The sequence below is a fragment of the Pezoporus occidentalis genome, unplaced genomic scaffold, assembly GCF_034315485.1.
Source record: "Pezoporus occidentalis ecotype Australia unplaced genomic scaffold, CSIRO_AGI_Poc_V1 ctg62, whole genome shotgun sequence".
NCBI classification, from domain to species: Eukaryota; Metazoa; Chordata; class Aves; order Psittaciformes; family Psittacidae; genus Pezoporus; species Pezoporus occidentalis.
Window position 1 is genome coordinate 1 of NW_026915966.1, and position 102500 is coordinate 102500.

The 102500-nt window shown below is 52.9% G+C and overlaps 10 protein-coding genes and 1 non-coding gene across 17 annotated transcripts in view; 4 read left to right on the forward strand and 7 right to left on the reverse strand.

Moving 5' to 3' along the window:
* Positions 1 to 31: 31 nt before the first annotated feature.
* EPN3 (epsin 3) lies at positions 32 to 9067 on the reverse strand. 3 transcript variants are annotated; one of them, XM_062639820.1, is made up of 10 exons: positions 8928 to 9067; positions 5786 to 6431; positions 5335 to 5453; positions 3967 to 4047; positions 3591 to 3698; positions 3395 to 3479; positions 2854 to 3162; positions 1949 to 2059; positions 1457 to 1678; positions 32 to 634 (listed from the first exon to the last, which is right to left on the reverse strand). In XM_062639820.1, exons 2-10 carry the CDS (start codon positions 6354 to 6356, stop codon positions 315 to 317), a joined length of 1926 nt encoding a protein of 641 aa, XP_062495804.1. In that variant the 5' UTR covers positions 6357 to 6431; positions 8928 to 9067; the 3' UTR covers positions 32 to 314. The 3 variants fall into 3 exon arrangements, with proteins under 3 accessions (XP_062495804.1, XP_062495805.1, XP_062495806.1); XM_062639821.1 differs by lacking the exon at positions 3967 to 4047; XM_062639822.1 differs by lacking the exon at positions 1949 to 2059.
* A 3639-nt stretch (positions 9068 to 12706) lies between these two features.
* Positions 12707 to 23777, reverse strand: MYCBPAP (MYCBP associated protein). Of its 4 annotated transcripts, none has more exons than XM_062639816.1 (19): positions 23634 to 23776; positions 22925 to 23049; positions 22226 to 22382; positions 22022 to 22125; positions 21365 to 21539; positions 20930 to 21045; positions 20107 to 20257; positions 19736 to 19851; positions 18908 to 19020; positions 18164 to 18269; positions 17660 to 17849; positions 16946 to 17133; positions 16436 to 16582; positions 15997 to 16263; positions 15040 to 15161; positions 14229 to 14341; positions 13660 to 13772; positions 13337 to 13507; positions 12707 to 12856 (listed from the first exon to the last, which is right to left on the reverse strand). In XM_062639816.1, exons 1-19 carry the CDS (start codon positions 23731 to 23733, stop codon positions 12752 to 12754), a joined length of 2679 nt encoding a protein of 892 aa, XP_062495800.1. In that variant the 5' UTR covers positions 23734 to 23776; the 3' UTR covers positions 12707 to 12751. The 4 variants fall into 4 exon arrangements, with proteins under 4 accessions (XP_062495800.1, XP_062495799.1, XP_062495802.1 ...); XM_062639815.1 differs by having other exon boundaries at positions 18164 to 18272; positions 23634 to 23775; XM_062639818.1 differs by lacking the exon at positions 15997 to 16263 and having other exon boundaries at positions 16322 to 16582; positions 18164 to 18272; positions 23634 to 23777.
* Positions 23778 to 23788: 11 nt separating this feature from the next.
* Positions 23789 to 26118, reverse strand: RSAD1 (radical S-adenosyl methionine domain containing 1; the record flags this gene model as incomplete). The annotated part of the gene is made up of 9 exons (XM_062639823.1): positions 25971 to 26118; positions 25452 to 25585; positions 25163 to 25367; positions 24723 to 25088; positions 24568 to 24631; positions 24343 to 24490; positions 24209 to 24263; positions 24035 to 24132; positions 23789 to 23957 (listed from the first exon to the last, which is right to left on the reverse strand). Coding segments are annotated over exons 1-9 (1377 nt in total), but the record flags the coding sequence as incomplete, so codon positions are not given.
* Positions 26119 to 27947: 1829 nt separating this feature from the next.
* On the forward strand, positions 27948 to 28029 carry TRNAS-GCU (transfer RNA serine (anticodon GCU)). Its single transcript has one exon. It is a non-coding gene; the product is annotated as a tRNA-Ser (tRNA).
* A 3897-nt stretch (positions 28030 to 31926) lies between these two features.
* ACSF2 (acyl-CoA synthetase family member 2) lies at positions 31927 to 67099 on the reverse strand. Its single transcript, XM_062639857.1, has 16 exons — positions 66955 to 67099; positions 62369 to 62564; positions 61011 to 61139; positions 59966 to 60019; positions 56859 to 56977; positions 56482 to 56644; positions 56001 to 56096; positions 54919 to 55067; positions 54521 to 54612; positions 53357 to 53433; positions 35622 to 35729; positions 35338 to 35489; positions 34800 to 34941; positions 32442 to 32552; positions 32227 to 32295; positions 31927 to 32135 (listed from the first exon to the last, which is right to left on the reverse strand). The coding sequence occupies exons 1-16, from the start codon at positions 67041 to 67043 to the stop codon at positions 32085 to 32087; spliced, it is 1797 nt and encodes a 598-aa protein (XP_062495841.1). The 5' UTR covers positions 67044 to 67099; the 3' UTR covers positions 31927 to 32084.
* CHAD (chondroadherin) lies at positions 44405 to 52153 on the forward strand. 2 transcript variants are annotated; one of them, XM_062639859.1, is made up of 4 exons: positions 44405 to 45253; positions 48704 to 48867; positions 49037 to 49182; positions 51174 to 52153. In XM_062639859.1, the coding sequence occupies exons 1-3, from the start codon at positions 44480 to 44482 to the stop codon at positions 49176 to 49178; spliced, it is 1080 nt and encodes a 359-aa protein (XP_062495843.1). In that variant the 5' UTR covers positions 44405 to 44479; the 3' UTR covers positions 49179 to 49182; positions 51174 to 52153. The 2 variants fall into 2 exon arrangements, with proteins under 2 accessions (XP_062495843.1, XP_062495842.1); XM_062639858.1 differs by having other exon boundaries at positions 51177 to 52153.
* Positions 67100 to 69719: 2620 nt separating the features above from the next.
* LRRC59 (leucine rich repeat containing 59) lies at positions 69720 to 73639 on the forward strand. Its single transcript, XM_062639738.1, has 7 exons — positions 69720 to 69916; positions 70200 to 70259; positions 70542 to 70700; positions 71020 to 71124; positions 71682 to 71754; positions 72192 to 72365; positions 72840 to 73639. Exons 1-7 carry the CDS (start codon positions 69812 to 69814, stop codon positions 73082 to 73084), a joined length of 921 nt encoding a protein of 306 aa, XP_062495722.1. The 5' UTR covers positions 69720 to 69811; the 3' UTR covers positions 73085 to 73639.
* A 1821-nt stretch (positions 73640 to 75460) lies between these two features.
* On the reverse strand, positions 75461 to 80012 carry EME1 (essential meiotic structure-specific endonuclease 1). Its single transcript, XM_062639786.1, has 8 exons — positions 79383 to 80012; positions 79172 to 79299; positions 78897 to 78989; positions 78412 to 78533; positions 78055 to 78181; positions 77442 to 77557; positions 76191 to 76380; positions 75461 to 75933 (listed from the first exon to the last, which is right to left on the reverse strand). The coding sequence occupies exons 1-8, from the start codon at positions 79951 to 79953 to the stop codon at positions 75757 to 75759; spliced, it is 1524 nt and encodes a 507-aa protein (XP_062495770.1). The 5' UTR covers positions 79954 to 80012; the 3' UTR covers positions 75461 to 75756.
* A 76-nt stretch (positions 80013 to 80088) lies between these two features.
* Positions 80089 to 84294, forward strand: MRPL27 (mitochondrial ribosomal protein L27). The gene is made up of 4 exons (XM_062639732.1): positions 80089 to 80160; positions 82582 to 82704; positions 83349 to 83416; positions 83864 to 84294. Exons 1-4 carry the CDS (start codon positions 80127 to 80129, stop codon positions 84068 to 84070), a joined length of 432 nt encoding a protein of 143 aa, XP_062495716.1. The 5' UTR covers positions 80089 to 80126; the 3' UTR covers positions 84071 to 84294.
* Positions 84295 to 85240: 946 nt separating this feature from the next.
* On the reverse strand, positions 85241 to 89888 carry LOC134174588 (uncharacterized). Its single transcript, XM_062639730.1, has 5 exons — positions 89721 to 89888; positions 89125 to 89246; positions 87716 to 87817; positions 87162 to 87326; positions 85241 to 85835 (listed from the first exon to the last, which is right to left on the reverse strand). Exons 1-5 carry the CDS (start codon positions 89806 to 89808, stop codon positions 85689 to 85691), a joined length of 624 nt encoding a protein of 207 aa, XP_062495714.1. The 5' UTR covers positions 89809 to 89888; the 3' UTR covers positions 85241 to 85688.
* A 649-nt stretch (positions 89889 to 90537) lies between these two features.
* The window catches only part of XYLT2 (xylosyltransferase 2), a 13254-nt gene continuing 1291 nt past the window's right edge, over positions 90538 to 102500 (reverse strand). Inside the window, exons 2-11 of the mRNA XM_062639878.1 lie at positions 98520 to 98991; positions 97499 to 97674; positions 97023 to 97225; positions 96564 to 96644; positions 96202 to 96418; positions 95642 to 95818; positions 94296 to 94558; positions 93987 to 94182; positions 93202 to 93535; positions 90538 to 92561 (exon numbers count right to left, since the gene is read on the reverse strand). Of these exons, the coding sequence (XP_062495862.1) occupies positions 92239 to 92561; positions 93202 to 93535; positions 93987 to 94182; positions 94296 to 94558; positions 95642 to 95818; positions 96202 to 96418; positions 96564 to 96644; positions 97023 to 97225; positions 97499 to 97674; positions 98520 to 98991 (2442 nt within the window). The 3' untranslated portion in view covers positions 90538 to 92238. The remainder of the gene's footprint in view (positions 92562 to 93201; positions 93536 to 93986; positions 94183 to 94295; positions 94559 to 95641; positions 95819 to 96201; positions 96419 to 96563; positions 96645 to 97022; positions 97226 to 97498; positions 97675 to 98519; positions 98992 to 102500) is intronic.

Consider the following 102500-nt stretch of genomic DNA (forward strand, 5'->3'; position numbering starts at 1 on the left):
TGGAGGGGGGTCCGCAGCTCCCTCCGGTCCCCCGCAGGTACCCGTCCAGCAGCGAGACCCCCATGCACCGAGCCCCCACCCTCAGCCCTTTCGGACGCCCCCCCCCGGGCAGGGGAAGGGGGTCCCCTGTGGTCGGTGAAGCGCGGGGCTCATGCTGCTGCTCCCCCGACGGCAGGCAGGGGGCTGGCATGGGTGGCACTGTCCCTTGCAGGGAGCGAACCGCCGGACCTCCGAGGTCTTGGAGGGAGGAAAGGCCGGGGTGGGGCGGTGTTGTAACAGCGGGGAAGGGGCGAGAGTCTGTTTGTCCATAGGGTTCAGAGGAAGGGGTTGAGCCCCCCCGGAGCGGGCGGCGGGGCCGGGGCTCCGCTCAGCGGCAGTAACGGCTGCGGCAGGTTGCCGGGGAGTTCGGGGAAGGTGCCAGCCTGCGGGAAGGCACTGGCGGATGCGGGGAGAGCAGCGGAGGTGGTGGGGATGCTGCTGAGCGGCAGCGGGAGGGATGCGCTGTAGGTCATGGAGTTGCTGGGGAGGCCGGCGGGCAGGCTGGGCACCGGGGAGCTGGTCCGCATCTGGTTCAGCGTCGGCTTGGGCTGCTCAGCGAGGCTGAAGGGGTTGGTGGGGGACGGCGTGCTCAGACCTAGCAAGGAGAGGATGGGACACATCAGGGCAGTCAGAAGAGATCCAGAGCAGCCCTGTGGAAAAGAACCTGGGGGTGCTGGTCAGTGAGAAACTGAACATGGGTGTTGTGTGCACTCACAGCCTGGAAACCCCATGTCTCTTGGGCTGCATTAAAAGAAGCATGACCAGCAGGTCAAAGGAGGTGATCCTGCCCCTCTGCTCTCGTAGGACCTCACTTGGAGTATTGTGTGCAGTTCCGGTGTCCTCAACATAAAAAGGACATGGAACTGTTGGAACAAGTCCAGAGGAGGCCACGAGGATGATCAGGGGCTGGAGCACCTCCTGTATGGAGACACGCTGAGAAAGTTGGGGCTGTTCAGCCTGGAGAAGAGAAGGCTGCGTGGAGACCTCATAGAAGCCTTCCAGTGTCCGAAGGGGGCCTATAAAGATGCTGGAGAGGGACTCTTCATTAGGGACTGTAGTGATAGGACAAGGGGGAATGGGCTTAAACTTAAACAGGGGAAGTTTAGATTGGATATGAGGAGGAAGTTCTTTACTGTGAGTGTGCTGAGGCACTGGAATGGGTTGCCCAAAGAAGTTGTGACTGCTCCATCCCTGGCAGTGCTCAAGGCCAGGTTGGACAGAGCCTTGGGTGCCCTGGTTTAGTGTGAGGTGTCCCTGCCCATGGCAGGGGGGTTGGGACTGGATGATCTTAAGGTCCTTTCCAACCCAAACCAGTCCAGGATTCTACGATTCTGTGCCACCCCCGAACCTCCTCTTCCTCCCCCACACACCCCTTTTCCCAGCCCAGGGAAGCTCCCACCACTGCACCAGCACCTACCCGCGAGAAAGGGGTTGCGCGTCTTGGAAGCAGGTGTAGGTGCGACCAGGGAGTCCAGGTTGACCAGGGAGGAGGCGGCGGGGCCGAGGAAGGCCTCGGGGGTTTTACAGTCCTTCCGCTCCTTGCCGGACTCGGGCAGGGAGTCGGCCAGGTTGGCGAGGTCGAAGCTCTTCGCCCCATCCTGCCTGGTGCTGGGGAACAGGTCACCGAAGGGGTCCAGCTCTAGGGCAGGGGGGGAGATGAGCCGCATGAGACAGCCGGGAGACACCGAGGGTGATGGTGTCCCCACACCGGGTGGGTAACAGACCTATCCCCTTGGCTACGGGGCAGCCCGAGCCCACGGCACGCAGATGGGAACAAGCTTTGCCCACACCAGCAAGCAGCCACGCACAGCCCGGCCGGCCCTGGAGCTGCCTCTATTGCAGTGGGCAGGGGCAGGTCACTGTGCCCAGCCTGCCCCAGGTCAGCCCCTGCTGCTCCCCTGGCTCTTACCAGCGGGGCTGTTGGACTTGGCCGAGGAGGGCGGCTGTGAGGGGTCCTGCTCCGGTGGCTCGGCGGGCTCGGGCGGCTTTGCAAAGAGGTCGAAAGCGTCCCCCCCTGGAGCTGGGGGGAAGAGGTGAGACTCAAGGAGGGGAGCAAGCGGGGAGGTGAGAGGCAGGAGATGGACGGGCAGGAGAGAGGCAGGGGCGGCTGCCTGCAAGGAGACAGAGAAGAGGGCGTGCGGTGGGGGGCATGGGGCTGGGGGTCAGGAATGTGCATTGGTCTGGGGAGGGGGCTAAGATGAGCCGGACCACTGGGGGTCATTGCAGACCAAGGCAGCCCCATAGTGCTCGCAGCCATCCCCCCAGCAGCAGGCAGGTCCCTTTCCCAGCCCCAATGAGGTCTGCAGCAATGTGTTAACAACCAGCACTGGCCCCAGACCGGGTTTCATCTCCTCCCCAGCACTGAGGCACACACAAGGAGCTATATGGGGCCAGAGGAAGCACCAAAAGGAAGCACCGAGGAGGAACTGAGAGGGGGTTTGAGCTCTGAAATACAGACTGGTCCTGCAACCGCTCCCCCATCTGCAATTCAGCAACCGCCCTGTCCCAGCGGTACTGGGGTGACCAGGTATCACCAGGACACACACACACACACCCCATCACCCCACTGCTGCTATCCGCTCCCATGGGAGGGCTCCGTTAACTGTGCCATGTTAATTAAAGCAGCTTATTCTGTGCGGAGAGAAAGCCTTGAGGCCTTCAAGATGGCAAGGGGTGAGCGGAGCTCCTGCTGCAGGGCAGGAGAGCAGGGAGGCTGTCTGCAAAGCTAGCTATGGGAGCAGTGGGAAAGCACCTTGGGGCTGCAGGAGGGCAAAGCTGCCCGCAGTCCCCAGCAAAGCCAGTCAAGCCTCTTACCAGGGTTAGGAGGTTGCTCGGCCACCGGGGCCCAAGGGTCGGGAGCTGGTGTAGGAGCAGGGCCCTGGGCAGGGGGGGATGCTGTCACCCAGGGGTCCGCAGCAGGGAAGCCAGAAGACAAGGGTGCCTTCCCCCAGGGGTCGGAGGCTGCCGTGGTGCCGGGGGGGAAGTCCCAGGGCCCGGCAGAGGTTTGCTGGGATGAGGCGCTCGCCTGGGACAGGGGCTCCCCACCAGCGGCTGGGACCGGTACCCATGGGTCAGGAGCACCGGCCCAGGCAGAGGCTGCCGGCTCCGCTTTGGGTTTCATATCTGAAAGAAGAAGGGAAGCTGTGGAACAACGCAGGGTACAGAGGGATGCTGAGAGTGGGGATGTGCCCGGGGGGACCATGGCTTCCAGCAGCACCACCTGGGCATGAAACAGACATGGCAGCAGAGAGAGAAGCAGCAAAAGGTCCTTTCTGCTGAGCTCCTGAGGATTGGGAAGGGACAGAGGCAAAGGAGAGGTTTCTGCTGCTGTCCCAAGCCTGCGACTTGACCCTACCTGGCATATCCCATGGGTCAGCAGATGTGTGGCTGGAAGGGGCTGGTGCTGGCCCGAATATATCCGCCAGCTCCAGGATAGAGGACTGCAAACAGAAAGGGAATAAAGAGGTGAGGGCAGAGCTGTGGCATCACCCCCCATCTCCCCACAGCCCCCAGGCTGGCTGCGTGGCCACCCAACCCCATCAGTGCTCTACCTGGCTTTTCTTCATCTTATCTTCCTCCTCCTCTTCCTCCCTGCCCTGGGCAGTCTCCTCCGCACCTCTCTGTAGCAGGGAGTTCTCCCCTTGCCAAGCCCTCACCTCCTGTGGGAAACAAGGGACAGGCCCATGAGCTCCAGCCCCGCATCCAGCACCTTCTCCAGGAGACAGACCAGCACAGGAGCTGCCACCGCATCCCGAAAGGTCCCGGCATCCGAGCAGAGGCTCCTCCGGGAGCGAGCTCAGCAGGCAGCCCACAGCAGCGAAAGCGAAGCAGGCAGCGGAGCGAGGCAGCGTTTTGGGCTCCAGAACCCCAGAGAGAAGCCCAAAGTGCAAGGCGAGAGGAGCGCCCGGGGCTGCGGGGCACAGGTACCTTCTCGTGCTCCTCTTTGCTCAGCGCGAGCGCGAGCTGCAATTGCCTTTCTTCATCTGTGCTGGAAATTGGAAGTGGCTTCTGCCAACAGAGGAAATGGGGTGACATTTCAGCTTGCCCTCAGCGCCGAGGTGCCTGTCCTCACCACTGCCTGCACACCATCTCTGTGCCTCTTTGCTTGCGAACCAGCTCCTAATCAGGCTCCCCTGCGGCCACTGCCCCATCTCCTTCCCCTACCCCTGCATCAAGGCTGGGATGACCCTAAAGCAGGCAGGGAGGTTTCCATGGCCTCAATGCAGGCAGCAGAGAAGGGATTGATGAGGCATCCCCTCACCCTGGCAGCCTGATAGGGAGAAGGGCTTGTGATGCCTTAACTTGGGAATCCTGCCCAGCCGCACTCTGCTGGGGAATAAGCACCCAGCCCTGAGGCAGATTTGGGGGAGAGGCTATCCCCTTCCTGCCATGGCAGCCCTGATCACTGCGTGTGATGCTTGTCCAGCGTAGGACCGGCTGGGAATGGTGTCCCTGGTGGGGCTGTGCACGCCTGTGCAAGTGTGTGTGAGTGTGCACACGTGTGCACAGCCCAGATGGACTCCAACAGGCAGTGCTTTCAAGAGCGTGTTCCTACAGCGCTCATCGCAGCAGCATGTGGAAGCTATAAATACTCCGATTCCAGGACAAAAATAGGGATATACGCTCTGCTCCATCTCCAAAAAAGCCTCCATCGGGCAGGGAAGACAGGCAGCAGCAAGAGCTGTCTCCAAAGCATGTCCCCTGCATGGCAGGACCAGGCTGATGGTGCTCAGTGCCAGCTTGGGCTGGGGAGGACACACGCAACAGCTCATTTGGTGCCTGCATCCCTTTGGTGCTGTTTTCTAGGGCTGATTTGAAAGGATTCAGCCCCATTGAGCTTCCAGCCCAGTGCACAGCCACGGGAATGCTGCTGTCCCACCACACAAACACGGGTAAGACATCACCTAAAACCTGTGGGAAGGTGAGAGAAATGGGGGAGCTCAAACCAGAAGTCCTCAGCAGAAGAGGGCAGCCAGGTCTGGGGAGTCTCAGGACGAATCCAGACCCTCAAGCTCACCCTGGGGTATGGGATGATGGATGGGTCTCAGCCTGGTGCTGTCCCAGCCAGTACGAGGACAGGGAGCGGGGACAGCCATTGCCTCCATCTGCCTGCTGGCTGTTCTGGATGCCAGGCACAGTGCGAGCAGCCTGGTGCGGTTGCAGGTGCATGCACCGGCCTCGGGCAGACCCCAAATCCTCCTTCCTCCCGGGGAATGACCCACGATGCCCACAGACAAGGCAAGGTGCTGGGAAATGCCCATCCTCTGTGTCCCAGGGCAGGCAGAGCCCTCCTACCTTCTCTGCCTCCTCCCGACTCATGGCCAGCGCAAGCTGTAGCTGCAGCTCCTCCTCACCCGTTGTCTGGGGCCTCGCTTGCTCCAGGTCTGAGGCGAACCGTGGGGATGAGGATGATGCTGGAAGATAAAGGGGGAAAAGGGGAAGGAGCGGCATCAGGACTGGGGTATACCAGGGAGCACATCAGCAGCCTCCTCTTGGGCCCCATCCCAGCACACCAGGGGATGTAGCCCCACATTAGAGCTCCCTACCATGAACAAGCCACGGGTTTAAGGCTCAAGGCACAACCAGCTGCCAACACTGCTGGGCTCACCACTGGCACAGCCAAACCGCTACCCGTGGTACAGGATGGAGAGGGGCTTCACCGCCACCACCCCAGGTGAAGGGGAGCGACGGGCACCAGGCTGGCGCGACCCGAATGCACTGCTACACCCACCCCAGCAACACTCACAGTTAAAGGAGGAGGGTGAGCCCCGTGCCCGGCCATAGTCTTCGCCATAGGGAGATGCACGGCGGCCGTAGGCGACCTGGTGGCTGCCGCTGCCCATGCCCTCGAGGGCCATGCGCTCCTTGGTCTGCAGCGCGTGCGCCCGCTCCTGCTTCAGCCGCTCCTCGTCCTTCAGCAGCGCCATCACCTGCTTCACCTTCTCCCGGATGTTGATGCCCTGGTCCTTGCCGTCACGATCCACGTACTGGAAGTCCTTCAGCGTCTGGATGGTGTAGAGGTTCTCCCGGCACTGGTGGGTCACCTTCTCGGAGCCGGTTTTGATGAGGTAGTCCAGGAGGGTGAGGGCTTTGTAGACGTGACGCCAGTTCTTGCCGCTGTCGTTCAGCCGCCGCCAGATCATGCCCATGACCTCGGCGAAGGCCACGGTGTTGAAGGTGAGGTCGGCGATCTCTGACATCAGAGAGCTGGGGGGTCCCCAGGGATCATTGGAGGTGGCCTCCCGCACCTTGATCTCTGCCTCCGAGTAGTTGTGCACGATGTTCTTCACCTGCCGGCGCAGTGCCGAGGTCGTCATGGCTGCACGGGGCCCGGCAGCGGGCAGGGATGATGGAGAAGGGATAAGCACTCACGGCCGCAGCCTCACCGGTGCCTGCAGCAGGGAACAAGGACACACAGACCTCAGCATCACCCTGACCCAACCTCAGAGCCCTTGGCTGGCATCTGGGACACTTCTCAAGGTGGAAGTGCCCACCATCGGGCTATTAGGTGCCAAGCAGGATGCAAGATGCTCAAGGGGAAATAAAACCCTTACAGCAAGCTGATCCCCAGCACCGCAGAGCCGCTAAGAGATTTGGCTCCAGATTCAGCAACATTTGGAGGAGATTTTACCCTGCACTTCTGCTTCTAAAAGTAACCACCTGAAAATGGCAGCTCCCTCCTCCAGATCCCAGCTGCCTCAGCACCACCGTCCCAGCAAAGCCAGTTGCAGGCCCTCAGCCCTCGCACCAGCCAGGGGCTCCCCTGATGCTCCATCCGCAGCTCTATGTGGCCCTGCTCACCCCGGCCATCACCCCAAGGCTCTCAGTGCCACCAAGGATGCATCGTGGTAAACCTAAACCCTGCTGTGAGTCAGAGCCTGCCACAACTGACCAGCCTGGCAGCTGCTTGAGTGGGTTTTCCCAGCAAACTCAGTGATCCTGCTTCCGTGAGAGGCTGTGGGTACAGAAGCATGTACTGCGGCGGGATGGTGAATTCAGGGTGCAAACCTCCTGCGCCAGGATGGATAACACAACCCTCTGCCCCCCAAAAACCCAAGCTGCCTCGGGGCCTTCTCTGTACCCAGATGCACATCCAGGGCAGCAAGGGCTGGTGTAGCCAGGAGCTTCCTTGCTTGCTCCCCAGGAAGCAATGCCTGTCCTTGGGATGCAATGCACCTGACCTGATTCAGAATGGCATGGGTCAGTCTGGACCCATCTTCCCATGAGCTCATCGCAACTGCGTCCCCTGTTCTGTGCTAGCCCTAATCCTCACCTTCTCCCTGCACAGTGGGAAGACAGGGCCAAGCAAAGCCAGGAGGCAGAGACTGCCCGGAGCTGCCTTGCCCTCAGCAGGGCCGCACTGCAGGGCCAGGGAGCCAGAGCTCCCGCTGCATCTGCTACAAAACTCACTGGCAATGTGCTCCCCATCCAAGATAACACTTGCAGGCAGAGCAATATCTCCCCTGTGCAGCAGTGCCTGCAGACAGCGATAGAGCATCCATCCCACCACCCACCTCGGTGCCGGTACCTCCCCGGACCGCAGCCGCTGTGCTGTGTCCAGCCCTCTCCTGGCTCAGGACACCGGAGCAGGGCCGGGACTGTGCTGACGTGCCCACGAGCCACGCACGGCACCCGCCACGCTCCCGCACAACCCGTGCGACCGGTCCAGCACCTCCTGCTGCCGTGGGCCGGCGGCCAGGAGCCCCATGGCTGCGCCGGCAATGTCTCCTGTGAGTCAGAGAGGAGCCTGGCACCGCCACGCCGAAGTTTGTCTCCAGACACTTCCCTGCATCAAATCCCTTTCGCAATGCAGCCTGTCACCGTGGCCTTTGGATCCTGCCGGGACAACCCGTGCTGCAGATGGACACGCTATTGCCAGCCTGGCGCAGGAACGCATTCAGGACAAGGGCAACAACACAGCAAAGTCCTCCGGGACTTGGCTCCGTGCTCTGCTTTCCACCGACACCCAGGTGGGAGATAAAGTCATGTTTTCCAAAGGTGCCACTGGCCCAGCAAACACCATCACTCCTCCTCTGGGGCAGGATGATCCCTCCTGCCTCCAACAGGTTTCCTGGCAGGATAAACCCCAGGGCCAGCATGATGGGCTCCAGCACTGCTTGTCCTGGACAGAGACCTGATCCCAGATGGACTTTGCTCGCCATGAATGAGATGGGCCAGGAAGTCTGAATGGGAAGCAGGGGCAGGGGGGGAGAGCAGCAGGGCCCTGACTGAGCGCTGCCAGTGGCGTTAAGAGCAGCAGGGATTATCAAACACAGTATCTCTTCCCCCCCCCCCCGGAATATAAAGGCAGTGAAACAGAAGCTGTGCAGGAGATAAGGCAGCAGCACCCGGCAGCTCATATGGAATTACTGCAGTGACCTTGAGCGAGAGGCTGCCAGGTGGGAGAAGGACACAGGGGTGCGGGGACAGGTCCCCATCGCCCCGCTGCCCGGCCAGGAGACTGCGGACCCGCACGGGGGGGGGGGGGGGGGGGGCGACAGGAGCAACACGGAGGGGAGCAGGAGGAGATGGGAGGGGAGGAGAGCGCAGAGAGGGAGACGGGGGGAGCCCGGCGGGGGATTACAGCCTCCTCCATCCCCGATCAGGTGCGGGGCTGGGAGGAGCAGCGCCCGCCATGGAGGGAGCGGCGGGGGAAGGCTCCCGGCAGAGCCCTCGGCCCGGCTCCCGGGGCCGCATCGCACCCGCACTCCCCCCGGGGCCCCGAGCCCGGCCCGGGGGGCACCGCAACCAGCGGGGCCCGGCATCCCCCGGCCCGACGCAGCCTGCGATGCTCCGGCGTCCAGAACCTTCCTCTTCCTCCTCCTCCTCTTCTTCCCCTCCTCCCCCCGACCCCGCAGCCCGGTGCCGAGGGGCACAGCCCCGCTTACCTGCGCGGCGCGGAGCGCGGCCCCGCCGAGCCGGTGGCGGAGCCGGAGCCGGTGTGAGCGGGCTGGAGGCGGCCGCAGCCCGCCCGCTGCCTGCTGCGAGCTGCCGGGCTGGCTGGGCAGGTCCCGGCGGCAGGTCCCGGCTTAACCCCTTCGGGGCCGCCCCAGCCCCGGCCCGGCTCCCTCCCGGGTACCGGCAGAGGCGCTCAGCCCGCCCCGGCGCAGCGCGGTGCGGAACCGGCCGCGGGGGATGCGGCTCCGAGCCCCTGCCCCGCCGCATGCGGGAGGCGGGGATGCTGTTAAGTGCTCAGTCACTGCCCCTCGCTGGCAGCCGCCCAGGCGCCGCTCGCTGCTGCTTGCTTTGCTTTATTTTAATGATTTTTGCCCTCCCCATCCCCCTTATTTTTAGACAGAAATCAACGGTCCCGGGCTCGGAAGCGGCTCCGGGGGATGCCGACCCTCCGCAGGGCGCAGCTCCCGCGCTGGTACCCAAGGCCACGGCTGCAATTTGGGTTTGTTGCGTTTTTAATTTATATGGGTTTGGGTGTTTTTTTTTTTTTTTTTTCCTGGGATCTAAATTTGGAGCGGATTCTTCCCCAGCTCTGAGCAGCTCCCGGAGCCTGGCTGGGGGAAGAGAGGGAGGCATCAGATGACATGACAAAATAAGTCATGTCTCTCAATCGTTTCAATGCCACCCCCTCTCTCCCGGCCTCTGCCTTCCATTTTAATCACTGACAGGCCTTCAAGTATTATGGATATATATCATCTTTTTAATATCACTGACATTTTCCATAATGGAAAGCATCTCCTGAGTGCTGAGACATTCTGGAGGGCGAGCGTGGCTTCCTGCGATGCTCCTGCCACGCAGAGCTGGGACTCATCTTGCCCCCGGCACTGAAGGTCCTGCCTTGGGCAGCGGGGGGGAAGGCGGGAGGGGGCACTGGGAGCTGGGGGCACTGCCTCCGGGAGCTGTGTGAATCACATCAGTGTACATGTAGTCCCATTCTCAGCTGCAGCATCCAAACCATCCTCCAGGTCACCCTGGAGCACATCCCAGCTCAGGCAGTAGGAGGCATTCTCAGATCCAGGCATTCCTCCATTCCCAATACTCCCAGTTCAGCTGTGTCAGGCAGCCGAAGCAGCCAGCTTGCCCCTCTTCAGGCACTGATCTTATATGAGCAAAGGAGGGTCAACACCCTACAAGCTGCAGTGGAGATGTACAGACATAGGGTTTGCTTTGATAGACATCCCATGATGCCTCCACAGCCATAGAGCCCATCCGGGCTCTAAAGCTGATTTCCCTCAGCCCTGGCCCAAGCCAACTGCTCACCCAGACCCCCTTTGCCATAGAGAAGCCTCTGGAAATGTGCCAGCACCTTCTGCTTGCAGCATTTTCCTGCAATTCCCCTTCCCGGCCTCTCTAACAGTTATGGTGTCTTCAGGCCCTGCCTCACGTGATGGGGTTGGTATGTTAACTCCCAGGGCCAGGAAGGTTGCTCACCTTGGTTATTTAGCAAACACAACACAAATTATTAACAATAATACAAATAATGCCTACGTTTGGCAGAGGAGAAGGAATACTCTGTGTGCCTGGCTGATAGGAATTGTCATTATTGGGGCTGGAGCATCCGTATGTCCTTCAGAGCGTGGGGTCTAAAGCTCTAAAGGCTGTAGAGCTAAAGGAAGGACTCAGATCTCATACCAGGCCTTTCTAAAGGTGCTGTGTGGCAGCCAGCTCTAATTCCACTGCAGTTCCAGTCATGTAACTTCACAAATCAATGCAAAAGGAGGGGAAAAAAAGGCATCTGGCTCAGAGAAAGCCACAGCAGCAGCCAAAGAGCAGCGCAATGCTGACCCTGCATGTCCCTTCCTGCATGCTGCTCGTACCTTGTCCCTTGAGGACACCCTTGCCCAAGGCTGTAAGAGACACAGGCAATATTTATGACCAAAAAATAAGGCTATTCACAGCATTTGGGTTTGTTCTCCTTGCAGAAGTTCTTACGCCACTCAGCTGCCCTGTGCCACCAGGCTCCTCCCTTGGAAGGGAAGGAGATACGAGCACATTCTTCCATGGTACATGACTGACATGAAACTCCCATCTATCTACCTGATTTTGTATGAACAAATACCCCTGAGAACAGAGGTACACATGGAGCCTGGTTTCTACAGGCTGCACTGGAGGCACAGCTCTTGTGAAGGCGCTTTGCCATCTTTTAAGGCAAAGCTACCACGTTAAAGTATTCCTGCCTTTGAGACAATCACGTTGCCTCTATAACGTGCAGACTCCCTCTTGCCTAGAAACAGATGGCTTGAGCTGCTTGAGTTGGGCATATTCACAAGCTGATAATCATCTCCAGGGAGGCAGGAGCTATTGTCAAAGCCTGTGAGACACGCCCCAACTCCAGGCCTTTTCCCTTCTCAAGCTCAAAATGTTGCTGAAATTCTCACTACAGGAATGCTGAGCAGAGACATTCCCGTTGTGGGTCTGTGCCCGCTAAAGCCAGAGGAGGCTCCTGGCTTCCACACAAGTCAAAGCGCTTCCCTGCTAACAGAAAGCATCCCAAAGCACAAGGAGCCCCACCTGGCCAGCAAAACCAAATGAGCTGTGCTTTGCCAGCAGGAGGAACATCTCCTCTCCCCAGAGACAGCACACGAGCTGAAATGAGAAAGCAAAAGAGAACAGTTCTGCAGAAGGAACAGTTATTTCATGCGTGTCAGGGTAGGGGAGCACGTGCCTGAGGCTCACACGCCGGGTGCAGTGACGTGCGGTTTGTAACAGCGATGCTCAGCACGGATACACATCTGCTGCCTCAGAACCACCAAGGTATCACAAACCTCAATTAATAATCTAACACTGATGTCATCTCTCTGCAGGGCCAAAGCCTTTCTGGGGAATGCTGTCCAGCTGCTTTAGCAGGAAGACGGCACTTTACTGGCATACGCCAGGTCTCTTGTGATGATGCCAGGTCAAGAGACCCTGCACCCAGTTCATCTGCCTTGGAAACCTGCTCTGAGCCAGGCCCAGCTGCAGTGTGTGTGACAGTCCAACCTGGAATGCCGCTACAAAAAGCTCCATTCCAGCTGTGATGCACAAGGAAACCCGGACAGGAAGCAGTGCTAAGCCCAGACACAGACTGATGGAAGCAGGAGGGGTGGCTCTAACTCAAGGCCTTACCATGCTCACACTAGTTACAGTGTGGCTTTCACCCATTTTAATTCAAGAGACATTAGTCTCAGAAAGAAGCAAGCAAGAGCTGGCTCAGAATGAGGCATGGGTACCTTGAGCTGGATGGAAAGAGATGGCGAGATCAGCACAAGAAGTAAACTCATGGGCGCTAAACCAGGCAAGGTGGCACACCCCTTGGGACAGTGTGTTTTCCCAGGGACCCGGGATGCCTCAGAGAAGCCTGGACAAGCAGCCAGGAATATGACCCAAAATGGAATGGATTTTTCTACGCCACTGTCCTGGCACTTGGGCTCATGAACACAAGGGACACCTTCTGCTCACCCACCCGCTAACCAAGCAAGACCAAGAAACAAAGCGTAAGACACATCTCGTGTTGACTAGCGCTTTTAAAGCCTTCCTCTTTAGCAGAAATGTCAGTATTTGCTAGTCCTAACGGCTTCTGAGCTGTGATATTTCTTGCCTTGTCTCTCCTTGGCAAGTGCTCATCTGCAGAAGTAACAGATGATCTAGCAATCGTCTCGCATCACAGCATGTCAGAAAGGAGGCAGCCCACTATCTGTAATCACTGCATCACCTCACAAAGAAGAATCTCAGCTTGATCTGTGTAAATGTGCTTGTTTATTGGTTTAAAAGTCTCTTTCTAGTTACGAAGGGCTTCACTCTCCCACTTGAGAGCACCTTGTTTCTTTAGTTCCTCAAACAAAGAAACCATTTTGCTCACCATTGAATCCAGCAGCCCATAAACCTGCAGCAGAAATTAACAGCAGGTTAATTGCAGTGAATACACAGGGAGAAAGCCTGGCGATGAGACTGACAGAGAGATGGTGTCTCACAGTGGAGCACATTAACGTATGGGCACGCACTCATAGAAGAGGCTGCCTGCTAACAGAGCTTAGCTCTAGTAATAACTTTTCTGGCTATGAAGTGTGTTTAACATTATCTGAGGTACAATTAATTCTGTTCATCCCTCAAGAGTCCACAAGCATGCTAAAGACATCCCAGATAGAAATCCCGCACGTGGCTATGGGATGGCTGGGTTTATGATAGCAGGTTCCAGGCTGGAATAAAGGACATCTTACTTTGTGTTTCATGCTCACCTTGCTACAGAATTATGGACATATGTTTGGTAGCTTTCCGAGTTGATGCTTACCCCTCCACCTAAGCTTCAATGTAAGCTGACAAGCAGAGAACAAAACCAAGATACAAGCTTTGGACACAGACTTACTTCAATATAAAGTTTTTCCTGGTATATCCCAAACAAAACAGGGTCCAACTGCTCCCGAGGAGGTTCAGCTCCCTCCATGGGCTGTGCTCCCCCTTTCACGTCCAGCAATGAAACAGAAGATTTAATCTTTTTATCATCTTTTCCTCTTAACTTTCTGCTGCTTGGATGTTCCTATTGAGGGACAGACACAAAAAACACCCCAAGTGACACAGGTCAGAACACTTCAGCTTGTTGCAAGATGCACCGCCCCGAAGCAGCACCTCATCCATTGGGTGGATGACAGCCCCCAGCACTTAGGTTTTAACAGGCATCCCCCCACACACCTCTTTCCCTGTCTTTGTTCTTCTTTTGCCTTCTCTGTCCTTCCCACCAAATAACCTCTTGTCCTCTCTCCTGCTGGTTATTCTGTCTCCTTTCACAGGTACCTTTATTTCCACTATAAAAGAAAGAATTTCAATTACTCAAAACCAACATTTGCACACCCAGAAGCCAAGCCCACTGCGTCCATGCAGTGGAATTATTACTTTTACAATCTGCTTTCCTCTTTTGATTAATCTGACCTGTGTATAGCACTGAAAAACAACACTTTGAAGAGTACTTTGTTTAAATAACGACTTGTATCAGAACAAGGCTGTAAAACAGCTCAGGGGTTTTCTGGTTAGTCTGTGTGAAAACCATCTACATCTAGCTAAATTAAAAGGCTTTATTTGTGTGGTGGGTTTTTAATGGCACCAAACCACAGATCACAACTGGCATTACACAAATGCCTTTTTTAATGATGCATTTTCTCATAGAAGCTTTGAGGGGAAACCATTTCAGTTGAACTTCAGCACGTGTTGTGCATTCACAACAGTTCACAGACACAGGGTGCTGTGCTACAACCACCATTTACCTGCTTCCTCTGGACCTTCTATATAGGTGTCCTTCTCAGGCAAGCCAAGCAGGGATCTCAGCTTCATAGAGGCACCCACCAGAGCATCAATTGTTTCACGCCACAGCTGGAGACTGAGGGAAGTATCAGAATCAGAAAGGAGACAGCACAGGGATTGCCAGGGGTGAAGGCAACTTCCAGAGCTGCTCTGTCCATGTAAGCCAGTAAAACAGCACCCACTGTCCGGAAATCCATCCAGAGGGATGCTCAATCACCTTCTTCATGTTAGAGCCCTCTGAGGTCTCTGAGGCTTGCAAATCAATGGGCTCCCATGGACCCACATGTATTACTGTGAAACTAGATCTGTGCATTCGCTAAGCACATGTAAATCAGCATCAGCCTGCTCTGTGTTCACCAAGAGAAACCTGCATCCTTCTCATTTAGAAGGAAACAGAAGCTTGTTGATATCTTTACAGTCTGAAAGCCTGAGCAAAGAGCAGAGACTCAATACAGTTATCTGAGTAAAAGGGTAGAGAAAATTACCCATAGGTTTTATAAATACAGACTGGAACAACCTTGCCAGAAATAATCCTGTATACTCCCCAAAATTACATGAATTTCATATTCTAAACTTATCTCCAGGGAATTAAAAAAAACCCACTTGGGTCCTAGACAGCTGCTAAAACTCAGCTATTAAAAAACAGAGTGTAAAGACAACTTCTAGACCTTGTATCATTATCTGCACTCTGAATCACAACGCTTGCAACACAGCTTGCTAAGGCTGTTGATCACACAGCGCATTGACAAGCTTTATCTTGCAAAGGTAACGCACCAGATTTGATGCAAAAGGTCTGACTGAGTTGGCCTCTGTTGAACACACAGGTCCAGTGCTGCCTTATTGAGCTGGGCCAGCGCTGCTTCCTGCTGCTCTTCCACGGGGATTGACTTTATAGCCTAATGTGAAAGAAAACACACGGTGTAAGCAACACTTCTCCTCAGCCTTCACTCCCAGCCTGTGGACCCTGCAATCAATACCATGGCTCTCTTCTCAGACACAAGTATGAAACCAGGCTGCACTGGGCACTTACACACCCAGATCTGGCTTCCTCTATGGCTGGGGTTTGGCCAAGGTGCACACATGACCCTAGACCTGGGGAGCATTCCCAGACCCCCAGTTAGGTTGCAATAAGCCCCTCTGCAACTTCATAGGTGTGCTGGAGAACAGGGATTGAGGCCAGCCAGAAGACCCTGAAGTAAAGATTAGTTATGAAAGCAGCAGAGAGATTTCCAAGAGAGCACTCTATATAAAACCAGTGATGACAGAACCCAAACCACTCTTGCTTTCATCTAGGGAGGTCTGTACTTTATCCACAGCCTGTTATGAGTGCTCCCTTAGTGCTCTGATGAATAGGAAGGACTCTCCAAGGAGACGAGCCCTTGGGGAAGCCACAGGAGGCTGTAGGATTAGCCTACCCCCCCCCGCATTCAGTCCTGGGATGACAGAAAGCTAATGGCAGAAGAGCTTAAAATATCTATTACATTGTCTGGTTCTCTTTTCTTCTCCACACAACAGCCCTCAAAGGCTCTCTTGGGAATGTCTTTACAAGAGCACTGAGGGTGTGGGGAGCAGAGCTGAAGTGCTTTTCTGCAACACACATCGTAAATCACCCCTAACTTGGGGCGCGTTGGAGGCAGCGCTTTGGGTGGGCTCACACTGCAGCATGCCTGCCTGTAGGGGAATGAAAACACCACCACTGCTCACTGCAATAGCGGGAATAGAGGCCACCACCTGCTTAAAGTCCTCTAAGGAAAGGTTCCATCCTGAAGGGGCTGGTTCTTTCTCCTCCACATTCAACATTTGACTCGGAGCTCCCTCGGGTGAATTCCTCCAACCCAGGCTCTCTGTGATGCTGCTCTGAGCAGAGGGACCCTCTGCAATACTCTCCTGGTACCGCACGTCCTCCACACTCGTCTGGCCCAAGGGCACTTTCTCCTCAGTCATGTGCTGTCTCCACAGTTCATGCAGCTGCTTTACCACTTCGTGCTGATAATGCAACTGTGATAAAGGGGAAAAAGGTAAACAGTGAAATGAGCTATGCCTTTCCTCTACAAACCTGACTGTTAAAGCCACCACAGCAGACTGTGCCAGCCTCCAAGGATGCAGCAGTCCCACTGGTCTTCCCTCCCTGCTGTTTCAGTTGTGTATCCCAGCAAACAGCAAACATCACCTCAGGGTTCTTCCGGTGGAACAACTCTTCCTCGGTGACATAGGCATCCACGGGAGATGGGGTGCGCTCTGGGGTCCGAATTCGGCCAAGAAGTTCCTTTATGCTCTCTTCTACTATAGCAGCACCTTCTCGAGCAGCCAGGTCACTCTGAGGCACCACAACCAGAACAACACGTGAGAGTCCCTGATATCACAGTGTACAACACACAATCCCATCCTCACCAAGTAACTAATAAACACATTACCAACAGAGCTTTAATTCTTTAAAGGACCAATGTGACCAGTTTGGGAGACACAATCATGTCTTTATTAACAATATCAGGCTGCAGAGTTCTTCCTTCTTTCTCTTTTCAGCAAACCTGTCCAAGTATGTGCAGGTGCTCTGTAAATCAGCTCATTCTCAGCCCTAATTGCATAGCAATAAAAATACCATGTCATCCACTCCCACCCTTATCCTCTATTTGCATATTAAGTTCAAAGCTCACAGTCACCCAGTTACATGCTTGGTTACCTCCAGTTTCTCTCTGAGGTCAGCCAGTTTATCCTCAGACACAGCAATTCCCCAAAGGGTCACCTGCAGCACTGCTCCTGCTAATAACAGGGGATGTGTCCTGAATTCCCAGGCCTCACTGAAAATGCCTACTCTCTCTGACTTGAAAATAAAGGAGAACTTCCTCGTTTCTCCAGGCAAAATTACACCTGAAATAAGAGAGAAAAATGCACTGGTCTGCAAGAAGCCACCTGGTTAATTTGACCCTTTTCCAACCCCACCCTGCGTGTCCTTATCTCAGTACGAGACTCTCTCCCCATAGCTTAGCTGGTTATCGCATGTCATCCAGCTATTTTTCTCCTTCCGCATTTACTTCCAGTCACCACGTTACTGAACTGGTGTTATTTCCACTACACGCTGCTTCCACAGCGAGCTCAGTGCTCTCTCCAGCAGATTATGCCCAGTTTTTCATCAGAAAATGATTTGCTTCTCAGTATTCCACCCATTTGCATTCAGAGCAGGGGCAGCCTCCTTTCCTTTAAGGGATCCCACGAAAGGGATCTGCTCACACACCTCTTTAGGTGTGAGTCAGCTCTGACACGCAGGGTGGCTTCCTAAGGAGAATCATCCAACAGGCTTGCTCTGCCATTAGTCAGACTCCACATCTCAGATAACTCCTGCATACGTGTTCTCTGGTCTCTGTACAAAGGTCTCTGAGATCAGCAGCTCCCATACCTGGTCTGGTATCAAAGTAAAAACACTGCATCCTCTTCCCCTTGTGTTCTCTGGAGGGAATCTTGTGGGGAAGCCTCATCCAGTTATACCAGATGGCAGCTGTGCCATTATTGCTCACTGTCAGGGGGCTTTCAGCTTTCTCACCAGCCAAAGTCTCAAAGGTGAGGCGGGCAGCAATGCCAGTTAGATCCTACAAGAAAGAGGGAGAGGGCAAAGATAAGTTCTCCTCTTGCCTGAAGTCACACCACAACTAAGAGGGTGAGCCTTGAACCTGTAAGGCAGGTCCAATGAAGTGGCCATTATACACAGAAAGCCTGAGAATCTGAGCTTCACACCACAGACAGAGCAACCCCTTCTGCTTCTCCAGAGCAAACACAGGGATACTCTATTCTGCTCAGAATAAATCCCCTATTCTCTGGCCCAGAGGTGACACTCATTGTACAGCTGTGAGCTGGGAACTCCAGCAGGCTTAGCTTGACTAAGCAATAAGAAGCGCACAATTACCCTGCAAGAGCTGCAGTTGATCCAACGAGCAGGCTGGCCACAGAAAACTAAAGAGGGACCCAGTATGTCTTCTGGAGCTGCAAAGGGGTGGTCACTTAAGGAGTCACTGCTGAAGAAAACAAGAGCCACTGTTTTCATGGAGTAAAATTCACTTTCAGAGAGGGGAGAACCATGGGTGATTCACAAGACCCCATAGGAAATCATTCCAACCACTGCTTTTCCACATCTCTTCAGGGACAGAGCCCTGCAGGTGGGGTAAACTCCAGCTGCTTGTCACCATCGAGGAGGATCAGCCAGCCAGTATATTAAAGGATGATACCTGCGCCCAAGGAAGGCTGAGGGTATCTGACTGAATAAGGAAAGGCCCTTGGGTTGTGATAACAGATGGAGAGGACAGGGGAAAAAGGGCAAATTAACGATGGAAGTGGAAGGCTGGAAAAAGACAAGCAGATGGAGGTAAATTTAGAACAGAATCCCCACCCTGCCTGATGTAAGCTCTGGAGCCACACAGAGGGAAGGCTGGAGGAAGGGACTAAAAACCCCTTCTGATTCTTGCTCCTTAGGCCCCAAAGCACAAAGAAACAGCTTGATTCCTAAATCTGGTGATTATAATATCAGACTATGTCTTTTATTGTGCCCCAGTGGAGACTCCTCTCCATTTCAGGTAAGAACAGCCAAGGATAACCACATAGGCTGCTGGTGCATACCTGGAATTCTCTATTTCTGCCATGAAGGAAAACTTACCTTAGGCTCTCAAGTGTCTCAGACTCTTCAGAAGTGATGAGGCATGGAATAGGCTCTGCTGAGACAGATGTGAAAGGCCGCCCTTTACCGATCACCTCCAGCCCATCCAGATCCTGGACATACAGACAAATGACCAACTCCTGATTTCTCTCTTTATACAGGAAGGAGGTAAAAATACCAAATGTACCATCTGAGCCAAGTAAAGTGAAGTGGAGATATCTTGCTCCCATGATGGTTTTTAGAGCTATCCAACATATGTTCCAAAGACACAGGAAGGAACCAGTTCTGGCTCCCCCAAGAATCCTAGATGACTGCATTGCCCACTACAAATGATGCATGGATGGGAAAAGTCTCCTTCACACACATTTCTCATCCCCAGAGGCAGGTCTCAGAAAGGAAAAGGTGAGGTTTGCCCAGCTTTTAAGAGGAGGGGCTACCTGCCTGCAGGAGATGATTTCAGATGTGTGTCTTTCACATGGGTACCTTTCCATGGGTAAAGGTATCTTCCCTCCACCCTAAGGCACTAAGTCAAACCCCTACATCACTATTTGGCAGGTTTATTCATTGCCCGGGTCTTGGCAGCTGCATGCTGCTGGTTCAGGGTCCTATTCTGAGGCTCCTAGACCATACCATGCAACACTTAGGGAGGGTCAACAACCCCTTCATGGCCCTTTGGAAAGTGGGAACTTCCAAGAAAACTTCTGTGGGGATTATGGTTTAGATTCCTGATGCTTTTTTCAGATCCAGCTCTTGGCAATTTTATGTTACTGTATAGCATCTGAGAAGAGAAGAGAGATGCAAAGAATGTGCTTGCTCCTCCAGTCTTACCGGCTTATAGAAATCTAGCTCCTCTAGGACAGATTTTAGCTCCTGCCGCCGATGTTTCAGGAAAAGGCTCTTATCCCAGGTTAGATGGAAGGGGATCCTCTTTGGAGGCTTCAGGCCTGTGGAAATACCCATATAGGAGCTCACTGTCTACATACCCACATGCCTGTTCATTTCCTCCTCTGCCAAACTTTGGTCTCATGGTGTTTTAAAGAGGAGAACCAACAGATGACTGGGAAGCAGCTTGTGCTGCACCTATCAGAAGGGACAATTCTAATGTGAGCCTTGGTACTCCTGTGAGTCACTGTTTCTGCTGATCCCTCCACACTGGTACCCCATTTCTATGAAACCACCTCTCTGTGATGTTCCCTTACCCGTCTCCATCCGGACAGTGTGGGGTTTCCCCACGTGAGTGACTGGCTCTGGGTACCCACGTTCGCTCTGAGTCAGGGTCATCGTCAGGCCTGTGAGTTCACTTCCAATACGCTCTGGCTGGCTCCAGAACTCGCTTCCTTTTCGGTAACCCTAGGGAGGAAATCAGGGCTCCCACTGACACTCTGAGCTATTCTCACAGAGACCAGAAGCTAAGAAGAAGAAGGGGTCCAATTCTGCTTATGGGAACACTTAAAAAGCCTGTAAGTTATCACTTTCTGCAGAGCAAGCCAAAATTCCTATCAGGCTGCTGTCAAAGACAAAAGCACTTTCTTCTACCCAGTGCTATATGAAGGTTGAATGATATTAAAATAAAGCCTCACACAAATGTGAATTCTTTGATAGTGCTATAAATGTCAAATAAAACATTTTAACATAGGATACTCCCATAATCCTCCTGACTTGCCCATACCCCTTTCTCCATGGCAACCCTTTAAAAATCGAGCTTTCTGTCCCTGGAACAGTATTTGTGGCACTTCCCCATTGCCATTCCCCATGCACGACAGCCTTTGGTGAGAATCGTGAAATGGCACTTGCCCACATACAGCAGCTCGTAAGCAAGGAGCCAAGCACATCACCACTTTCCTCTGACCAGTGTTCATGGCTTCAGTTTTAAAGTCTCTGCTTGCACACTGGGCTAAAGGACTTGGAGTGGCTTTCATAAAGACCTAATGACAGGTCTTCAGGGATGTTACTCATAACACCGTGTCTCAGCTCTGTCACAAGAACAGAGCAGTCAGGATGCAGATGAAGCGGGGCTCTCACCTTTCCAGGAAGCAGGGCAGGGAGAGTCCTGTCAATGAGGTCACGTTCTTCCTGGATTTGCCTGTAACCCTCTGAGATGCTCATCAACAATTCATTCTCTGGCCTCTGAAGGACTTCTATAAAGAGGAAACATCAAATCACTGGTGCTGCACTTCTGGTCACACCCTTTACTGCTGCTGTGATTCATGTGTAACCCCCTTACACTGTCCCCCACCAAATCCACTGTCTTTTCCCAATTAGAACCACCAGCTACCTCCCCACAGCACCCATGGCTGCCAGTACTAGCACTGTGGGGAGCCCTGAGAACATGGAATTAAGACTGCAGTGGCAACAGGATTAAACCTGGTTGGCTATGACCATTACACTTTGTTGTGGTGCCATCAAACTCCTCCATCTGCACACAGTGTCACAGAATGAGGCCTCAGCTTTTCTCACCTCCTATATATTTCTCCTGCTTCTTCCTGATTGCCATATTATGATACCAGTTTTGGAGAGCTTTGTGCCCTTCTAGTGAGGTCTGATGAACCTTTTTCTTCTTCTCTCCTCCATGTTTCTCTTTTAAAGCTGCTGCAGTAACATCTGGATGAGAAACCTCAATAAGATCTGCTAACTGAAGAGAAGGGAAATACTAAATTAACCTCTGCACGCACACAGGAACACCACAATGAGAATGGGAGAGGCGAGAAGAAAAGAAAAGAACTCTTCAGATTGACATTACTTTTACCTTATCACCCTGAGAGGAACAAAACCAGGGCATTGGGAACACACTCAGAAACAATGGAAGGATTTATCTGAGTCATTTGACTCGAGCAATGGTATTGCTGCAATTCGGCTCAAGCGATGGTATTGCCGCAACAGCAGAAGCACATACGGAAGTGGAAGCCACCGTAACTCTTCCCTCCGTGACCTCCTCCTGCACACAGGACTTCAAAACCTGCTGGTGCAGTTTGTCTGAAGGCAAAGGCCTCCCTGCAGAGCGTGACAAGGCTGGGAAAACCACACCTCAGGCCTGACCTGTTCCTGACATGCGCTGGAGAGCATCGGAGGGTACAAGTGCCACAGAGCAGCACTTCTGTAGCTTTACGAACTAACCCGAGTGTTTCCTCTGGCCAAGGCTTCCATCTTGAACTCCTGGAGACTCCCCAGAATGTGATGAGGGAGAATCTTTCCACAGCCATCACCAAACTGTCCTGCTCCTACAACACACACAAAACCACCGACCCCAGAGGTCAGGCCACCAGAGCTGGGCTCGGCAAAACCAACCCCCTAAAGGTAAGATGTGAAGCTTGACCCTACCAGCAAATGTCAGTGGTGCTGTGGGCACCTCTGGGGAAGCAGGACACGCCACGAGGAGCTGCGTCTCCTTTGTCTCTTTGGGTTGGTGCTTTCGAACAAAGTATTTCTTCCTGACCGAAGCCTTCCCAGCACCTTGGGGAGGGCGCGGAGCATGAAGCTTCAGGAAAGAAACAGTCACAATGCAATCAGGTACATGCTACTCACCGCCATTCCTTCTGATCCTTCTAGGATACACAGTCACGCAGTGCAGGATGGTCCTCCCCTAAGAGGCACGTTACACAACTGTGCAGATACCAGCTCAGTTATTGGCTCATTCTTACAACTGGGGCAGGGAAGAGAGACTTAAATCACTTTCCCAATAGTTTTCTGCTGTGTCACTTGGTGTCAAGGTGCCTCCACTCACACAGGTTGACCCCAGTTTTGGAAGTGATGCCATGACAGCTACTGAACAACTTCCGTATCTTTTTAGACCGGAAAGTTGGAACCGTAACTGTGAAGATGCAGATGACTTCCCCTCCTACCTGAAGAGGCTGTGCAAGGATCAATAATCCTCTACTTTTGGCAGCTGAACTGCCAAGTCATAAAAAGCAGGACAAATGGAAGGAGAACTGAACCCCAAGAGTGAGTTCTGCTTGAAGTAAATGGCCTCCAGAATCAGTGTCAGGTAAAGGAGCTCCTTCTATCAGTACCAATACATACTTTCTCCAGGTCCTCCACCTTAATGGCAAGCGCCTGGATGTCATCTCCTTGCAGGACACATGGAATGGGCTCCGGCTCTTCTGCAATGGTTGAGGGGGGCGATTCCTGTGTCTTTTCCTTCTTGTCTGAAAAACAGATGAAGAAACCTCCTCTTCAGCCTCCCGATTCCTCTCTCAGCCTGGCTGCTCATTGCTGAACTCTGTTTAGTTCAGTATACTTAGGGCTGGGGTTTTTCAGGTAGCACAATACAAACTCAGCATCAATTCTAACTGGAAAAACCAAACTGAGAAGCCACAAGGACCAAAGTGAGTCACCAGGATTCGACTGCCTCACGCTTTATTCTTACACATGACACACACACAGAGCCCGTGCTTCCCGCACGGAGAACAAATTCCTGCCGTTTCCCACCCCAGCTCCGGAGCACAATTCCAACAGCAAGGCACAGATTTCCACAAGCTCTTAAACAGCGAAACAGCCCTTAAATACCAACTGCCAGCACAGGGGACCACCAGGCAGGCCCTCAGCTCAGACAGACCCACCGCAGGGTTATGTGCCCGCTTATCCTCATCCCGCGTCCGCTCCAGCTGGGGCTGGGTTAAAACGCGAGGACGATGAGGACGGGGAGGGGAAGGCGCTGATTTGCGGTGGCTCGGGAGCACCGGGGATGCTGGGCCCGGGTCATGCCCAGGGGGGTCCCGTCCAGCCGTACCCTGCGCGGTGCTGGCCTGGCTCTCCCTCCGGGTCAGCGCAGGCCGGGTCCCGCCGTGCCCGGCCGCACCGCCTCGCCGCGCTCCTCGGCCGGGTGCCATGGCAACAACGCCGCTTCCCCCGGGCACTGCGCAGGCTCCGGAGCCCGCCCCGTCCCGTCCCGTCCCGGCTTCCGCAGGCAGCGACCGCCGGTTCCAGCACCGGGATCCTTCCGCCCGCTGCGGGTCCCGGTGCGGCCGGGCCCCAGGCCCGCTGCAGCTGGCAGAGCAGGTCGGGCAGCAGCGAGTCCAGCACCGCCAGGCCCCGCGCCGTGCACCGCAAGCCGCTGCGGGAAAGCGTTGGTTGAGCCCCGGTACCGGAACTCCTCCCTCCGTCCCGGTACCCCCACCCCCCGGTGCTCACCCGCCGTCCAGCACCATCCATCCCTGCTGCTGCAGCGCCTGCCCCGGCGCCCCGAACACGGCCTCCAGGCTGAGGTGGGGGGAGAAGCGGCCCCAGCGCTGCACGACCGGGAGCAGGCGTTAGCACCGGTGTTAGCGCTGCGGGGAGCCTCGGCCCGGGCAGCTCCTCACTCACCTCGGGGGGGATGCCCTCGTCCGTCCGCAGCCCCAGGGCGAGCACCTCCTCCAGCCTGCGGGCACATGGGGAGATGCAGAGAGTGCAGCATGAGGGGAGTATGGAAAGGTGGGGGACCATGGTCCTGTACTCACTGCTCCAACGGGCTCAGCATCACCCGCTTCCCGGTGCCGTGCCCCCGGCTCTGCACTGCCTGCATCCAGGCGATGGGTTCCAGCACCTGGACACGGGCCTCCCGGCTGCAGCCACCCTCGCCCCGCGGTACAAACCGCCCGTGTGCCCCTGCAGCGGCAGAGAGGGGGCAGTGGAGCTTGGGGAGGCACACACAGCCATGTACAGCCCCAGTCACCCCTGCTTACCAGGCCCCACACCGATGTACTGCTCAGCCCGCCAGTAGGAGAGGTTGTGGGTGCTGAGGGCGCCCTGTGGGAGAGCGTTGTATGGGGTGATGGGGCTGAGCCTGCTGCAGGGGTGGCACAGCGCGTGGGGGGGAGCAGCACGGAGGGCACCCCACCTTCCTTGCAAAGTTGGAGACTTCGTAGTGCCGGAAGCCAGCAGCCACCAGCGTGGTGCGTGCTGCCTGGTACATGTCAGCCAGGAGGTCCTGGGGGGGTGCAGGCAGGGCTCCCCCCCACACCTGTGCTGCCAGCGCTGTGCCCCGCTCCAGCGTCAGCTGGTACAGGGAGATGTGGTCATCGCAGAGCCCCAGCGCTGCCTCCAGCCTCTTGGTCCAAGCATCCAGGCTCTGCCGCGGCAGCCCAAAGATCAGGTCGATGGAGGTCCGGCCAGGGAAGAGGCCTCGTGCTGCTTCCACAGCCGCCTGTGCCTCCACTGCCGTGTGCTCCCGGCCCAGCAGCCGCAGCTCAGCATCGTCCAGTGACTGCAGAGAGAGCACAGTGGCAGTGGGGAGCACAGGGGGGCTGCAGGGGATGGGATGGGGAGAGCAGCTCTCACCTGTACGCCGATGGAGAGGCGGTTGATGCCGGCTGCCTTGAAGCCAGCGAGGCGCTGTGTGGTGGTGGAGCTGGGGTTGGCTTCCAGCGTGACCTCGGCACCAGCAGGGAGGTGGGCAGCCCCTGCCAGAGCCTCCAGCACCGCTGCGATGGTGCCAGGGCTGGCCAGGCTGGGGGTGCCACCACCGAAGAACACAGAGGTGATGCTGTAGGGCAGATAATGGGGTGGGGGGACCTGTGGGGGGAGCACTGAAGGGCTCTGTGTTCCCCCATTGTCCCCATGCACCCACCTCTTCACCTGGCTGAGCTGGAGCAGGGTGCGTGCCTCCTGCACCAGGCAGGCGCGCACGGCCGCCTCGTCCACCGCCGGCACCACGTACGTGTTGAAGTTGCAGTAGGAGCAGCGCTTGCGGCAGTAGGGCCACTGCGGGCATGGGTGCCATTGGGAATGGCAGCACACTCACCCCAGGACACCCCGCTTTGAGCACATAACCCACGGGGGCCACCCTCCACATGCACAGCTCAGGGACCCACATAGCATCCCCACCACTCCAAGGCAAGGGAGCCTCATGTGTGCACCATGACACCTACAAGGACAGGGTGCCCTCGCACGTGTGCACCCACATATGTATAACCCCCAAGGTCCCACTTTCACGCCCCCAACATGCTCAAGCATCAGAGTCCCATGTGTACCCCTACATGTGCAAGCTCCTGGGTCCCACATGCACCAACCCACGTGTGCAAACCCCGGGGTCCTTCCCCCCCCCCCCACCACCACCCCCGTGTGCAACCCCGGGTTCCCCGCTCACATGCACGTAGACCGAGGCTGCGGCGGGGGCAGCCGCTTCTGGGACCGGTTCCGAGGCAGGACCGGCTCCCGGTGCCCGTCCCGGGCCGGGCCGCACCGCAGCGATCGCCGCCGCCCGCCGCCAGCCCCGCGCCGCCATGGGCACCGCAACCCCGCCCCGGGGCGGGCACGGCGCTCGCCCGCCCCTCGGTGGGGACGGGAAGGGAACGGGGCAGAGCCGGGTCCGGTGGCGCTCCCAGCGCCGCACGCAGGGTCCCGGGGAGGCTTTGGTACCCCGGGAGCTGCCCCCGTCCGGCGCTAGCGGAGGAGGTTCCGCTTTTCTGTGCCTCCGCAAACGCGGCACTGAGGTCCCACACGTTACTTGCTCTGTTAATAGCCACGGGGGAGCGAGAGCTGCCTGCGGCACGAGTCACGGCGCCAGTTCCTGTTAACAGGCCACGAGTTTGGGGTATCCCACGCTTGATGTAACCCTCTCTGCCCGCAAGAGCCCCCGGCTCCGGCAGTTTCCGAGCGCTATAGGAGCAGGAGCAGGTACAGGGAAGGGCAGGAGCCATGGAGCCTGCTGCCAGCCACGGCGATCATCCCTTCCCCTCCTGTGCGTGTTTACAACCGGGGTTGCTTTGTCCTGGTGGGCTGGGGTGGATGTGGGACTCCTCAAGAGGTGGCCTGGCTGGTGGGAGCCGAGCTCCTGACGCTCTGCCTGCAGGAAGGGGCCTGCGCTGCCCTTCTCTCTCTCCCTAGGAAACCTCTGTCTTTCCTTTTCTTGCTCTGCTTTCCCCTCAGTTCCGACCTTTACTTGGCCTCCAAAATGCATTGCTTAAGTTCTCGTCTGTTCCATTTTCCCTTGATTATCTCAATAAAGACATCAGGCATCAGCTCTGGAAGACATCTTTCTTTCCTCCTTCCAATCCCAGCCAGCAGAGTATCCAGAAGCATTCTTCCCTTGGTAAAACTATGGCTTTCTCCATAGTTTCTGGACTTGACAGAGCCTCGTCTTTTGCCCTTGACATCCCATGGCAATGGAGATTGCCTTTCCACAAGTGCAATGAGCTGGACAGCTGGGCCCTCCATGGCTGTAGCAAGAACTGTGGTTGCCTGGCAAAGGTAGAGTGCAGCACTCAGAGATCTGGATGGTTGTGGTCTCCCTGGCTGTACCCAGAGAACTTCTGGGCTGAGCAGGCATTTCCTGACAACCTGGAATAGAACTGTTGTGGAACACACACACCACTGAGGTCAGGATGGAACTGATGGCTGAAGCCAATCATCTTATGAGCCTGTAAGTAATTGCCCCAGGAGAAAGACACTTTGGGCTCTCCTGGACTGCACTGAGCTGCAACCAGGTCTCTCCCTCTGAGTGGGGCACCCCTCAGAGTTCATAAACTCTCAAGGTTACGTTCCACTGCACGCACCATTGGCCAAGTCTGAAACCAGGATAGGAGCCAGGCACACCCAGGCTCCATCAGGAGTTTAGAAAGCAATAGGGGTCTGTTCTGAATGTTGTCACTTAAGGGGAGGGTCCCCCTTATCCTTGTCACCTTCAGTCTCAATACAAATCATTTTAGCTTGGTTCTACCTTGATTTTCCCTTATGCATTCCATTAGACACAAATTGTTGACCAACTCTGACACTAAGACAAGATCCAGCTGCATCCAGGCTCTGTCAGGAGTTTAGAAAGCAGGGGGCATCCGTTCTGAGCCTCACGACTCAGCAGCAGCATCTCCCTTACATCTTTGTGTCCTCAGGCCCTATATCAATCCCTTTTAGCTCGGTTTCACCTCAATTTTCCTCTCTACACTTCATCTATGTAATAGAGCGAGCCTTGCCATCAAATTCTGTTCAATCATGCCTTATTTATAAACTGCTCTTGCTAGTACCTCTGATGGTCATTTTTTGAAGCATCATCAGCATCATCAGTAGCAGCAGCATTAGGATAAGGAGCAGCAGCAGTGGCAGTGGCAGCAGCAGAAGGACTGACATGGACGAGGTGGCCGAGTGGTGAAGGCGATGGACTGCTAATCCATTGTGCTCTGCACGCGTGGGTTCGAATCCCATCCTCGTCGATGAGCTCAGTGTGTGCCCCAGATAACACTTTGTTTTGAGATGACAATGGCCTGAAGAGACCATGCAAGGTTTTCACGTGGCTCAGCACACACCTCAACCTCTTCTGTCTGCACCTAGGCAAGAGGAACAAGAAGGGAAACAAGGGAGATCCGTAAACTCACAGATCCCTGTTTCCTTGATCCCTGCAATGATGAGAGAGCAAAACACCTGGAAGTGTTTTACAAGAACAGGTAGCACAGGAAGGTGCTTGGGAGTTGGAGGCATGGATTTATGAAGGAGAGAAGTCTTCCTTACCAAGCTGGTAGCCTTCTATAGGGCAGTGACTAACCCAATGGAGAAGGCAAGAGCAGTGGATGTTGTTCACCTTGCCTTCAGAAAAGCTCAGCAGGCGATACCCAAAATAGGCGAGGTCTCCTAGGGGGACAAATGAAGCTCCTAAGCCCCACTGGCTTCAGGAACTCAATTAAAGGGAGTGAGTTCTGCCGGGATTCAATACAGCTGCAGCCTCTGGCAGGCCATCCTAGGCTGGCTCAGCATTCTTCTCATGCTGAGGATAAGCTCACAGGAGGGGGTTTCCACTGAATGTGACCAATCAGCCTGATAGCAAGGCAAAGAAACCAACACAGGCTGAGAAACAAAACTCAACAAAGCAAGAGCAATTGGAAGCAAGTGGAAAAACAGAAGGAAGAGCTTGGCCAGTCAGAAACAAAGTTTAAATCACCATCCCCTTTGGAGAATAAGCTGCCCAACACTAAAGTGTCCTGGTTTCAGCTGGGATAGAGTTCTTGAGCTCCCTAAGAGCTGAGAGGAAGCAGAGACAGGACACCTGATCCCAACTAGCCAAAGGGCTGTTCCATACCACAGCACGTCATGCCCAGTATAGAAACTGGGGGGAGTCACCCAGAAGGGACCAATCACTGCTCGGTTCAAGCTGGGTATCAGTTGGTGGGTCCTGAGCAATTGTGTTGTGCAGCAGTGCTGGGTTTTGTCTGTTCCCTTTTTAGTTTCAGATTGTTTCCCCTTGTTATATCCATTATTATTATTATTATTATTATTAATTATCATTGCCATCACTATTGCCACTCGCCTGGGTCATCTGTGGAAGAGCTGAGGCTGAGAAACACAGGTCCTGCAGGGCCACGGAAGGGCTCAGTAATCAGCCAAGCCCTGGCTGGATGCCTTTCTGGCCGAGGGACACAGAAAGAAGGGAACTCAGATCCCCGGAGGTGGTCGGAAGTTGAAGGCCAAAGAAGGACCCTTTGTGGGATGGAGAGAAGCACCATTGTGTGAATGAGGGGGGCACTCAATATCAGGATAAAAAGGTTGAAGGGGGAAAGGTCTTGCTGCAGGGCAATGTGTCATTTCTCAATCCCAAAAGTCTCATTCCCAAAGTGAGTCATCAGCCCCAAGGGTGCCAGCTCAAAGGGGCAGAGGAGCAAACCCATGGGCATTTGGCTGAGGGTGCTTTCCACTTTGGGTGTCCTTGCCCAGCCTGGGAAGGATGTGTCCTCTGGTGCCTGCAGTTCAAAGCAGAAGGCTTCCCAGGGAGCAAGTGTGGGACTGTGGTGTCCACTTCCTGCCCTCAGGTGTTCCCACATGGATGCTGAGGCAGGTGGATGCGAGTGCTCTGGAAACGTCTCTGAGCAGGAGCATCAGGGCGCATCTGTGCTGTCCTCCTTTGGCTGCTGTTTCACCCAGGAGCACGACAGGGTTGCAAGGAGTCCCCAAGTGTTTCGGCAAGATGCTGACAGTTATAGCATCATAGAATCATAGAATGGTTTGGGTTGGAAAGGAGCTTAAGAGCATCCAGTTCCAACCCCCTGCCATGGGCAGGGACACCTCACACTAAACCAGGGCACCCAAGGCTCTGTCCAACCTGGTCTTGAACACTGCCAAGGATGGAGCATTCACAACCTCCCTGGGCAACCCATTCCAGTGCCTCAGCACCCTCACAGGAAAGAATTTCTTCCTTATATCCAATCTAAACTTCCCCTGTTTAAGTTTTAACACGTTACCCCTTGTCCTATCACTACAGTCCCTAATGAAGAGTCCCTCCCCAGCATCCCTATAGCCCCCCTCAGATACTGGCACACTGTACAAAAAGCTGCATGTCTGCAGGAATGAACACGGATGTGAAGCTGCACCTCTGCACATCTGAAGCCACTTCCCCCAGAGCCCCTGGTGCCAGGGCACGGGTGATTCACCCTGAGGTGGAGCTGAGGTCTCTCACAGTGGCTCAGCACTTTCTGGTGGCTGCTGCTGCCCCCTTGCAATTAAAGGGCCCTGAAGGTGCCCATCTATCCCTGAGCTGGGCAGAACAAGCTGGACCCTCTGGGTCAAGTGACCTGAACAAGCCACCCTCCAATGATGCAAAGAGGAACGATGCTGCCAAAGCCAACAGGTCCACTTGGTGATGGCTCACACTCAGGCATGAGTCAACAGCTCCTTCATCACTCTCCGGGCCACGCTGAGCCACTGCTTTCACTCGGGAGAGGGGATGAAAGGGGAAGGGGAAGCTTCCCAACCTCTGCTGAGACTTAGGCCCATGAACCTATGATGCGAGTAAGGCTCAGGGAAGCAGGGATGGGGTGACAGGGGTCCGTACCCATGTGCTGGCTGTGCCCAGTGCTTGCTGTGTTTCTCAGCAGTGTGTCTGCCCCTGCATGCCAGAGCCGACTTCACTTCTTGCCAGTAACTCCCCAGCTATGGTGAGTACATGGGGTGCTTCTGGGCAGCACTGGGGTTGGGTAAGGGGTGGTGTTATCAGACAGGAACCAGAGGAGAAGCTCCTCTCACTGCAGGCCTGGCAGGGGGAAAGCAAAGGAAGGTAAAAATTCCTTCCCTAGACACCAGACCTAGAGGTCCACTGCATCCCCAAGGTCCCTGGCTGCAGTAACAGCTCCTCTTTGGGGAAGGATGGTTTACAAGGGTCTGAAAACCAGGGCAGGGAGGAGGCCTGGGTTTTGCTTGTGCACAGCCCACTTACTCCAGGGTGGGCAGAGGTGAAATGAAGAAACACCGACTCCAGCTCCACAAGCAGTTTGGGAATGGTGGAAGAACTTGCTGCAGAGAGACAGCATACAGGAAGGATGGAACGCAAAGCACTGCATCCCCTGTTTGTTTCCTCTTTCAGAAAGCAGATAGGAACAGCGTGTCTGTGTGCCACTGGGTCTGCTTCCATGGGTACAGCCCCCAGTCCAGCTGGATTTGAGCCCTTGCTGACTCTCCCTGTAGCATCGTTTCCCCTGGAGGAAATTCCAGCATGGAAGTGGAGGCCCAGCCGCCAGCCCTGCTCGGGCAGGAAGCAGGAGGGAGATGGCATGGATGTTGGTACCAATGTTATCCGGTTCCCAGCTGGGGTGGGACACTGCTGCGGGCAAGGAGGAGGAGCTCTGCTCTTCCCCTTCTCCAGTAGTGTTTCGTGGCTGGGAGGTACCAAATAACTACCATAAAATGCTGTCCTGGGCGTGCTCTGCTTCACAGTGACGCTGGGACAGGAGCTTTGGTATTCCTGCAACCTCCTCACTGCCTGCCTTGTCCAAAACACCACATGAACCATGCCAAGTGGACAGGCTGAGCATCTCCAGGCAGCTTTAGGGAGCCCCTTCCCATCCAAAGTCTCACTTCTAAAGCCCCTGTCCCTCATTTCAAGCTCATCTGCTGTGTTACATGACCCAGGAGACTCAGCAGAGAGGGCATCCCCCTCCCTTGGGAAGCCAGGCTTTAAACACCAGTCAAATACCTCCCAGCATCCATCCAAGTCCTCTGCAATGGCTGCAGCCAAATGTCTCAGAGAGACACAAAGCTTCAAAACCCTCATAAGGTCTTTCAGTAACCCCAGAAATAAGCATCCCTCCTCACACCACAGTGTCTGATGGCAGAGAAACAAACCCAAGTGGGGACAAAGGCACTCTGTTTTATTAACTAACCCTGCCACCGGCCTGATGGCAGCAGAGAAGGTCTCCACCGCACAGCACAAGGCACAGGGGAAAGAGACCCAGAGCTGGTTGAAGTGGGGCTGATTTGTGCCGTGCTTTGCTCTGCCTTCCGCAGCTCAGAGCTGAAGGTGCTTCTCCATCTGCTCCCTCAGCTTGTACTTCTGAATCTGGAATGAAGTGCGGAGAGGAGGAGGAAGAGAGGCTCAGGAGATGGAAGAGGAGGCCAGGGTACCCACCCTGCCCCAGCCCATCCCTTACCTTGCCCGAGACGGTGAGCGGGTACTGATCCACAAACACGATGTACCGCGGGATCTTGAAATGGGAGATCTGGGAAGAGAAAACAGCTCCGAAGGAACCTGCTGGGACTGCCCAAGCTGGGAATGCCAGGGCTGCATCCCCAGTTCCTCCAAATCCATGGCTCTGCACAGTGGGATGTACTGGTCTGGTGGGGCACTAAAGATTGCGAGACCCACCTTCCCTTTGCAGAAGGCTTTAATCTCTTCCTCGGTGCATTCCTGCCCAGTCTTCAGTCGGATGCAGGCGCAGATCTCTTCTCCCATCCGTGAATCCTTCACACCAACCACCTGGTTGGGACAGATGATCATCAGTGTGACCCATGGGGACATCCCTTTCCTCCCACAGGGTATGTGTGCTGGCCATGGCACAAGCCCTGACCTGTATAAAGGGATGAAGGATGCTGGAATCACTGCATGGGCTCTGTAAGGGCGGTTTGAACTGCCTGACCACCCCACCAGTGTTTTCTAGGTGACATCGAGCCTCCCTGGATACACTTCCCAGTCATTTGCCAGAGGAAAGCTGGCAGGGCAGGCTGGGTGCCAGGACACCAACACCTTCCTTTGGCTTTGCAAAGCCACTGGATCGAGGTAATGAGTCAGACCAGGGAGGCAGCAGCTCATTGTGAGTGCAACAGGGACCTGTCCTCCCTCTGTGTGCCTCTGCTTCCCTGGAAAAGGGGGCAAGAGGTTTCACAACCAATAGGGAGATGGGAATCTCCAGATGGAACAGCAGGAGAGAGATGGAGTGAAATGAAAGGATTAATGGCCTGTGATAGCAGGAGATGGACTTCCCACGCCTGATCTCTCTCCAAAGCTTGCTCATGCTATTCCACGAGATTCCTGCCGTCATTCCCCGCCTTGAACCAGCATCTCCAAATCCTAGAGACACGTCGATCCTTTTGAGTCCAGAGCAGTGACATAAAGCCCTAGAAACTACATAAACAGGGCTGGTTTGCAACCCATCTGCACTGGGCCTGTTCCAGGGAGAGATGCTAGCCTGGCACAGGCGCAACGCTGACTAAATAGCTGGTTTATTTATGGGGAAGGAAACTTGTCTGGCACAAAACCTGGAGCAGAACAATCCCAGCAGACTGGGAGCAGCTGCTCCGTGCTGCAAATCAGCGCTGCCTTGTGAAGGGCTGAAACCAGCTCTCGCTCCTCATCGCCAGGGACTTGTTGGAGGAGGCTTCTTGGGTTTAGGAGTTTAGTGAAGATCCGTAAATCAGTGAAAGCTTTCCAAGCAGGAATGTCAGAGGGAGCTCTGGAAGTGGACAGGCAGTTTAAAACCTGAAGAAGGATGACAGTCACTGCTGTGCAGACGTGAAGCTGGTGCACAAGAGGAACTGACATGCCCTATGCATGTCAACATAAAAAGGACATGTAACTGTTGGAACAAGTCCAGAGGAGGCCACAAGGATGATCAGGGTCTGGAGCACCTCCTGTATGAAGACAGGCTGAGAAAGTTGGGGCTGTTCAGCCTGGAAAAGAGAAGGCTGCATGGAGACCTCAGAGCGGCCTTCCAGTATCTGAAGGGGGCCATAGGAATGCTGGGGAGGGACTCTTCATTAGGGACTGTAGTGATAGGACAAGGGGTAACAGGTTAAAACTTAAACAGGGGAAGTTTAGATTGGATATAAGGAGGAAATTCTTTCCTGTGAGGGTGGTGAGGCACTGGAATGGGTTGCTCAGGGAGGCTGTGAATGCTCCATCCCTGGCGGAGTTCAAGGCCAGGCTGGACAGAGCCTTGGGTGTCCCTGCCCATGGCAGGGGGGTTGGAACTGGATGATCTTAAGGTCCTTTCCATTCTATGGATTCTATGATTCTATGCCAGGAGCTCTGCCTGCCTCATTGTCCCGGTTCCTGCTGGGATGGAGTTAATTTTCTTCCTAGTAGCTGGTGCAGTGCTGTGATTTTGGATGTACTGATAGGATAATGTTGATAACACACTGATGGTTTAGTTGGTGCTCAGTAGCGCTGACCCTAAGTTAAGGCTTTCTCAGTTTTCCATGCTGTGTCAGCGAGGAGAGGCACAAGAAGCCAGGAGGGAGCAGAGCCAAACTAGCCAAAGGGATATTCCATACCACAGCACAACCTGCTCAGTACAGAAACTGGGGGGAGTTGACTGGGAGCCACTGATCACTGCTTGGGATGGGCTGGGCATCAGTCATGGGGTGGTGAGCAGTTGTGTTGTGCATCACTTGTGTTTGTTGAGGTTTGTTCCCCTCTCTCTCCCCTTTCCATTACAATGATTGTATTTTACTTTATTTCAGTAATTAAACTGTTCTTAACTGATGGGTTTTACCTTTTCCTGATTCTCTTCCCATCCCATCAGTGGTGCTGGGGCAGCGAGCAAGCGGTGCCATCTGGGACTAAACCACAACAACCCCCCCCATGCCATGAGCCTCTGCCTCCTGCTTACCAACCAACGTTACACACAAATTGATGCTGAAAACAGAGGAAGACAACCCCAAGCAGCAGTCCCAGCAGCTTCGTATACAGGTTGCCCACCACAGGAACCATCTCCCTCCCACTCACCTGGGCCTCATCAACCTTGGGATGGGTGTGCAGAAACTGCTCAAGCTCTGCTGGGTAGATGTTCTCTCCTCCCCGAATAATCATGTCCTTGCATCGGCCTATGATCCTGCAGTAGCCGTGCTCATCCAGGCTCGCAAGGTCCCTGTAACAACACCACACCTAGTCCTGGCCTAACTAAGGGGAGGAATGGCTGATGCTCCCATCCAGCCTCGTCTGGAGGCTGAGATGCCCCCTGAATACATGGAAGGGATCAAAGAGCTCCTGCTATTGCCATCAGCACTGTCCACACAGATAGCAGGGCTTGGGGGAAGGCAGTTCCTGTCCCTGCTGTGTACCCTACAGCCCCTCCATCCTTCCAGTAGCCAAGTGATGATTCCCTTCTCCAGGTGCACTTGACACAGGGGGCTCTGTGCTAAGAGCTGCTCTGAAGTTTCAGGGGCACGGAAATCACAGCCAAGGCACTTCTGTTCACATCCATCCCCATCCAGCATCACTCTGCAGTACAGACCAGCAGGAGCGGGGCTGTTTCCAGACTCACCCTGTCTTGTACCACTTCTCATCAGTGACCACTTCACTTGTCTTGGCAGGGTCACCCCAGTAGCCCAGCATCACGCAGTAGCCACGGATCTGAAGCTCCCCAGGAGTGTTCAGAGGCATGAGCTGGCCTGTTTCGGGATCCTCAATTTTTGCCTGCAATGGAAGAGAAGGGCTCAGTAGATCCCCAAGCCAATTGTGATGGTGTGCCCCAGCTCCAGACAAGGGAGGACACTGAGGTCTGCTGCAGGCAGAGGACCTGTAGCAGGCAGGGAGGGTCACTATCACCTCTGTGTGGGGTAAGATGCATCCCACCGTCTCGGTTTTCCTGGTGATGCTGTCATTGGGGAATCCCATGAAGGTGACGGGGCTGTTTTCCGTGGTCCCATAGGCAACCTGCAAACACAAGAGGAGAAACATGCCAAAGGGGACCACACATCCAGGCACGGGGGAGACAAACCTAGCAATGACCACATGGGAGAGCGGGGTGGGAAGGGGTTGTTCTCACAGTCACTCAGGTCACAAGCAAGCACGGCTCTCCTGGCCCATGGATGAACACTTTGGCTATCAGGTACTTTTGACATCCCAGTTACTTTTCCTGGAGGATCCCAGGGTTCACCATCCTCCTTTTAATCTATGTCTCTCCAAGCTCTGCCCCACTGACTCCCTACCAGACACTGATTTGGCCTTGGTGCCCTTGCAGCCATCTACGCAAGGTGCTGAGTTCACCTCGCTCTTCTACAGCTCCAGGCACATCAGACATTGCTTTGGATCAGCAGTGGGCCCCTGTTGGACACGGCATGTCCCACAGCATGGCTGCTGGCTCCAGATGCTTCAGCACAGACCTCAGCTCCTGTAACCCTCACAAAGGCATCACGAGGCTGCACAACGCTCGGCGCAGCTGCATTTACAGACCAAAAGCCTCACAGCGGGACACAAGCTGCTTGCTGCTAACCCTCCCTCAGTGCTAATCCCAGCAGCAGGCTCCCAGTCACCTCAGCTCGAGGTCACTGCTCCTTGGAGGAAAATTCCAGCTCTTTATGGCAGCAGGAGCCGGGCAGGAGGAGCTCTGGGCAGCTCTGACCTGCACCTGCAGTGGATCTTTGCTGCAGGAGAATGGCTGGGACATGGGAAGCGTTTGCTCCTTTCTCCTCCTCATCTTCAGGCTGACACACGAGCAGCTCTGACCCACTGCATTGCAAACGTCTTCCTACAGCTTTGGCACCCAGAGCTGGGTCCTGCCTTTAGAGCCAGTGCCCAGCTCCACCACTGGACGGTGATCACCAAACTCCAGCCATTGAGCCCAAAAGTTAACAAGGGGCTTTGCAAAGGACTGTGATGAGGCCTCCTGGACAAGCACACCTATAGCACGTGGTGCTTCCTGCCGCTTGGGGCTGCTGAAGGATCTCACCTGGGACACAGCCTAAGGGCTGATGCTCTTTGCTCGACCGCACCAGAGTCAGCGTGAATCCAAGCTGGAGATCCGCAGGAGCCTGCTCTTAGGAATCTGGAGGAGATCATCTCCAGGATGCTTCAGGGACCATCTGGTGCAAACTGCTCTGCTAGGAGCCTGGCAACCCACCGGGAGCGACTGTAAATAGGCTTCTCCTACCAGACGCAATGATAGCTTCCCAGCCGGGGTGGAAACCTACAGCGCCTAATGCTCAGACAGGATTTCTCTCCCACCCACTAATACGAGTCCTGTGGCTGGATCAAATGACTGACGAGACACGGATCCAAGATCCTAAACACTCATTAAGAATCCCAGCGCCTTTGTTGTTCTGTTTCACTCTGCTGGATGAATCGCAGCGCCCAGGATCCCAGCCAAGCCCTGACTCAACCCCTTCTGCCTCCCCGGGTCGCTCCAGCACTTTAATTGGATGCAGGAGCAGGCAGCTCCCTGGCAGGGTGATGCTGTGGTTCACCAGGCTCCTCCAGATGCCTGGCACCGCTCCGGGTACCCCAAGCACTGCCTGTCCGTGCCTTGGCCTGCGGCTTGTCCCCATAAACACCCTCACACCATCAGCAATGGGCTTCCCAGACAGCAACGTGGGTCTGAACCTCCAGCCTGATGCCCGATCGCTGCCTTCCCCTGCCCGCCTGCACCAGCATTGCTCTCTGCAGCCAAACACCAGGATGTTGCTCCTGAATTTCTCAGTATTTCTCCCTTGGGATAGTGTTTTCCCCAGCTGCATTCCCAAGATCAAGCCGGGGGCTGCAGCAAGCCCTCGCATGAATGCCGTGTCCTTCCCTATCCTCATTTGACACGTGGAGCATCCTCCAACAGCTCCATCGTCAGCAGGAGATGAAACAATGCTTCCACAAAACCCCATCTAGCAATTTAAGCTTGGAGATATCCACAAAGATTCCTATCTCTCAAGGCCCAAAGGGATACTTAGCATTATCTATCCATGCAGATTCATAGCTTCCAAGACCCAAAGGGACATTTAGCATCCTCTATCCACGCAGATTCATAGCTTCCAAGACCCAAAGGGACACTTAGCATCCTCTAGCCTTGTCATCTGGTATAATTTAGTCCAGAAAACCTCACCCAATCATTTCTGCATCAGCTCCATAATTTCCACTGGAGCTGTATCTGGTGTCAAAGCAAAGCTTTGCAGAGGCAGAGTCCAGCTCAGACCCTTGGCTCTGGGAGAAGCTACAAGAGTACAGAGTATAATTGACTGTAAAGCTTAGTTTATTGTGAGGACCACAAGTGACCCTCAGTGCCCAGCACGCGGATCAATCCTGCCTTTAGCAACAACAGCTCCAAAACAAACTGCTGCCTAACTCCTACCGACAGGAGAATCACTCTTTGTGCCTCCCGAGCCTCTGTCTAAACCAGGAATAAAAAGAACATCTTAGAAGTGTGTTTTTCAAAGCACATTTCACAAACATTTCCTGCTCGCGCTGTTTAAACACCGGCCACTGCGGAACAGGGAAAACAGCCTGGAGAAGGAAGCATCTAAAAAGGCAAAATAAAGTGCAAACAATGAGACTCCAGTCTCCTCAGTAAGCAGTGGGGAGGCAGATTGAGCTGGTGGGGAGAGAGGGAACTGTGAGGATCCTGGCTTTTCCCCGGCCATGCCACTTATTGATTGCGTTACTCGGACCGCATCGCATCAGCGCTCTGCTCCTCGGTTCTCCCCAGTGTTCAATGGCAATAAAACACCCACCCGTGTTCAACTGCTGCTGAGAGGCTGTGATGAAAAGGCTGGTTTCAGTCCCACCAGTGGGGTTATACTGGGTGAGACTGGAGCAGAAGGGCAGAGCTGCAGGGGGTACTTAGAGGAACCCCCCCCCCAGGCCTGAATGATGCTCAGAGAGGCTCTTCATGGCCCTTGTCACCACCCTTTGGTTATGCCACGCTGGAGGATGATGGCAGGGCTGGAACCACCAAACTAAACCCTACAGAAACTGAACTTTGCTGAAGACAATGTTGGCCTTGGAAAAAAGCAGCAAATTGACCATGAAATAATAGGGATTTTAAGACTTCAGAGAGGGCATAATGAGCAACAGAAAGCAGACTGGCAACCCAAGAGGTGTGCTAAGAGACCTCTAAGAGGCCTTTTGGACCTCTCTCAGCGTAACATGCCCAATGGATCTCATTATCCCTAAACCCATGCTGAGCATGTTGTCTATCTTGGGTACCTCCATCAGTTAAACCCAGCCTATCCCTTCACAGCCAGCTCCAAATCATCCTCAACCGAGCATCTTCCCTCACTACCAAGATCACCCTGAACTTCACTGTCCTTTGGGGACGTGTGTCCCTTTGCTTTGGAGCTCTCCCACTATCCTAAATTGTATTGGAATATTCCAAGTCAACTTTAGCACTGCAAAAAACAACTCCTGACCATGTCCAGCCTATGTCACAGCGAGGTTTAATCTCCTTCCCCAGCAACAGTACCAGCTTTGTGTCAAAAAGGACACAAACAAGCAGGTCTTGTAGGACAAACCAAGCGTGGCCACCCTGCTGGCGTTTCTCCCCACCCAGGCTGATCCCAAACAGTCCCAGTTTGGATGGGGCTTAAAAAGCTCCCATAAATATAAGGTGCCCAAAGCACTGTCTTTGTGCTGTAGCATGCAATGGCTTTGCCTCAGGAGGAGACCACTGCAAAAATGGGCAACCCAGAAGGCGGCTGCTGCTGCAGATTAACCTCCTGCTATGGTGCAGTCAGGACAAGCTGCTCCTCGTGGTCTGGAGTTAAAGCTGCCTCTCTTCTATCCAGGCTGAGCTGAAGTCTTAAGGCTTGCAAGTATTTTCCCAGCCCTGCCAGCATTACAGAAGCAAGCAGCAAAGGCATGTGAAGTTACTTACTGGCTTATCCACAGCTTGGTTAAAGGTCCTTGCTGTGTAATTAACTCCATCCTCCCTGGCGCTGGGTGCCAAGGCAATTAGGAACAGTGGAATTGAAAGGAAAAAGGGAGAGGAGGTGTGTCCTGTAGAAAACCACTGGGCTGGGGGTACCTGAATGCTCAATGCTGCTGGGGAAGGAAAGTTGGAAAAAACCCAGGGGCAAAGGTAACATCCCTATGGCTTTGGAGAGCTCAGCTCCCACTGAAGACATGGTTAGAAGTCCAGGATCTATTTGCTTTCATGCTGCATTGTAAATGTTCTCACAGCACATCGCTATAGTTTCTGAAACCACCTCCTTGACAGGTCCTCTTCAGAAATGGGATAGGATGGGGAGGCCTCACTTTGGCCAAGGCAGTCACCACGTGGAGTCAATTTTCCATCTTGACAACAGAGGGGGCTCATTGCTGGGGAGCATTTGGGAAAGACCCTGGTCTTGCATGCATCTGATGTGTTCTGCAAGTGAAGAAAGCCCCGTCTTCGTCAGAGTCTGCAAGGACAACGGGCTGCTCGGGGATGCCCAGTGCCTTGCAAGGGTGGGGAGAGGCAGTAAGGGCAGGAGAGGCCATGAGCATCATGCCGCAGCTGCTGGGATCAGAAGGGAAGGGTGGACATCAACAAGGAGCCAAACTGGAAGCCTGTCAATGGGTGGAGGCCATGCTACAATGGAAGAAAACCATCAGAGGGAATGACTGCACCCACCATCACCTCTTCCAGCTCAACAAGCAGCTTGGCCCCCTTATCACAAAGAGCAGCATCCTTCAACATGCCAAATAGAAAGGGTAACTCATGTTGAGCTCAGAGCCCCACGTGCCATTGTCACTGAGGGGGATACAGCACATCACCCAAAGCCAGGGATTACTCAGGTACTGCCTGGAAGAGGAGGAAGGACCCAGGACACCCTCTGGGGCTCCCCATTGCCCACCCAGTGGGGCTCCTCAGACACTGCAACCCCCCAGGACACTGCAGAGATTGCACCCTCTCCCACCTAGTGCTGGGTCTTGTCAGGGGCTCAGCTCCGCAAGGGATGATGCTGTGCAGGCTGCAAGTGGGGACAGCTTGTGCACCCTAGGCACCCCCAAAGCTCCAGCCAGCAGAAGGAGACCACTTCAAGAAGGTGATTGCTGATGAGCACTGTCAGGCAAAACCAGATCTGGAGCCCCTTAAAAGCTACATGGTCAGGCTTAAGCGAGCAATGGAATATTTTAACATGGAGCTATCTTGATAGGCCAGAACCGTTAATACTAACAAAAATACAGATTAAACATGGAAAAGACCGTCCCTAGTGCCATATCAAAACAGCTCTGACCTGCAGCACCAAAGAAACACCCCATATCTATATTTATACCGTTTCCAAAGCTGTATTTATTTGCTTATCCCACAATGCCTCTGAGGAGGCGAGGAAGGAGCCCAGCATCTGCAGCTTACCCAGCACCAGCAATGTTTGCACAACTGTTAATCAATTAAGAAGGAGAGGATGGCAGGAGGATAATCCTGCCTCTTCTGCCGTGTCCCAGCAGCACCGGCCCCGGGGGACCAGTGGGGTAGGGGCTGGACCAGCCCCAGCTCACTGCGGCATCCCACTGCTGCGGAGGGAACACTGACACTGCTGCCATTGTCACCTCCAGACCGCCAGCCACCCACGAGCGGGACCCGGGAGAGCTTTTGAGGATCACTGGATGTTTGCTGGCCGGTCGAGGGCTGAGGAACCCGGTGTGGGAAGAACACAAGCAGCCGGGAGCCCAGGGCGAGGAGCCAGCCCAGGCAGATGCCAACCAGCTCCAGCCGCAGGAATGCGCTCACCAGGGCACAGCAGCCAAACAGCATGAGGGGAAAGAGGTTCCCTTTATCCAACGTTTGTGCCTGGAGAAATGGAGCTGAGAAGCAGACACCTTTGCCCTGGTAGCACTGCCCTGCTGCATCCCACCTGCTGCATCCCACCCTGCATCCACTGATCTCTGCTGCAGGCACTGGGGAGCCCTTAGGGACAGCTTCCACCTTGCACCAGCATCGTGGCATCTTCACAAGGAAGTTACAGGTCCTGCTTGTGTCCATAGGCACAGCACGGGCATCCCTGCAAGGACACAGTGTCCCTGTCCCCCAGAATCTTCAGTCTCAGACAGCAAAGAGATAAAGGTTGAGAGAAAGGGAAATGCATCCTCAGAAGAAGAAAGAAAAGAAGGTGGTTTGAGGTTTGGGCAGTTTAACCTCTGAAAAGGGTCTGGTTCCAGAAATACACATGGATGGGATATATTTATGGCCCTCACCTTTTCTGCTCCAATCTGACTCTTCCTGCAGAAGCAGCAAGCTGTTAGGCTGGTATTTTTTGTAAGAGGATGGGAAAACCAAGTATCAGCCATCAGCTGCACTCAGGGAAGGAGCATGGATGGATACACGACCTAGCTTCAGTGTCCAGCAGAAACAGGCTGGGGTTTAAATCTCACCCATCAGCTGCTCTCACACAGAGCAACAGCTGGTATGTAACTGCAGGAACTGGCCATCAGATTACAAGACTGAAGGTGGTTGAACCTGCTCAAAGACTATCAATCAGTGAATGCAAGATGATGTTTTAGAGGTGAATTTTCTCTTTCCCCATCATTCACTCAGCTGAGCTTTATGAGCAGCACACACTTAGGGGCATCTCAGTCCTGATTGACCTGGAGAGGCAAAGGAGGAAAACACAGGGGATTCTTCTGTCTGCTTCCTCTTTCACTGGCTCAAAGGTCCTGGTGAAGACACTCAAAGAGCTACTCCAGAGGTTAAAGCATGCACATGACCATTGTGGTGCCCACTGAATCAGGCCTAAGCAAAGATACCACTGTTTTGGTCAAAGAGTTTTAAATCCTACAGTAGAAGTCTATCAGGAGTTCCCACTGAGCAGGAGCCTGGAGCTCCTATGGTCAGAGCATCCCTCTGGAGATGAGGCAGGAGAACAGTTGAGCATCATAGAATCAACCAGGTTGGAAAAGACCTTCAAGATCAAGTCCAACCTTTACCTCAGCACTGCCAAGGCCACCACTAACCCATGGCACTGAGGGCCTTGTCTACACGGTGTGTGAACACTTGGGCAGCCTGTTCCAACACCTGAGCACCATCACCGTGGTGCCGAGGCCACGGCTGCTCCACAGCAGGGCTGGCGAACACTGGAAGCCTGACATGGAGCGGTTTGCACTGAGATCCCACATTACATCATCATTCCCTCCGCACCGCAGGCTCACCAGAACCTACAGTCACACCCCAGACACCCTTTTTCTCCCCCAGACTGGTCATGCAATGAAAACAAGGTTCACACTGACAGCTGCTGAGCAGCGGCCGGGCTGGCAGGCAGCTTGCATAGCACCACAGGAGCACGCTCAGCGGTGCTGGCTGATTCCTCACAGCAACAATGGAAAAACCCAGGAATCTCGGTGAATAACCAGTCTGTGTCCTAAGTCAGCCCTTGGATTTCCTCCCTTTCTTGAGCCTGTCTCGCCTCTGCAAAAGCTCCGCTGGGGCTCTGCAGCCGGGCTCGGGAGCACAGCTCTCAACAAGCTCATAGTTATGTGCTGGGCCCTCGAGTGTGTGCTGCAGCCAGGACCTGGCTGGAAATCAGTTCAAAATGTTCCAGTTCCAAACCCCACCCCGCAACCCCTGGATCTCTCCCTTCACACTCACAGAAGCAGGCGCTGGGGCTTTTAACCACTTTGCTTTAGCCTTCTCCATTGGCATCCCTTGGGTTAACTCACCTTTGCCATTGCTACCCTGAGAGAGGAGCCAGGGCAAACCCTACTCCCAGCTCCAGCTGTGATTTCCTTGCTCTGTCACCATCCCTTTACCAATGCTTACACTTATCCCTGTCCATAGCTTCATCCTGGGAGCCACAGGCATTGCCACCCACCGAACCTACACACAGAAGGGCATCATTGTCTAGCATTCCATATCCCATATCCCAACAGGCTCTTCCACTGCTCCATCCCTTGTTGGAAGGCAACAGCCACTGCCCCACAGTGCCACGTGCTGAGATAAACCCCCTCACACAGTCTCCTGACCATGACCATCCATGTGTCACACTCAACTGCTCATAGGAAAAGATGCAGCAGAAATGAAGACCTGTCTTTGTTCTCCCTTTCTTGGCCAACTCCTAGGTGCAGCCTGGATCGGCAGGTCTTCAACCTTGAACTTGCAAGAGCAACTACAGCAGTGTTGGCCTCTGGCATGACCCTGTATCGCTCCCATCATTTCCCATCCCTTCTCAGGCAAATTCCTTGGAGATCAGCAAGATGAGATCCCCAAAACACCTTCCTCTGTGGTAACAGGACACAATGCTTCTCCCCAAGCCAGCTGAGGCTAAATACATCCCAGGAGCTTCAGCACGAGGTGCCTGTGGAGCACAGCAGTGCTCCCTGCTACGCTGTTCAACCAAAATAGGTTGTTTCCCCCCCAGCTGATAAACCTGGGCCCCGCTCAGCTCAGCAGGGACCAAAGGGGTTCCCCACAGAGCAGGTCTCTGTTCTCCCTGTTGCAGAGAGGAAAACTACCTCAGCTCAGTCTCTTCAGCAGCGGGGCCTGGCAGGACCATGGATACTGCTCTCCCTGGTGCCAAGGGGTTAAGCTCACAGTAAGTTCCCAAACCCAGTTGCTTCCAACTGGCTGCTGCCTGCGGTTTGTGGGAAGGGATTTTGCTTTTTAATAACATTATAAATAGGGCTGTGTTCAGCATGCTGCAAACACAGTTCCTCTCTTCTCTCCCACCCATCTCCCTCCTTCTCCTCCTCCTGCTTCTCTCCCCACCACACCAGTTCCACATCGGACCATGTACCGGCCGGGCTTCTTCCTCAGTGTCCTCCTGGCGTGTCTCGCCTCCGTCGTGCAGGCATGTCCCCCCAGCTGCCACTGCCACGGTGGGGACCTACAGCACGTCATCTGCGACAACGCGGGGCTGAAGAAGATCCCCAAGGTGCCCGAGCAAACGCGGCTTCTCAACCTGCAGAAGAACAACTTCCCCGTCCTGCCCACCAACGGCTTCCGTGACATGAAGAAGCTGGTGTCCCTGCACCTCCAGGGCTCACGGATCAAGGAGATCTCAACCGGAGCCTTCCGGGGGCTCAAGAGCCTGGTCTACCTCTACCTCACTGACAACCAGATCAGTGTCATTAAGCCAGGAGCCTTCGATGACCTCTCCGAGCTCACCTACCTGTACCTGGACCAGAACAAGATCCCAGACCTACCCAAAGGGGTCCTCTCCCCTCTTGTCAACCTCTTCATCCTGCACTTAGGCAGCAATAAGATCCAGGAGCTGAAACCAGGGGTCTTCAGTGGGGCTAAAGACCTGCGCTGGCTCTACCTCTCTGACAACTCCCTCAGCAACCTCCTACCTGGGGCCCTGGAGGACGTGGAAAACCTCGCTGTTCTCCACCTGGACAAGAACCAGCTGAGCAGCTACCCTGTGAATGCAATGAGTAAGCTGAGAGTGCTGGAGGAACTGAAGCTTTCTCATAACCCAGTTGAGGTCATCCCTGACAATGCCTTCCAGTCCTTCGGGCGATACCTGCAGACGCTCCACCTGGACAACATGAAACTGAAGAAGGTGAGTCCTTTCTCTTCCGTTTGCTTCGGATAAGAAACGTGGGGCTTGATTTGCTTCTCCTTCACAAAGCCCTCTGTTTGCTGTCCCTCCCATGCAGAGGAGAGGGGAGATGCAGGTCTGCAGGCTCTGCAGACATCAAGGCATTGGCCAGCCAACAGCAGCTCAAGTGAGGGATGAGAGCACTCCACCCTTCTGTTGAGTTATTTTATGCAAACCCAAATCATCTGGTGTTGTTCAAACTCCCTGGAAAGGCAGCACATTCCCTCCCAAGCTGGAGGTGACACCAGACACTGACAAAGGCATTTGGGATGCTCCAGGACAAATAGTAACCTTCCATCATGCCAGACACAAGGTGTGGGATGAGAGGCGGGTGTCTGCCTCCTGACTCAAGGGATTGAGGAGCACTGCCACCTTGCAGAGCTCAGCTGCTCTGCCTCCTTCCTTCAGCCTGGGTACCTGTTGGAGGTTGGGAGGGGAGAGGGGCTATGAACAGCAGTGATTTCTCACCCATGCCTTGCAGGTAGGTAGGCATAAGGACCTTCACCTCCCCCTGTGCCTCCCAACTTTACATGTTACAAAGAAAGGTTTGTTTATTGATGCTGTCTCAAAAGGAACTCATGCAGCATCTTACAAAGGGGCCCTGTTCCCACTGGAGAGGAGGAGGAGGAGGAAGGACATTCAAGTATCCCAAATGGCAAAACAACCCCCTTCCTTTTCTATGAGAAAAGGCAGCAGCATCACACTCAGGGAATCACTTGCATTTGGACCTCTGAAATACCAGAACAGAAATAAGCACAGTGCAAGAGCAGCAGTATCCTGATGTCCTAGGTGCACCCCACATAGCTGGAAAGAGAGGGGACTGCAGGTGAGCAGAACAGTTGTCCCTGGGATGATGCTTTGCCAGGAAGCCCATAGACAAAGGGAATCCAGGTGAGGACTTCACAGCTGAGCAATACCCACCACATGCAGGAAGATGCAATGAAAAAGAGAATTTCTTAGCAACAAAGAGCGACTCATAGAGCCTCATAGGGATGAAAACACCTGAAAGCTACCAGGAACAGAGAACACCAGAGTCTTCAAGGGGATATAGCACCCAAAATGCTCAAAAACTGGATTAGAGCATGTCCAGGTGGAGAGCAACACTACCCATAACAGCTCAGTAGCACTCGGTCAGTATTTAAGCCCTTGTCCACTCTAAGCACTAACATCTCCAGGATGAGAATAAGCAAACTCAACACTGAAAAGAACCCAGTGACCTCTAGGCAAGCCCTCAGACATGCTGTCACAGCACTTCTGTAGACTTGGGTTTAATGCAGTTTCATCATGCACAAGTCACAAATCACAGGTTAAATGATGTACCAGCTGTAGAGACATCAGTGTCCCAGGTTACACGTTAGACTAACTCATGATGCTGGGGTGCTGCAGGGAATTAAATGTCCTTGGATTGGCCAGAAAGCAAGGCCAGTGCCAGTCAGCAAAGCCCACTTTCTTCTGTTCAGTGAGCCCCTGTGGACAGGACCTTTAAAGGTTCTTCTGCAGCCAGATGTCTCCTTTCCTCCCCAACAGCCCAATAGGACACCAGTCCAGGGGATCAGCACTGCAGCTTTAGGACTCACATTCCTTGTTAGGAACACAGCTCAGAGCTTTCTCTTCAAATCCTCAAAGGTCTCATATCCAAACAGCCCACGCATGAGCTGTGCACTGCTAGGAGACATCTCATCACAGAGGTCTCACGACCTAGGAAATCACCACCAAATACTTCAAGTGCCGCTGGCATCTTGACTGCTGCTCTTCCTCGTACACAAAAACAGTGTCCTCAGCTGTCCCCTGCAAGAGTTTTAGCTGATTAACTGCAGAACCCTTCCACTCAAAGCTATCCCAGCCTGTATTACATCGAGCAGAACGAGGAGAGCCCTCAGGCTACACCGCAGCTCCAGCATGGGGCTCCCAAAGTGATCCACCAGCATAATGGACCCCCATCGGTCACAGGCCAGGACCCACCACGTACATCAACATGAAGCCAGGCAATGGAAACTTTACATACACCCTTCTCTGTGTATTTATTGCCAAATAACTTAGAGCAGCAATCACTCCTCCACCTAAATAAGGGAAGAAATAACCCATTTCTTCACAAACGCGTGCTCTGGCAGGCAGTGCAGTGCCTGTAACCAGCAGATGTGAGCTCTCCTCATGGGGCTGGGAGAGGAATGAGCAGCTGAGACAGTACACCACTGTCCAAGGCAGAACACGGCCAGGCTGCTGCCCCACTGCACGGCGTGCCCGCATCTCTGAGCCACTCCACTATCAGCACAGTGAAACCTACAGAGGTCAGTACAGTGCTGGACCACAGGGGCCAGCCCTGCTGACTGCCCAACAGCTCCGGGAGCCTCTTAGCTAAGCTCTAATCCTATCCAGCATTGCTTAATTTGGAAGATGACACAAGTTCACAGCTTAAAATAGCGGGTTTTTCCTCTCAGGCTTTTTAGCTTAGAGAGCTTGAACACACCCGGATGGTGCCATCCGAAGTGCAAGGTTCTGGTCAGCAATGGGAGCAGAGGTCCTTGACTGGGGGGTTCTGGTAGACATAGTGAGCCTCCTCCTCACCCTTTAGAGAAATCTTTTCCCCCCAGCTTTGGGAAGGGGGAGAAAAGCTGTCATAGCCAGGAGGAGCTTTGTGCTTTGTCAATTACCCCCCTCCAAAGCATGGCCACCGAAGACGTTTGTGTTGAAGGAGTGGATTTCAAGAAGAAACTTTCCAACCTGAGTAACCATGGGGTGAAAAAAGCCAGGATGAGGCCTCAGGGAAGATTGGAGCCAGGTCTGCAGCCTCTCTCTTCTCTTTGGCAGTTTTTTTTAAGGGAGACTCTCCCTTAAAGCCTTCCCATTAATCAAGAAAAGATAAATCCTGCAGCATCCCCTGCAAACAAAGCATTGGAGATAAGGAAAAACAGAGGAGTTTGAGGTGCTGGAAACCCACCTCTATTCCTGCACTGCTCAGATGCCAAGTGTAACTTTCCACTCGGAGCCCCCGGGCACTGCCAAAGTCTACAGCCCCTTCAGGCGCCACAAACACTCCTTCCTTCAGCCATTCCAGGCACTGGGAGGCTTTCCAGCCTTGGAAAGGAATACACCCAGAAAATATCTTCATTTAGAACGGAAAAGTATGGCTCAAAAATAGAGAAGGCTGCCAGACTTCTCTTTATTTAGGGATGTAGCACAAAGTCAATCCCACATGGATTTGGGACGGAGCTTTCTGCAGGCAGGGAACTCCATCACCCATGAGCCCACTAGCTTGATGCTTCTGTTAGGTGTCCAAAGCTTCCAGCGAGCCAGGACACCATCCCACTGCTCCTTCCATGCTTATACCACTAAGTCTTGAACAGAGACACTCAGGTTTGAATTCCCCCTTCTCTAACTCAACGTTCCTCCTGGGAAACCCCTGTGCTTCAGTTTGCAGACAACGCATTCGCCGGCGTGACGGTGCTGAAGACGGCTCACGTGGAGAACAACCGGCTCACCCAGCTGCCCCGCAACTTCCCCTTCGACAAGCTGGAGACGCTGACGCTGTCCCGCAACGCCTGGCACTGCAACTGCCAGCTCGCACATCTGCGCAAGTACGGCACCACGCATCCCTTCCCTGGGTCTCCCCGAGCACCCTCACAAGAGGGGGGATGCTAAAGGATGCATCCGTCCTCAGCAGCTCGCTCCCCCGTCCTCCCCTTGCTGCTTACGGTGGTTTGTGGCTCTCATAAGCTCTTGGTCTTCTTCCTCCCCATGTCCCAGGTGGCTGAAGGGCAATCGCACCCGCACCGAGGATACCTGCTCTACACCCGCACAGTACCGGGGACAGTCCATCAGAGACACCCCGGCTCTCCGCACCTGCAAGCTCCCCACCAAGAGGTCCAAGAAGGGAAGCCGCCATTAAACACGTAAGATGGTTCACTTTTGGTCAGATCTACCAAACCTTGGTAGGGTTCTATCACTGATTTCTGAGTTTAATAACACCAGGGTTTGGCTCAGAGCAGCTCATCCATTCACCCATGGATACCAATGCTCAGGGCTGCTCCATCTCCTGGCAGTATTGGGCTCCATGAGCTCCCCAGGACAGAGAATCTGCCTGGAGCATTAGGGATGGAGTCAACCCTGCAAAACAAACATGGGGCTAAAGACAGGCCCGGGGCAGCAAGTAGGGGTGAGATGTGTAATTAAGTGTCAAAACTGGGTGTTTAGCCCACTCTTTCTCTGAGCTGGGATCACAGATGCTTTTGTAACTGATTGGAGATGCTCAGCCTTTTGCCCTAGTAAAGGTCCTCTGGAATCCAGGGCAGGACATTGCTGCGAGATCTGGCCCCAGGCTGTGCAGCCCACATGAAAACAGATGCCTTCCATAAGGAGCAGTTCTCGCTCCAGCACCTGCCTTTCAGCAACTACAATTCCCATCCCAGACATTCATGTATTTAAAACCAAGGGCAGATGCCTTCAAATGAGTGTCTCGGAAGAAGGAGGTTTGAGACAGCAAATACTCTTTGAATAGAGTGTTCTGGGCCAGGAAGTGATTCAGAGACAGGGCTGACTTTCCTTTGAGCAATGAGCTTGCTGACATAAAAACACCAACTGTGAGAACCTACCACACAAACACCTTCCACAATTGGATGCTATCAAGAGTATTGAAAACTCAGAACACAGAGTAGCTAAAAAGCCACAACTGTCATCACTCCATCCCAAGTACTTCACTTTTCCCCATCCCAGGAACACATCTGGAGACTGTACGGATTCCAAAGGGCTCTGGATGAGCCTGAAAGTTTATAAGCTCTTGGGAAAGGGAGCTTTGCTCATCTGTTAAGTGGAGTGTAGTAACTCTGCACTGCACAAACAAGGTTTGTCACTGTACCCTATGGTAACAGAAAGGACAAGGCAGAAGCCTGAAACCCAGTTTGGTCCCCACTTCGCTAAGGATATGCATAACAGGATGGAGAAAGTAAATTTATGACCAGACTGTCAGGGATGATGCCAGCCTTCCCAAAGTGGTTATTTCTCTGGCAGCGCCAGAGGTTTTATGGATTGGAGATGGAAATACCAGTCATTCCATATGGGGTGGATAAAGTTCCGCTCTGAGGATGGAAGAACTTCAGTTTTCTAAACCACAATACTCAAATGTATTTTATTTACAGGTCTGCCCCTTCTTAACCTTCTTTCTCCCTGCCTAAACTCAATTCCAGTTCACGCCTTCATGATGAAAGTAAAAAACACAGGGCAATTATACCTGGTTTTATTATAGCACCTTCTATCCAGCTCTCTCAAACCCTCAAACAGGTTTACAGGTGTTAATGAAAGGAAACTACTTGTTCCAGGCTTGCAGAAGACAGAGCTTGGTACCTTTGGGTGTCAGTGCCAAAATACAGATACAGAAACCCACTCAGTGTGGCGAGCATGATTCTAAGGAATACGAAGTATCTTTGACTTCACCATGTACCTCTTGAGAGCCAGGCAGCTTTCTCAAGTGTCAGCTATGGGGATCTGTGTTCATGGCCGATGACTTGTGTCATTGACCATGTTTCAGATGCACAGCTGCTTGGCAGTTCCTCAAATCTCCTGCCCTGGACAGTCTGAACTGGGGCACCAAAGCAATTCCCTGTTCTTGAAAACCTCACCCTTGGGTTTCTTCCTTTACAAAGGAAGTGCTCATTGACCATCGCTGCTTTGGGTAAGGTACTCAAGAGTTGTGTAGTGATTTAGCAGAAGAGGTCAGAGATGGCACTAACCCATCTCCTCTGTAGGAACTCACAATGGCTCCTTGACTCCTAACACTTCACTTTCAAGCATGGGCTCCACTCACTCACTATAAAAGCAAACAGACAAGTTTACTGATTGCTTGGAAAATGCCCTTAAACATGTGGCCTTCTCTCTTCTTTCCCCCTAGCAGGCCCCGGTATGGCCTGTCCTGGTGACCGGCCACTTCAACCATCAGAAAACTACTGACTTCTGAGTCCTTCCTTTAAGCTTCTCCTACCTATCAGGAAACACTTCTGATATATCCACACACCTCCAGCCTCCTCCGAATCCCCGCTTCTCTGCTCATCGCAGGATGGAATCCACCTTTTCAATCTTTTCCGACATCTATATATTTTAAAAGAGGCATTTTTATGCATGACCATACTAAGACAAAGCTAACTTAGATCCTGCCGGTAAAACACAGTCATCTTTCCCAGAGGCAACATAACCCGCATCCCCAGTCAAACAGTTGGTCGCTGTCTCTCCCTTTCCAGTGCAGTGGAAGCAAGAGGGAAGGTTGGAGCATCCTTCCCCAGCTGCTTGACCAGGAAAATTGGTCTCAACCCATACAAAGCAACTCCTCTGCCTTCCCACGGAGGGGATCCCTGCAGGCCAGGGCTGAGGGGGATAGGTGAAGCAATGACCAAGAACCGATGGCGTTGAGACCGAGCTGCCCTTTCGTGCCAAAGGGCAGCAATCTCTTTAGGTTGGCCAGAAATCCTTTAAGCAAAGCAGCACTGGAAAACCCCAAAAGTGGAGCTATGTGAAGACTGGATTCCCTCCCACTCTGTGGGGTCTACCAAGACACACGTACATCCAAGAGGAGAAGGTGTGCACTGCGCAGCCTGGCTTGGGCACCCCTCCTCTTCTCCTTGCCCATACCCCAGAGGATCTAGCAGGACACCAGGATGACTGTGGTTTATTGTCACGGCTATTACAATACCACAGTTGCAACCTAACTGTGTTTTTTAATCTGAAAGAGTTATATAAATATATGTATATTTATTCCTCTGTAATTGAGTGTAAATGACCTTAAAGGGGATGTCCTCCTCTGTCTCCTATGTAGAAATTAAATTGTATATTTTCTTATGTACATCTTCTGTATAAAGCTCTTGCTGCAAAGATGAATTCAACAAGTCTCCCTGTGTCTGTCTGAGGGCTGGAGGATGAGAAGTATCACGAGACCAGTGATACAAATATAGACTTAATCCTCTTTATCCTATGGGCAGAGCAACTGGTTGGGAGGGTTTTAATATTTCTCTCTCTACAAAACAGGAACATGTGGCAGCCAATGCGTCCTGGGCACTTGCAGTAATGGCTGAAAATATTTTGTGAGGCTAAATTCAAGCCTATTATAAAAATAGGTGACTGGCATCTGACAGAGTCTGACAACAGCACCAGGGCTGTCCTGGTGTTTTCAGCTCAGCATTAAAAGCATCCGAGATGGCTCCAAGATGGATGCCCTGAGCTCCCCTAGTCCATGGCAGAGCACATGGGCATCCCTGGAAAACCCTGATGCTGGTGTGGTCCAGGTCTGCCAACAATAACACACCTAAATCTGACTCTCAGCCCCATGCACCTTTACCCATCACAACAGTCTGCTCCGGCAGCATTTGAAAGCAGCACATTATTGCCTTTAAAGTGAAACAAGAAAGTCCTTTTTTGTCTCAGCCATTCACTCACACACGTGCAGATGGCGGAGCCTGCCTATGAAACATGGCACCTGGAGTGGCACTGACCCCCTCCATATGCAGGACCTGCTGATGCTCTTGCACAGGCCAAGGGTGCAGGGGCATGTGAGGGAGCAGCAGCACATGTGGTCCAGCATGTGCTGTCCTTCTGGCAACGCAATGCCTGGTGTTGCATGCGTGGATGGCACCCTCCCCACAGCCAAACACATAGTATGCAACATGGTTTTCTATCTGCATGCAGTCCAGGATGGTGTAAGAAACCCAACAGCTCCACAACAAGATGAACACATGCGCCCACCCACACCAATACAAACCAGCAACGCCTCTTCCATGATCATTCATCCTTGCAGCATGTACAACAGAAGGGTTTATGAAAGCTTTGAAACACACCAGCAGCTTGGTTTGTAACTCTCAATGCAGTGTCTTTTCTTACAAAGCTTCCTCCCCAGACACCCCACCAGCAACAAGACAGGACCCCCCTTCTTCCTCCCAGCACCTTTGCTCCTCAGCCTGGCCTCTCACCCATGGTCCCATCACACCCAGCACCGCCGGGTACCACTGCGGTGCAGAGATGCCCAAGCTCAGGGTCTCACTAGGACAATCACTACTCATATCTCCAATCACAGCAACCACAACTCACCAACATCTCCGCCATGTGCATCTTGGTCATAGCCATCTTCATGACCTCAGGGGGAACAGGAGAACCTGCAATGACTCCTGGAAGAAAGAGGAACAGATGACTGCCTTGGAAACCATCTATTTATTCCCAAGAGTGGTCCCTCAAAGATTCTGCATTCCCAGATTTAAATGCTGGCGAGACCTTTGGGATACACTGGTTCCTGTCAAAATATTTTCTGCTTTTATGGATAGAGGTTGTAGTTATTCTAGAAGCAAGGGCTGCAGGAAGGCCAGTTTTTGTCTGAAGGAATTAAGGGTTGGCAGAGATCACTCATTAGGAAAATAAACTCCACAGCACAAACCTCATCCAAGCTGCAGTTTCTAAAAAGGGAAGATTGAGAGCAGAAAGAGGCACAGATTTTTAGCAGGACAAACAGGCCCATCGATCAGCACCACCATAAAACCAAAACCCTTTCCTCCTGCTTTGCACAAGGCAGCCCTTTTGGGAAAGGGCAGATCTCATCTTCACTTGTTCTGTCGTAGGAAGGCAGAGCAAAAGAGTGGGGTAATACATAGGCTTTGCTGGGAACAAGATGAGACGGGGCGATTTCCCACATAGAGGTGATTGAGTAATCTGCTGAAACGTTTGTCTGTTCCAGCACCACCTTCTCTCAGTGCTGTCATTGCATCAAAAGGGCTGATGGCCTCCTCGTTTCGGCTCAGCTGTTTCCAAGGCTGCCTGTGACAAGACAGAAAGCTCCAGCACACGTTATCACACCCTCTCCAGTATTTAGATGAAGGCAGGAAACTTTAGGCCAGAGAAATCAGCGTAGCTCTGCTTCAGGGATTGCACCAGCCTAAAGCATCTGCTGCCACATGGTGGTGGCTGGTGAGACAGGAGCTGAGCAAACAGGCTATTCCTGACACCCTCCCTTGCAGATGAAACAGGAAAGTACTTTCCTGGACTGCTTAAGATGAGAGAAGAATCCTAAAAATACATATATTTTGAAGGAAATCCCAAGGAAAGGAAACGCAGCATCAAATCCACAGTGAACCATGAAGCTAAATTCTTCCCTTCTAGAAGTGCCAGCTGCTTGCAAAGCTTACTACAGCCTCCCAGCAGGGAACAGCAGGAACAGTAATATCCCTTTTCTCAGGATTTTTCCATTTGAGTTCCAAGCCTTACCTCCCCGGAGACTTGACAGGTCATAGGAGTCAAAGTCCGGCTGGGAGAGCATGTCTATGAACATGGTTGGTGTGCCATACAGAAAGGAGCATCTTGAGGAAGGGGAGAGAAATGGTGAAGTTGGAACCATCCCATCCTGCCCCATCCCATCAGAACAGCAGCACAGAGGCAGGCACAGCAGATGCGCTCTTCATCAACGCACATATACATACAGGTACATAGCAATAGGTATGAGTGGATCATGCAGACGCAATGATAGCTCTTGTTTTATGAGCTACACATGCAGAACAAAGCTGGAAATGCATCTCAGCCGCGGTGAGATGTGAACACACACCAGCCACAGCAAACCTAGCACCACTGCAAGGTGATAAACTCTGTGGCAAAACACAAGCTCTTACTTCTCTCGAGACACAGCCTCCAGCGCAGCCTTCCCCTCGAAGCTGGGCGATGAGAAGATGCAGGAGGACCCGTGCAGAGCCATCACCATGCAGCCTCCTACCGATGACAGGCAGTGATAAAGGGGTGCAGGCAGGGCAACGCGGTAGTCCTGGTATTGAGCCAAACACAACAGTGAGGAGAGGAGATCTCCCACAGCTGCTTCCCAGCCCATCTCCCTGCTGAAGAGCTACGGTCTAAACAGACTATTCCTTGATTCATTGAAAACTTGCTGGAAATGAGACATTCATCTGTGTTTCCACGAGTTGGAAACGTGATGCTGGTCATTCCTGCCTTTAATAACAATCAACTTGGAAGCTTTTAATGTCAAAATTGCAATGGCAATCAAAATGGCAATTTTAATGTCAAAAAATGCAAAGGCATTTTGCAATGCCTTTTTTTTTGCTGGACTTTTTGGCCTGGTATCACTTACACATGACTTTATGCTATGCCAGAGGGGTGGTAGTACTACGACAGGCATGAAGTGCACGGGACTTGGCACATGCTGTTGATTTTGTTTTTAAAAGCACCAAAGGCTCTGAAGATTGATGGAAACAACCCAGTATTTTCCTGTATCAAAGCAGCTGTGTTAGAAATAACTACTTCAAAAGAAAATATTTGCCTTTAATAGTATTGAATCTAAACTACAAATAGAAAGGTCACATCCTGATGAGAGTTACAAGACTCTTACGAGTCTCATGTATGCATGACATGAAATGAAGTCGTATAAAGCAGATTAAAACCTTATTCAACAGAATTCAAAGCTAACATCCAGAGTGTTGTAATTATCTGAAATGAGCATTCACCAAGATGAAAAGTAGTTAATTTCACATTTTTTCCCCAAAAAAGGCATCTTTTTCCTGCCCCCAAAAGCCTTCACATGAAACTGAAAAGAAACATCACTGAAACTCCATTGAAATGACAAATGTTATGGATGAGTATCCCTCAATGCCACTCGCAACTGGGTGAGCACCAATGCTCTCCACACCCATGGTTTCTCTGTGGCCATGGAGACAACCCCAAAGTGTGTTTGCATAAGACCCACCTGCTCTGTGAACCCCAGCCTCAGCCCAATCAGATGGGCGTTATTCACAATGTTCCTGTGGGATAGGGTGGCTCCTTTGGGGCTTCCCGTGGTCCCCTGAAAGACACAGGGCATTATGCAGTGATGAGCTACGAGTGTTCTGGGGCAATCTCACTCTTCATTCTCCATTCAGACCTGGGAGACTTATTCTCCCCTTTAACAGCATCTGAATCCGAAAACACACACACACACACACACAAAATGGCCCAACTTCAATTGGACAGACCTCCCGTGACACCCTCTCATCTACATCAACCCTTGACAAAGAGCTGAGCAGCAAGATTGGAAGGAGGGTAAATGTTAGAACACCTCCTTCATCCTACAGCAGAAGACAGAACCAGGGTTTGATCTCGGAGAGCAGAAGGAAAAAGGAATGGGACGCTCAGCATCCCACACATCTTTCCCTGTGTCCCCCAACCACCAGGCAGGCAGGAGCACCTACTGAAGTGAACTGGATGTTGATGGGCTCATTGCAGGAGAGTGTTTGCTGCACGGCTCTCAACTGCTTCATATGGCTGCTGTCCCCTGCCTGCATCACCTCATCCATGTGGAAGGTGCCCGGCAGCTTGGAGTCCAACATGATGACAATGTTTAAGTTGGGTAGCCTGGCAGGAAGAAAAATACCATTAACAATAGCAGAGCAAGGAGAAAACAGCATAGATGGGTATACATTGGTCAAGCCAAACCTCCAGGAGGGCCTAACTTGTTCTCTTCACATGAGGTCCTTCTTCCACCCAAGCCTGTGTTGTGCAGCTGAGAGGACACAAGGCAGGACTGGCTGTGAGGTCAGTGCAAAGACATCAGATGTTCCTGACTCACCTTTTGCTCTTTATTCCCCCTGGGCTGGATGTTTCTATCTCAGGACATGACTGCTTTAAGATATCATAGTACTTCTGTGTTTTAAATTGAGTGGGAAACACCAGTGCCTTACAGCCAACCTGTGAAGGGAGACAGAAACTCATGAGAAGTCACGTTGGGTTGATGTTCAGGCCATGATACAGAGCAGTCACCCCACACTGCAAACGTTAGCCATTACACCACACTGGGATCTTCTCCATGGCTTGTTGCTGCAAGCACATGGTAGAATCAGCAATCTCCAGGCTAAACCCAGAAGTTTTAAACTCTTCTTAGTAAGATCCATTGCATGCAGTGGCTTAAAGATTCATTGGAAAGCTTAAAGATTCATTGGAAAGCTTAAAGATTCATTTGCACAGTGAGGGTGCAGCAGCCATGGTCCCAGGGTTGAGGACATAGAATCAGAGAATAGTTAGGGGTGGAAAGGACTTTAAGATCATCCAGTTCCAACCCTCCCACAAGCAGGTTCACTGAGGGCAAATGCACTCATAAAAGCCCTCAAGCACAGGGCAGGGTGCTGTTACTGCACCCTGAGCATCCATGTAGGAGAGCAGAGCTGCAGCCCCAGGTTCCCTCTCAGGACCAACACTCCTCATTGCAAGCACAAGGCAAACAACGTTGAGTTGTTGCCTCACATTAGGAGTCCCACCACTGACAAAAAGCCCAGTCCCAAAATATGGAGAGAAATCAATTATTTGAGTTGATCTGAAATGAGGAATTTTGAGGAACTTTGGGAAAACAACAAAACCTAAAGACCAGCTTTTGGGTCAAGCCAAGGTCTTGGTGTGGCATTTTAAAGATGTTCCATTTCCTAAGATTTTTGCACCTCATTTTAGAGCATTATTCCTTATTTTCTATAGTTTCATAATTAATCATTATTAATCAGCTGTTTTGAAAACTCAATCATTTGCCTTTCAAGCCTCTACATCTACACAACCCCGAAACAAAGCACTTTCATTACTCCAAGAATTCCTCTCTCTTTTTCTGCAGAGCTTTGCTGAATCTGACCCAGATTTGAAACTCGCTTTCATCTTCCAAATAAATGCATTCTTGTCAAATAAACCCTTCACATCAATTATTTACTCAGCTGGTTTCATTATTTTCCCAAGGTCCATGAAATAAGGAGAGCAAAGCTCCGGCAATAAATTATTGGTAAGCACCCTCTAGGGTTTGTCAGAAGGGAAGACAAACATTTGCTCTGTTTCCTGGAAGAGGCTGCCCAGGGGACTGAGGCTGTTCTGGGATGTTTTGGGCCTTTGGAAGTTTTACTGTTCCTGCAAAACTACTATTCTGGTTGAACTGGCTTTGCAAAAGAGATGTTACGTGAGGAGAGGAGCTTGCAGAGCAGATGCTCTATGAGATAAGGGTCTCTAGTTGGGTTCCTCCTACTTGGTGTCAACCTGAATGGCAGCACCCATCTTCAAAGGACCTGTTGTATGAATCCTGTTATCAGTTTGCTTTCACAAACCATGGAAATGCAGCAGGAATAGCTATTCAGCATGTATTTATGTATATACCTAAGGGAGGGAACGTGATGGAGCAAGAGAAGCACTGCACAAGCTGTCAAGATCCAAGAGGCAAAGCCCTAAAGTCTTCAGGGTTTTTGTTGTGCAAATAAACAAATACAAATGATTAGGGAGTGAGGAACATCAGAGATCCCAGTGCCAAAGACACGTGGAAAAGCTGGGAACATTAGCAAACCTGGGAGGGCGAGACAGGAACAATCCCCAGTGGAGCTGAAACACGTTTCTACTCTTACCCCATCAACATCCCATCTTACCCCATCTCCTCCTCAACTGGAGGAGGAAATCAAAGCAGGCTCTGACACAGAATGATGGAAAGGAAAACAAAAGCTAAGTCTCCTTGGGGAAAGAGGAAAGCACTGCCATGCACGTTGCCACCTGGTGAGACACACAGGAGGACATCCACACTGGAAGAGATATGCTTCACTGCAGCACTGCTTCCAATTCTAATGCACCAAAACAGGAGTGAGACCACCATAAGAGGATTAAATGAAGGAGAAATGGCAACTCAAATTGCAGCCCAGCAACCAAATTACAGTTACTGATGCAAAAGTCTCCCTCTGCTGCCAGAAACTGCCAATTTTCTAGGTTAAGCAAGAGCTTGGATAGTGCTGGGAAGACCCAGAAGTAATTCCCTCTCTTCTGGTATCAGCCTTTGATTTAAAGATGAACAAACCACAGATGAGCAAATTAGCTTAATTAATCCTGGGATTAATTTTTAGCCATCAAATGTTTAATAACCCAATTTCCTCATTACTGGAGCTAAGAAACCAGAACAGTTTAAACTGATCGATGCTCGGCACATTGCCAACTGAAACTCAGGCAAGTATACAAAGGTGGCTGAGGCAGCAGGGAACCCACAGTCAGGAAAATGTCAATACCTAGGACTTAAACCAGGTTAAACCTAAAGCCTAGGACAAACGTGGGAAGGAGAAATCAAGCTTCCGAGTCAGTTTATCCTTTCTGAACCTTCCTCTTTCCAAGGTTAAAGTCCCAGATGGTGATGTTTGCCCAAAGCAGGAGGCAGGCAGGATGGCACCGAGCCAGGCAGATGTGAGTGTGGGAAAGTTGGAACTGATTTAGGACAGATGTTGCCTCCAGAGACTGCAGCCATGCTCTGTTACTGCTCAGTCTCTGCTGTCCTGGCTGCCAGCTTCTCCAGCAGTCTCTGGGTCACATACTTAGTCCCGTTTTCCTCATTTCCTAGCAAGGGGCTGCTGGCAGGTAGGGCTGTATCAATAGATGTGATATTGGCAGGAAATGGCTGTTAGAGACAGAGATAAGGATGCAGAAGTCTCCCTCAGACAGACATGGGGAACAGCAATAAATGCAATCACTGAACAGCAGCTTCCTCCCCTTGGTCACTGCGTGTTGTGTTCCCTCAACACGGCCACCACAGCCCTGCTCTCCAGCCAGCTCCCCTCTTATGCCCACATCTCAAGTAGAAGCTCCTCTATGCTGTGTCCCCACTATCCCCTTTAACAGACAGCTTCTTGCAGGAGTCCTCACAACGATTCAGTTCGCATTACCAGCGAGTGCCACACAAACCTTACTGATGACAAACTCCAGCTCAGGGGCCTGGTAGGCTGGATTCACAGATACCTGAAGAGGGAGGAAGAAGAAGGATGATCAGGGTTACCCTCGCCTTGAAAACCATCCCTCCTAACACGTATTCCAACAGAGAAGTTTGCCCAGGGACCAGCCACACTCAAAGCCTCTCCCCCACAGCACACTAAGAGCCCACCACCACAGGGGTTTCACAGTCACCAGAGAAACTGGCTTAATCCTGTGTTTGCAGGAAAGAAAATGAAAAAAGAGGCTTATGTGAGGTCACAAAACCAAGCCAGCTTCAGGAACAGAGGCCAAACCGCCTGTCTCACAGGCACACATCCATCTACTAAACTGAGGACTCAAAACTCAAGTGCAAGTCAGGTTTCCTGATGGACAACCATGAAAATACCAGCCTTATCTTGTCCAACTCCACAGAAGCCGTATTGGACACTGGAATTGAGTTCCCCATCAGGTTCATACTGAGCCACCCTGTTCCTGTGTCTTAGTAGACAATGGGATGAACCGCAGTGAAGAAACATGGACCAGAAGGGAGGGTGCAGTCCTTATCATTGTGCACTGTCTAAAGTGCATTTTGGTGAACGTCCCAGGTCATACTATCAAATGAAAACTGGCTTTTGGAGATATGCAGCTCTTACTAGATTTTTAGGTGAGCTTTTGCACCATGAAGCAATACAGGTCCTATTTAGAATGGCTCTAAATAGCTGGTAACTGTTTTGGACAGCATCATGCTACATAAAAATGATCCTATAGGCAAAAGTATACATCTTTCTATCATCAGCTGCTGCAAGTTAGTTCACAGCAGTCTGTTTCTTGCTGCTCCTTCCTCTACAGTCTGCTTTTCTACACAGTGGAGGGCAAAGATGCACAGATCTTGTTTAAACACTGGATTCAGTTATAGACAACATGATGTGTAAGAGCATGGAGAAGAGAGACAACAAACTTTGTTCTCCAGTATCTCCCATTGCATCTGTGTCTCCATTTTCTCGCCCTGCTAAAAACCAGACACAGCATCACTCCTTACCAGGATGATTCCTGCCTGGGCAGTCGCAAACTGCATGAGAACCCACTCGTACTTATTGGGACCCCACATCCCGAGCCGGTCTCCCTTCTTCAGACCAAGAGCCAGAAGCCCAGCCGCTGCCTGGTCCACCTGCAAAACACAAGGCAAGACCATGAGCATCACCCACAGGATGCAGTGAGGGAATGTTCATCTCCAGGCACCACTTTATGGGGGAAAAGCGTCATGTTTGCAACTGAAATCAGACAGAATATACCTCTGCTGCACTGTCAGCCTGCTGCATCTTCAGTGTCACAGAGCAGCCGCTGCTTAGCAGGTTGATAAAAAGCATAAACCCAAGTGTGGAACAATATAGCAAAGCAGAAACGAAACCAAAATAGACAATTATGTACCAGTAGTTGCAAAATAATTCCTGCCCAAAGTGTATTTAGGGTCTAGCTCCTCATTGACTCAGCTTAGGACTAAGCTTTACCCATTTACACTGTTGGATCTGCCTCTGCTCCATCACATCACTTACTTCTAGAACTCAGGTGAAGAAAACTGCATCAAGTGATCTTTGGCCAGTTTCTATCTGGGGTTGCTGTCCTTATTAACTCCTCATCCAGCCACTCTATTAGCATAACTACTGCAAGATGGTGTGTTTTGGGTGTGCAGGTGCATGTACAAATATCCTGAAGGATTCAGGAAAGTTTTTGGTACGGTATGTTCTCAAATGAAGTTCGGAGACATGAAAGTGAGGAATAGCTGTTCTCTGATTTAGTGCTGAATTATAGCCCAGGGTTTAAAATTAGGGTGAATGCAGGTAATCTTGTTTATGTGAATGGATGTAACCTGAACACCTTTTCCTATCCAAGATATCATACATTTAACAGAAACTTTTCAGGCCTTGAAATATTGCCCCTCCACTCAGAATGTATATAAACACGTACTTGTGTGCAATATGCACATGCATAGATACATCCACACATGATTCCGTGCATGCTATTGGGATCAAGTCCTTGACTTTCCTCAGCTGCCTTTGTACTTGGATTAGAAACCCCGACACGCTCAGAACCTCTGACAGTCAGAGCAGAGTGACTAATACAAGAGCTGGAGCCTGCTCCACAGGAGAAAAACACCGTGACTCAGCCCATACACATCAGATAGGGCTGATAATTCTTAAGTATGAAAGTTCATTTTGGGATAGTCAGTGAGCATTTTACATAAGCTTCTCCCTGCTCTTGGAACCCCAAGGACAAAAGGCAGTGCTGGAGTGTGTGCTGGGGAGGTGCTGTTAGAAGCCACTTTCCATGTCTCCATCATGCTTGCTGCTGCCGTTCTCCGCTCACCCAGGCCCTCCAAGGGGTGAACCAGGCACTCACCTCCTCTTTGAACTGAGCAAACGTCTTCCGAACCCCATCCCGGCAGAAGACCAGAGCCTCACGGTCAGGAAACCGCTCGACGGTCTCATCCAAGCACTGGCCTGTGGTTTTGGTGAGCAGGGGGATGTCTGAGGTCCCCTGGATATAGCTGTTGGTCAGCCTTAGGGAGGCAGAGGGCACCCCCGTGTGCAGGGCACTGGGGAAGAAGAGTCTGGTTTTAATATAAGCCATTAATATCATCTTCCTAGAAGGATCATCAACCTGCCCACAGCACCAGCAGTACCCAATGCATATCCCCACACCAACAGGAACCACAGGCAGCAGCTTCAGCAGGTCAGGAGGGTGCTGAGGAGCTGGCACAGGGTGCCCAGAGAAGCTGTGGCTGCCCCATCCCTGGCAGTGTTCAAGGCCAGGTTGGACACAGGGGCTTGGAGCAAGCTGCTCTAGTGGAAGGTGTCCCTGCCTGTGGCAGCGGTTGGAACTGGATGAGCTTTGAGGTCACACATCAGCCTGAACTCAATTTCCTCCCATTCATTATGGGATCAATATTCTGCAAAGACTTGGCTGCTATTTACCATGAAAGATTCTGTTTTCTGCTCACAAGGAACAAAACCTACCATGAAATCTCTCCCCTTGTGGGGTGAGCGCAATCTCAAGAGCACGGAGATTTTACCTTCCAGGGGGAGTTTTGCTCTGGAAGCTAAGTAATGACCTCCTCCTCTTTGCCCCACTGCTTTTGGGCAGATGGAGGGTTGTGCAAGTCAACAGGCTCTGTTTCGACATGATTCCTAGCAGAGCCCTTGGGTGACTCACATCAAGGCTGCAGGGCTGCCTAAGGGGGAGGACAAGTGCTAAACTACCTTTTGCCATTTGAAAGCTCCTGAGCAAAGCACATAGATAAACGAGGAGATGAAAGGAAGCTCTGCAGAAGAAAAACCTTCACAAATAGAGCTTCTACAAAACACGGGTTGTAAAAGCTCCCCTGAACCCAAGGGAAGGACAAGCTGCAAGAGCCACTACAGGCACAGCTACTCGGCCGTTTGAAGCGGTGATTGGAGAAGCCGCATCTCATTGCCATGGCATGGTCTGAGAAGCAGCTCCAGCCACCAGCCCAAGCAGGTGAGGAAACCACAGGCTGCTTGCAAAGCTGTTTAATGGAGACAACCACGTTCTCATCCCTCTAAAGCCAAGCCACCTCCAGCTGCAGAGGAGCCTATCCTTAAACTCTCTGCTTGTCCCTGCCAGCAGAGGCACAGAGAGGGCCCTGCTTGCTCCTGCAGCCTGAGAAGGGCTGGAACAGGCAGAGAGCAGCCGGTGAGTGGGTTGTGCAAGAGCACATTCCCTGAACGTCATCCAGGGAGCATGGGGAGCTGCGCAGGCTGGAGTGGGAACAGGCGAACACAAGCGTTTCATGGACTGCAGTGACTGGTGACAAACCTGGTCCAAGTGTTATTCTACCACATCACTGCAAAACAAAACACAAAACCCCCCACAAAGAGACCGGAGAGGGAGGGAAAACTGTTACAAAATTCAGACTGTGACTAGATCCAATCAAAATCCCTAAGGTCCAGCTGCAACAGCCTCCTCCCTGCGCAGTCAGCCTTCAAGGCTCACTTGCACAAGCACTGCTAATGGGAAGGGTGATTGGTGTTTTACAGTGTCGTGCCTTGGCAAAGCACTGCGCCCGCCAGGCATTCTGGTCCTGCTCTCAGTTCTTTTCCTTGCCTGAAGACCCAAAGGGTTTCACTGACCTCATAGGAACTTTCACACTGAAGGCAAGAAGGTGCAAAGCCAGAGCCAAATGATGGTTCTGCCTCCAGTCTTCCTCCCTGCCCCGAACACAGGGAGGAAACCATAGCAAAGTGCAGTAATAGTTCTCTTTATAAAGCCCTGCACTCCAAAACACTCCCCTCTCAGCCTGGAACCACACAGAGCTTACTCTCAAGGGTCCCAGGCATCTTCAAATCCCATTCACATCATCAAATAAGAGCATCAGCAGCACTGAAATTGGGGCCCAAGATATCTCATGCTCATAACCCACAGTCACTAACTGCCCTCAAAGCACTTGCTCACATGGTTATATAAAACACATTAAGCAAACCACAGTTCACAGCTGCCATCGAGCTTGAGCTGCCTGAATTCTAGTCTGATGGTCACACATGCTTCAGCATCTCTGCATCACTTATCTCCTGGCCATGGCAGAAGTGAAAGGTGTGGCATAAAACACAGTAGTCTGCTGGAAGCGCTGGAGGTCAGGAATGGAAGGAATGAGGCAGATACAAGATTCATTATCAGTAGCATCATGCAGGAAATCACATAGCATTGATCTCCCTCCTGCCTATAATCAACAGCAAGTGTATATATCTGATGTGAAAGAGTGTACCAACAGACCTCTGCAAAGGATACGGAAATCACCTTTTTGTTCATCGTTGTTACAGAAAACAAGTGATTCACCTTCCACCTCTTCCTGTGAAGCATCTGGTACTGCTGGAGATGCACAAGACCAATGGTCTGGTATTACAGCAGCTCTCTTTTCCCTGGATTAGCTGGAGGAGAGCAAATAAAACTGCTTCCTCTTGGGTCTCAGCATAAACACTGCTCTCAGAGAGCACGTGCCTTCTGTTGGCAGCAGCTCCAGCAGCAAGACAGCCCACGGTGCCTGCAAAGAGCCAGCCCCAGCATCGGGCAGAACTCCATAACCCTGGAATCTGATGGTGCAACTGAATGGAGAAACATCAGAGACTCGGGGGAAACTCATCCCTGTTGTCTGCTGCGAGAGAAAGGCGAGGAGCCGCATCCTGGCAGTCCCAGAGAGCTCTGGACCCTGAGAGCGGCGGGATGAAGCAACCCTGGGAGCTCTGGTGTTTACCTCTGATCAGCCCCAACCACTGTTTTATAGCTGCTGATATTAGATAACCAGCTTCGGTTTTAACTCTTCACCACTCTCTATAGACAGTATCCGATGAGAGAAGAGATGAACACAGGGCAGAGGCATCGCTGTAACTTCCTGTGTCCATGACGAGCACACCTCACAGCCATAGAGGACATTGACCTGAGCTTCGGTGCTATCCACCCAGCACAGTGAGGACAGGTCCTGCCCTGACTACAGAGTTCAGACCCAGAGAGGTTCACAGGCTCCTCTGCCAACTCCTCTGCTCACAGATAATCTTTTGCACCAAAGCAAGACCTTCTGGGTCTTTTATGTAACACAACTGCAGTAAAAGGGTGGTTAAAGTTAACCCTGCTCTGTCCTCGCCTCTTTACTCTTTAAAGCAACCCTGTTGACTAGAGAGTCAACCAGGCTCTCATTAAGGCTTTTGGTTTGCTTCAGTTTGAGGAAGGATCAAGTCCCCAGAGCTTTCAGACTCCTACTACAGCAGACTTTCTGGTTACGTTTCCCACTGTGCCTCCCTCCCCTCTTCACTCTTCCTGCCAAAAGGACAAACACTGCGTAACTAGGAGCAGAACGGCACAAGCTCTTCTAGAACATTACTAGAAAGACTTCACTCCTTCTAAATCTTTTTCTCCAAGTGCTTTGTATCCCTGCCTCTCAGTTTCACTTCTGGGCTGGAGTTTAAACTATAGTGAGCTCTCTGTCATGCTTCACTTCCCATTCTGTTTCCTAAGAATGGATTCCAATGGCAGTCTTGGCTCCAGCCATACACGCATGGGCTTCCATCACCTTACTCCTAATCCCAACCCAGCTGAAAAGGAATACCTGGACCCTCTGTGTGGGAACATCAGGGGCTGCTGCCCACTGCTCTTGGGAAATTGCTCCCTGGAAGTCCGAGTTGGAGGCTCTGAGGATCAGTTGATCCTTCCAAGCCTTTCCCAAAGCCAGTTGCTTTCCTACTGCTGAGCTTTCCCATGAACCTTCTCCAAGAGGCAGCACTGAAGAAAACCGAAGGGAAGAAGTGGCCTGGCCCCTCCAAACCCCAGAGCTCCACAATGCCCCCCACCACCCTACCCAAGCCTAGGGTCTGCATGGCCACTCAAGGACAGGGACACTCAATGGAGCCCACAGAAGCTGTTTGATACACTTCACATTACTACAGTCAGGACGGAGCTGCTGCACAAAGTTCAACCCCAGTCACACAGTCACATCCCTCCACAAGCTACATGAGGCTCACTTCTGCCCCTGATCTCCCCCCAGGTGGGGGTGGGAGGCAGACCCAGGGGATGCAGCCCATCTCCTGCCACTTTAGAGAGACTTTAAGGAAGCCAAAGGACAGCAACACAAAGTGAAACCTCCAGCTAAACCCACCCTGCACATAGCCACCCCCTGGCTGGGCACCCACACTTCTCTGCAGCTGCCCTGTAGCCCCTGTCCCACATCACACATGGCCTCCATCCCCTAAAGCCCCCATCCCTGACCCTACAGCCTAGGTGCCCTATAACCCTCCATCCTCAACCCCCACAGCTCTCCATCCATTATGGGCCCCCAGCCCCTCACCCCTTTGTCCCCTCTAGCCCTCCATCCCCTATAGCTCCCCACGCCCTCTCACCCATGGTCCCCTGTGCCCTATAGCCGCCCATCCCCTATAGGCCCCCAGCCCTCCATCCCGGTCTCCCGGTCCAGGCCCTACCTGGGCGGGGGCGCTCCCCGCCGCCCTCCCGCCCGGCGCAGGAGGGTCAGCCCGCTCCTGGGCAGCGCTGCCAGCCTCGCCGTGGCCATGCCCGTAGCAGCGGGGGTACGAACCGGGCCGTGAGATACAGGAGGCGTAGGGGAGGCGGTGCGCGGCACTGCCCGCCCCAGCCCCAGCCCCAGCCCCGGCCCCGGCCCCTACCCCCGCCCGGCCCCTCGCCGGTCCCGCCCCGGCTGGCTGCGGCCCCCTTCGGTCCCGGCTGGGAGGAAGCGCCTTGTGGGACCGGAGAACGCGGCCGCCCTGCCCGTGCCGCGGGGCGAGCAGCGAGGGGTAGGGACAGGCGGAGCGGGGACCCCCTATGGCAGCACAGAGCCCCGCCGGGTACCTTCCCCCTGCGCCGCCTCCATCCCTCGGCTACCCCCTATCACGGCTCTTCCACCCTGTCAGCCTCACCCCAGCCCTTGCGCACCCCGAAGAAGCCCCGCACCCTTGCTGAGATGGACTTGGGTGCGGGTCAATCATCATCACTTGTCCCTGCCCTCCTTCACCTGCGCTGCTCGGTGCCCGCGCCCTCTGAGTCACTGATTGACCTCCAGCCCCGTCTGCTCCAGGAGTTCGCACAGTCACCACCTCGCTGCCCTTCAGCGCTCCCTGCCTGCACCCTGCGGGAGGAAGAACAGCAGAGCTACCCCGGAGCTGGGCAGGGAGAGATCATAGGATCATGGAATGGTTTGGGTTGGAAGGGACCTTAACATCATCCAGTGCCAATCCCCTGCCATGGGCAGGGATGCCTCACACTACACCATGTCACTCAAGGCTCTGCCCAGCCTGGCCTTGGACACTGCCAGGGATGGAGCATTTACCACTTCTTTGGGCATCATAGAATGGTTTGGGTTGGAAAGGACCTTAAAGACCATCTAGTTCCAATTGTTTGCTGTGGGGAAGCTGGAGTTCAGGGTGTCTGCAGCACATTAAGCACAACAGCGCTGATGAGCAAGGGCATCGATACCAGCCTCACAACAGCGAATCTCAGCTACCTAAGTCATAAACGTGCCCATAACACAGCCACATAGTGAAGCACTGACTGCACTCCCCGCTGTGATACTTGGGCTTCAAAGTTTAGGATCAGGAAGGCTTCACATCCAGTGTGTGTGTTGTTCACAAGGAGCTTGGTTGGTGGCAGTGGTGATCGTGGTTCCTTTTGGTAGGAGAAGGGAGATTTGTGTCTTTGAAATGGGAAAAATCGGCCCCAGCGGCAGAGGGGACACTGGGTGAGGGAGGACAGGGCTCTGCAGAGCAGGGTCTGAGAATGGTCTCCGACATGATCAGCTCCTGCCCCCAGGGCCATAACAAAGATTGTGCCATCAGGATTAGATCCTTCTCCTTGCTGGTGTTCCTGCAGCATTCCTCTAGCAGAGGGAGCCTCATGGAGGTTCCAAATCTTTCCAGCCCCACACAGGTGCCTCCATATAGGGGTCAGTCCCACTAAAATCAGTCACTCCATGAGTTTATGCATTTCCACAGGTGACATAAGGCTGTTTGATGTTCATGGCCAGGAGCTTTCCTGTTACTGCTGCAGCACAGAGCAGTTATCTTTGTGCTGTGGTCACATCACAGTGTGCTCAGTGTTGTATAACTACAGGGAGAAAACCCAAACCTGCCTGGGGCCCAACCACATCACTTTTAATCAACAAAACTAAAGCTGACTTCCAGACTGATCTTCCCATGTTCCAATCATTACCCTGCAGGGTGAATCCCGGTTAGGCATTAAACCAAGAATTATGCAGGACCTGACGTGACCTTGACTTTTGGGTACATTTGTTGGAGATTGTCAAAGGCTGAACCCAGTGACACTTTCCACGCCATTCAGGATCGTCCCTTTCTGATGGAGGTTTTAAGATCTGCCTTCGAGTTAATCATAAATGAGCAGAGGTTTGTAACTGATCTACACCCTCGGTTTTCTGCGGAGAGCCAAAGGTTCCTGGACTCGGGTCAGCGCAGAGGTGCAGATTTCAGTCCCAGCAGAAACAAACGCCTTTCCCAGAGATGCAGAGGGTCTTGCCCAGGTTCCGAGCTTTAGTGCCTAAAGCAGCTGACAATCTGGAGAGGGACTTTTTATAAAGGCCTGTAGGTGGTGGTGGCTTTAAACTGCCAGAGGGGAGGTTTAGATTAGACATTAGGCAGAAGCTCTTCCCTGTGAGGGTGCTGAGGCGCTGGCACAAGTTGCCCAGAGAAGCTGTGGCTGCCCCATCCCTGGCAGTGCTCAAGGCCAGGCTGAACACAGGGGCTTGGAGCAAGCTGCTCTAGTGAAAGGGGTCCCTGCCTGTGGCAGGGGGGTGGAACTGGGTGAGCTTTAAGGTCCTTTCTGACCCAATCCATTCCATGGTCTCCTGGATGAAAGCACATTAACCTCAGGCGGGTTTTGTTACAGTTTCTGTGATACAAATCCTTGTTTGCCGTTTTGGGGTGCCTTTGCTCAGAACTCCAGGTCACGAGCAAACACGGTTGCTGGGTTGAGATTATCACCCACTCGTGGGGCAGTGTGTGGCCGGGGCTAGGGCTGATGTAGCTGACACAGCATCACTGCCTGCGGACCCGGGCTGTGTCCCCTTCCCCTTCCGCGCACGCGGAAGGCCCTAGAGGTGCGGCAGGACTCCCGACATCCGGGATGCCGCGGGTCCGGGGCGCGGGGGTACCCCGAACAGCCTCCGGTGCCCCGCTCCGGGCCGGCAGGGGGCGCGCCCGGGCCGGCGGGGACGTGGGCGCGGACGTGGCCGCGGAAGTGGGTGGCGGGGCCGATCGGAGCCGAGCCGCGCGGCAGCGCGTTGCTCACGGCCCTCGGAGCAGCCCAGCCGCCATGTCGCGGGGCGGAGGGAAGGGGCAGAGCCTGAAGGATAAATTGGATGGCAACGAGCTGGACCTGAGCCTCTGTGACCTGAACGAGGTGCCGGTCCGGGAGCTGGTGAGCGTCCGGGCCGCGGCGGCCGCTTCAGTCCTTGGGAAGGGGCTGCGCGGGGCAACCAGATGTGCGCGGGGCAGCCAGATGTGCTGACGGTGCGCGTGAGCCCAGCTGGAACCGGCAGGGATGAGGGGATGGTGTCCTGCTGGCCCAGCTGCTGCTGCTCGCATCCGTTGCGGGATTCATGCTGCCTTTAGACCCATCTGGACATGGCGCGACCCCGCAGCGGTGTCGGGAGGGTAGGGGTGTACCTCGACGGTGGTCCAGTGCTCTGCTTCTCTTTCAGGCTGCTCTTCCAAAAGCCACTGTGTTGGATTTGTCCTGTAACAACCTCATTTCCTTGCCGGTAAGGTGCTAGAGAGCCTTGGTGGGGGTGAGTCTGCTGGGAAATACTGAGAAAGGGTAACTGGTGCTTCCATAAAGGTTTGCTGGGAGGGCTGGAACCGGCGCTTCCCTCATCCCGGGATGGCTGAATGACTCTTCTGTGGATGACGGGTTGTGCTGCATAAAGATTGCAGTGTCTGCCTGCCAGAGGCTCCCCACACGAATCCAGAGCAGCTCCATCAGCCTTGGGGCCTCCGGTTTGGTTCTGGTGCTGACGAGGGTTCTGTTTATGCTTGGGTTTTAGTCAGACTTCTGCAGTTTGATGCATCTGGTGAAACTGGATTTGAGTAAGAACCGGCTCCAGCAGCTGCCCTTGGACTTTGGGCGCCTGGTCAACCTGCAGCACCTAGACCTCCTGAACAACCGTTTGGTCACCCTGCCAGTCAGCTTTGCACAGCTCAAGGTAAAACTGCTTGCTGGGCAGTTACATAAAGCTTTGGGATGCAGCCCAGGGTCTTGTGATCCTTCTCAAGTTGATTTCTCTGGTAAAGCATCCATCCTGCTGATTACCCGCTCCAAAATCCAGCTGGCTCTGCACAGCACCTCGGTGGAAATTCTCTCACAGCTATTGGAAATGTCTCTGCTCGAGCTCTCTGCTCATCTTCTGTACCTGTTTCATTCATGTGAAAACTAAATAGTCCTCTGCTTCTGCTTTGGATCTCTTGAATAACTGCAAGACTACCGTGCTCTTACAGCCTCCTCTTTATCATTCCTGCCTGCAGAACCTGAAGTGGCTGGATCTGAAGGACAATCCTCTGGATCCTGTCCTGGCTAAAGTAGCAGGAGACTGCCTGGATGAGAAGCAGTGCAAGCAGGCTGCTGTCAAGGTAAGGAATTTGCTTTTGTTCTGTTTTCCCTTACTTAGCTTTGTCAGTGGACATCCTTCCTCTTTTTGCTTAGCGAGCTGGGCAGCTGCTGCAGCAGTTTGAATTATCTTCAGCCAGTGAGGGGCAGGTTCACTGCACTCACTTCACTGCTGCTGTGCCTGTAGAGAGCAAACACAGGGATGAGTAGGATTCTTTTCCATTGGTGGAGTTAAGAGAGGAGTAAATGCTGGTTGCCACGAAAGTGGAGGCATAATCAGACAAAATAATCCATGTCCAGAGTAAAAAAAATTCTGGAGTTCTGGCAAACTGTAGGCTCATGTAAGCAGAAGTGGTCTATGAGCCCCTATATTGGCTACCACCAGGTTGATTTGTAACAGGGAGATCTGTTTCTTAACCACAAAGGTTCAGGCAGGAAGGTGAAACCTCTCTTCAGAGCCATATCCACAGGGATAAGTGGGGTTGAGTCAGCCCCAGCCCTGCTCCTGCTGCTCTGCTTTGAACTGACTGTGCAACGAGACCTCTGCAGAGCTCTCAGGTTGTTTTCTTGGACCTTGAAGGTGCTGCAGCACATGAAAGCCATCCAGTCGGAGCAGGATCGACAAAGGCAACGGAAGCTCCAAGCAGAGCGAGGTGAGCACAAGGAGCCCCCATGTACTGAGGACTGTTTCTGATGTCTCACACATCTGAACATCCTAATTGCCATCTAACATATTTGTAACTGTCAAAATCCTGAGGCTCAGGGAGTAATAGGGTAGAAGGGCTGGAGGGAGAAAGACAGTATGGGGATAACTATGATTACTTGCCTGAATAGTTAGAGCTGTAGATGGAATGTGCTGTAATTTAACTATAAAAATATGAAAGCAGAGCACAGGATTTATTTTAAGTGAAGCCTAATTCTGAGGGAGCCAAATGCAAGGTATGTAATATCCAACAAAAAAAAAGATTAAAACAGGATAGTTACTTGACTGGTTTCCTCATTTCAATTGGGAACAGATAAGCAGGTAATAAGGAAGAAGGAAATGACAACCCTTTATATAAAAAGGAAAAAACTTTGTATTAATCCCCAGAGATGGAGAAGAAGCGTGAAGCAGAACAGCGAGCAAAGGAGGCTCAAGAGAGGGAGCTGAGGAAGCGAGAGAAGGCAGAGGAAAAGGAGCGCAGGAGACGGGAGTACGATGCTCAGAAGGCTGCAAAACAGGAGGTGGAAAAGAAAACTAAAAAGGAAACCGTGCAGACCCGAAGTAAGTAGTACCTGTTTGGGGTGGGATTGCACCAGAGTTCATCCTTGTTACACTTCGATGCTGCCTCTTTATGGGGGGAACCTGTAGGACATGCGTCACTGCTGTGTCCTTTTACCCTTCATCTGTGTTCCCAATGAACTGCTGAGCTAGAGTATTCAGAAAGTTCTTCATCTGTCCTAGGGAGAACTTGCCTTACTTCAAGTGTACTGAACCATACGTGCAAAACCTTGTACAACACAGAGGTGCTTTACACCCTCTCCACTGCTGCCCATGAAACTAAAGCTGAAACTTTTCATCCTAAACATACATCCTAAACACAAATCCTGCACATTTACTTAAGCGATGAATATTCATGACAAAAGACAGCCGCAGCACAGGCTGAAGTACCTTATCCGAACAGCTCATTTCTGAATGCGACTTAAAAGATTCTTGACTAATCCCTCACATTCTGTCTTGTAAATGTTCTGGTTACAGAGCCCGCCTCCAGCTCTCGTCCCCCGCAGCCGCCCCGGCACAAGCACTCTTGGTCACGGTCAGTGCTCAGAATCCTGCTCTTTCTGCTGCTGTGTGTCCTCTGTGTTTTGGCCACCTGCAAGCTGACAGAGCTGCAGCGTCAACCTCTGTGTGTCAGCGTGAACACTCTCTACGAGGATGTGGTGGCTGCTCTGCAAAACCACAAAACCCTGCAAAACATGCTACAACAGAACTCGCAGCACTGATTGTCCTGGATGGGCACTTGCTTCGTCAGCATCTCCTTCCACCATCTACGCAGCCAGAATTCCTATGGAATTGTGTTCTGATGAAACTGCTTTTAGTCAGTCAGCATTGGTTTGCTGGTCCACTCCACACAAAGCAGAGTTATTGCTCACATCATCTTTGCTGTGCATGTTTCCCAGTTGGCCTGTAACTCCCATTACTTGCCCACGTTAACCTAAAGTCATTAATACTTCTTACCTCCAGGGGATGTTTACCCAGATAGTGAGATACAGAAAGCTGCCAATCCATAGGAGTGGAAAAAAAAAGAGCCTTTGCATTACCTAGGTAGCTATAGCTGTGTCTTGGAGGTGGAAGGTTTTTAATACATATCCATTCATTGCTCTCATTTCTATTTGTGCTAAAATTGATGATATGGCTGTATGGGAATAATAATGAAGGCCTACTCCAGGACCAATTACAAGTGTGTAGGATGGCTGTGCAGCCACATGTTGGAGCGAAGAAGCTGATGTACTAGTGAAAGGAGCTGAAAATTTTCAATACAACAGTTTTCGCAGCAATCTGTCTCAACTGGATGTTTATGTTGCTAATGTGGTTTTAATTTCAATTAGCTCTTTTAGAAACAGCCACACATTATTTCCAAGTACATACAGTAATGATTTCTAACTACATTGAAGTAGCTGGTGCCAACAGAGCGGCTGCAGCATAGGGAAGGCTTGGGGCCAGCCTGGAGGCTGGTTTTGTGTCTGAGACCCAGCATGAGGGTGCTGGCAGTAGCTGTGGGTGCTGAGGCAGGCAGGCAGAAAAGGGCTTTGCCTCGGGGCTTGCTGGGAGGTTTGGTTTGCACCTAAAGAAAACTCGCCTGAGCAAAGGCCAATGAATTATTCATAGTTTCCTTACAGAGAAAAGCAAACAGATGTTTATCATATCCTTAAGGGCTGTGTGAGCACTGAAATGTACACATGATGTTGTTAAGCACAGATATTCTCTGAAACTCTACAAACTCCGCTGAGACATTCTACATTAGTCACAGAATCAGTCCCCTCTCTTCTTCTTTTATGTGCAAAAAAACCCAACAATATTCAGAGTAACATTTCCTCCTGCAGCAGCTGGCAGGAACCTGCGACTTAAGTTCATAGAATCCCAGACAGGTTTGGGTTGGAAGGGACCTTAAAGCTCATCCAGTCCCAACCCCTGCCACGGGCAGGGACACCTTCCACTAGAGCAGCTTGCTCCAAGCCCCATCCAACCTGGCCTTGAACACTGCCAGGGATGGGGCAGCCACAGCTTCTCTGGGAACCCTGTGCCAGTGCCTCAGGACCCTCGTAGTGAAGAATTTCTTCCCAACATCTAATCTAAATCTACCCTCTCCCGGTTTAAAGCCATTGCCCTTGTCCTGTCCCTACAGACCGTTGTCCAAAGCCCCTTTCCAGGTTTCTTGTAGCCCCTTTAGGCACTAGGAGCTGCTCTAAGGTCTACCCAGAACCTTCTCCAAGCTGAACCAGCTCAGTTCTCTCAGCATGTCTCCGGAGCAGAGCTGCTCCAGCCCTCGCAGCGTCTCCATGGCCTCCTCTAGACTCACTCCAACAGCTCCACATCGCTCCTGTATTGAGATCCCAGAGCTGGACACAGGACTGCAGGGGGAGTCACCACAGCAGAGGACCCCTGCCCTGACCTGCTGGCCATTTCTTTTGATGCAGCCCAGAACACAGTTGGCTTCCTTGGCTGCAAGTTCCCAAATGCCAGACTGATCAGGTGTATCAGTTTGAGTCAGAAGCATGCTGCTGGCCAGGCTAAGGCTTCTAGTGAGCCTCTGAAGCCAGCGTGGCAGGTGGGTATTTTTTCATCCAAGACAACACATTTCTAAAGGGTAACTTCCACACATCAGATGCAGTTTAAAATTCACTCTCAACACTCATCTCAGTAAGTGCTGCTGTCACAAAAGACTTCAAGTGTCCTTGTGTGCTCACAAGTGCTAGGCTTCACAGAGGGGCAAGCATGCTCCCCAATCTAATTAAAAGAAAGCTTTTTCTGCCAACTGTTCAGTACTCATAATTCCAGCACATATAATCAGATTTCAAGACCCTCTATAGATTAAGCTGTCTGGAGACTGAATCAGGGCAGTCTAAATTTATATCTGAAAATTAGTCTTACTCATTCCCATCTGCCACAGCGGAAAACTGAGTCTGCTTTGAGAGGTAAAGCTCTTCCACCTCATTAGAGTGGGTGCCGGGGGGGCTGCACCATGTTGCCTTAGCATTAGGATTTTTCACCCTGGAGAAGGAATGCAACTCCTTGCAGTTTAGGAGAGCAGTGGAAAGTATTCCTTTCAATAGATGACAGACCTGTCTAGATTCAAGACCACATATTAAAAAGCAAAATTATTAGTCAAATTATTTATTTACTAGGAAGACAAATAAAAGGAACTATCATTCCTGTAAGCCGCGTCCAAATCATGCTCTTAGGGAAGATGTTTTCCTCATTTCTTGTGTAAACTCCAGCCATTCAGCAATTTAATCCAACCTTCTTCTGCTACAGTGAAGTCCAAGTGCATTTTTGAAGTCTTTTAACTGGGATCAACGATACTGTTACCTAAGCACTTCTCCCCAGAAGGAAGCTGAATGCTTAAACAGTAAATACTTAAAGCAGCAAACAGTAAAATCCTCATTCCCTGGAGCTACCCACTGACATCCAAATAGAGATCAGGATCATGGGAAGTCATCTGGAGATAGACTCGTCTGGACAGCTCCGGTCCGATCCTCCGGCAGGTGGCTGTCACACCATCACCACGGTGCACAGAGATGTTAGCCAGCATGTTCTCCTGCTCCTGCTTTGAGGAGCACCGCATATAGGCCTACAAGCAACACAAAGGAGGAGCAGTATAAGCCATTTGCATTCACTGCTCAAAAGAATCATCAAAGCTTTGCACCCATGGCTGCTCTACCCTTGTTCACAATATACTCTTGCTTTTCACCTGGTCTCTCCACTCCACCTCACTAAACAGCTCAATACAGAATTGTTATGTCACATTTGATAGCAATTAAATGATGTCTTCCACTCCTTACATTAGCTGACTGCACACAGTGCTCACTACTCCTTAGGCATCCTCACCTGGTTCAGAAGCTGAGGAGAAGGGTAGGCAGACACAATAGCCTCAGCCATCTCCAGGCTGACACGGTTAAACTGTTGTAACTGTCTCTTCCAAACTTCCAAGAGACCCTTTCCAGAACAATCCACCTTCACCCCTCCACACCACGCCTTCTCTAAGTAGAAGGAAAATCCCATGTTCTCCCGCTCTCGCCTGGGAAGAACAAAGAATGAAGGAGCAAATGAGACAATGAGATATGAAGAAAATCCTATCCCTGCATCAGTTGTCACATAACCAGAGACAGAGAGATGTTTCTTACCCTCTGCTGTTAGAGACGCCACTGGCATCAAAGTAAATGCTAACAATTTGACAGCATTTTCTTTACATTTACTTGTTCGAGACCCAGATTTCCTACTCAAAAAGAAACAACCTGTGCTTGGGAGCAATCCTGACACAAGGCAACACACATGCAAAGTGGTAAACAAGAATTCACTTTCCAACTGTCAACCATAGTACAACACTTTTACGTGTCATTTTTAATGACATTTCCCCTCTTCTCATGGCTGAGATGTCAAATACAACAGCTGCTGTGATAGGAATCCTAGGATTGTGTGAGACTGCACAAGATGGCTTTCTTAGCTGTTGGTACACAACATGCTGCTGTCATCAGTGGATACAGCTAAAGAGTTCTCTCTCAGTAACATCCCTCTTGGTTACACACTGAAGAAGAAAAGCTGGTGCTCTATGAGCCTAACCCTACTTGCATTCCCTTCCTGCCCCTAAAATCAGACCAAGAACAAGAGCTCAGTGTTAAGATACCAACATGAAACCAGGGTCTGTCCTCATCCCTCCCCAGTTTCCACAAATAAACCCTATCCTGTGCGAACTGCACTACAGCTGCTCCACCCCCTGCTCCTTTAAAGATCATTACACTGTGTTGCAGTGAAGTACAGCTGCATACCTGCTATTCCCTCCCAGTAAGTGTGCAAGTGCAGCCAATCCAAAGGGGTGACCAAACCTCATCTGCTTACTCTGTTACTGGAACACAAGAGGTTCCACTTAAACTTGAGAAGAAACTTCTTCTCAGTGAGGGTGACAGAACACTGGAACAGGCTGCCCACGGAGGTTGTGGAGTCTCCTTCCCTGGAGACATTCAAAACTCACCTGGACACATTCCTGTGTAACATTATCTAGGTGTTCCTGCTCCAGCAGGGGGATTGGACTAGATGATCTTTTGAGGTCCCTTCCAATCTCTAGCATACTGTGATACTCACTTGAAGGGTGCTTCAGCCACAGATTTTGTGAACATAGTGGCATATTCTCCAAGCTCCTCCCAGCTCTCAAAAAAGCTGACCTGGACTTGTTTGCACAGCTGCAGGTCCACCAAGGCCTGTAAACATTGTTAGAAATGAATGGAACAATTCATCTTGTCGTATCAAACCCCACTCTTGAAAAAGGGTCACAATGCCTTGCTATAGAACAAGAACATTCCCTCTCTCCCCATTTGGGGAACAGGTAATTTAAGGCACTGAAGTATTTAGGAGCAACCTGTCTCCTGACAGTGAGTATCAGTTTGGCACTATTTCAGCTGTGCAGCTCCACAGTGACAGCTCTCATTACACACAAGCCACCCAGCCCAGCTTTGCCAGCAGCCCACCAAGGGTGAGAGATGCTGACCAAGACTGACATCAGAATCAAGGTGAACAAGACAGTCCATGGGAGAGCAGTCCATAAAGTGGGGAACCAAACCCAAAGAGCTCTGCCCACAGACATGTGGACTAAAGAAGGTTGAATGCCTTCCTCCCAAGGCGGTGTAGGTCAAATGCTCAAACAGCAATCTGAATGAACAAGAGACGATGGCTGCATGCCTGCTTTAAAGGTACTCACTTCTTCCACATCCATTCTGGTTACCTCCAGGCCGGAATCCTCAACTGCCCTTTTCTTCCGTCTTCCTTGTCCCTCATCTTGGCTTCCATTTGCTGCTGCTTGTCGCTGTCTCTTTTTTGACTGAAGTCTGAGAGACCAAAGAAGAGTGAAGTGAGGCTGGGATCTCATGCTCTTCCCCAGGTATTTTGTGATGACAGGCCTTTACTTCCATTTCTGTGTGACAAAATAGTGGAGGAGCTCTGAGTGGGAATACCTCTTACGCTCCAGGCTTTGCTAGAAGGAATTAATATAAATACCTATGGCATTTTTCAAGGCCAAAGATAACACAGAAACGTTTGGAGGGGAAAAAAGTTTAACCTGAAATAATTTTCTACTTCAGCAACTGCCAGTGCCAGAATTTTCCCAGGCATTTTCTCCATCACACGAGCTACATAGGTCTGTAGGGTCTCCTGCTGTCCTTCCATACAGCCCTTGGCCTCCTGCAAAGATGAATAGAAAAGAGAAGTTAAACCACTCTGAGGCACACACACAAGTGCAGCAGCCTATGGCTCTGATTCTGGAGATGAAAAAGTCTGTTCATGCTTCAGGCAGGCAATATTTGATCTGGCATAAAGCTATGGCAGAAAGAAATAGAAAATAACCCCATCTGAGCTGACAGTGTTTGTCAGAATGACAATGTTTGTCACAACTTTGCATTAATACAACCCTATTGGCTTTGGTCCATTAACTCATGGAACCATGGTTCCATCCCACATCAGAACGTTCCTACAGTGAAGAGGATGATGAACATCACCCCCAGAGCACAGCATGTTCGAGAGCACAAAAGTCATAAGCGTCCTCACTTGTTTGTAGTTGTGAGCCATGGACAAAAACTCCTCCAAGCGAAGCAGAACCAGGACATTTGGTTCTTCTGTCCATTCATCTCCTTCTCCCATCTGTTCAGACAGGAAAACAAAGAGCCAGACCAACAGTCTGTTTATCATTCATGCCAACCACTGCTCCCACTCAGACCTCTGAAGCAGGAGAGGATTAGAGGGTGTTTACTAAATACAATTACTAAGAAGTGCAAATAACAGAGGAAGAAAAGGGCAAGAACATGGAGATTTGGCTTGCACACCTGAGATGGCACCGTCTTTCTCCTCCAGGTGATGCTGCAGGGAACAGCCTGATTCTCAATCACACAGGAATAATTTGCAGCCTGCAAAGCACTAAGGACCTGTTCACCACCTTCTACCTGCAACAGAACTAAGATCGGTGCACTGGTCAGGCCTCCACACAGAGGAGACAACAGGCAATATATGGCAGACACAGGATGTGAGGACAAGTACCTGAATCTAGCACCACTGTTATGTATTTCTGGCACTCTCCTGGCCGCTGAGCTTTCAGCATCTTGGCAAGAGCCCTTTTCCTTTCTTTTTCCTCCTCTTTTTGCCTCCTCAGGGCTTCTCTCTCCTTCCTCCTCTGGCACGCTGCCTCCCTTTCCTTCTGACTATGGTTTCCCTTCTTGGGAAGTGGTGGTACCTCTGGGCCTGCTCCACTTACCAGGGGCATATCAGGCTGTGCTGTGGAGTCAGACTGAGAGGCTGGCAGCGGGCACCAGGAGGGTCTCTCACCACCTTGCGTGCTCCTTTGGCTGCCACAAGACACTTCAAAACCCGCATTCCTCGCTTCCATTCTCCTTTTGATCCTCTCAGACAGAGGAACCATCTCCTCGTCCTCATCGCTCCCGCTGCTCACTACCACAACCACCTCTTCCGCACTTCCAGCTTTAGGGGAGGGAGATGAGGACAGCCGGCGACCCAAATCGCAAGGCGGTGATGGCGAAGCCTGCAGCAGGGAAGCTAAAGTAGGCAACCGCTCCTCATCGCTCTCCTCAGGGCTCCCCCTGCGCTCCGCCATCACCCCTTCTCCCTGGACTCTCCTGAGGGGAAGCTCGGCGCCAGCAGCGATTGGTCCGAAGGCGCGGACGGCTGGCGGCGATTGGTCCGAACGCGCGCTCGCGCGCGCGTTCGAACCAATCGCCGCTCAGCCGCCCGCGCTCCCCGCCCTCCCACCGGAACGGGAAGAAGACGATGCTAGACAAAATGGCGGCGCTGCGGAGGTTATGTGAGTGAGGGGTTACCTTCACCTCCATCTTCACCCACCTTCACAGGGTGGGGAAAGCCGGCTGTGGGTGGGAGCTTTTGCTCGGGAAGGGGTGGGGTGTACCCCGTGGGAGGTTGCTGTCGGTGTCTCGGGGTCGAACTCTTCGCTTTTTACCTCAGGCCCGCGGCGGTGCTGTGGTGAAATGGGCGGGTTTCAGGCCCCGAATGACGGGGTTAACCATGTTGGAAGGGGTTTAAACCACTTCGGGTGCTGAAAGCAGGGGCTGAAGTGCTGAGGGCTTTATGCCTTATGCATTCAGAAACTTCCAGGGATGAGGAATGTCTCTGTGCTGCCGCGTGAGTGCCTTCAAGGTGGAAAAATCATCTTTAGAGAAACAGTATTCATGTGTATTAGGTACAAATCAAACACTGAGGGGTGCTGCTTTCTCTTTGCGGAGTGCCATAGTCAGGAAGCTTTAAAAATACTCTTTTTTAATCTATTGTTAAAGGCCAGAATACCCTAATGATTCTCTAGTGGGTCATCAGAACTGTGTGACCAAGGACACACTTGGCCACCTCTCAGATTTGTCTGGGGATCCACCAAGTCATCCATCCATCAGATCCATGTCTCTCCAATTAGAGACAAGGATGTTATGGGGGACAGTGTCAGATGCCTTGCACAAGTCCAGGTAGATGATGGCAGTCGCTGTTCCCTGATCCACCAGCACTATTGACCCATCAGAGAAGGCCACCGAATTTGTCAGGCACAGTTTGCCCGTAGTGAATTCATGTTGAATGCCCTTACTGTTCATGTGCCTTAGCAGAGTTTTAAGAGGATCTGCTCCATGGTCTTGCTGGGTACTGAGGTGATCCTGGCCACTCTGTAGTGCCCTGGCTCTTCTTTTTTTCCCTTTTTAAAAGTAGAGGTTATGTTTCCCCTTTTCCACTCATCAGGAACTTCACCAGGGTGCCACAGCTTCTCAGATATGATGGATAATGGCCTGGCCACTTCACCCACCAGTCAGGACCTGTGGATGCATCTCATCAGGCCCCATGGACTTGTGCACCTTCAGGTTCCTTAGATGGTCTTGAACCTAATCTGCCACAGGGGGTGGTTCTCCATTCTCCCACTCCCTGCCTTTGCTCCCCTTCTGTGACATGGGTGGTGTGGCTGGAGCTCTTGCTGGTAAAGACCTGGGCCTTCCTCATGTCCCAGGTCTCCCATTTCCTTGTGGAGGGGGCCCACATTTTCCCTTGTCTTCCTTTTATCCCCAGTGTACCTATAGAAGCTTTTCTTGTTGCCCAGGTACAAGTCCAGGGCAGTGAGCTTGCTGCATGCCTTCCTCACTGCCCTAAGGATCTTCATCTCCACCATTTCATAGTCACTGCAGCCAAGGCTGCCCTTGAGCTTCACATTCCCCACCAACGCCTCCCTGTTGGCGAGGACAAAGTCCAGTCCAGCACCTCTCCTCGTTGGCTCCCCTATCACTTTATCACTTGGAAAAGGATGTTATCATCAGCGCATTCCAGGACCCTCCTGGATTGTTCCTGCCCTGCTGGGTTGCCTCCAACAGATATCAGAGTGGTTGAAGTCCTTACAAGGACCAGGGCTTGTGAATATGAGGCTGCTCCTGTCTGTATCCAAAGGACCTCATCCACCTAGTCTTCTCTTGGTTGGCTCCTCATCCATCCCCAAGCAGAGCTCCGTGGCCTCTAGCTGGTAACTGACAAGGTGACGCCACCTTGCCTCCCCAACCTGTCCTTCCTGAAGATAAATCCTCCTGAAGAGCCTGTATCCTTCCATTCCAAAACTCCAGCCATAGGAGCCATCCCACCATGTCTCTGTGGTGCCAGTAGGATCATAGCCCTGCAGGCTTCAACTGGGAGCATGGATGAAAAATCCCCTGTGCTCCAGCCCCTTCACACCACTCCCAGGGATCTATAGTCCTTCTTGATCCTCCCCAGATTGCTGCTTCTGGCAGTATCTGTTGTGAATATCTGCTTGTGCATCATCCTGGAGTCTTCTTACTTGTAAGATTGCAAAATACTACTACGTAAGTAAATACCATTGGGTCAAAGGGGAAACTGAAACAGAGATCATATATCTCTTCTCCAAGCGATATCAGGCCAGTCCACAGCTGCCAGAAACTTCTGTACCTGAATTTGTGCACGTCTTTGAACATCATTGCTGAGATCATTCCTCCCTGGGTGGCAGCAGCAGTACTTGAGATGTAGCCTCTTTGTAGCCTCTTAAATGCCTAAGCATTTAAACTTAGGCCATGGTGGTCAAATTATGCTTTCTCTTGGCAGTACATTATTTTTCCCTCCACACTTTCTTTTACCTTTAGTTTTAAACCCTTTCTTGACTGATCTTTAAATCTGAAAGAAAGAAAGTGTGTGTAATAGCTTTTTCCAGCTGATGTTGTTCTTGCTTCAAACCCAGTTCTAACAACTCCCCAGCCAAGCCTGGTTGCCATCAGGTGTGCTTCTAAGAAAAGTGGGGGCAGCTCAAAAAATCTGGGTGGCAACAGCCCTGGGAAGCGCTACGGGTTCAAGAAAACAGAAGGTAGGTCTGAGTATCTGCTGAGTTGGGTTCCTCACGGCTTCCCCCCCCCCGGTGCTGATTGCAGTAGGAGGTGGCCAGGGCACTTTTCCAAAAGAAAGGGAAGGGGAGGTTCAACAAAGCCTTATGATCAAGGGTGGCGGGTGGGAGGGCAGGGTGAGGGAGCCAAAATTGCCTGCAGAAAATGTACTTATATTCCAACTCCCCTCTCTGGAGCTCCTGGAAGGAGGGCAGGCAGAGGGACACTTTTACCCCCAGGCTGCATTGGAAAGCTGGGTATTTGAGATGTTTACAAAGAGGAGAATTATGAGGCTTAGCAGAAGCCAAAGTACAGATTCATGCAGTTGAGTGCTTATAATTATTACCTTTGCTGATGAAAACATATTGATGTAAAAGGTAATAAAATACCTTCAGCAACCAGAAAATGCTTTGCAGCCCCAAGGAACCTTTTCAAAGACTTAACATTGCTTTTTGCCATTGTGCATCAATTGCCCTTTATTTCCTGCTAACAGCATTTTTGGTTAGATGCTTTTAGCATTTCAAGTTCATTTTTCCTTAGAAAATTTCCACCAAAAGCTGAGGTTTGTAGGTCCTAGAACCACTTGTGTTCTGGGGAGCTCTGTCTGACTCTTGTCACTCTGTTGCAGGTGCCTTTGTGCATGCAGGCAACATTTTGGCTACACAGCGGTTGATACGCTGGCATCCTGGTGCTCATGTAAGTTGTTTTCTAGCTCTTCCTTGGTTCTCAGAGAACAGCAGTCCCATACTCGATGCTTCCTCTCAAGCTCATTCTTAATGCTCTTCCCTATATTCTATATAATTCTCAAATGGGGTTTCATGACCTGGTATTTCTTGGTCAGAGAGCCTTCTCTGGGTCACACTCATGCCTGTGTGACTTGGGAAAAGGGTCTGAAAGTTGTGGATATCCCCTTTTGCAACCTAACTAGATGCTTGTGTTTCAGGGTGGAATCAGGATCTCTTCCCTCCTAATGAGCACCACTGTATACTGATTGCTGGAAGCAACCAGTGTGGTTTTGTTTTAAAATACAAAGCAACAGATGCTATTGAAGCCAGGGTATCAAATGAGGCAGAACAATGATCAGGTCTGCTTTAGTGGTGGACCTCCAGCCTTTCCTTCCTAACACTCCTCATCCTCTTCCAGGTGGGGATGGGCCGTAACAAGACACTTTACGCCCTGGAGGATGGCATTGTGAAATACACCAAAGAGGTCTACATCCCTCTGCCCCGCAGCAGTGAGAGCAGAGAAGTGATCTGTCGGCTACCCAAAGGAGCAGTTCTTTATAAAACCTTTATCAGTGTCATCCCCACCACAGAAGTAGGAGAATTTAAACTGGTCACCATGCTCTGAGCCATCACACAGGGATGGATGGGAAGGAGTGACTGGGACAGACCACTACAGCTGGACCAACATCAGAGGACAAGAATACCCTAGCTCTGAAGGTACCAGTTTAGGACTTTGTTTTCTTGCTCCTAAAGCACACATGGGCAGTGCTCAGGCACTGGGATCACCTGCAGGCATTTCTCAGAGTGTGTAATAAATGCTGTGGGGCTGCTGAAGGCCTTGGCTGTTCATGGGATGTGTTACTTCCGTTCATTTACCATCTGGAACTACCTTCCTCTGGGGAACCTGTTCCATTGTGCCACTGGATGAGTTCTCTCCACAAGCACTCTTAGGTCACTACTTATCCTACTAATTCCCTCTATTTTTGCTCATTATTAGATATTACTGTTGTATTTGTATCTTAATTCAAAATACTGCAGAAGTGATCCTTTTGCACCTAACTGCATCCCAGGAAGGTAGATTTTTCCTTCTACCTCATCCCAGTGTTTAACTCAAATATCTGGAATACAACTCAGATATCATTTACTAGCCACGAGAGGCAAGTTTGCACTTGTAAAGCTTACTCATGACTAATTGTCGAGTGCCTGGGAGGATGCACAGGCCTGGGGTGGTATTCGAAGCTCAGCCGCTGGAGGTGTAGCATAAGGCCATAATCCAGAAGACATCCTTTTTGTCTTCCCCTGAGTCATTCCCTGACATTTTTTGAGCTTCTATTGTTCAAAAGAAAGGAGCCCCAATACCTTGTGATCTGATCTCATTTTATCTACAGGTTTGTAAACAATTTGAAACATTGGCTCTGCAGTAGAAAACAGGTTATCAAAATTGGTGGTGTCAGGACACCGGTGTGGATGCTATTAGATTGTCTGCTCTGCAGAAGATAACTAAGTTAGGTCAGCCACGCATGTCCACCTTTGCTTTACATTCCCCATGGTTCATAGTTCACCAGCTATTTTGGCTGCATTTTTGTCCTTTCCCAGTCACACGGTTCATCTTTGTGGTTGGTATTTGCATACAGCAGCTAACACAACTCCTGGAGCCTCTCCACATATTTATCTGAAGTCCATACAAAAATCACTGCTGGTCACAGAGGACCATTGCTGCAGGAGCACACAGCAGTGCTCTGATGCTGACCCATTCTGCTGCTCTCAGGTGAAGCTTCCCACCTGGTAGCCAATGCACTGATAAAGTAAAACATTTCATAAACTAAGAAACAAGTGAAGTAGCACAACACGGTGACTGAGGTCTGATCCTTGGTACAACTGACAGTGCTTGCCTCACAGAGGTGCAATATGCCAGCTGCCTGAGGAGCTCTGGCTGAGCAGACCTTCACCTTGGCTTTGCCCCTTGTATAGAAGCAAGCAGCTGGTCTCTTGCTTTTGGTAACAGTATGTTTGCCAGAGAAGAGCGAGCACACACATCCCTGGTTGCTCTGCCTGGCAGTGGCTCCATGGTTGTGCTTGTGCTGCAGGAGGGATGTCTCTGCTGGCCAGGTCTGACCTGCCTGTGTCTCAGCTGATGGCAAACCTGGGCAAAGGTCTCATGTTTGGCCATTCCCTGTGGAGGAGAACAATGTCACAGGCACTTCTGTCACTGAAACCATGGGAAGCAGCAGCCCACTGAGGCCTTACACAGCTGTGTTTCGCCGAGTTTGGTAGCCAAGAGGGGCCTGAAAAGGGTCTGTCATGCCACGTCTGTCCAAGGTCTCTGAGCTTATCACTGGTCCTGAGAAAGCTGGAGGATGCCTCAGAGCATGCTCATAGGGAGGCGGCATCTATTGAGGAGAGAGGAAGAGCGTTACAGTGGATCAGAAATAACCAGGAGATTATCCCACCTCTTCTCGTGGAGCAGATGACAAGGCTTCCAACCACCACCAGCCTGAGATCAAACTGCAGTCCTCCAAGCGGCAAGCTGCTAGCCAGGAGAGCTGGGAGATGAGGGCTTAGCACCCTCATCTTGCACCTTGCAATGCAGTAGTGCACACTGAAGAGGCATGTTCCCCCAGCTCTCTGTGCCAGGTTCCAGTTCTTCCCTGTTCCCCTTCGAGGAGTTGTCACTCTTGTTAAAAGGCCAGAAAAGACTTAACTTTCATCAAGAGGACTGTCACTCACTTTCCTTTGACCAAATATCAATTACTGTAATTATACAAGCACCTACAAACCAGGCTTTCTGCTCAGGTTTTGGTAGCAAGTCTCACTACACAGCAGCAGAGAGGAACCTCCAGGCTGTTGTTACATGTATTTTGGCAGAGCTGAGCCAGCTTTCTCCCTGTGAGGAGCCACAGGAGCAGCACGGGGATGTTGTGGAAGCACTCCTCTTGCAGCTCCTCAGCTAGGGCCTTACTTTCTGCCCTTCGTACTCTGGTTTCAGGGCAGCTCTCATTAGTTACAGCTCCAAATACCAAGTAGCAAGTGTGGACTAAGCCAGACTTAGGTACAGCTTTAAGAGCTCAAAATCCAGGTGAACCTTTAGTTCTCTACCTGGCATTTCAAATGTTTCTGTCCTGCTTTAGTCAGGGAGGTCTCTTTGTTCAGTGAGTCTCTCACGAGACCACCACAGGACCTACTTGGCAGAGGCACTCGCTTTTCTCTGTTCTGTTGCAGGAGTGCAGATCTTAAACAGGCAAAGCCTTCTGCTCAGAAATAACACTTGAAGGTAATAGTGAAGGGCCTCCCAAAGGCAGTGAGAAGGGAGCAAGAAATCCTGGAAGCCTCACAGATCTAAATATAACATTCCAGCTTGGACTTGTACTGAGCAGATGATCCGAAAGGCTCACCTTCATCAGCAGCTCTGTCCTGCCTCCGGCACCCCGAGAGCTCGATCATTAACCAGCACAAATGAACACCACAGATGAACAGGTCTCACCTTCATCAGCAACTCTGCCCTGCCTCCCGCACCCTGAGAGCTCGATCATTAACCAGCACAGATGAACACCAAAGGAGCCTCCCGATACCCTTTGTGCCCTTCCCAGAGATAAAGGTTATCAAAGTAAGGCTATCACAGAGAACAGAGTCCTGCAGCAAGACCCAGATGCAGACCAGAAGGGGGAACTGCCCCTGGGGCTCTGCCAGCACCCCAGTGCAGGGGAGGGAATGCTCACCTCCTGGGAAGGTTCTGCCCACAGCCCGAACCTCTCAGCAATCATCTGGTGGATCTCCCGCTGCCGATCTTTCTTCCGTACACTCTCATAGCTGGGCAGGCGCGGCTGCTCCCAGTATGGGACCTGGTACGTGCTGGGGGGCCCGACGCAGAACAGCTCATCCCCCTGGAAATGCCCAGCCAGAAGAGAAAGGTCAGTGTGGTGGTGGCTGTCTTTGCTGGAAGTTCATGGCTTGGTGCCACTTCAAGTTACTTCAGTGTTTGAAGATGTAGCTGCCCTTCCTTGAACTCTGAGGAGGAAATCCTCCCTCCTGGGAGATAATCACACCATCTCATGCTTGCAAGATCCCAAATCCCAAGGGAGCCGCATGGCACTTACCATGGCATCTCTGCTCCCCACATCCCCCTCCACCACAGATTTTACATACAGGCAGCACTTCTCAAAGCTGCTGCTGCTCAGTGCCTTCTCCCTCTGCCCCAGGAGTCCCCAGGTCCCCATAACCATGGCCTTTTCACTCATTCCCCTCCAGCTCCCATCAGGGACCCAGCCATCACCTGCACACCCGGGTTCTCAGCCGCAGCACTCTCCAAGCGCGAGGCTCTGCACTGGGGACCCACCAGCCGCTGGCTGCTGCTGAAGTAGGGTGGGGGGCAGTCCTGTAAGGAGGGGTGGGACGTTAGCAAAGCCAAGAATCCCTCTCATCCTGCCTGGCAATGAACAGAGCTGAGTTGGTTCACATGGGCCAGCCTGGGAAGTGGGGTTCTGGCAGGGGAGAGAACCACCTCTGCCCTTTGGGCTGGTGCGGCTCTCACCACCAACCTCCACCTGCCTCTTTACCAACGCTAGCAGCTCAGGCATATGCTCACCAGGCAGCACAGAGCTTGAGCCCAGACAGAAGGATGACAGCCTGGGCCCAGGTTTCATTCAGACTCAGCAGAATCACCTCTTGATTCATCTACTTAGGACAATAAACCAAGCCAAGTATTCCGCTAGCATAGCTAAGAGCTCCATCACATGCTGAAGGTTAAAGAATTTGTAAACTCTTATCTACCAAGGTAGTCATTTCAGGATAACGGAGCAAGCAAATCTGCAGAGCAATGGCTGTTCTGTTCCCAAGTAGTTCTGCTCCAGTTAAACTCAGTTGCTATCAACATGTTGAGCAAGAGTGAGCAGAGATCATCTCTCTGTAGAGAGCCTTCTCCCTGACATGCACCACAGACAGGCAGGCAGCAAGGAGGAAGAGGAGGAAGGAGCAGAGGGCAGTGAAGCAGGCAGGGGACACCCACAGCCTGTTCCCACTCTTGATTTCTGCTGGGGACTTCCCAGCCTGTGCTGGACTATCACATTTGCCTTTCATGATGCCAGTCTCCATTCCCTCCCAGCTGAGGCTGAACATTCCCTCTTCTACCAGGGGAAAGTGGTACCTACAGCTCTCAACAGCCATCCTGCAGCTCTGGAGGCTGAGCTGTCCCCAGGCAGCCACCAACCACCACAAAAGCAGCACTGCCTGAACACGCTGCTCTTTTCACCATCACCAGCTCCCAGCTCAAAAGCCAGCCCCAGGAAATTACAGCTGTGAGCAAAAAAGGCTTTTGTGTCTCACTGCTCCGTGCTGGGAGCTATGCACACTTGCCGGGGATGCGATTGGCTTTGTCTGCCTTTGCCCTCAGGTTCCAGCCCCATCCCCGCTGGGCCCCTTCCCCATAATGCAGAGCCTGACCCCACTACAACTGTGCATCACCCCTCTCCAGGGATCCAGGGCACCTCCCCATATCAGGCCTTGGGAATGTTACCACCAACAGCACAGCCAAGTTCATTGGGGCGATGGAGCTCTACAGGAGATTGGGAACAAGGAGGAGGCAGAGCCTGGCTCTGCTTAGGGGTCCCATGTTCATCCTGGAGCACAGTGCAATGGAACATGAGCCCGGGAGCAGAGGGGAACTCGGGGCAGGAGGACACTCACATACTGGCTGGGGCTCTGGAATAAGCGGCAGGAGCAGAGGAACTGGCAGCACATGGGGTCCCGGTGGTACAGGAGCAGCAGCAGGATGAGGATTGCCACGATGAAGACGGAGGTGGACACAGCTACCAGGGAAGGGAGAAGAGGGGAATACCTTTGGGCCCACGGGCCTCCCCACTCTCTCCTGCCTTCACCCCCGGGGTCTACAGTCAAGAGAAGCTTGAAAAAGCCCCATTCAAGCCCATTTTACCGGTTGCCTGTCCCGAGAAGGCCAATAACCACGCCGATAGGTCCTGCCCAGCCTTATCCCAGACCGCTGCACCGGGAGCCGGGCCCGGCACCCTCCCTCCCGGGACTCTCAGCTCACACGCGGCCCCGCAGCAGGGAGCCCGGGTCTCCAGCGCCCCGGATCCCATAGAGCCCACCCGGCACCGCCAGCCCCTCCCGCCGCTCCCCTCGGACCCGAACCCAGGGACCAGCGATGCCCCGGAGAAGGACCGCGAGCTGTAACGACCGCATCCCCGGGCCGCAAGGAGCCGGCACAGCCCGAGGCCGCCCCCACCCGACCCCGCTCCACCGGAGCCGGTCCCACCACTCACTCGCGGCGATAACGATGGCCAGGACGTTGCTGTCCATAGCGGCGCCGCCAGCCGCCGAGTGCACCGAGGCCTCGCTGGGCTGCGCCATCCCTCCGCTGCCACCCGCACCTGCAGCCGCTGCCCGCGCCCCACCGGCCGGCGGGGCGGGACCGGGAGCATCGGGGAGGAGCCGGGCGCATCCCATTGGCCGCCGCGCCACCCTCCGCCGTCCCCCATTGGCTGCAGGCGGGACGGGCTGCATTGGCCGGCGGTTGCCGTGGCGACGCTGCGGGCGGGCCCCGACGGGAGGGACCGGTCCCGGCTTGTCCCCTCCGATACACCCGGACCCCGGCTCCTCCGACCCCGCGGTTACCGGAGCATCCTGCGGTAGGGTAAGCCAGGCTGTGTGTGTTTGTGTTTGTCCTCGCGGGCAGGGAACGGCCACAGCGCTGCCCCGCTCCCGGGCAGGGAGAGCCTAGGGAGGCTCCGGCCCCGCCGGCACCAGGTGGTGCCTGCTCATTAGCTAATTAATTAAGTAGCTAAGTACTAAATAAGCACCTACAGGGCCGTGTGTCCTCCCCCGGGCACAGGCTATGGAAAACCAACGGCTTGGTGCTTAGCTGCACATTGCCATGGGGAGCAAGCCCAACAAACGCTCCCAGCACACCAATACACCCCCCCTACACCCCCAACAAACACCACCAGCACCCCAGTACAACCCCCCATAATCCATCCCCCCGGGTGCCCAGGACCGGGTACACCCCACCGGGATGCCATGCGAAGGCAAAGCTCCCCCCACCCCTCCCCGCACACACAACACAAACCCATCACACCACACTATAGAGGCAGAGATATATTTGTGGAGATGTTGCATATTTAAGACAACTTTACACAATGCTTCCAACAGAGTTTTGGCGTCTCCCCCCCCCACCGTGCCCTTCACTGGCAGGTACCTGCCCTTGCTGTCAAGGTCTCTGTCCTGTTTAACAATGTGCCTCATGGAGCACCAGCATCCTTGAACAGGGGAGACAGGGAGTGTGAGCCCCAGCAGGGGGAAGCTGGGCCCTGGCAGAGGGTGGAGGATGGCACCGGATCTTTGGAGATGGCAAAATGCGACTGGCCGAGGCACGGAGCTGCTGGCGCTGCCTGGAGCACAGTGGTTGGGCCCAATGGGCTCCTGCTTGTCCCCTTCCCATGCAGCAAGCAATTCCCCTTCCCAGGCTGCAGGCAAGACGTGAAGTGTCTTCCCAGGGTGAAAACCAAGCCCAGGCTTTTCCATAGTCAGTCTTGGAGAAAGGAACTTCACAGGCAGGTCCCATGCCTGGGAGGATGGCAGGAAAAGGGGATGCTCCACTGCACCCCTTCCACAAGGAGGCAGAAGCAGAAAGCACAAATGGATTCAGCTGGACCTTGTCTTGCCTCTTTGTTTTTTGGCCAGGGAAGCACAGCAGCTCCTGAGAGCTTCCAATGACCCAGGATAAAAGAAGAGGTTGGGCCAAAGGGCAGTGGCACGGGGCAGCACTCCAGGCACAGCAAGCTCTCATCCACAGCAGGACATCAGCCCAAGGGGTGGCATTTTGGCAGGGAACTGACCCTTTGCTGAAGCAGACAATGGCAACAGGGTCCTACATCAGCATTTGGGACTGTAACCATGAACTGAGTGCTCCACTGTCACAAGACACACACCAGCAGCTCTGGATGTTTGGCACCATCAGGCAGCACCCCACAACCCTGCCCAAGGGGCAGCAGGGTGGGCATCCCAGCAGCACCCAGCAGGAAATGGGGAAACAGCAAAACAATAACCATCATCATTAATAGTAAAAAAATCATGTAAACGACCCAGCACCCTGTCCTGTAGTGCCAGGACACCCAAGAGAACAAGATATGTTACAGTCTGAGGGGAGGTGGAGACACAAGGACTTCCCGGCCAACGCGGGGTCTCGTCTCTATTGCACTTTGCATCATATATATTTCTCTCTATATATATTTATAAAAATACAAACTAAAGGACTGGGGTGGAGGGGGTGAGATGCAAGCCCTGGCCCAGCCGCAGCTCCATGCACGTGGCACGCTTCACCCCATCTCCTTCTGCCTGTCCCCATAGCCCTGTGCCAGCCCTGCCTGGAGTAGCACAGAGCTTCATCCTGGAAGGATGCTCAGAGGGTGCTGAGCTGGTCCAGAGCCTGCACATCCACCAGCCTTCCCTTGCTCCCCTATCAGCACTTCCCGAGGCTCCAAGGCCTGGAGGGACAGACGCACAGCTCTCCCCAGCCACCTTCTGGCCAGCCCATCGCGCTCTCCATGCTCTCCCCAGCCAGCAAGAGCCCATTCCTGGGAGAGGTGGACAAGCCTCACCTCACCCCTCTGCCCAAAATCCCCCACAGAAGGTTTTCCCCTACCCAGGGGTTCCCATTCTCTCTTCCTCGAGCGCTTACGGTGCAGATGGCACAGGACGATGCAGTCCGGGGATACCCCCAACGCCAGTGACAGTGATGGAGGATGCTCCTCGCTCCCAAGGCCACCCCCCCGGCTGCTCCTGCTACCTCAGCCGCCCGTCAGGTTTGACGGGCCCCAGTTCTGATTTGGGGTCCGGGGAGAGGGAGCTCCAGGAGGTTTTGCTGCAGGTCTCCAGGGCGGTGCAGGCAGAGGGGCTGCTCACGCAGACGTCTGCCACGGACCAGAAGGCGCTGATGGCACTGTCAGCCCAGTCCTCCAGTGCCTTCCCCGTAAGCTGCGCCTTCCGCATCGCGTCCTCCTCCACTGCCTCGGAACGTGGCAGGTTGAGGATCCCTCCCAGGCCCTGGAAGCTCTGCTCCATGTATTCATTGCGGGGGGGACCGCCATGCAGCCAGTTACTGTCGTCTGCGCAGGAATGGGAGAGAAGAGAGTAGGATCAGCGGCGCAGAATCACAGAATGGTTAGGGTTGGAAAGCACCTTAAGATCATCCAGTTCCAAACCCCTGAGATGGGCAGGGATGCCTCACTCTAAACCATGTCGCCCAAGGCTCTGTCCAACCTGGCCTTGAGCACCACCAGGGATGGAGCATTCACAACTTCCCTGGGCAACCCATTCCAGTGCCTCACCACCCTCACAGGAAAGAACTTCTTCCTTATATCCAATCTAAACCTCCCCTGTTTAAGTTTTAACCCATCACCCCTTGTCCTATCACTACAGTCCCTAATGAAGAGTCCCTCTCCAGCATCTTTATAGGCCCCCTTCAGACACTGGAAGCTGCTCTGGGGTCTGAGCATCCTTCAATGGTCCCTTCGCCACCTCCTGGTGTGGCTCAGTACCCCATCCCTTTGCAACCCCAGCTCTCCTCCAGCCTGGTGCAGCTGTGGGACAGACATAACTGACCACAGATGGGCCTCCTCTGAAGACTCTACATGGGCAAAGGGACACCAATGGACAACAGCTCTTGCAACGTCACCAGAGAGGCCAGGACTAGGGGAACCCCAGGGAGACCCTCCCATGAAGCCCCAGGCTCCAGCACACTCTCACCTTTCCTGAGAGGCTGCTTGCGGTTGAAGGTCTGTGGCACCACCAGGAACTGGCTCTCGCCCAGGGGCTCCCAGAACTGCAGGAGACGGATAGTCCAGACACCGGGGCGCAGCGGCCGGTTGAGGGGGGGCTTGTACTGGGTGAACTCTGCCTCGGCATCCACCGTGATGTCGTAGGAAGCAGCAATGATGTACGTGGGATCGATCCACACTACTGTGGCTGTCAGGTTGGGACCCCGAGACCACTTCTGCATGGCCACCGGCTCGTCGAAAGGCCCCATCAAGCCTCCAAAGTTGCGGAAGAGTCTTTCCTTGGGATCCCACTCCGTGCCCACCTGGAGGGACAGGAGGCACAAGCGGTGGGACACTGCACGGGGAGATGCTACCAGCTCAGGTTTTGCTCCCCAAACCAGGACAGGCACAAACCTTGGAACCCAAAGCAATGCACACCCCTCTCCATGGCTCTCCTGCCTGCCTGTACCATGCCAGCACTACTCCAGCTGTATGATGCCTCCTGCAGCTGCATGATGCCTCCTGCAGATGCAGACACTGAACCCCAGAGCCTCAGCTCCCCCCTAAAGAACCCTTCAAGCCTTTTCCCCGCTGATCAGCTCCACGTCCCACACAGAAACCAAACCCCTGGACAAAGGTTTGTTCTCAGACATGACAGTGGCACTATGTCCCCTTGTCCCCACAGCGTGCAAGTGGAGGAAGAGGAGGAAGGGCAGAGTGGTGTGGGACAGCCTGGGAGGAAAGTGGGCATTATGAAGGGCTTTTCCCATTTACCTCAAGGTTTTGCAAGCGGTTTGCCTGCCCTCCGTGACTCGCCAGCTTCAGAGCTCCTTGGGGCATCATCCACACCTCCAGCGACTCTGCCTGCCCCGTTACCAAATTCTGCACTTCCTGCATCACCAGGTAACCCTGGAAACGGTCATCATAGAAATATAAGTGCACGCTGGATGGGAAGCCACGGGGCTCAAATCTGCAGAGAGAGATAGACAGAGAAAGGTTGCACATCTGAGCATTAGCATCCTCTCAGCACAAGATGCAGGCCACCACTCGCAGCCTGGATCAACCCCATAACAAATACCTGACCTGCAAAGTTTGTCGGCCTTTGCTGCCGGTGTGGATGCAGCTTTGTGGAGCCCCAGCCTGGAGAAGGCTGTGTAGAAGGTGAGGGTGACATCACTGAGGCCACTGAGCCCATCGACACGGTCATAGACATTCTCCCAGTACGCCTTCAGTGCCGGTGTGTTGGGGGGATAGCTGCCATAGAGGTGCGTGTCCAGGATCTCCAGCACCTCCTGATTCACTGTCGACTCAAACTTGCGGGCGAAGAAGGTGGGTCTGGAGAGTTGCTGGAAGAGCAGAGGTTTGGATTAGACACTAGGAACATCTTCCCTATGAGGCTGCTGAGGTGCTGGCACAGGGTGCCCAGAGAAGCTGTGGCTGCCCCATCCCTGGCAGTGTTCAAGGCCAGGTTGGACGGGGCTTGGAGCAACCTGCTCTAGTTAGAAGGTGGGGTTGGAACTGGGTGAGCTTTAAGGTCCCTTTCAACCCAAACCATTCTGTGGTTCTAAGATTCCTAACAGTGTTGACTGCACCCACCCGAGCAGGGCAGCTGGGAGGGAGACATACCAGGAAGAAACATGCTGGGACCCATCCTGCCCTCTTTGAGGGCACAGGCTAAGGAACAGCAAAGCACAGCCAGCCCCTGTGTGCAATCCTCTATGACAGGATCAGTGGGAGCACACAGTACTGGTAACGCAGATGGGCTCCCATCTCTCCCACTGCCTCCCCCTTTCCGTGCTCGGAAGCAGCCATGTGTCATCTTAGCTCCTTCGCCGCAATCTCTACTCAGATGGGCCCCCACCTTGCAGAGCCCCTGCAGAGCCCAGCACGAGGCCTGGCCACGTGGCACAGCTTCCAGGATCAGAGCCCTGCACTGTGGAAGCCCTGGACTGCTGGACAATCCTGCTGACTCCTCATTTCAGGGCTGGATGTATCTCTCCCAAACCTCAGTCTACATCCCCACACACTGAGAGAAAGCATGGGTTTGTCACAGGACATTTTGTTCTGCCAAAGAAGGCAGCACTCTGAAGTGGTTTTACCGGAAAGGTATCCATCCTAAGTGATAGTCTGCAAAGATACAGCAGGAAAATGGGAAAGTCTGGGAAGAGGAGGAGCGTTGCAAGGAAAAGCCTGGCTGCTGGGCAAGACAATCAGTGTAATCCCACTGCCTGGGTGTTCACAGACAGGTCTATGCTGAGCTCCACAGTGGATGGGGAGCCAATCCTGCCCCTGTTCCTTGTGGGGCTGGGGTGAGGTTCAGGGGGACATGCACAGCAGTTGCCATTGCACCCATCCCACAAGGATGCTCACAGAGGAGAGAGGCAGGGAGAAGGGGAAAGAGCAGGAGGAGAAAGGAGGATCTTTTTCACCTGTAGCCGGAGGAAGTCCTGGGGTTTGAAGTCATTTGGGGAGCACCCGCACCAGTCGACTATGTGTTTATATTGGCACTTACAGCCCAGCTTCCGGTTCCAGTTGGTCACTCGGAGGTTGTTATCGACCAGGGTCTCGCAGGCGTGACTGTTCTCCAGGACCGTGTGGAAGAAGGACTGTGCACAGCAGAGAAGGGACAGGACACCCAGTGGGGATGGAGCAGGGATCGTTTAGCAGAGACACCCCCATCACTCACACAGGAACAAGACAGCTCCTGAACAGAAACCTATCCGTGTTCCCAGCATAAGGCAACATGTAAGGGACCTAGCTGTGTGCCCACACTGGTCCTTATCTGGCCCAGAAGGGTGTCTGAACTGGATACAAACATGAGCCTTGCCTTGTCTGCTCCTCTCTCCCCTCTCTGTTTGGACAGAGGGGAGGCACAAAGCCGAGCAGAACCAACACCCTTGGCAGCCACCCGGGGTGGGGATGAAATGGGACAGAGATGTTAAGTACAGTGAGAGGAAAACCCACCCCGTGGCCTGCAGCCAGCACCCACCTCGGCTGGCAGGAGGGTGTAGGTGTAGAACTGGCGCAGCTGCGACACGAGCTGGTCCTCGGCGTAGACCACGTACTCCACGAAGCTGCGCGTCAGCGAGAACCAGTCGGAGCCCCCGTCCACCACGATGCCCTCGGGGATGTGGCGCTCGCCCAACCGCCACATGTGGGAGTCACACTCGTGGAACAAGCGGTCCAGGCCCTGCTTCTTGATAAACCTGTGCATGGGGGTGAGGATGAGGGGTTGAGTGGCACCAGCTCTGCAGCTGCATCCAGAACAGCCCCCCTTGTCCCAGCTGTTTCAGTTCCCAAATCCCTCCCTTTTCTGTTCCTCAGCTCAGCTCTGCCCCTAGCTGGGATTACCTGGCGTTGTCTCGGCCGTGAGACTTGAGGAAGTTTTTATCTCGGTATTTGGACAGGAACATCACCAGCTCCTCGTTGGTCCTAATGTGCAAATTAGAAATCGTTAATGGCCACTGGAGTAAAGCAGCCCAGTATCATTCACACCACAAGAGCCATCAGAAACAAGGAGCCTAAAGTTGCTTGGTGAGTGTTGACTCAAACCCTTGTCCTGCTACTAGGGAGACACAGAGGTGGCCCCTCTGCTGTCTGGCGCCTCACATGTGTTGCCCTGCTACACCCAGACCACAGGGAAAACCAGTCTCTAAGACTGGGCTCCTCCACAGAGATAGGACCAGCCTGGCCCCGAAGCATCATCACCACATGTGGGTGCAATCCCCAAACCCATCTTCCCCCACCTCCCTGCCCCTCCCAAGGCACCACACAGCCCAAACACCTCCATAGCGCCAGCAAGGCCCTCACCTCGTGGGGTAGTCAGTGGCACTCAGGTTGATGAAGAAGTCCCATGGCCACTCGGGCAGTTCCAGCAGGTCCTTCATGCTCCGCAGGTACATCTTGAGCAGGCTGGCACCTCCCCAGATGGTCACCATGCGCCAGGGTGTCACACGGATGTTGGGATAGTGCCGGGCCAGCTCCACTGCCTCGCGATGCAGGTAGTTGGAGCGCTGTCAGGGAGCACAGCTCATGCTCAGCAGGGCCTTACCAGCCCTGGGTCAGCCCTTACAGCCCACAGGGAAGGGAACAGCCGGACAAGACTGCTCTGGGCAGCAGGGATAGATCCTGCTGCCCTGGGGTTGCAGAAATAGGGGTGGCAGGGTCACAGCTCCACCAGCACTGAGGACAAACCCTACTCAGCCACTTGCCCTGCTCATCACCCTGTCCCAGTGACTGATCCAGGCACTGTTAGCACTCTCTCTGCTCTCATCCCTGCCACATACCTTGTCGACGTGGATGTAAAAGAAGTGCTGCTGGTGGTACACAGCCTTGATGAGCCGCTTCAGCTGGCGAATGGCTCTGCCATGCACAACCAGCATGTAGGCGATGCGCACGGGCTTGCTGGGGGGCAGCTGCTGCAGCCGGCTCTCATCCCACTGGATGACAGGGCTGACCTTGCCTGCATGGGGAGAGGGCCTCAGTCACCTCCAGCCTTTGCACCCACCACCCCCAGATCCCAATAAACCACTGAGACATAAGGTGGGGACAGCATGAAAGAGCTTGGCCTTGGGCAGACCCCATCAGTGCAGCCCAAACAGGCTGCAGTGCTAGGGCACGGTGGCACACGCAGCCCCTTGGCTGCACGGAGACCTCAGAGCAGCCTTCCAATATCTGAAGAGGGTTACAAGGATGCTGGAGAAGAACTCTTCATCAGGGATTGTAGTGATAGGACAAGGGGTGATGGGTTTAAACTTAAAGAGGGAAAGTTCAGGTTAGATGAAAGGAGAAGTTCTTTACTGTGAGGGTGGTGAGGAGCTGAAACAGGCTGCCCAAAGAAGTGCTGAATGCTCCATCCCTGGCAGTGTTCAAGGCCAGGTTGGACAGAGCCTTGGGTGCCCTGGTTTAGTGTGAGGTGTCCCTGCCCATGGCAGGGGGTTGGAACTGGATGATCTTAAGCTCCTTTCCAACCCAAACCATTGTAATTCTATGATTCATTGATAACTGACAGGGATGCATTGGGAAAGGGTGAGGGGTGTCCCTCTCTGTCCCCTCAAAACAGGATGTAGCTGGGCCTGGCTCTGACCTCTGCAGGCACTGCAGATTGGGATGAGCAGCCCAGTTTAAGGATACCAGCACAGTTTTGATTGGATTACAGAGGCAGCAGTAATCTGGGAATCAGTGACAGATTGAGGCCGCTGTTTGCCAGGTGGCACAGTGTGGTCACATAAGGAAGGTGGCCCACGCGCCTGGCAGGGATACCCCCGATGCCCAGGGTGACCAGGAGCCCCCCCAGCAAGAACTCACCCGAGAGCTGGCAGTGGCGAGGCACAGCCTGGGGCATGAGGCTGCCGGCCCGGTGCAGACACACCACGTTGGCGATCTCCTGTTGGCACTGCTTGCTGCTGGCCCGCGCCAGCGCTGAGAGGGCGTCTTTGCCCGTGATTTCACACTTGGGGGTGAAGCTGTTCTCGGTGGGCTGGGGAGCTCCTTCCACGCTGCCCGTGTCGCCCTGCTGGAACACGGCCAGCTGGGCTTCCCCGCGCAGCTCCGTCAGGTTCCTGCGGCTGGAGGAGTCCGGCGCGCCCGGCAGCCTCCAGCCCAGCTTGTGTCTGGCCGTGACGGCTCTCACCACCTTGGACACCAGCGCGCCGGGGCTGTCCGGCCGGGCCCGCCACCGCCCGTGCCTCCTGCCGGCGCTGCCCCGGCGCCCTGCGGAGCTGTCCGAGTCCTTGGAGCCGTCGCTGCTCTCGGGAAAGCCGGCCTTCTTCTGCCGCTCCTGTCGTGGGTGGGTGCAGAGGAGAGGGCAGAGCATTAAGTCAAGCCCGGCATCCCCGTTCAACGTGCTCAGTCCCCATGGAGCTCACTGCTGTAACTCGGAGCAGCCACAGTGCAGCAAAGGACATAACACTGCCCTTCTGCCACCTAATTCCCCACAGCTCCTCCTTCCGTGGCCCTATGTTCCCCTAAAGCCAGTAAAGGAAGACCTCGATTTGCAGACCCCATCATCACAGCCCAGAGAGAGTTTTGCTCTCTGCAAGACTAAAAGGCCAAGGATGGTTATGCCTGCAACAGCCACCCTCCAAGGTCCTGCATAGACAGGGGAGATGAGCCCAGGGCTGTTCTGGCTGGTTACTTTACCAGCAGGTTCATGGATCAGCTCTTCCCTACCCTGCCCACACTGTAAGTCAAAGCCCAGCACATCCATGTGGGAGCTGGGGTCTCAGGCAGCTGTGCTCTCCAGGACCAGAAGCACTGAATGAGGCTCTGCCCGTGCTCCCTTCCCTGGGCCCCGGCTCCCCGTGCCAGGCTGGAGCAGGCGCTGCGCTCACCATCTCCTCAGGAATCCCTTTCACAAACCCTCGCACCGAGCCAAGCGGATGTGCACAGGGAGAGATTCATTACGGTTCGTTACCTCTGCCAGGCTGGAGGCAAGTCAGGCCTGGGGTGAGCATGGAGTTGGGAAGTTCAGATGCCAGCGAGAGCCACGCTCCTGGGAAAGAACTTACCCAGCGAGTGGTGCTCGGAGGGACGGGGCTGCGTGTCCCCAGCTGACAGGCAGCAAAACAGCTTCTGCTCCAGCCAGGCCTCCCAGCACAACCCAGCCTCTGTGCCAGGCACCACAGGAGGCAATGAGGCACACTGGGGGCTATTCCTGGGCAGCAGCATCTTCTGATGATGGGCAGATGCCCCACTAGGACAGGGGGACCGAATTAGTCCCCTGCATGAGCACCACTGTGGAAGATGCTGGGAAGGTCACAGCCAGGAGAAACCATGCCATGCAAAGGCTGTAAAGCATCTGGTGAGCTCTGGCCGCTCTGCAGTCCCTGCACTGCCCATGTTGTGGTGCAGAGCCCACAAAGCATGGTGAGGAAGAGGCAAGCCATCACTTAACTCGCAAGGGGCTGGTGTCTGCGAGCATCAGCCGAGCCCCTTGCACCCAGACAGGCATCACAGGCAGCCAAGACCGGCTGATCGGTTCAGTCACCACCAGGCCCATCTGTTCAACAGTTACAAACCTGTTTTCTGCACTGAGCATTGCAGGAGTAGGAGGCTACAAGTGAGGTGCAGGTCTCTCCCATAGGCTAAGCCCTGTTCCTGCAGGAAGAGACTCACTCGTCCCGCTTGCACCCTGTGCTTCCCAGCACACCTGGCTCCGGGGACAGCCCCCATGCAATGCCACCACCATCAGTTACAGTCCTGCTCATCCCCTTGGAAGGAGCCCTGTTCCCAGCTCAGCAGCATGCCTGTTGTTAGAAGCACTGCCAGCCTCTCCGGAGCTGCCAGCTAAAGAACTCAATGGCTTCTAATTACTGCACCACAGGCACTCCCTCCACCCCAGCCTGGCAGGGAACAACTCTGGCCACGTTACTCTGCTGTATTGAAGGCTAGTGTGTTGTTCTTTAAGTGAGGCTCCCTGTTACCCTCCTCCTGACAGGCACAGATGACTTCAGGCACCAGGCAGAGGTCACTTCTGCTCTGCCTCTCCCAATGTGACACTGCCATCCCCACAGAGGATGTGTGTCAGGCATCTACCTGCACCCCAGCCCCAGTGCAGATCTGACCGCACAGACATCTCCAAGCTCTGCCATTGTAAGGAACAGCACTGACAGCATCCAGTGTCCTGCAGGATTCCCCCTCTGGTCAATTCATTCCAGTGCCTGTCACATACAAGCACCCATCAGGGAAAACTGGCACCAAATGGTGCCAAAGTCACCAGAGGAATGTGGACACTTGATTGCTACTTGCAGCAGCAGAGCCTTAAACCTCACAATTAAAACAGCTGACGCAGCCCCCTAAAATCAAGCTTTTTTTTTCAGGGAATAATAAAAATCAAGGAATCTCAGCAAAGCTGAAAGAAAAAATGTTTCATAGGAAGCTGCTTTGGTGGCCACAGCACATGGAGGATTAACATTGACATAGGATCACTCTGGTCCCTCCGGTACCCACATCTGTGAGCAGACAGGCTTGTGCTGTCTGCAGCAGGGATGCTGTTAGCAAAGGGCTAGGGAATTTCCTCTCCCATCAGTCAAGCTCATTTGGCTTCCTGGAGGTAGGAAACTCCATGTTGGCCCGGGTGGACAGAAACTGATCCAGTTTGTGCTGGTCTGCAAGCCATAAAGCATCGGCGTGGTGAACAAAGGGAGCCTGCAGGACCCTGAAATGGGGCTTGGAAAGAGCAGTGACGTGACCCGAGCAGCACGGCCTTCTCAAGGAGGGCTGGGCTGGTGGCTCTGATGTGGCTGAAGCCCGCTGCTGGTGTGAGATGGGTTTACAACCTGCTCCGGTGAAGGGCAAAGGACCTCACTCAGACTCTGCACAGCTCACGCCATGGAGCCACCAGGACTGGAGCCTGTCAAGGAGGGGATGCTCTTCCCTCCCCTGTGAAGGGAAGACAAGGAAACCAGACAAGAACCAAGGAGGACAGAGAGAGGGGTTGTCACCAGCTGTGACCAGAGCAGCCCTTTTGGGAGCACCTCCCAGGGCTGCAGCACAGCTGGGCTGGAGGGGAAGGTGCACTTGCCCTACTCCAGATGTTCCATGGCGTTTGCAGGAATCAAGTCTCCCTTTCAATTTCTATAGCAAGTCACAGCCCATTGACAGTAGACCAATGGGATAAGCCAGGTTAGAGCTCTGTAAGTTAGTGGGAAGGAGACATTTACACCTTCTCCAGAGACTCCTGCCCATTCCCAAGCCCCGGAGGTAGTGCTGCTGGTGGTGAACCATCCCCTCTCCTGGTGATAGGACCCACAGCCAAACCTGTCAACTGCCCACTCAGTTCTGGGAAGAGACATGGGGAAACCAGGCAAGGACCGAGGCAGAATGAACCAACCCAGGAGACAGCGCAGGCCAGGAGCAGGGAAAAGCAGAGAAGCAGCTCGGGACAGTGCAGAGGAAGCCGGGACTGGTGAAGGGATTTAATCAAGGTCACAGGAAAGGGGACGCCAGGTGCTCCTGCCGCTGGATCACTCTGTTCTCAGTGCCTCCAGACTGCAGGCAACACCGTGACCCCTCTCCTTGATGCATTTAGTCCCTGGTTCTATTTTGGTGGTGAGCATATGGCAGCATATGAGGGTGCTCACACCATTCCCAATGGCCTGGGGCTGGGAATTTACCTGCGGAGTGAGTGCTCATCTTAGAGACCTTCCCCCCTACAAGGGGCTGCTCAGTTCCTCTTCCCACCTCTTTGCTCTCAGGGACAACTTCCTAGTCCTATGAAAAGAGCTGTGGGGTCACCCTCCACAGTGGGGAGGAGAAGCTCCCATCCCTCCAGAGATCCCCACTTCT

Excerpts from the sequence above, each read along its gene's own strand:
- EPN3 (XM_062639820.1), bottom strand. The coding sequence starts at position 6,356 with ATGACGACCTCGGCACTGCGCCGGCAGGTGAAGAACATCGTGCACAAC. Across the intron at positions 4,048-5,334 it reads GTCGGGAGGAGGCAGAGAAG|AAGCCACTTCCAATTTCCAG; the intron begins GTAGGAGGGCTC and ends CTCTGTTGGCAG. Across the intron at positions 3,163-3,394 it reads TGACCCATGGGATATGCCAG|ATATGAAACCCAAAGCGGAG; the intron begins GTAGGGTCAAGT and ends TTCTTCTTTCAG.
- MYCBPAP (XM_062639815.1), bottom strand. The coding sequence starts at position 23,733 with ATGGCACCCGGCCGAGGAGCGCGGCGAGGCGGTGCGGCCGGGCACGGC. Across the intron at positions 21,540-22,021 it reads TGGCCAGAGGAAACACTCGG|TTAGCAGATCTTATTGAGGT; the intron begins GTTAGTTCGTAA and ends CCTTCTCTTCAG. Across the intron at positions 16,264-16,435 it reads TCCACCGGAAGAACCCTGAG|TTGCATTATCAGCACGAAGT; the intron begins GTGATGTTTGCT and ends CCTTTATCACAG.
- CHAD (XM_062639859.1), top strand. The coding sequence starts at position 44,480 with ATGTACCGGCCGGGCTTCTTCCTCAGTGTCCTCCTGGCGTGTCTCGCC. Across the intron at positions 45,254-48,703 it reads ACAACATGAAACTGAAGAAG|TTTGCAGACAACGCATTCGC; the intron begins GTGAGTCCTTTC and ends CCTGTGCTTCAG. Across the intron at positions 48,868-49,036 it reads CAGCTCGCACATCTGCGCAA|GTGGCTGAAGGGCAATCGCA; the intron begins GTACGGCACCAC and ends CCCATGTCCCAG.
- ACSF2 (XM_062639857.1), bottom strand. The coding sequence starts at position 67,043 with ATGGCCACGGCGAGGCTGGCAGCGCTGCCCAGGAGCGGGCTGACCCTC. Across the intron at positions 56,978-59,965 it reads TGGAGTTTGTCATCAGTAAG|GTTGGCTGTAAGGCACTGGT; the intron begins GTTTGTGTGGCA and ends CTCCCTTCACAG. Across the intron at positions 32,136-32,226 it reads CGCTCACCGTCTCGGGCAAG|ATTCAGAAGTACAAGCTGAG; the intron begins GTAAGGGATGGG and ends ACTTCATTCCAG.
- LRRC59 (XM_062639738.1), top strand. The coding sequence starts at position 69,812 with ATGTCGCGGGGCGGAGGGAAGGGGCAGAGCCTGAAGGATAAATTGGAT. Across the intron at positions 70,701-71,019 it reads TCAGCTTTGCACAGCTCAAG|AACCTGAAGTGGCTGGATCT; the intron begins GTAAAACTGCTT and ends TCCTGCCTGCAG. Across the intron at positions 72,366-72,839 it reads GGAAACCGTGCAGACCCGAA|AGCCCGCCTCCAGCTCTCGT; the intron begins GTAAGTAGTACC and ends TTCTGGTTACAG.
- EME1 (XM_062639786.1), bottom strand. The coding sequence starts at position 79,953 with ATGGCGGAGCGCAGGGGGAGCCCTGAGGAGAGCGATGAGGAGCGGTTG. Across the intron at positions 79,300-79,382 it reads AACAGTGGTGCTAGATTCAG|TTCTGTTGCAGGTAGAAGGT; the intron begins GTACTTGTCCTC and ends CACCGATCTTAG. Across the intron at positions 77,558-78,054 it reads CCAGAATGGATGTGGAAGAA|GCCTTGGTGGACCTGCAGCT; the intron begins GTGAGTACCTTT and ends CAATGTTTACAG.
- MRPL27 (XM_062639732.1), top strand. The coding sequence starts at position 80,127 with ATGCTAGACAAAATGGCGGCGCTGCGGAGGTTAT. Across the intron at positions 80,161-82,581 it reads GGCGGCGCTGCGGAGGTTAT|TTCTAACAACTCCCCAGCCA; the intron begins GTGAGTGAGGGG and ends CTTCAAACCCAG. Across the intron at positions 83,417-83,863 it reads GCTGGCATCCTGGTGCTCAT|GTGGGGATGGGCCGTAACAA; the intron begins GTAAGTTGTTTT and ends ATCCTCTTCCAG.
- LOC134174588 (XM_062639730.1), bottom strand. The coding sequence starts at position 89,808 with ATGGCGCAGCCCAGCGAGGCCTCGGTGCACTCGGCGGCTGGCGGCGCC. Across the intron at positions 89,247-89,720 it reads GGCCATCGTTATCGCCGCGA|CTGTGTCCACCTCCGTCTTC; the intron begins GTGAGTGGTGGG and ends CTTCCCTGGTAG. Across the intron at positions 87,818-89,124 it reads TCCAGAGCCCCAGCCAGTAT|GACTGCCCCCCACCCTACTT; the intron begins GTGAGTGTCCTC and ends CCCTCCTTACAG.